The sequence below is a fragment of the Rhinoderma darwinii genome, chromosome 6, assembly GCF_050947455.1.
Source record: "Rhinoderma darwinii isolate aRhiDar2 chromosome 6, aRhiDar2.hap1, whole genome shotgun sequence".
Lineage (NCBI taxonomy): Eukaryota > Metazoa > Chordata > Amphibia > Anura > Rhinodermatidae > Rhinoderma > Rhinoderma darwinii.
The window spans coordinates 143,455,674-143,599,852 of NC_134692.1; the positions used below are offsets into that span (position 1 = coordinate 143,455,674).

The window sequence follows — 144,179 nt, forward strand, 5'->3', positions numbered from 1 at the left end:
GTGTATAATATAGACTGTTAGAATGGATGGTTTACGGTCCATATTCAAATCATCAGGATCACCCGATCCTATTCATGATTTGGTGAAGTGAATGGAAGTTAGGAATAAGAAAGGTATTGTATGTTGTATGTATTAGAAAACACGACCAGCCGACGCCCGGTAATGGCGTCCGTACCTCATGTTGAGTGTGTCCTCATTGTTGGTGGGAAACCACCCCCCCCCCCCTTCACAGCTGCGCACTGTGTTTCCAATGGGAGAGGCTGCCCCCCCCTGCCCCTGATGTGGCCACGCCCGGCCCAACCAAATCAGTATGAAATAATCACCTTGTTAATTTTGTTATTTGTAGTGTTTTTTCTATTTACAGAAGTTCCAGTCTAGTTCACTGATGAAACAACACGTCATCATAATATAGAGATGGTGGCCGACAAATTGTACGGTTAAAGATGTGTTTGATACGTAGATAATTCCTATACAATGGTGTGATGAATGATTGCAGATACGTATGTTGTTTTGCCGGCATTGAAAGTGTTAAGATTGTGAGAAGCTGTGAGAAGTTGCGAGAAGCTGTGTGACCCCCCTCCCTCTCCCCTGTAGTGTGCTGTGTTTGGGAGGAGGAGGGGGGGCTGACTGGGTGCAGTCTGCAGGGCTGATGAGACAAAGGGATTTCAATATGCACTGCTGATATATATATATATGTAATGTGTACAAACCGAAATAAATTTCTTCTCTTTTGCGCATGCGCTGTTGGTTATAAAAGTTACGATATTTATGTGTTCTGATGTGATCAGATTTCATGTGTTTTGATGTTAATTCAGATGTATTAAACTTTAGATACTGTGAGACACGGGGTTTTGAAAATGTATGTGCCCCCACCGTTATACTGTTTATTGGTTTGCAGTAATTAATGTTATCAGAGATAATATTTTCTGTTTTATTGAATAACTAACTACAATTGTTTTATTTTTGATTTCACACATGAGTTATGTCATTGTAAAGATCAAATGTATTTTCGTCAGGAAAAAGTCATTTTTTGTTTCAGGCTGTTGTACATTACAGAGGGTTAAATTAGTGTTATGTTGAGATGTCGTTTTGAACTCTGCTACATCACTCTCGCAGAGTCCACAAAGGGGGGAAGGGTGAAGGAACTGATCAGGTACAATTTTGGTTTGTTTTGAGTTAATTAATTTGGTTTCAGGAGATCTAAAAATGTGTAAGAGACCATCCCCCTCCAGCAAAGTTACACAGGAGGCAGAGGTGACGTCACTCACACGAGTCTTTATGGATTTAGATGTGGGAGAAGGCAAAACAAAAATTGTCTGGACATTGTTAATTTGATGTAAAGTTTTTAGGAATGTTTTCTTTTTATTTGGTTTTTTTTTATTAATCAAGTATTTGCAGAACCTGATAAAAGTGAGATTCTCAAGGTATTCTGGATTATCAGATGAGTGTGGAGAAGAGTATAACATTTGGTTTTATTTTAGAGAATGAAGACGCCACCCCTTTGAGATGTTCTATCTATATGTGACATGGGTTTTTAATGTAAATTTGTAATAAAGAGATATTTTATTATACAGTATGTACAAGCCGGGATACGAAGAACCAGGTAAATCATCCAGAAACCACTCTCACCTTCTTGTTCATCTCAAGGAGCGGAGCTGGAGGTGCTCGCTGAGGCTTGTAACCTGGCAGAAGGTAAGACGGCCGACATTTACACTGACTCTAGGTACGCTTTTGGCATCGCCCACAATTATGGGCCCATTGGTAGTAGGAACTTTATTGGATCATCGGGTAAGCCAATTGAGAGAGCGAGAGAAGACAGACCTGACAACAAGGATATGTGAAGCCAGGTGTCAGTAAATTGGCTTGTCCCTGGATACAATAATGCCACCACTAGGTTTGTAGCAGCCGGCGTGATGTGCGCACGGCATGACATAGGTAAAACAGCAAAGGTACCTGTGAAAAGTGCAGCCCGGCCAGATTAACAGTCCCAGCGACTGCAGAACATACAACTACCGGAGGTAGAAGTGTATGACAATGTGCTCGTGTGTGTAGACCTGTTCTCAGGGGGGCCTGAAGCATGGCCTGTATTTTCCCCACTACAGACGTGTGTAAGTGACAGGGGAACAATGGTATCCCAGGTATTGACCTGATGTTTGTACAATAAGATATCAGCAGTTCTCCAGATGTTATCCCAAAGTTAGTTTGTTTAATAATTGTATTTAAGAAGTGTTGTGGGAATATTAAATATTGAGGTTAAGTTTTATGTAAAGTTCTGGACCAGCCTTAGCATTGGACTATTAGAGTCATGCGTCAGATAAAAGGTACAGAAGTGGAATATTCCCATTAGAAAACATTTTTATTTGTTTATTTTTATTTTTGTTGTGAAAGGGAAATTTTAGAGCAGAGAATTCCGTGCAGTGTATATGTGTATGTATAGATATGTATATAAAGAAGAAGAATCAATTTGTAAGTTTTAGTTACTGACCAGTGTGAACGTTTGATGTAAAGATGCTATTTGTTAATGTTTTTCTTCAATTGAATTATCTGATTAAGATCAATTAATGTTTATGCAATGAAAAAGCTTGTTCTCCACAGGAAGTGTCCAACTGGGAGCGGAAGGCGGGAGAACCAGATTCTAACAAAATGTAGACCGGATTAATATATATATATATATATTACAACCAGCAGTGGTTTGTAGATTATATCAAGACAACCATCCTGTATCCAGAGGAGAATAGGGAAAGTTAGGACCACTCCGACACCTTGGAAGTCCAGGTACAAAGGGGGGTTACTCATCAGGAGTAGCTCGTCTCAAGCTGGTGAAGAAATCCAAAACCCCTACCCGCCTGGTTCGAGTGGTCAGTGGTAGGTTGCTAGGCAAGACTCAGGGATAGAGTAATAATATTTTTAGGGGGGACTGTCAGGGATCATTACTATGTATATTGTCTGAAAAATATTATCCTCACATATATGTATATACATTTCAGTTCTTTGTGTAATATACTGATATATATAACAAGTTCTTTGTTCATGTCGGACACACCTATGGAAGACACCGCCCCCTGGAATGCAAAGAGGAGTGTGCAGAAGAATGTATAGCAAAAGTTACAGCAGAAGAGCCAATGGAATTCAAGCAAGTCACACATCTATAGGGAGGGGCATGTGTCTTCTCTGTGTGTGTTTCTTTGTTCTGAATAAAAGTTCAGTCCCTCCTGGCTGACATTGAAGCTGTACCTCAGACATTTGTGTGGTGTACTTCTCTCCAGGCATGCCTTCAGCTTTCAATTTACAGAGGTGGTTATTCGGTGTGAAATGCGGACCTGACAATACTGCCCCCTATATACAAGAATATAACTACTATAATACTGCCCCATTATACAAGAATATAACTACTATAATACTGCTCCTATATACAAGAATATAACTACTATAATACTACTCCTATATACAAGAATATAACTAGTATAATACTGCTCCTATATACAAGAATATAACTACTATAATACTGCCCCTATATACAAGAATATAACTACTATAATACTGCTCCTATATACAAGAATATAAGTACTATAATACTGCTCCTATATACAGGAATATAACTACTATAATACTGCCCCCTATATACAAGAATATAACTACTATAATACTGCCCCCTATATACAAGAATATAACTACTATAATACTGCCCCCTATATACAAGAATATAACTACTATAATACTGCTCCTATATACAAGAATATAACTACTATAATACTACTCCTATATACAAGAATATAACTAGTATAATACTGATCCTATATACAAGAATATAACTACTATAATACTGCCCCCTATATACAAGAATATAACTACTATAATACTGCCCCTATATACAAGAATATAACTACTATAATACTGCTCCTATATACAAGAATATAAGTACTATAATACTGCTCCTATATACAGGAATATAACTACTATAATACTGCCCCCTATATACAAGAATATAACTACTATAATACTGCCCCCTATATACAAGAATATAACTACTATAATACTGCTCCTATATACAAGAATATAACTACTATAATACTGCCCCTATATACAAGAATATAACTACTATAATACTGCCCCCTATATACAAGAGTATAACTACTATAATACTGCCCCTATATACAAGAATATAACTACTATAATACTGCCCCTATATACAAGAATATAACTACTATAATACTGCCCCTATATACAAGAATATAACTACTATAATACTGCCCCTATATACAAGAATATAACTACTATAATACTGCCCCTATATACAAGAATATAACTACTATAATACTCCCCATATATACAAGAATATAACTACTATAATACTGCCCCTATGTATAAGAATATAACTACTATAATACTGCCCCCTATATACAAGAATATAACTACTATAATACTGCCCCCTATATACAAGAGTATAACTACTATAATACTGCCCCTATATACAAGAATATAACTACTATAATACTCCCCATATATACAAGAATATAACTACTATAATACTGCCCCTATATACAAGAATATAACTACTATAATACTGCCCCTATATACAATAATATAACTACTATAATACTGCCCCCTATATACAAGAATATAACTACTATAATACTGCCCCTATATACAAGAATATAAATACTATAATACTGCCCCCTATATACAAGAATATAACTACTATAATACTGCTCCTATATACAAGAATATAACTACTATAATACTGCCCCTATATACAAGAATATAACTACTATAATACTGCCCCCTATATACAAGAATATAACTACTATAATACTGCCCCTATATACAAGAATATAACTACTATAATACTCCCCATATATACAAGAATATAACTACTATAATACTGCCCCTATGTATAAGAATATAAGTACTATAATACTGCTCCTATATACAAGAATATAACTACTATAATACTGCCCCTATATACAAGAATATAACTACTATAATACTGCCTCTATATACAAGAATATAACTACTATAATACTGCTCCTATATACAAGAATATAACTACTATAATACTGCCCCTATGTATAAGAATATAAGTACTATAATACTGCTCCTATATACAAGACTATAACTACTATAATACTGCCCCTATATACAAGAATATAACTACTATAATACTGCCTCTATATACAAGAATATAACTACTATAATACTGCTCCTATATACAAGAATATAACTACTATAATACTGCCCCCTATATACAAGAATATAACTACTATAATACTGCCTCTATATACAAGAATATAACTACTATAATACTGTCCCTATATACAAGAATATAACTACTATAATACTGCCCCCTATATACAAGAATATAACTACTATAATACTGCCCCCTATATACAAGAATATAACTATTATAATACTGCTCCTATATACAAGAATATAACTACTATAATACTGCTCCTATATACAAGAATATAACTACTATAATACTGCCCCCTATATACAAGAATATAACTACTATAATACTGCCCCCTATATACAAGAATATAACTACTATAATACTGCTCCTATATACAAGAATATAAGTACATTACACTGCCCCCTATATACAAGACTATAACTACTATAATACTGCCCCTATATACAAGAATATAACTACTATAATACTGCCCCCTATATACAAGAATATAACTACTATAATACTGCCTCTATATACAAGAATATAACTACTATAATACTGCCCCCTATATACAAGAATATAACTACTATAATACTGCCTCTATATACAAGAATATAACTACTATAATACTGCCTCCTATATACAAGAATATAACTACTATAATACTGCCCCTATATACAAGAATATAACTAATATAATACTGCCCCCTATATACAAGAATATAACTACTATAATACTGCTCCTATATACAAGAATATAACTACTATAATACTGCTCCTATATACAAGAATATAACGACTATAATACTGCTCCTATATACAAGAATATAACGACTATAATACAGCTCCTATATACAAGAATATAACTACTATAATACTGCTCCTATATACAAGAATATAACTACTATAATACTGCCCCTATATACAAGAATATAACTATTATAATACTGCTCCTATATACAAGAATATAACTACTATAATACTGCTCCTATATACAAGAATATAACTACTATAATACTGCCCCCTATATACAAGAATATAACTACTATAATACTGCCTCTATATACAAGAATATAACTACTATAATACTGCCCCCTATATACAAGAATATAACTACTATAATACTGCCTCTATATACAAGAATATAACTACTATAATACTGCCCCTATATACAAGAATATAACTACTATAATACTGCCCCCTATATACAAGAATATAACTACTATAATACTGCCTCTATATACAAGAATATAACTACTATAATACTGCCCCTATATACAAGAATATAACTACTATAATACTGCTCCTATATACAAGAATATAACTACTATAATACTGCCCATATATACAAGAATATAACTACTATAATACTGCCCCTATATGCAAGAATATAACTACTATAATACTGCCCCCTATATACAAGAATATAACTACTATAATACTGCTCCCTATATACAAGACTATAACTACTATAATACTGCTCCTATATACAAGAATATAACTACTATAATACTGCCCCCTATATACAAGAATATAACTACTATAATACTGCCCCTATATACAAGAATATAACTATTATAATACTGCTCCTATATACAAGAATATAACTACTATAATACTGCTCCTATATACAAGAATATAACTACTATAATACTGCCCCTATATACAAGAATATAACTACTATAATACTGCTCCTATATACAAGAATATAACTACTATAATACTGCCCCTATATACAAGAATATAACTACTATAATACTGCTCCTATACACAAGAATATAACTACTATAATACTGCTTCTATATACAAGAATATAACTACTATAATACTGCCCCCTATATACAAGAATATAACTACTATAATACTGCCTCCTATATACAAGAATATAACTACTATAATACTGCTCACTATATACAAGAATATAACTACTATAATACTGCCCCCTACATACAAGAATATAACTACTATAATACTGCCCCTATATACAAGAATATAACTACTATAATACTGCCTCCTATATACAAGAATATAACTACTATAATACTGCCCCCTATATACAAGAATATAACTACTATAATACTACCCCTATATACAAGAATATAACTACTATAAGGCTGGGTTCACACGTGGCGGAATTTCACTTGAATTCCGCTGCGGACACTCCGCAGCGTTAATCCGCAGCGGAGCCGTTTCTGCATTGACTTCCACTTCTATTTAGAAGTGTTCGTTTAGACGATGCGTAAAATTCCGCTGCGGAGCATAGGCTGCGGAGCGGAATTTGGTGTCCGCAGCATGCTCTGTCTGTTGCGGAGCAGTGGCGGACTCATGGCGGAATTTCTCCATTGACTTCAATGGAGATTCTAATTTCCGCAATGAAGTCCGCAGCTGTCATGCACATGTTATGTGTGCTGCGGATGCGTCTTGCTTTTTTGACATGACATTTCTTCATTCTGGCTGGACCTATGTATTTCTAGGTCTACAGCCAGACTGAGGAAGTCAATGGGGCTCCCGTAATGACGGGAGCGTTGCTAGGAGACGTCTGTAAATAGTCACTGTCCAGGGTGCTGAAAGAGTTAAGCGATCGGCAGTAACTGTTTCTGCCCCCTGGACAGTGACTACCGATCACAATATATAGCAACCTGTAAAAAAATATAAGTTCATACTTACCGAGAACTCCCTGCTTCTGTCTCCAGTCCGGCCTCCCAGGATGACGTTTCAGTCTAAGTGACGGCTGCAGCCAATCACAGGCCAAGCACAGGCTGCAGCGGTCACATGGACTGGCGCGTCATCCAGGGAGGTAGGGCTGGATGCCGAAAGAGGGACGCGTCACCAAGACAACGGCCGGTAAGTATGAAATTCGTTTACTTTCACTAGGGAAAGTGCTGTCCCTTCTCTCTATCCTGCACTGATAGAGAGAAGGGAAGCACTTTTCCCGCAGTCCGCAGCAGCTAGTCCGCATCAATTTACTGCACATTTTGGGCAGATCCGCAGCCGTAATCCGCAACCCGGATTAGGTGCGGCATTGATGCGGACAGTTGCGGAGGAAATCCGCCACGTGTGGCCATGCCCTAATACTGCCCCTATATACAAGAATATAACTACTATAATACTGCTCCTATATACAAGAATATAACTACTATAATACTGCTCCTATATATAAGAATATAACTACTATAATACTGCCCCCTGAATACAATAATATAACTACTATAATACTGCCCCTATATACAAGAATATAACTACTATAATACTGCCCCCTATATACAAGAATATAACTACTATAATACTGCCCCCTATGTACAAGAATATAACTACTATAATACTGCCCCCTATATACAAGAATATAACTACTATAATACTGTCCCTATATACAAGAATATAACTACTATAATACTGCCCCTATATACAAGAATATAACTACTATAATACTGCCCCCTATATACAAGAATATAACTACTATAATACTGCCCCCTATATACAAGAATATAACTACTATAATACTGACCCCTATATACAAGAATATAACTACTATAATACTGCTCCTATATACAAGAATATAACTACTATAATACTGCCCATATATACAAGAATATAACTACTATAATACTGCCCCAATATACAAGAATATAACTACTATAATACTGCTCCCTATATACAAGAATATAACTACTATAATACTGCCCCCTATATACAAGAATATAACTACTATAATACTGCCACTATATACAAGAATATAACTACTATAATACTGTCCCCTATATACAAGAATATAACTACTATAATACTGCCCCTATATACAAGAATATAACTACTATAATACTGCTCCCTATATACAAGAATATAACTACTATAATACTGCTATATACAAGAATATAACTACTATAATACTGCTCCTATATACAAGAATATAACTACTATAATACTGCCCCTATATACAAGAATATAACTACTGTAATACTGCTCCTATATACAAGAATATAACTACTATAATACTGTCCGTATATACAAGAATATAACTACTATAATACTGCTCCTATATACAAGAATATAACTACTATAATACTGCCCCTATATACAAGAATATAACTACTATAATACTACCCCCTATATACAAGAATATAACTACTATAATACTGCTCCTATATACAAGAATATAACTACTATAATACTGCCCCCTATGTACAAGAATATAACTACTATAATACTGTCCCTATATACAAGAATATAACTACTAAAATACTGCCCCCTATATACAAGAATATAACTACTATAATACTGACCCCTATATGCAAGAATATAACTACTATAATACTGACCCCTATGTATAAGAATATAACTACTATAATACTGACCCCTATGTACAAGAATATAACTACTATAATACTGTCCCTATGTACAAGAATATAACTACTATAATACTGACCCCTATGTACAAGAATATAACTACTATAATACTGACCCCTATGTACAAGAATATAACTACTATAATACTGACCCCTATGTACAAGAATATAACTACTATAATATTGCCCCTATATACAAGAATATAACTACTATAATAATGCTCCTATATACAAGAATATAACTACTATAATACTGCCCCCTATGTACAAGAATATAACTACTATATTACTGCCCTCTATATACAAGAATATAACTACTATAGAACTGCCTCCTATATACAAGAATATAACTACTATAATACTGCCCCCTATGTACAAGAATATAACTACTATATTACTGCCCTCTATATACAAGAATATAACTACTATAATAATGCTCCTATATACAAGAATATAACTACTATAATACTGCCCCCTATGTACAAGAATATAACTACTATAATACTGTCCCTATGTACAAGAATATAACTACTATAATACTGCCCCCTATATACAAGAATATAACTACTATAATACTGTCCTCTATATACAAGAATATAACTACTATAATACTGCCCCTATATACAAGAATATAACTACTATAATACTGCTCCCTATATACAAGAATATAACTACTATAATACTGCTATATACAAGAATATAACTACTATAATACTGCCCCTATATACAAGAATATAACTACTATAATACTGCTCCCTATATACAAGAATATAACTACTATAATACTGCTCCCTATACACAAGAATATAACTACTATAATACTGACCCCTATATACAAGAATATAACTACTATAATACTGACCCCTATATACAATAATATAAATACTATAATACTGCCCCCTATGTACAAGAATATAACTACTATAATACTGTCCCTATATACAAGAATACAACTACTATAATACTGCCCCCTATATACAAGAATATAACTACTATAATACTGCCCCTATATACAAGAATATAACTCCTATAATACTGCCCCTATATACAACTCCTATAATACTGCCCCCTATATACAAAAATATAACTACTATAAATCTGCCCCCTATATATAAGAATATAACTACTATAATACTGCCCCTATATACAAGAATATAACTACTATAATACTGCCCCTATATACAAGAATATAACTACTATAATACTGCCCCTATATACAAGAATATAACTACTATAATACTGCCCCTATATACAAGAATATAACTACTATAATACTGCTCCTATATACAAGAATATAACTACTATAATACTGCCCCTATATACAAGAATATAACTACTATAATACTGCCCCTATATACAAGAATATAACTACTATAATACTGCCCCTATATACAAGAATATAACTACTATAATACTGCCCCTATATACAAGAATATAACTACTATAATACTGCCCCTATATACAAGAATATAACTACTATAATACTGCTCCTATATACAAGAATATAACTACTATAATACTGCCCCTATATACAAGAATATAACTACTATAATACTGCTCCTATATACAAGAATATAACTACTATAATACTGCCTCTATATACAAGAATATAACTACTATAATACTGCCCCTATATACAAGAATATAACTACTATAATACTGCTCCTATATACAAGAATATAATTACTATAATACTGCCCCTATATACAAGAATATAACTACTATAATACTGCCCCTATATACAAGAATATAACTACTATAATACTGCCCCTATATACAAGAATATAACTACTATAATACTGCCCCTATATACAAGAATATAACTACTATAATACTGCCCCTATATACAAGAATATAACTACTATAATACTGCCCCTATATACAAGAATATAACTACTATAATACTGCACCTATATACAAGAATATAACGGCTATAATACTGCCCCTATATACAAGAATATAACTACTATAATACTGCTCCCCTATATACAAGAATATAATTACTATAATACTGCCCCTATATACAAGAATATAACTACTATAACACTGCCCCCTATATATAAGAATATAACTACTATAATACTGCCCCTATATACTAGAATATAACTACTATAATACTGCTCCTATATACAAGAATATAAAACTACTATAATACTGCTCCTATATACAAGAATATAACTACTATAATACTGCCCCTATATACAAGAATATAACTACTATAATACTACCCCCTATATACAAGAATATAACTACTATAATACTGCCCCTATATACAAGAATATAACTACTATAATACTGCCCCCTATGTACAAGAATATAACTACTAAAATACTGCCCCCTATATACAAGAATATAACTACTATAATACTGACCCCTATATGCAAGAATATAACTACTATAATACTGACCCCTATGTACAAGAATATAACTACTATAATACTGACCCCTATGTACAAGAATATAACTACTATAATACTGTCCCTATGTACAAGAATATAACTACTATAATACTGACCCCTATGTACAAGAATATAACTACTATAATACTGACCCCTATGTACAAGAATATAACTACTATAATACTGCCCCTATATACAAGAATATAACTACTATATTACTGCCCTCTATATACAAGAATATAACTACTATAATAATGCTCCTATATACAAGAATATAACTACTATAATACTGCCCCCTATGTACAAGAATATAACTACTATAATACTGTCCCTATGTACAAGAATATAACTACTATAATACTGCCCCCTATATACAAGAATATAACTACTATAATACTGCTCCTATATACAAGAATATAACTACTATAATACTGCCCCTATATACAAGAATAGAACTACTATAATACTGCCCCCATATACAAGAATATAACTACTGTAATACTGCCCCCTATATACAAGAATATAACTACTATAATACTGCCCCCTATATACAAGAATATAACTACTATAATACTGCCCCCTATATACAAGAATATAACTACTATAATACTGCCCCTATATACAAGAGTATAACTACTATAATACTGCCCCTATATACAAGAATATAACTACTATAATACTGCTCCTATATACAAGAATATAACTACTATAATACTGCCCCCTATATACAAGAATATAACTACTATAATACTGCCCCTATATACAAGAATATAACTACTATAATACTGCCCCCTATGGGTAAAAATATGGAGCTGAACAAGGTGGAGAGTTTTTCCTCAGTGCTGTGTGTGGGGATTATGGCACAATCTACAGGGGGGGGCTGTATGTGTCACCCAGGGGAGGGAGGCATTATACTGTGTAGGGGCACTACAGGGGGCATAATACTGTGTACTTGAAGGGGTTATAATATATGAAATTATTAAATATTATTATACTATATGGGGCAGCTACGGGGGCATTATGCTGTGTATGGAGCAATATACTGCGTAGGGGGCACTATAAAGGGAATTATACTTGGGGGGGGATTATACTTTTTTATGGGGCATTTTTTTATGATGGGGTGGGGCGCCGAAAGAATTTCACACGGGGCGCCATCTATCCTACGGCCGGCCCTGACCACAGGTCTATTGCCCCATCTCCAGTTTAACCCTCTCCTGAACAATGAGCCTTCGTACTGGTAATGCAGATTGGCAGGGGCGGGCAGCACCCGTCCGCCCGTATCGATCCGCTGCTGCTGCTGATAATAATGACCTTTAAAATGGGAAGTGCTTGTCAAACAAGATTGTCTAATACTCCCTGTCCATCTCAGAAGTAATAAAATCAGGGCAGGGCAATAAGCAAATATTTACCCCCCATGTGAACGCAGTGCAGCAAAATCCAGTGTGCAACATTACCTCTAGACACCAGTATCTCGTACAGATTCTAAAGCTTTTACTCAAGTCACAGCCAAAGCTGCATTTAGAAATCTTCTGGTTTCCGGTTCCTAGAGAGCAATGCATTGTGGGAGCTTAGATGACAGTTACACAGTAGAAGCTAGGCCATGAGGTCACATGACTGACAGCAGGTGGAGCCAAACCACCGTTTAATTCCCAGGGCGGCCAGCAGAATTGTGAATGCAGCTCTGGAAACAGCTTGAATAGAAAACACTGTGTAATTCAAGATCTGTTATTTGTGCAGAGTTAATCTGTGATCCATTAGTGCTGTCTGAAGGGGCTTATTATAAATTCACATACACTCCAGGGTCCTTACTATAACCTGGGGGTAAAATTCTGTAGGCTTCAGAGCTGAAATCTGCTGCACTTTTTTGTCCAGATTTTTGATTTTTTTTAGCCCAAATTAGGTATAAAGCTCCACCCCATTTCTAGTCCCTAAATCTAATTAATGCCCCTGTTTATGCAAATCTACACAAGCTCCACCTCTTTGTGGTCCCATTTAATTATCTATTGGACATCCAGCCGCTGCAGTAACAAAAATTGCCCCAAAACACAACAGAAACTGATGAGTATTACTGATGTATAACATTTTATTATCAGCGCTTTATATCAGAAATTAAGTGATTACAATCATTATACGTAAAACTAAGTGCAATAAGAGCAATAATAATAATACTATTGTACAATCATCACATGACAGCCCCTGCCGGTTCAGTGTCTTATACAGCGATCTAGGAACTGACCCAGAATGCACTGCAACTAAAAGTATTGCATTATATGAGCTCAGCTAAGCTGTCAGGGGTGTGTCTGACAACAAGCATGCTGACTGTTTCCAATAACAACCAGCAGAATAGTCAATGCAGCTCTACTAGTAATGTAATACAAACACCAGGCCTATAGAGAACACAAAAAGTATAAAATATCCGCTGTGTAATTAGGTATAAGCCGCTACTTTATGTTATCAACCGCTAATAAAAACATGGCTGCCGATCAAAGAAAAAAACGGCATAAACATGCGAACGCCGCCCCCTACGTGTTCATCATCTCTTTTGATAAAGTCAGCGATAAAGTGACGTGAGACATTTATAGGTAAGAATATATTTAGGATGTTTTTTTCTTCTTTTTTTTTCGATTTTAGGTCTTATTCTAAAATTGTGCAAAATCTATTATTTTTTTTTCCTTTTTTTGCAAGAATTTGCTAAAGTGCTAATAATTGTACTTCCAATTTGACCTACGATGGACGGACAGATTGTTGTGGGAATCTTAATGAGAATTTCAGATTTAAACACCCAAAACGTGCCAATCAGACATGGTGGGGGGCCAACTGCAGAGACTTTCACTTGTCCTGTGGAGGAGGGGTCCCAGTCCATTCCCTTAGTAGTCGGACCCTCACCGATCAGACTGGCAGGTTTTCTAATTGGAAAACCCCATCAAACTAACAACAAACATTGGAATGATATACATGGTGCCAGGGAGCATCAAAGGCAAAATGACGCCCGTAGCTCTTTCCCGCGCCGGCCAATGATTGGTCCACCCACCACTGTTGACCCCAAAACCCTGTTTGGTGCCTTTTCTCTGCAGCCACATCAACTGAGGAGACGTCTTGTCAGGGAAGGAGCAAAGTCTCTGCAGTGGCAGAACAGTCAGGGCAAAACAGCGGGTACTACCGTCAAAAAAAGGGGGCCTGCCGCCTCTGTCCACCGCCAGTGCCCATAGCCGATTTGGAGAAAGGAACAGGTCCCATTATATTGCAGGGTCCATTCTCTTCTACAAAGTAACTTACACTGGGGCCCTTCTGACGCTGCCTAGTGCCTACCTACCCCTCCACAAAGCCCCTGTCAGGGTGCGTGTCCCCCCTGGCCTCACTCCTGCACCTTTCTTCTCTCTTAGCCCCCCCTCTACAGAGCTTTGCCACCTAGTTTCTCCTCCTTGACAGTGCCCCTGCCCACCTACTGTTTCCACCCTGCCCCTTCACAGAGCCACTGCCGGTTTGCGTCTTAACCCTTGTCTACCTCCCGACAGTTTCCATAGTCACCCCTGGTAATGGGGGAGGCCCGACGCTGTAACTGCACATGGCCCAGAATGTTTTGATGGCGGCCCTGATGACAGTATAGCTTAGGAGAGTCTTCCTTTTCAGCTTGTCAGGGAAGGAGCGGAGCCTCGGCAGGAACATGGCAGTATAGCGGAGGAGACGCCTTCTCAGCTTTTTAGGATTGTCAAATAAGAAATGACTATATATGGTCAGGTGTCAGAGGGGGGAGGAGTCCAGAGGCCGTCCCCCAACCAGCACAGATAAGCAGCAACACCAAGGGGGACACAGGGAAGAAAAAGATGATGGAAGGATTTCTGTGCAGAGAAACAGGTATTTTTCAGCAACAAGTTATAATACCAACGTTCTTATCTGCGCTTGTACTATTGTTTCATAGTCGGAGGGTCACCTTAAGATCTGTACAACAGTAGCCACATTGTGCCATCGTCTTCCTCCCTGCATGAAGTACATAAGGGGACCTAATCCAGGAGAGAGCTGATCATTCATGGAAACCAGTATCCCCTGTACCCCAATATACTGCACTGATCATCAAAGATCGGAACCAGACAGTAGGAGTGGGGGAGGGGAATGTAAAAATGGGATTTTGTAGTCTGTGTAGTCCGGGATCAACTAAATCCAAGGGGATGGAGGGGGGGGGGCAGAGGTTACATTAAAAAACTGCATGTCATTAGGGTCATTTTGTCTGTAGTTTGGGGAGGCCGTAAAAGTGCAAATATGTCCAAGGTTCAATTGGAAGTGATCAGAGAGGGAAGCTCAGACCATGTCGTCCTGTTGAGGGGCCCGGTAGAGGCTGCCAAGAGGAATCCCGGCCCCGCACATGCTCAGAAGACGGATGAAGCAGTTGTCTCTCGGATCGGTTTGGCCATCTGCCTCCTTCTCCTTTGTCGGAAACAACATATGGACTATGAGACAAAAAGAAAAGATCAGCGGCACCAACCACATCCCAACACAGGGGCTTATACTATAGGTAACATTAGCTAGTCTGTGGCTATATTTACACACCAGTCACACCCAAAGCAGTATCCAAAATTCTGCTGTTTTATTCAGTGCAGCTCTAATAGTAATCTAATACAAACACCAGGCCTATAGAGAATAAAGATAAAATATCCGCTGTGTAATTAGGTATAAGCCGCTACTTTATGTTATCAACCGCTGATAAAAACATGGCTGCCGATCAAAGAAAAAAACGGCATAACTAAACCTGCCGTCTACTAGTAAGGGTATGTTCACACGACCTATTTTCAGCCGTTTTAAAAAACGCCTAATAAAGAGACGCGCAGGTCACTTCTTGAGCCGTTTTTGGAGCCGTTTTTTCATGGACTCAATAGAAAAAAAGCTCCAAAAACGGCGCAAAAAGCGCTAGTGTGTTCGCTCTCGGTATCACGGTGCCTTCCTGGCTGGTTCAAAGTCCATACAGAACATGCTGTGCTGCAGTGCATTGTGGGAGTTGTGGTGTTTATACCAGGTACTGCACAGCAGTCTGGTTAGGCTCTGTTCACACAGCATGTATTCGATGCGTTTTTCGGCGCATTTTATGTGCCAAAAAAGGCGTCAAAGATGCTTGATTTAAGCTTCCCATCAACATGAATGGGAAAACACGCCGTTAGTGCACAGGATGCGTTTTTTTAGGCGCCCGCGTTTAAAAAAAACAAAACGCATCATGTAAGAAAAAAAGCGTTGGGTCAATCCAAAAACGCACCTAATTCCCATAGTCAATGGGAGTCCTAATTACGTGGCCAAAAAAATGCACCAAAAGCGCGCACAAAACGCGTCAAACGGCCGTAGTATAAAAAGCACTTTACAAAAACACTAGTGTTTTTGACACGTTTGCACAGCGGGTTTTTTTAGCGCCGTGTGAACAAAGCCTTATGTAGAAATGATAACAGCATGTCCCAGAATGCAGTGCATTATACTACGCTTTAAAAGGAGCACTCCAGGCAAAACTGATACACTGTCACGCCTACTGCAGGGGCGGAGCCTGACACAGGACTCTATTTGGTGTTCTTAGAATCCCGGGACAATGTATCAGTTTTGCTCGGAGTGTTCCTTTACGTGTCCTCCGAAGCTTATTATACTGAATATGGAAGCAGCGCACTCACCCACAGCTCTGACGCATTTTCCTGCGTATTGGATGGGCCACAAAGCGACGTAAATGATGCCGTCCATAACTGATCTGCTGCAAAACCAAGAACAATATGCTTGTAAGTCCCATTACAGCGCGACACCGACGTGCCAGGGTTGTTGTTAGAACAGGAAACTGATTGTGGTCATGGCCGTCCTCGCCCGAGTACAGCGGGAGGCTGTATGGTCCCTTATAAGTCGCCCTATAATTCTCCGAACCGGGGTACAACTTTCATCTGTCACAGGTCAATGAGGAAGCCCGAGCCTCAGATTTGCCCCACTTGTGACCCCTCTCGGCACTTCTGATTGCACCCCAAGAGGATCTTGTCGTGGGTAAAGATGCACCCACCATCATCTAATCATGAGGGCGTCGTATAGGTGACCCAACACTACGGGGTCTGTCACATAATCCAGTCACTGACCGACTAATAGGGTACCAGGGTATAGTGATGGCAATAGCATAGATCTGGAGATAGGTGATCATGAGGGAGGGAGCATGTTGTCTGAACTGGCTGATAACAGGGAGCAATAGACTGTATCCCCCTTTCATACAATCAGCCACTGCCTGCCCTGAAATGGCTGACAACAGGGGACAATAGATTGTATTCAACTGCACAGCAGATAGAGAGATGTTAGACTATGGGGTCAGAACGTTTTGTCGCTGATAAAGTTACTGGTGATCGCAGAGGTCGCTCAGATTTAGAGTATAAGCGGCACTTACCGTCCGGGGTCCTGCTGTAGTCACAGAGGAAGAAATTAAAGGTCCGGAGACGAGCGTCACAAAGATAGAGAAATAAAAAGAAAGGGAGAGAGAGAGGAAGTTTATATAGAGACGTCGTCACATTTAAAGGGCCACTGACAGACCATAAATCACACCCAGCAGGCTGCACCCACGTGTTTTACTACAAATGCAAAGTAAAACTCTCCGGACTAGAACCACCCAGTACTGCTGTGTATGGACCATAGAGAGCAACACCACCTCCTGCTACCAGGTTACAGCGTACTGTCACTTTAAATGAATTTATCATCACAAAAACACAGGAACCGAGAGAAATTCCCTCTTGGATTAAAAAGTCACATGAAAATAGGAGTCACTGAGATATCACTAACAAACGCCTTTCCTGTGCTCATAGGAGTGGTCACCCAGCTTTCCACAGAGCCTGAATGGATAAATCAATCTCCATCACTATGTAAACTTAATATCCAAGCTGCTCCCCCTCTTCTACTACATTGCCTGTGTCAGTCTTCACCGTAGTTTTGGCATTCTATTCATAAACCAGGATTAGAGGCCACCTGCATATATAGGATACAGAATTATCTAGAACTTTCCGTCAGTCTTCGGCACTAGGTAAATCGGATATTTGAGACACGTTCGGCTTCTCCGGTGGCCAGAAGACTCGCACGTTACTACAACAATGCAAGTTCTTGGAAAGCGTAACTTAAAGTACAAGCGAATATTGAAAAGTGCAAGAATGAAAAAACAATTGTGTGACTGCAGCAAATGATCAGCAGTGGTCACAGTGCACTCATCCAATACCTGAGAGGTGACAGCAAAGCAGCGAAATAAACACTCATCCAATACCTAAGAGGTGACAGCAAAACAGCGCAATGAACACTCATCCAATACCTGAGAGGTGACAGCAAAGCAGCGAAATGAACATTCATCCAATACCTGAGAGGTGACAGCAAAGCAGCACAATGAACACTCATCCAATACCTGAGAGGTGACAGCAAAACAGCGCAATGAACATTCATCCAATACCTGAGAGGTGACAGCAAAGCAGCGCAATGAACATTCATCCAATACCTGAGAGGTGACAGCAAAGCAGCACAATGAACACTCATCCAATACCTGAGAGGTGACAGCAAAACAGCGCAATGAACATTCATCCAATACCTGAGAGGTGACAGCAAAGCAGCGCAATGAACATTCATCCAATACCTGAGAGGTGACAGCAAAGCAGCGCAATGAACATTCATCCAATACCTGAGAGGTGACAGCAAAGCAGCACAATGAACACTCATCCAATACCTGAGAGGTGACAGCAAAGCAGCGCAATGGACATTCATCCAATACCTGAGAGGTGACAGCAAAGCAGCGCAATGGACATTCATCCAATACCTGAGAGGTGACAGCAAAGCAGCGCAATGAACATTCATCCAATACCTGAGAGGTGACAGCAAAGCAGCGCAATGAACACTCATCCAATACCTGAGAGGTGACAGCAAAGCAGCGCAATGAACAATCATCCAATACCTGAGAGGTGACAGCAAAGCAGCGCAATGAACATTCATCCAATACCTGAGAGGTGACAGCAAAGCAGCGCAATGAACACTCATCCAATACTTGAGAGGTGACAGCAAAGCAGCGCAATGAACAATCATCCAATACCTGAGAGGTGACAGCAAAACAGCGCAATGAACACTCATCCAATACCTGAGAGGTGACAGCAAAACAGCGCAATGAACACTCATCCAATACCTGAGAGGCGACAGAAAAAAAAGCGCAATAAACACTCATCCAATACCTGAGAGGCGACAGCAAAACAGCGCAATGAACACTCATCCAATACCTGAGAGGCGACAGCAAAACAGCGCAATGAACACTCATCCTATACCTGAGAGGTGACAGCAAAACAGCGCAATGAACACTCATCCTATACCTGAGAGGTGACCGTGGTCCAGTGCAGACTCACACCCCACAGGTCCTACTGTGCCTGCTCACCCAGCAGATTATCAGGCCGCAGGATAAGCCCCAGTAGGTATCGCTCCTCTCTGTGGCCACGCACTGTTACCTATTTCACTCTGTTCACTACACTTTAACACAAAAGTCAGCGCCCCCTCCCCCCAGCCCTGTAACATCCTCTGTGTATTTACCAATACCACGCTTCCCGTGTCACCGGCATATACTGCGCCACGTATTTATACAGCCATAAAAAACATTCCCAGAATGCTCAGCATAGAAAAGGTGACATTTGCAGGTGGTAACCCCTTAATGCTCACGACAGATGTAGCAGAGCTTAATTTGTACATTGTGATAGCTATGAGTACAGATAATGTAGTAGATATTACCTACAGTCCTATGTAACACCACAGATAACACAGTGATAACTCTCTGAGTACAGATAATGTAGTAGACGTTACCTGCAGTCCTATGTAACACCACAGATAACACAGTGATAACTCTCTGAGTACAGATAATGTAGTAGATGTCACCTGCAGTCCTATGTAACACCACAGATAACACAGTGATAACTCTCTGAGTACAGATAATGTAGTAGATGCTACCTGCAGTCCTATGTAACACCACAGATAACACAGTGATAACTCTCTGAGTACAGATAATGTAGTAGACGTTACCTGCAGTCCTATGTAACACCACAGATAACACAGTGATAACTCTCTGATTACAGATAATGTAGTAGATGTTACCTGCAGTCCTATGTAACACCACAGATAACACAGTGATAACTCTCTGAGTACAGATAATGTAGTAGATGTTACCTGCAGTCCTATGCAACACCACAGGTAACACAGTGATATCTCTCTGAGTACAGATAATGTAGTAGATGTTACCTGCAGTCCTATGTAACACCACAGATAACACAGTGATAACTCTCTGAGTACAGATAATGTATAGTAGATGTTACCTGTAGTCCTATGTAACACCACAGATAACACAGTGATAACTCTCTGAGTACAGATAATGTAGTGGATGTTACCTGCAGTCCTATGTAACACCACAGATAACACAGTGTTTGCTCTCTGAGTACTGATAATGTAGTAGATGTTACCTGCAGTCCTATGTAACACCACAGATAACACAGTGATAACTCTCTGATTACAGATAATGTAGTAGATGTTACCTGCAGTCCTATGTAACACCACAGATAACACACAGTAATAGCTCTTGGCACGGCTTTGCTGTGCTCGTGGAAACAAAAACACACATTTTGCCCGCAATATGTGAATCCAGTCTACAGCAATGCGTTTTCTTAAGCCAACACCAGAATTGGGTCCAGGAGAGCAGACCCATGAAGCCTGACTTTATATATTTCTTCTGTTTAGGTTCCGTTCCTGGTTTCGGCTTAAAAAAACCGCATGCCAAATCTACACTGTGGGAACCCGGCCTAAGGGTCTATTTACACGTTGCGGTTGAGTTGTTGTTAGAACCACGTGCATTTTTACCGCGGTTTGGTACGTTTTCTAAGTGGCTGTGTTGTTTTTTTTTATGCAGCTCTAACTGCACCTCTATGTGTGAACGGTCCCTTTGGATTTAGACCACCGGATACACTGGACATACGGTAGGTTATTTTGCTTTACTGCTACGTTTACTTACAGATGTGAGGTTCTTCGTGCACATTTTTCTCAAACTGGGTGAGCCCACCCGCCACGACAAGGCAACCTCAGTGGATCCCTAATCTAAAAAAAAAAAACAACGGTCTCCTGGGCTTAAGCCTAAGCATAAAGTCAGGGTAGGTAAGAACCGGCTCTAATTAAAAACACACTTGGGCAGAACGGGAGGAGCGCACGACCGAAATAGAGGCAGTCACCGCCCGCATATGTACGACACAAAAACACTAAAAAGATGCTGAGGAGCAAGTGCAGAAAAGTCACCAACGCTGCTGACTCCATAACTGCAGAGTACAGACCTCGTCACATCCGCACACTGTGCCCGGGAGCTTCATGGCATGGGGGGCCGAGCGGCTGCATGCTACATCACCAAGCATAACGCCAAGCGTCAGATGGAGGGGGGTAAAGCTGGCGCCACTGGACTCTGGAGCAGCGGTGAGTGTTCTGTGGCGTGACGCTTCTCTATCTGGCGTCTGATGGACGAGTCTGAGTTTGGTGAATGGCCGGAGAACGTTACCCGCCTGACTCATCCCGCAAAAAACAAGCCCTCACACGACTACGGAGAAATAAAAAGCGTGGTCATTAAGACCCAAAATCGCCTGCTCAGTAAAGGGTTAATACGTAGAATATATTCATTCCCGTCCGTACATTCCTGTATATCAGCGGTGTTTCCTGACTAACATTACTCCGGAGGCAAAGCACGGGAAGCGAAGCCAGAACCAGAGCAGCGGACCCCCCTCTAATAACTCAGAATTCCCTAATAGGTGATATGAAAGTTGGTATTCGAGTCAGAGCTGGTCTCCTACTCCAGTCACACCCAAAGCTGCATGCACAATTCTTCCTACTGTTATCCCAATAGCTCTCAAGCTGCAGGAACCCCCATGTCCGTGCTGCCCTGTGCAGTTTGGGTATTTGTAGAGTGCATTCTCTGCTGTATTGTGATGTGGGAGATGTAGAGGTTGTAGTAAGCGACGTGCAGCAGTCAGCAATGAATGCGGCTGATTGCAGTGCATTATGGGAGCTCAGATAAGTGGTGAGAGTTGTGTCTGTCGGCATAGTGCTGATGGAGTCGATTGCGCCTGCCAGCAAAACTGTGAAGGCAGCTTTGGATGTGACCAGAGTACATTAGAATCCATCTGGTCATCCTGATGAAGTTGCAACTGATTTTAAAAACGTATTGTGAAATGGATGATGTAACCGTCCTCTCCGCTCTTCAGCTGGTAGTGGAGGTTCCTGTGATGGGGGCTGGTAGTCGGGGCGCGGCGGATTCTTAGATATTAACTGCTGATCACGCGGCGTGTTAAACATTGAGCCGCACCGTGTGAGACGTAAAACATAATGTACCATGGAGGTCACCGGACTATCTATGTCACCCGTGTGTAGGGCTCTTAAAGAGGAAGGACAAGCCAAATCTAATGGTTGCACTTTGCATTATCCATCTGGAATCACATCACGTCTCTCCTCCAGTCACATCCAGAGCTGCATTCGAAATTCTAATGTTATCCTGAGGTTGCAGGGTCTGTATTTAGGGGGTCTGGTCTGAGGTCTGTATTTGTTTAGGTAGTCGGGTCTATTAGTTTTGACTTGTTCCTTTCTCGCAGCCCCTCATTATACGACTAACTGAAGCAGATCCCAAAAATCTCAGAACAGCTGGATCCTAGGAAAGCTGGGTGGATACCCCTATGGATCAATGGCGGACATTACTGGTTGTCCCTCAGCATCTGTTACCTGTATAGGACAGGGCGGCGCACAGGGATGTAACTCTATATAACTATGAGGGGTTATGTGCCATTCAGGGTCTGTGGAAAGCTGGGTGACATGCTCTATGGACGGCTGAGCAGACACTTGAAGATATTCGGTATCAGACGTTTCGGTGAATCCTGACAAGGATGATGACCACAAGGCCGGCCGCTCGTCCGCCACATCTGTAGATAACCTACATAGTCCAGGCCAGGTGAGAGGGACGAGGGATGAGGGACAAGGGACGGGGGGACGAGGGACTTTATCTAAATGGAAAAATAGGTTAATATTTAATTCTCTGGGAGTAAATCCAGACCCCAATCATCGGGGGCGCGAGGTCTTCTCCATCTGTACGAGCGCGGCCTCAAATTATAAACAGGAAACGATATTTATGTGATCGCAACGAACATCATCCGCCGCCAGACACACACGACGTGCGGCACCACTGAGGCCGGGGGCCCCTTGTACCTCACGCCTCAGTTCCAGATAATCACTGGAGGGTATTGGAGTCTTCCATCATTTCTGAGGTATTACAGAAAGGCGACAACTACTACTGGCCACCAAAACAAAGCCAATAGGGGTTGTCACCCAGCTTTCCCTAGCCCCTGAATGACTGATAAATCTTCATCATCTGCAGTTACATCTTCTTCCCGCTCTGCGGATCTGTCCGTGTTCTATTCAGGGATCAGGAGGCTCAGGATGAGCGGTTTGATGCGGGCACGCTGCAGCACATTCAGACCCGGCATGTTGGAGATCTTATCAGTGCGTTTGTTTATTTGCTATAATTACTCCCCAGACTGCGAGACTCCTAATCCAGACAGCGCCAAGTTTCCAGAACCGTGAGGATCATTTATCATTTCCGCATCTCTCCATTACACCGCACGCATTATTATATCTCTACATGTCTGTGGTCATGTGACACAATAAGGCTGGATTTAGGCCGGATTCACACGAACGTGATTTGCGTCCGTGCAGCCCGTGTGGTTTTCACGCGGCTCACGCAGACCAATACAAGTCTATGGGGCAGTGCAGACCGTCCGCTGCGTAAAACTCACGACATGTTCTATATTTCGGCGTTTTTCGCGCATCACGCACCCATTGAAGTCAATGGGTGCGTGAAAATCACGCGCACCACACGGAAGCACTTCCATGGGACGCGCGTGATTCGCACAACAGCAGTAAAAGAATGAATGTAAACAGAAAAGCACCACGTGCTACAAACATACAAACGGAGTGTCATCCCCTCGCTCATTCGCTTCTCTGCATGTACATTATGGTTCATCTGCACATCCACATAATGCTGCTCTACACAGTGTTCCTCCACAGCCTCTGGCCACAAGAGCTTACAATCATATCCACAGATACACTTATAATAGCTTCGTCACTGTACAGGGGCATAGAAAATAACTGCTGGACTCCAGGGACTGGACATTATCCACTAGATCACCAGGGACTGGACATTATCCACTAGATCACCAGGGACTGGACATTATCCACTAGATCGCCAGGGACTGGACATTATCCACTAGATCACCAGGGACTGGACATTATCCACTAGATCGCCAGGGACTGGACATTATCCACTAGATCGCCAGGGACTGGACATTATCCACTAGATCGCCAGGGACTGGACATTATCCACTAGATCACCAGGGACTGGACATTATCCATTAGATCACCAGGGACTGGACATTATCCATTAGATCACCAGGGACTGGACATTATCCACTAGATCGCCAGGGACTGGACATTATCCATTAGATCACCAGGGACTGGACATTATCCACTAGATCGCCAGGGACTGGACATTATCCACTAGATCGCCAGGGACTGGACATTATCCACTAGATCACCAGGGACTGGACATTATCCACTAGATCACCAGGGACTGGACATTATCCACTAGATCACCAGGGACTGGACATTATCCATTAGATCACCAGGGACTGGACATTATCCACTAGATCACCAGGGACTGGACATTATCCACTAGATCACCAGGGACTGGACATTATCCACCAGATCGCCAGGGACTGGACATTATCCACCAGATCGCCAGGGACTGGACATTATCCACCAGATCACCAGGGACTGGACATTATCCACTAGATCGCCAGGGACTGGACATTATCCACTAGATCGCCAGGGACTGGACATTATCCACCAGATCGCCAGGGACTGGACATTATCCACCAGATCGCCAGGGACTGGACATTATCCACCAGATCGCCAGGGACTGGACATTATCCACCAGATCGCCAGGGACTGGACATTATCCACCAGATCGCCAGGGACTGGACATTATCCACTAGATCGCCAGGGACTGGACATTATCCACTAGATCGCCAGGGACTGAACATTATCCACTAGATCGCCAGGGACTTGAGATTATCCACTAGATCGACAAAGACTGGAAAGTATCCACTAGATCGCCAGGAACTGGACATTATCCACTAGATCACCAGATCATCAAGACATTATACACTAGATCGACAAAGACTGGACATTATCCACTAGATCTCCATGGTCTGGACATTATCCACTAGATCGCCAGACACTGGACATTATCCAATAGATCGCCAGACACTGGACATTGTCCACTAGATCACCAGAGACTGGACATTGTCCACTAGATCGCCAGGGACTGGACATTATCCACTAGATCGCCAGGGACTGGACATTATCCACTAGATCGCCAGGGACTGGATATTATCCACTAGATCGCCAGGGACTGGACATTATCCACTAGATCACCAGGGACTGGACATTATCCACTAGATCGCCAGGGACTGGACATTATCCACTAGATCGCCAGGGACTGGAAATTATCCACTAGATCGCCAGGGACTGGACATTATCCACTAGATCGCCAGGGACTGGTCATTGTCTACTAGATCGCCAGGGACTGGTCATTGTCCACTAATCCTTATTCACTAGAGGCCATTTGGACACTGCATGATGATAACTTCAAGAGATGACCCTTTACCCAACCCCACTTTGTAAATTTAAATCTGTATCTCACTCCCCTGTAAGCTTCGCCGCAGACGCTGCTGAATAAGCCATATGCCAAACTGCAGGCCCAGAACTGACAGAGAGTAAAACACTATGGATCCGAAAGGGTTAACGGAGCCTCCTCTTCCGACCCAGCTGCTGGGGCTGACTCCATAATCTGATTATATGTGGGGATGTGAATATATTAAACACTGCAAGGCTGGGACTAACATAGATCATGTGTTTCAGGCCTCAACAGTTTAGTGTTTGACAGATACTCCTTATACATCTGTTCTGTATTCCTTCCTCCATAGAGGACAATGACGAGAATATCAGTGCCATCAAGGATACCAACAGAACCAGTCAGACCATTAGTGTAATGCACTGGACAAGTCTGAGCATCACATTCAAGGTCCAGTATCAGGTCATGCATTGTGCCTGGATAGTTGGATCCCGTCGTTATAATGCTCACAGCAGCACAGGGTATTTCAGGTGATGGGCATGTTGATCTGGTGGGATTTCCTAGGCAGTAGGGACAAAATTCCAGTGGTCGAATGACTATAACACAAAGGTCAGGGCTCTGCTGCCATGGAGGAGGAAGTCTATGACAAGCAGCTGGCTGAGCCCTCTGCCCTGCACCGTCGTCAGACAACCAATTATTCCAATACACACCCGCTCTTTTGCACTTTTTTTTTGTCCCCCTCAGGATAAGCCTATTAAAAACACAGCTCAGGCGTAAGTTACAAAAGCAGAGCAGTTTATTTATTCACAGTAATATTGGGAGGGTGCAGGACTTATAAATAACACCAGGGGGCGCCTATTCATAGCTACATCTAAACATTAGACATAGTGGCTTGTAAAACTCTGTAAAATATATGGCAATTTTAAGGTAAGAATCGGGGTGTGCTTGATTTTCACAGGCTGAACGAAGACTTCAATTGTCAACGCGACATCATCCGCACAAACTCTGCGAGAGGGAAAAATAAGGGAGGTGAATTAAGCCGGACAGGTGGGGTGGGAGATGAAGTTTGAGGAACCTTGGAAACCTCTTCCTACCTTCAAAATCCACTGTGCCGTCCCCATTCAAATCCGCTTCCCTGACTACATCAGAGATCTCACTATGGGTCAATTTCTCTCCCAGGAGCCTTTGCATGGCCTGCTGAAGTTCATCTAATGTGATCTCGCCATCGCCATTAGCATCAAACTGTGAATATATTACAAAGATATTAATGACCTGTTTTTGGCTGTACCAGTTTTTAATATATTTGGCCACTATGGCATCCCGGAGTCTGAGGCCTAGAGAGGCAAAACACCAGGCTTTTTCATTGCAGACAATATAGATAACACCAACAGGGGCTGTCACCCAGTTTCCATAGACTTCAGAATGGCAAGTCTGTCTAGATATGCAATGGTACATCCCCCACTGCAGTGTAAATTGCCATTCAGGAGTCTAGAAAAGTTTGGGAGCAGCCTCAGTGGCCGCCGTATTGGTGGCTTTATGGTTGGTCACCCAGAATTCCCAGAAACAGATTAATTGTTGCAATTAACATTCTGCAAACCTCTCACCTCTTTGAAGGCGTCTCTTAGTTCCTTCACTCCGATCATCCCGGCCGTCTCTTCCAGCAGCTTCGGAGTCATCAGGTCAACAAAGTCCTGAAAGTCGACGCGACCGCCAACTGGATAAATAAGGGTGAGAATGGGAGATGGAGCCCGCACTGTAATGGACGGGGGGCGGGAATGTAACATCTCGTGGTATTTCCTAATCAAATAATTGCAGGAAACCTCTAACCTGAGATGAGTATTAGACCCTTCTCTGTACATGGTAAAAGCTTTGTGCTCTGCGCAGTTCCTGTTACAGTAGAGTTTCTACATTGCAGCAACTTGTGGCTTTTTTTTCCATGACACACATTTTCCCAAGACTAGCAAATGTGTCAGGCTCCTCCCCCTTGTGTTATTGCCCATTATTTACAGAGGTATCAGGTGGACACAAAGTTGTGACAATCCGAGCCCAAGGTGGAGAAGCTTTATATAATGACACCTATACTCTCTTTCAAGGGGAACATTAGTTTAACATGTGATGGAGCTTCCCTTTAAATCGCAATGTTAATAATTCACCTTTTCCTTCTCTTCGCTCATGGCATCTAGGAGACGTCTCCTGTCTTTCCTGTCTTATTGCCCACTGGTTTTCTGCAATACTTACGGTTCATGTTGATTTGCTGGGACAGTTCTATAAGTTCCATCTCGGTGGGCATGTAGCCCATGATTCTCATCAGGTTACCCAGGTCCTTGCAGGTGATGAAGCCATCCTTATCCTTGTCAAACTCCACAAAGGCATCGCGTAATTCTACAAATAGTGGTGGTAAAATCAGGCCAGAGAATGAACTCCATCTCCACCGAAGTGAAGAGTGAAATCTATTCCAAGTATAATATCAGCTTCATTTATGAACGACCCCCTTAACTTTGACCCTTAACGACGTGTTCTCAACTTAAACAATATCCAGGGGACGTGTCATAAATGTCTGATAGATGAAGGTCCCAGCTCTGGAACCCGCACTTTTCTCCAGGACAGAAGTCACCCGTCCTCCTCTCCCACCTCTGGCTGCCGCCTCCTGGCAGGGAATGAATCGAGATATGGCCGCACATGTGCACGGCCCTCACCTCTAATTCCTATTGGCCGAGCACGGCTTGATCGACTGATTCTGTAACTCCCATAAGAATAAATTGAGAAAGCCATGCACATGCGCGGCCACCTCTCCATTCACTCCCTGCCTGGTTGGCAGCCGACTCACCAGGTTGGATTGGGGTCTGGCACCAGCATCAATCAGACGTGGCACATCCCGTGGATTTTCACACAGTGCAGCTTTCTGTAATGCCGTGAGATATTTGGTGCCGTATATCTGCAGCAGCGGGAGACCCTGAGAACTGGTTGGCGACTACAAGGTTATCCATCCATTAATTCCGGCAATATTTGACTCTTACCTTCAATTTCATCAGTTCCCAGCTCCCGGTACTATAGAAAAAAAAAGAGATTACAGTATAAGACTTGAGGGTGGGGGAGGGTTGCAGGAAAAACATCATGTTTTTTACTCCAAATCCTTTATCAATGGTTGTTACGCTATACATTATGGATGTTTACATCTGCCTTGCACTGATAAACCCGGGGGTGAGACAAATTACTGCAATGCTCAGTCTAGACAGCTGCAGATATAAATGGTATTAGGGTAAGTGCAGATGTGGAAGAAATGACACAGATTTGTGGTGCGGATTCGGTAGTTTACAGAACAATAGACGTAGATGCAGCTTTTAAAACCCCATCCACACGTTGCGGAAAAATTAGGTGCAGAAATAGAAGTATGCTGAGAAATAAAAGAATAACAAAATAATGAAAATAATAAAAATGAAAACAAAATAATAATGCAAATAAGGAAAGATAAAATGTGTGATAATAATTGGAATCTCATCATCATCATCATCATCATGCGGAGATCTACCCTCTAAAACATGTGCGGAACAATGTGTTGTTGCTTCTATTGCAATGCAGCCCAGAATGATGTATATATTTTGTAAATGCTACACAGACACAACGTCGCCCATGAGTCGCAGTAAAACCACAACATAAAGCGCTTGCGCCAGCACCGCCACGTTTTACTATGGGTCAAAAGAGTTCTAGTCGGACTATTTAAAATAGTCCCAAGGTCGATTGCGACGGTTCCATAGGTAAACATTGAAAGCGTGACGTAATCGCTCATTTACTGCATGCTGAAAATACAGCGACTGCTTAGCCGTGCTCTGCTTCTCTTTAGATAAAACGTTTCCTAATTTGAGGATATAATGGCACAATGCTGGTAATATTTTCTAAAGTAATTGCTTCATTTTTCTCCTCATTTAAAAAACCAGAGGGCGCATGCAATGGAGAACGAATGAGACGGTCATAGACCTACCAGGTAATGTGCATGCACTGCAGATGTAGCAGAGAGGTCAGTGTCATATCAGAGAATAAACCATGCAGATCAAATGAGCTAGATGACAAATTCAGCTCTGCTACATCTGTATCTACACAACACACAATAGATGCAGCTCATGTAGAATATGGGAAGTCTATATGGATGCCGGCCAACCGACTTGTGTGCTTACCCCTTGCTTTTCTGCAATGCCCTTACGTAGAAAGATACAGGCTGGACCAAGTCCCTGCATGCCAGAGCCAAGCGTTATAACGTTGTAGCGCTCTAATGCCAAATCTTGATCCGTTACTGCAAGTTTCCGTCGGAACCGCGACACCGCTCCCTGATAATCAAGAGAAATGATACATTATATCTGTGCCAGCAACCCTGTTAGTTATCTGTCTGTATACATATAATTCCTCTATCTATCTATCTATCTATCTATCTATCTATCTATCTATCTATCTATCTCATATCTGTCTGTCTGTCTATCCATCTATCTATCACTTTACACCTTCCCTTCGCCATTACATAGTTTTGGGCACGCACCTTTCTGTAGAAGGTGACACTTCTCCCCTATAAGGAGGAATCAAACCAGGCCAAAAGAAAAATCAGAAATGATAATATCTGATTCTCTAGGAACAAAGGACTAGGACCAGGTACAGAAGAAAAAGGATTCGGGATCAGAGACGAGGGAGGGTTACAACTTATTATATGAAGAGAAGGAAGTGAGACGTGACGGAGGAGGATGAGGACGGACTCCACTATTAAATGATGAACAGAAAAAGATGTTGCAATAAGGAGGCAGCTGAGACGAGGAGCTCGTAGAGGACGGACGCTGGAGATGGATTGTGCTGGTATCAGAGATGATCTGAGAGGGGATAATACAGATTATATCACATGTCTCCTCTCTGACTCCGCAGAACATCTGCTTTATTAATAGTCCCCCGACCCTCCCCCCCGACATCTGTTCCGTCAGCTCTGGATACAGGTTTCGCTGGGTACCCGGCGCTCATCCATCTCAGCAAGTGATTACCAAAACTCCACATGAATGTCTCCAAACATCACAGCAGAGGTCACATGCTGGTCCTGAGTCTCATCATTATTCAATCATTTATAGGAATTGTGTGTTCTTAAAGGGTAACTCCATCCAATATGCAGAATCCTGCTATTAGTTTGATGGCTTATCCTTGGTTCGCCAGTGCCACCATTGTACGATCAATCGATCAGACACGGACATATGAGAGGTGGTCACAGCCTCACTGGTAACAACACACAGTCCACAGCTTATAATAGAGCACCAGCATTATAAGAGGAGCGGCTGATATCAGTCACACATATGATGTAATGTCTCTGGAGGATATAATAGTGCTGGAGTGTTATAAGAGGAGCGGCTGATATCAGTCACATATGATGTAATGTCTCTGGAGGATATAATAGTACTGGAGTGATATAAGAGGAGCGGCTGATATCAGTCACACATATGATGTAATGTCTCTGGAGGATATAATAGTACTGGAGTGATATAAGAGGAGTAGCTGATATCAGTCACATATGATGTAATGTCTCTGGAGGATATAATAGTGCTGGAGTGATATAAGAGGAGCGGCTGATATCAGTCACATATGATGTAATGTCTCTGGAGGATATAATAGTACTGGAGTGATATAAGAGGAGCGGCTGATATCAGTCACATATGATGTAATGTCTCTGGAGGATATAATAGAGCACCAGCATTATAAGAGGAGCGGCTGATATCAGTCACACATATGATGTAATGTCTCTGGAGGATATAATAGTACTGGAGTGATATAATAGGAGCAGCTGATATCAGTCACATATGATGTAATGTCTCTGGAGGATATAATAGTGCTGGAGTGATATAAGAGGAGCGGCTGATATCAGTCACATATGATGTAATGTCTCTGGAGGATATAATAGTACTGGAGTGATATAAGAGGAGCGGCTGATATCAGTCACACATGATGTAATGTCTCTGGAGGATATAATAGTGCTGGAGTGATATAAGAGGAGCAGCTGATATCAGTCACATATGATGTAATGTCTCTGGAGGATATAATAGTACTGGAGTGATATAAGAGGAGCGGCTGATATCAGTCACACATGATGTAATGTCTCTGGAGGATATAATAGTACTGGAGTGATATAAGAGGAGCGGCTGATATCAGTCACATATGATGTAATGACTCTGGAGGATATAATAGTACTGGAGTGATATAAGAGGGGCGGCTGATATCAGTCACACATATGATGTAATGTCTCTGGAGGATATAATAGTACTGGAGTGATATAAGAGGAGCGGCTGATATCAGTCACATATGATGTAATGTCTCTGGAGGATATAATAGTGCTGGAGTGATATAAGAGGAGCGGCTGATATCAGTCACACATATGATGTAATGTCTCTGGAGGATATAATAGTGCTGGAGTGTTATAAGAGGAGCGGCTGATATCAGTCACACATATGATGTAATGTCTCTGGAGGATATAATAGTACTGGAGTGATATAAGAGGAGCGGCTGATATCAGTCACATATGATGTAATGTCTCTGGAGGATATAATAGTGCTGGAGTGTTATAAGAGGAGCGGCTGATATCAGTCACATATGATGTAATGTCTCTGGAGGATATAATAGTGCTGGAGTGTTATAAGAGGAGCGGCTGATATCAGTCACACATATGATGTAATGTCTCTGGAGGATATAATAGTGCTGGAGTGTTATAAGAGGAGCGGCTGATATCAGTCACACATATGATGTAATGTCTCTGGAGGATATAATAGTGCTGGAGTGATATAAGAGGAGCGGCTGATATCAGTCACACATATGATGTAATGTCTCTGGAGGATATAATAGTGCTGGAGTGTTATAAGAGGAGCGGCTGATATCAGTCACACATATGATGTAATGTCTCTGGAGGATATAATAGTACTGGAGTGATATAAGAGGAGCAGCTGATATCAGTCACACATATGATGTAATGTCTCTGGAGGATATAATAGTACTGGAGTGATATAAGAGGAGCGGCTGATATCAGTCACACATATGATGTAATGTCTCTGGAGGATATAATAGTACTGGAGTGTTATAAGAGGAGCGGCTGATATCAGTCACATATATGATGTAATGTCTCTGGAGGATATAATAGTACTGGAGTGATATAAGAGGAGCGGCTGATATCAGTCACATATGATGTAATGTCTCTGGAGGATATAATAGTGCTGGAGTGTTATAAGAGGAGCGGCTGATATCAGTCACACATATGATGTAATGTCTCTGGAGGATATAATAGTACTGGAGTGTTATAAGAGGAGCGGCTGATATCAGTCACACATATGATGTAATGTCTCTGGAGGATATAATAGTACTGGAGTGTTATAAGAGGAGCGGCTGATATCAGTCACATATATGATGTAATGTCTCTGGAGGATATAATAGTACTGGAGTGATATAAGAGGAGCGGCTGATATCAGTCACATATGATGTAATGTCTCTGGAGGATATAATAGTGCTGGAGTGTTATAAGAGGAGCGGCTGATATCAGTCACATATATGATGTAATGTCTCTGGAGGATATAATAGTACTGGAGTGTTATAAGAGGAGCGGCTGATATCAGTCACATATATGATGTAATGTCTCTGGAGGATATAATAGTACTGGAGTGATATAAGAGGAGCGGCTGATATCAGTCACATATGATGTAATGTCTCTGGAGGATATAATAGTACTGGAGTGATATAAGAGGAGCGGCTGATATCAGTCACATATGATGTAATGACTCTGGAGGATATAATAGTACTGGAGTGATATAAGAGGGGCGGCTGATATCAGTCACACATATGATGTAATGTCTCTGGAGGATATAATAGTACTGGAGTGATATAAGAGGAGCGGCTGATATCAGTCACATATATGATGTAATGTCTCTGGAGGATATAATAGTGCTGGAGTAGTATAAGAGGAGCGGCTGATATCAGTCACACATATGACGTAATGTCTCTGGAGGATATAATAGTACTGGAGTGATATAAGAGGAGCGGCTGATATCAGTCACACATATGATGTAATGTCTCTGGAGGATATAATAGTACTGGAGTGATATAAGAGGAGCGGCTGATATCAGTCACATATGATGTAATGTCTCTGGAGGATATAATAGTACTGGAGTGATATAAGAGGAGCGGCTGATATCAGTCACACATATGATGTAATGTCTCTGGAGGATATAATAGTGCTGGAGTGATATAAGAGGAGCGGCTGATATCAGTCACATATGATGTAATGTCTCTGGAGGATATAATAGTACTGGAGTGATATAAGAGGAGCGGCTGATATCAGTCACACATATGATGTAATGTCTCTGGAGGATATAATAGTACTGGAGTGATATAAGAGGAGCGGCTGATATCAGTCACACATATGATGTAATGTCTCTGGAGGATATAATAGTACTGGAGTGATATAAGAGGAGCGGCTGATATCAGTCACACATATGATGTAATGTCTCTGGAGGATATAATAGTACTGGAGTGATATAAGAGGAGCGGCTGATATCAGTCACATATGATGTAATGTCTCTGGAGGATATAATAGTGCTGGAGTGATATAAGAGGAGCGGCTGATATCAGTCACACATATGATGTAATGTCTCTGGAGGATATAATAGTGCTGGAGTAGTATAAGAGGAGAGGCTGATATCAGTCACACATATGATGTAATGTCTCTGGGGGATATAATAGTGCTGGAGTGTTATAAGAGGAGAGGCTGATATCAGTCACACATATGATGTAATGTCTCTGGAGGATATAATAGTGCTGGAGTGTTATAAGAGGAGCGGCTGATATCAGTCACATATGATGTAATGTCTCTGGAGGATATAATAGTACTGGAGTGATATAAGAGGAGTGGCTGATATCAGTCACATATGATGTAATGTCTCTGGAGGATATAATAGTACTGGAGTGATATAAGAGGAGCGTCTGATATCAGTCACATATGATGTAATGTCTCTGGAGGATATAATAGTACTGGAATGATATAAGAGGAGCAGCTGATATCAGTCACACATATGATGTAATGTCTCTGGAGGATATAATAGTACTGGAGTGATATAAGAGGAGCGGCTGATATCAGTCACATATGATGTAATGTCTCTGGAGGATATAATAGTGCTGGAGTGATATAAGAGGAGAGGCTGATATCAGTCACACATATGATGTAATGTCTCTGGAGGATATAATAGTACTGGAGTGATATAAGAGGAGAGGCTGATATCAGTCACATATGATGTAATGTCTCTGGGGGATATAATAGTACTGGAGTGTTATAAGAGGAGCGGCTGATATCAGTCACACATATGATGTAATGTCTCTGGAGGATATAATAGTACTGGAGTGATATAAGAGGAGCGGCTGATATCAGTCACACATATGATGTAATGTCTCTGGAGGATATAATAGTACTGGAGTGATATAAGAGGAGCGGCTGATATCAGTCACACATATGATGTAATGTCTCTGGAGGATATAATAGTACTGGAGTGATATAAGAGGAGAGGCTGATATCAGTCACATATGATGTAATGTCTCTGGAGGATATAATAGTGCTGGAGTGTTATAAGAGGAGCGGCTGATATCAGTCACATATGATGTAATGTCTCTGGAGGATATAATAGTACTGGAGTGATATAAGAGGAGCGGCTGATATCAGTCACACATATGATGTAATGTCTCTGGAGGATATAATAGTACTGGAGTGTTATAAGAGGAGCGGCTGATATCAGTCACATATGATGTAATGTCTCTGGAGGATATAATAGTGCTGGAGTGTTATAAGAGGAGCGGCTGATATCAGTCACATATGATGTAATGTCTCTGGAGGATATAATAGTGCTGGAGTGATATAAGAGGAGCGGCTGATATCAGTCACACGTATGATGTAATGTCTCTGGAGGATATAATAGTACTGGAGTAATATAAGAGGAGAGGCTGATATCAGTCACACATATGATGTAATGTCTCTGGAGGATATAATAGTACTGGAGTGATATAAGAGGAGCGGCTGATATCAGTCACATATGATGTAATGTCTCTGGAGGATATAATAGTGCTGGAGTGTTATAAGAGGAGCGGCTGATATCAGTCACACATATGATGTAATGTCTCTGGAGGATATAATAGTGCTGGAGTGTTATAAGAGGAGCGGCTGATATCAGTCACATATGATGTAATGTCTCTGGAGGATATAATAGTACTGGAGTGATATAAGAGGAGCGGCTGATATCAGTCACATATATGATGTAATGTCTCTGGAGGATATAATAGTACTGGAGTGATATAAGAGGAGCGGCTGATATCAGTCACACATATGATGTAATGTCTCTGGAGGATATAATAGTGCTGGAGTGATATAAGAGGAGCGGCTGATATCAGTCACATATGATGTAATGTCTCTGTAGGTTCTCAGCACTGGACATATGTGACATACAGTAGGGATAATGGGGGGGAGGGATCTGTACTATCGGTCACTCATCCTATTAAGGAATATTACAGTCATCCTCTCCCCAGCCTGAATTGGCTGACATCAATGAAAAATAGATTGTACGCACCTGTCCTACCGTCAGCCTCACCGCCTGAAATGACTGGTAACACGGAGCAAGTCGGTATTCACTGTCCTAGATATACTTTCCCTGTCTGAAATGGCTGATAACAGGGAGCAAAAGATTGCATTCACCTGGCTTCACCTCTCTCTAGCCTATAATATTTAATAACAAGGGACAATTATTGTATTTATCAGTCCTACCCCCTCCATTCTGGAATGGCTGATAACAGGAAAGAATAGACTGTACTTAACAGCACAGCAGGTGGAAGGCAGCGTTTGTGTCCCTTGAGTAGCCTGAAATAAAACAACTTGTCTACAAAGCCCAAAACCCAGGGAGGGTCAGGAGGGGGATCATTGAGGGAGGTCCGGCCGTTCCTTATAAGGACTATCTGCAGTGACCTTTTCCTTCTCAGCCCAAATATCAGCTCTGTTTATACGCGTCACTTTGTCTCATCCTTCCCAACCCCTATAATAAAATGTGCCAATGTCCTATAATGCATTGTTGTTACTTTGTGGAAACAATATTGCTGCACTTTTGTTCCAAAATTATGAAATTCTGGTTCTTCGGAGTGGAGGAGGGAAGATGAGGAGGAGACATGACGAGTTTGGGCAGCCTCATGTACAACATCTTATAAGAGGTGAAGGTCAATATCCAACACATGTGGACGCTCCTCGAGGGTATTTATGAGGGGAGGGGAGACTATAGATCAGATAAATCAGCCTGTATGATACTCACTTTTGGAATCCCCTCCATATGGATGCACTGCCCATGGTTTCCTATATGGTTGCCCATCCTGACACTGTCACTTGTCACTCCGTGGGCTGGTTGGCTTGCGGCATGGCGGTTTTGGAGACAACGACTCTACTAATGTGTCCTGCACAAGGCGTACCCTAAGTGTGTCTGTATAGCCTTGACTGGAGGGACGAGCTTCGTTGGGGGTGTGAGGATGCAGCTGGTGGGGGTCCGTGTGACTATGATAACACTTACCGTCAACAAGCGGGTGGGATTCATGCACGTGAAAGTGCCAGCAAGTTGGCAAAGCTAGAGGCGTGGGTATAGCGGCAGATGGGTGACCAAATCCTCACAGCCGACACTGTAACCATAAGACACATGAATGACAGATTAATATAATAACAACCAGACTTGATCACAGTGATTAACGTGTTTGGAGGGATCCTGGACTTGTAACCTTGCTCTAATTAATGTAGCACAAATCAGGCGGCCAAATCTCAGGATTAAAAGCCAGTCCGGTCTGACCGCAAAATGAATGGAGTCCCTCCCTGTCCTGGAATTATGAGCGAATGACCCGGTTTCTGCAGCTTTCATTGTCATAAATCCGGTATCTTCTGGGATTACCGTCTATTCAGTGCACCGGGACATGGACATCAGATTAGTAACCGGAACATCTTAGCCAGTTTGCAGCCCATGTTCACCTATAGAATTAACCTACATATACAGCCGGGTCACTGTGCACATAATGAAAAAGGTATCCCCAGGGGACCCCAAAGGTTCAAACAGATACTAAACCGATGCCGTCCGGGTATTGATTGTAAAAAGAGATAAAATAAGTCACAAATGCAGCAAACAACAGGGTAACAAGAAACCATCATAGACAGGGGTTTATTTAAAAAGAGAAAAAGAAAATAACTCTTCTGAAACAGGATAATGCTTAATGAGTTTAAATAGACTTTTTTTTAGACTTTTTTATTTAGAAAAATATGCAAATTTAATTTAATTAAAGAAAGGAGACCGATACTGTGTACATACATTACATTATCCAGAGTTACATCCTGTATTATACTCCAGAGCTGCACTCACTATTCTGCTGGTGGAGTCACTGTGTACATACATTACATTACTTATCCTGTACTGGTCCTGAGTTATATCCTGTATTATACTCCAGAGCTGCACTCACTATTCTGCTGGTGGAGTCACTGTGTACATACATTACATTACTTATCCTGCACTGATCCGGAGTTACATCCTGTATTATACTCCAGAGCTGCACTCACTATTCTGCTGGTGGAGTCACTGTGTACATATATTACATTACTTATCATGTACTGATCCTGAGTTATATCCTGTATTATACTCCAGAGCTGCACTCACTATTCTGCTGGTGGAGTCACTGTGTACATACATTACATTACTTATCCTGCACTGATCCGGAGTTACATCCTGTATTATACTCCAGAGCTGCACTCACTATTCTGCTGGTGGAGTCACTGTGTACATATATTACATTACTTATCCTGTACTGATCCTGAGTTACATCCTGTATTACACTCCAGAGCTGCACTCACTATTCTGCTGGTGGAGTCACTATGTACATACATTACATTACTTATCCTGTACTGATCCTGAGTTACATCCTGTATTATACTCCAGAGCTGCACTCACTATTCTGCTGGTGGAGTCACTGTGTACATATATTACATTACTTATCCTGTACTGATCCTGAGTTATATGCTGTATTATACTCCAGAGCTGCACTCACTATTCTGCTGGTGGAGTCACTGTGTACATACATTACATTACTTATCCTGTACTGATCCTGAGTTACATCCTGTATTATACTCCAGAGCTGCACTCACTATTCTGCTGGTGGAGTCACTGTGTACATATATTACATTACTTATCCTGTACTGATCCTGAGTTATATGCTGTATTATACTCCAGAGCTGCACTCACTGTTCTGCTGGTGGAGTCACTGTGTACATACATGACTTATCCTGTACTGATCCTGAGTTACATCCTGTATTATACTCCAGAGCTGCACTCACCATTCTGCTGCTGGAGTCACTGTGTACATACATTACATTACTTATCCTGTACTGATCCTGAGTTATATCCTGTATTATACTCCAGAGCTGCACTCACTATTCTGCTGGTGGAGTCACTGTGTACATACATTACTTATCCTGTACTGATCCGGAGTTATATCCTGTATTATACTCCAGAGCTGCACTCACTATTCTGCTGGTGGAGTCACTGTGTACATACATTACATTACTTATCCTGTACTGATCCTGAGTTATATCCTGTATTATACTCCAGAGCTGCACTCACTATTCTGCTGGTGGAGTCACTGTGTACATACATTACTTATCCTGTACTGTTCCGGAGTTATATCCTGTATTATACTCCAGAGCTGCACTCACTATTCTGCTGGTGGAGTCACTGTGTACATACATGACTTATCCTGTACTGATCCTGAGTTACATCCTGTATTATACTCCAGAGCTGCACTCACTATTCTGCTGGTGGAGTCACTGTGTACATACATTACATTACTTATCCTGTACTGATCCTGAGTTATATCCTGTATTATACTCCAGAGCTGGACTCACTATTCTGCTGGTGGAGTCACTGTGTACATACATTACATTACTTATCCTGTACTGATCCTGAGTTATATCCTGTGTTATACTCCAGAGCTGCACTCACTATTCTGCTGGTGGAGTCACTGTACATACATTACATTACTTATCCTGTACTGGTCCTGAGTTACATCCTGTATTATACTCCAGAGCTGCACTCACTATTCTGCTGGTGGAGTCACTGTGTACATACATTACATTACTTATCCTGTACTGATCCTGAGTTATATCCTGTATTATACTCCAGAGCTGCAGTCACTATTCTGCTGGTGGAGTCACTGTGTACATACATTACATTACTTATCGTGTACTGATCCTGAGTTACATCCTGTATTATACTCCAGAGCTGCACTCACTATTCTGCTGGTGGAGTCACTGTGTACATATATTACATTACTTATCCTGTACTGATCCTGAGTTATATCCTGTATTATACTCCAGAGCTGCACTCACTATTCTGCTGGTGGAGTCACTGTGTACATACATTACATTACTTATCGTGTACTGATCCTGAGTTACATCCTGTATTATACTCCAGAGCTGCACTCACTATACTGCTGGTGGAGTCACTGTGTACATACATTACTTATCCTGTACTGATCCTGAGTTACATCCTGTATTATACTCCAGAGCTGCACTCACTATTCTGCTAGTGGAGTCACTGTGTACATACATTACATTACTTATCCTGTACTGATCCTGAGTTACATCCTGTATTATACTCCAGAGCTGCACTCACTATTCTGCTGGTGGAGTCACTGTGTACATACATTACATTACTTATCCTGTACTGATCCTGAGTTACATCCTGTATTATACTCCAGAGCTGCACTCACTATTCTGCTGGTGGAGTCACTGTGTACATACATTACATTACTTATCCTGTACTGATCCTGAGTTACATCCTGTATTATACTCCAGAGCTGCACTCACTATTCTGCTGGTGGAGTCACTGTGTACATACATTACATTACTTATCCTGTACTGATCCTGAGTTACATCCTGTATTATACTCCAGAGCTGCACTCACTATTCTACTGGTGGAGTCACTGTGTACATACATTACATTACTTATCCTGTACTGATCCTGAGTTATATCCTGTATTATACTCCAGAGCTGTACTCACTATTCTGCTGGTGGAGTCACTGTGTACATACATTACTTATCCTGTACTGGTCCTGAGTTATATCCTGTATTATGCTCCAGAGCTGCACTCACTATTCTGCTGGTGGAGTCGCTGTGTACATACATTACATTACTTATCCTGTACTGATCCTGAGTTATATCCTGTATTATACTCCAGAGCTGCACTCACTATTCTGCTGGTGGAGTCACTGTGTACATACATTACATTACTTATCCTGTACTGATCCTGAGTTATATCCTGTATTATACTCCAGAGCTGCACTCACTATTCTGCTGGCTTCAGAGCTACAATCTCCCAGCATTCCCTGTTTGTTCAGGGTCTGCACACTTTACTCTGGTGATTTACATTCTGTGGTGTTATTTATGCCATAAAGTCTGAGAAGATGAAAATTCCACCTCTGGGACCCCCATTAATCTCGAGCACAGGGCTACGCTGGACCTGTCCCGCCCGGTGAGGGCGACGCCGGCCGCCGCCTTCAGTTACACAACTAATGAGGAGGTTCTGGGATTATGGGAATTGCAGGACAGTGAGCTCGGCTGCTTCCCTAATCCCGGCCACCTCTCCATTCATTATCTGCCTGCATGTAGCGGGATGGGGACCCCTTGAATGTGCTATAAATGACTCGGCTTGGAGTTCCCTTTTAAGGTGCCGTACAGACCTCTGATCTATCAGTAATTAACCCCCCACACACATTAGCGGAGCTCAGTAAAGGTTTTAGGTGGGGGTGTCTCCACAGACTTGCTGACTGTTTCCAATATAAACCAGCATTCTGTTTTTGCTTTGCAAAAAATACAGAACCTTCCTTCAAATTTCCTAAAAATGTAGGAGTCATTTCAATCTGACTTATATTTAGAGCTGAGAAAACCTTCACACAGGCAGGACCCGGGCGACAAATAAATAATCTCCGGACTCCATAACTCTGGGAATGATAATCATAACGTCGTCCGATCCTCTGAGGAGAAACATCCCGGCGACGAGACTGTTAGCGCTTCCCGCCTTTTCTGAGGCGCTGCTGTTCCCGCCCTCACATCATACGTCACTTCCGGACGGTTGCTAGGAGACGCGAGGACGCTGACGAGAGGAGAGACGCCGTGCGTTATTCGGTATATATCGCATCAATATGTCGTGTAATAACCTTATAATAGACGCTGCGCTGTGTGATCGGCCCTCCCCCTCACTACAGCCGGGACGTGATTTATACCCACACTTTGTCACTCAGTGTTCATGAGTATTCACTTAAAGGGACCCTCCACCATGTTGTATTCAGCTTCTTCTTTGCTCGGTTCTCTTGTGCAGACACAGACATATTATATTGCAGGATAACCTCGTAGTTTATATTTGGTCCTGTGGGCCGAATGTGGAGATCCCCTTTAAATTTAAAGGGGCGGTAAGAGAATAAAAAAACTTGGCTGTGAATATCATGCAACCCACTGTGTCAGTAATAATATCCTGATGAGATGATGTCACAGTGTCTATACACAGGCCCGGCCTGTCCTGACAGGAGAATTACCTGCATCAATATCATAGACCTATACTCAGACGTGTTTATTCCTGGATTTTGCAGAGTGCACACAGCATTGAGTTATGTCCGGGATGCTGGTGACCCCCAAACCCCGTGGGGTTCAAAGCCGTTCCTCCACCCAGCTACTAACTCCAGATGACATCATAGACCCCGAAGAATCCATCCCAGAACCGAGCACCGAGGGGGAACTCCACCTGGAGAGGGAGATGTGAGTGTTACCTGCCCGGAATAATGACACCTGCACCATACTAATACAGAGCAGAATAGTGAGTGCAGCTCTGGAGTATAATACAGGATGTAACTCAGGATCAGTACAAGATAAGTAATGTAATGTATGTACACAGTGACTCCACCAGCAGAATAGTGAGTGCAGCTCTGGAGTATAATACAGGATATAACTCAGGATCAGTACAGGATAAGTAATGTAATGTATGTACACAGTGACTCCACCAGCAGAATAGTGAGTGCAGCTCTGGAGTATAATACAGGATATAACTCAGGATCAGTACAGGATATGTAATGTATGTACACAGTGACTCCACCAGCAGAATAGTGAGTGCAGCTCTGGAGTATAATACAGGATATAACTCAGGATCAGTACAGGATATGTAATGTATGTATACAGTGACTCCACCTGCAGAATAGTGAGTGCAGCTCTGGAGTATAATACAGGATGTAACTCAGGATCAGTACAGGATAAGTAATGTAATGTATATACACAGTGACTCCACCAGCAGAATAGTGAGTGCAGCTCTGGAGTATAATACAGGATATAACTCAGGATCAGTACAGGATAAGTAATGTAATGTATGTACACAGTGACTCCACCAGCAGAATAGTGAGTGCAGCTCTGGAGTATAATACAGGATGTAACTCAGGATCAGTACAGGATAAGTAATGTAATGTATGTACACAGTGACTCCACCAGCAGAATAGTGACTGCAGCTCTGGAGTATAATACAGGATGTAACTCAGGATCAGTACAGGATAAGTAATGTAATGTATGTACACAGTGACTCCACCAGCAGAATAGTGAGTGCAGCTCTGGAGTATAATACAGGATGTAACTCAGGATCAGTACAGGATAAGTAATGTAATGTATGTACACAGTGACTCCACCAGCAGAATAGTGACTGCAGCTCTGGAGTATAATACAGGATGTAACTCAGGATCAGTACAAGATAAGTAATGTATGTACACAGTGACTCCACCAGCAGAATAGTGAGTGCAGCTCTGGAGTATAATACATATAACTCAGGATCAGTACAGGATAAGTAATGTAATGTATGTACACAGTGACTCCACCAGCAGAATAGTGAGTGCAGCTCTGGAGAATAATACAGGATGTAACTCAGGATCAGTACAGGATAAGTAATGTAATGTATGTACACAGTGACTCCACCAGCAGAATAGTGAGTGCAGCTCTGGAGTATAATACAGGATGTAACTCAGGATCAGTACAGGATAAGTAATGTAATGTATGTACACAGTGACTCCACCAGCAGAATAGTGAGTGCAGCTCTGGAGTATAATACAGGATGTAACTCAGGATCAGTACAAGATAAGTAATGTATGTACACAGTGACTCCACCAGCAGAATAGTGAGTGCAGCTCTGGAGTATAATACAGGATGTAACTCAGGATCAGTACAAGATAAGTAATGTATGTACACAGTGACTCCACCAGCAGAATAGTGAGTGCAGCTCTGGAGTATAATACAGGATGTAACTCAGGATCAGTACAGGATAAGTAATGTAATGTATGTACACAGTGACTCCACCAGCAGAATAGTGAGTGCAGCTCTGGAGTATAATACAGGATGTAACTCAGGATCAGTACAGGATAAGTAATGTATGTACACAGTGACTCCACCAGCAGAATAGTGAGTGCAGCTCTGGAGTATAATACAGGATGTAACTCAGGATCAGTACAGGATAAGTAATGTAATGTATGTACACAGTGACTCCACCAGCAGAATAGTGAGCACAGCTCTGGAGTATAATACAGGATGTAACTCAGGATCAGTACAGGATAAGTAATGTAATGTATGTACACAGTGACTCCACCAGCAGAATAGTGAGTGCAGCTCTGGAGTATAATACAGGATGTAACTCAGGATCAGTATAGGATAAGTAATGTAATGTATGTACACAGTGACTCCACCAGCAGAATAGTGAGTGCAGCTCTGGAGTATAATACAGGATGTAACTCAGGATCAGTACAAGATAAGTAATGTATGTACACAGTGACTCCACCAGCAGAATAGTGAGTGCAGCTCTGGAGTATAATACAGGATGTAACTCAGGATCAGTACAGGATAAGTAATGTAATGTATGTACACAGTGACTCCACCAGCAGAATAGTGAGTGCAGCTCTGGAGTATAATACAGGCTATAACTCAGGATCAGTACAGGATAAGTAATGTAATGTATGTACACAGTGACTCCACCAGCAGAATAGTGAGTGCAGCTCTGGGGTATAATACAGTATATAACTCAGGATCAGTACAGGATAAGTAATGTAATGTATGTACACAGTGACTCCACCAGCAGAATAGTGAGTGCAGCTCTGGAGTATAATACAGGATGTAACTCAGGATCAGTACAGGATAAGTAATGTATGTACACAGTGACTCCACCAGCAGAATAGTGAGTGCAGCTCTGGAGTATAATACAGGATGTAACTCAGGATCAGTACAGGATAAGTAATGTAATGTATGTATACAGTGACTCCACCAGCAGAATAGTGAGTGCAGCTCTGGAGTATAATACAGGATGTAACTCAGGAGCAGTACAGGATAAGTAATGTAATGTATGTACACAGTGACTCCACCAGCAGAATAGTGTGTGCAGCTCTGGAGTATAATACAGGATGTAACTCAGGATCAGTACAGGATAAGTAATGTAATGTATGTACACGGTGACCCCACCAGCAGAATAGTGAGTGCAGCTCTGGAGTATAATACTGGATGTAACTCAGGATCACTACAGGATAAGTAATGTAATGTATGTACACAGTGACTCCACCAGCAGAATTGTGAGTGCAGCTCTGGAGTATAATACAGGATGTAACTCAGGATCAGTACAGGATAAGTAATGTAATGTATGTACACAGTGACTCCACCAGCAGAATTGTGAGTGCAGCTCTGGAGTATAATACAGGATATAACTCAGGATCAGTACAGGATAAGTAATGTAATGTATGTACACAGTGACTCCACCAGCAGAATAGTGAGTGCAGCTCAGGAGTATAATACAGGATGTAACTCAGGATCAGTACAGGATAAGTAATGTATGTACACAGTGACTCCACCAGCAGAATAGTGAGTGCAGCTCTGGAGTATAATACAGGATGTAACTCAGGATCAGTACAGGATAAGTAATGTAATGTATGTACACAGTGACTCCACCAGCAGAATAGTGAGTGCAGCTCTGGAGTATAATACAGGATATAACTCAGGATCAGTGCAGGATAAGTAATGTAATGTATGTACACAGTGACTCCACCAGCAGAATAGTGAGTGCAGCTCTGGAGTATAATACAAGATGTAACTCAGGATCAGTACAGGATAAGTAATGTAATGTATGTACACAGTGACTCCACCAGCAGAATAGTGAGTGCAGCTCTGGAGTATAATACAAGATGTAACTCAGGATCAGTACAGGATAAGTAATGTATGTACACAGTGACTCCACCAGCAGAATAGTGAGTGCAGCTCTGGAGTATAATACAGGATATAACTCAGGATCAGTACAGGATAAGTAATGTAATGTATGTACACAGTGACACCACCAGCAGAATAGGGAGTGCAGCTCTGGAGTATAATACAGGATATAACTCAGGATAAGTAATGTAATGTATGTACACAGTGACTCCACCAGCAGAATAGTGAGTGCAGCTCTGGAGTATAATACAGGATGTAACTCAGGATCGGTACAGGATAAGTAATGTATGTACACAGTGACTCCACCAGCAGAATAGTGAGTGCAGCTCTGGAGTATAATACAGGATGTAACTCAGGATCAGTACAGGATAAGTAATGTAATGTATGGGCATAGTGACTCCACCAGCAGAATAGTGAGTGCAGCTCTGGAGTATAATACAGAATGTAACTCAGGATCGGTACAGGATAAGTAATGTATGTACACAGTGACTCCACCAGCAGAATAGTGAGTGCAGCTCTGGAGTATAATACAGGATGTAACTCAGGATCAGTACAGGATAAGTAATGTATGGGCACAGTGACTCCACCAGCAGAATAGTGAGTGCAGCTCTGGAGTATAATACAGGATGTAACTCAGGATCAGTACAGGATAAGTAATGTAATGTATGGGCATAGTGACTCCACCAGCAGAATAGTGAGTGCAGCTCTGGAGTATAATACAGGATGTAACTCAGGATCAGTACAGGATAAGTAATGTAATGTATGTACACAGTGACTCCACCAGCAGAATAGTGAGTGCAGCTCTGGAGTATAATACAGGATGTAACTCAGGATCAGTACAGGATAAGTAATGTAATGTATGTACACAGTGACTCCACCAGCAGAATAGTGAGTGCAGCTCTGGAGTATAATACAGGATATAACTCAGGATCAGTACAGGATAAGTAATGTAATGTATGTACACAGTGACTCCACCAGCAGAATAGTGAGTGCAGCTCTGGAGTATAATACAGGATGTAACTCAGGATCAGTACAGGATAAGTAATGTAATGCATGTACACAGTGACTCCACCAGCAGAATAGTGAGTGCAGCTCTGGAGTATAATACAGGATATAACTCAGGACCAGCACAGGATAAGTAATGTAATGTATGTACACAGTGACTCCACCAGCAGAATAGTGAGTGCAGCTCTGGAGTATAATATAGGATATAACTCAGGAGCAGTACAGGATAAGTAATGTATGTACACAGTGACTCCACCAGCAGAATAGTGAGTGCAGCTCTGGAGTATAATACAGGATATAACTCAGGACCAGCACAGGATAAGTAATGTAATGTATGTACACAGTGACTCCACCAGCAGAATAGTGAGTGCAGCTCTGGGGTATAATACAGGATGTAACTCAGGATCAGTACAGGATAAGTAATGTATGTACACAGTGACTCCACCGCAGAATAGTGAGTGCAGCTCTGGAGTATAATACAGGATGTAACTCAGGATCAGTACAGGATAAGTAATGTAATGTATGTACACAGTGACTCCACCAGCAGAATAGTGAGTGCAGCTCTGGAGTATAATACAGGATGTAACTCAGGATCAGTACAGGATAAGTAATGTATGTACACAGTGACTCCACCAGCAGAATAGTGAGTGCAGCTCTGGAGTATAATACAGGATATAACTCAGGATCAGTACAGGATAAGTAATGTCATGTGTGTACACAGTGACTCCACCAGCAGAATAGTGAGTGCAGCTCTGGAGTATAATACAGGATGTAACTCAGGATCAGTACAGGATAAGTAATGTATGTGCACAGTGACTCCACCAGCAGAATAGTGAGTGTAGCTCTGGAGTATAATACAGGATAAGTAATGTAATGTATGGGCCTCTCCCCCACTCTAAACTAAACAGCATTATTCCTGTGGTTCGTCTCGCCTTCTTCTCCCCCAGTGACTGTGGAGAGGAGGTGATGAGCTGCAGGTTTAACCCCTCAGGTTCCTTGCTGGCTGTCGGCCTTATCACCGGAACCATAAAGGTAATATAACACATGAAATGCTGTGGGGTAATGCTCTGCAGAAGTGCTATATGTCATGTACAGTGTGTGTGCAATGCTCTGTATCTCTGCACTTTTCCAGGTATACTCCCTGCCTGGCGGACTCTGGGTGCACACACTTAAGGACGAGCAGTCTATAGCACAACGTCTGCCGGTGACTGCGCTGAGATTTCACCCCACCAGACCTTCCTCCAAGGGGGACCTGCTCCTGGCCACATGTGAGATCCCGCGCTCCTCGCACTTCTGCCGTCTTTCCTATGTCTTAAAGGGATAGTGCGCTTTATACAGCTCCTTCTCTGTACCTGTCCCCTCAGACGCTGGCGGTCAGGTGAAGTTCTGGCATGTCTCCACCCAGAGCTGCGTCCGCTCCGCCAGAGAAGACAGACAGACCCTGACCGTCACCCTCAGCCCGTCCGGCGACCACTTCCTCACAGCAGGGTCCAGCGATGAAATCCTCGTATACGACACCGAAACCATGAAGCGTGTGAACGTCTGCCAGCCCAGGTCTGTACCACCGCCTGCCCGCCAGCCCTATAGTACCTGTCACTATCTGCCCCATCACCCAGTGCCAGTCAGGGGCCAGACTACTTAGATAAGACGCTGGAATGTAGGGGCCCATTTTGGAAATGGGGTCTTTTTGGACAACCCCTTGACGATGAGCTAATCCAAGGGGTCCATGTGCTGGGACCCCTATCAGCTGTTATCATTGGAGGAAGGGACGGCTGGGAAATCCAGGTAATAAATCACTGAGCCCCCCCAGTTTCTCATTACTGTGCCGAGTAGTGGGACGGTCCTTTATTACACCCATACCCCCGAAAATTGTAAGTGTCCAAATTGAATTGCATATGAGGGAACAGAAGTGACAAAGAGCCAGTTCATGGTCAGAGCAGCGGATGTCACCCTGCACCACTAGGGGGCGATCTGTATACATGACTCCTAGATATAGATCTCCCCCTAGTGGCAGCGACAAGTAGCAGAGATTTTTCCATGTATGTATGTCCGGAAATCGGAGCGGGATTTTCAGCCGTGTATAGTATTTTATATTATATCCATTATTATAATATCTTATATATATATATATATATATATATATATATATATATATACTGTGTCCTCTCATATTACATGTCTCTACATTCATCCTCGGCCCCTCCCCCAGCCCCTCTTTGTCTGTGATGGACGGACATCGTTCCCGGATCTTCGGACTGACCTTCCACCCTCTAAGCGAGGAGAACTTTATATCCGGAGGCTGGGACGACACTGTCCAGGTGAGAGAATCTATATACACGTAGATATATTTTATTATATTGTTATACCCCAGGATTGTAGACCCGTCCTGGGGGGTCGTGTTAGTAAATTTAGACTTGGATTATTAACCTTGTGGGAGGAAGGAAGCACATGCCACATGCCAAGCAGCGTATCCCTCCCCGATGATTGGATTAGAGAGATCACCTGACAGGCTAACAAAAGGGGGCGTGGAGTCAGGTGATCCTTCTTAGCCAATAACTAGAGAGGAGTGCGCTGCTTTGCAGACGGCTTCTTTTGGCCCCCTCCCCTCCCCCTTGACTTTGGAGGAGTTTGTTTGAACTTTTTCTCTTCTCTCGCAGTTCTGGGACATCAGACAGAAGCGTTCCTTCAGGTAACGGCGAGGAGATGACACGCGGTGAAGAGCGAGCGACGCTCTTGCCGTTATTTGATTAAACGTGGAACAAACGGTAAAATCCCTCATCTCCCCTCACCAGGAGGATCTCCGGGCCCCACGTGTGCGGCGACGCTCTAGACATCGATCCGGACACACAGCAGATCCTGATCGGCTCCTGGCGGAAGGAGGAGAATCTGCAGGTGAGGAGGCAGCCGGCGCATTCCTGAGGATTGAGGGAGGTGTAATGGCGGCCATATTGGTCGTTACCCAGATTACCTAGAATCAGATACAGCGAAGATACAAGTATGACTGAATAGACTGTCATGGGGGGCGGCTGCAGGACTGGGGCGACGTTCACACGCGTTTCATTCATTGTTTTAGCAACTCGCGTTTTTCGCTGTGACCTGCACTTCTTTTTCGCGGGTGTTTTTTTACTCGGCTGTTTTTCAAAACGTAGTTTCTCCCATTGAAATCAATGGGCGATATTTGGAGACGTTCTGCTGCCAATTACTCGGCCGTTTACGGCGGGAAAAACATCCGAAAATAGCCGGTGTGAACATACCCTTATATTTACTGGGGAGTTCCTGATTTTAGGAGTAAATCCCCCTCCTCCCCTTATTGCGTGAAGCCGTCGCGTCATGTCCGCCCGATGTCCTCTACTCACCCTGGTCTGTGTTTTTACCGTCCTTGTGCCCAGGTCTGGGATTCGCAAACCGGACAGAAAATACAGACTGTGCCCGATGACCACCGAGGACCATCCCAGGTGAGTGGGAACCCGCCCGTCAGCTGGGCCTAAAAATAATCCCATCAAATATTTATATCCCAGACAAGCAACCGGGTGCAGGAAACCTCACCAAGAGCAGCGGCGCCCGCTTCCCTGCCTGGCAGCCCCTGCATTAGGTTCGTGAAACCTCCTGCATGTGTGAACGAGCCCCTACAGGATGAATCTCCAGAGAACGTGGAATTATCCTGCAAATACTTTGTTTTTCCTTATCTACATACATGTCTTTTACTCCGGTCACATCCAGAGCTGCATTCACAATTCTGCTCACTCGTATTCTATGAGCTGACATACACACCATAGGGGCATGTTCACACAAAGGATTTTTACCGCTGACCCTTGTGTTTTCTGCCGTGGTTTTGCAGTAATTTGCGCAAATTAGACCCATTCAACGATCCGTGTGTGGCTTACCGAACGTTATTTTTGCATGGAATACGGCGCAGAAACCGCGTCAAGAAGTGAAGCTGAACATGCCGCCCGTGTGAACAATGGGGCGGTTTCCCATCGAAAACACTGGGAGGCATTTTACAAGGCGAATTCCCACGTGGAAAATGTCCTGGAATCTGCGTGAATTTTCCTCTGTGTGAACGAGGCCTAACATCAAAGCTTCACGCAGCGCTGCAGTGTATTCTGGGAAACCCTCCGACCCCGCAGCACAGCAGAGCACGCTTTCTACAGACCCTGAACCAGCAGCGGGATAGAAGTGTCAGATCATTGAGGCTGATTGCTAACTAATCCAGCAATATTGGGAATGCAGCTCTAGATGTGACTAGAGTATATGACAATGTAAGTCCTCCACATCTCACGTAGTAAATAACTGGGATGATTTTGCGCATGTGACTATTATAGACTCCCCCTCAGGTGTACGGCTGTCGCTGGTTGGGTGCAGGTCACATGATCGCAGCAGGAAGTAACATTAACATGTGCCGGATTATCGACCGGAATTCCTTGCTGGTAAGTAAGTCGGATTATTATAAGGGCAGATCGGCACAGTTCACACACCCGCGGCGATGAGGCGAGGACCTGGCGCTACGTGTGATCCTCTCCTTATACGCCGCTCTCTCTCCTTTCTCCAGACGCGGGGGAGCCTGGTTGACCTGCCCGCTGGAGTCTACAGTCTGGACATCTCGTCTTCCAGCCCGCCAGTCGCCCCTCTTATAGCCGTCACCTCCAGTCACAGCCTCTTCCTGCTGCGTCCTACAAGCGGCGCCTCTTCCTCCATTCCCCTATATAGAGACTTGTAGAAAGTCCGGACGCAGTCACCGGTCAACGCCACATTCTCATCTGCCACGAGGATTGTGCCACACGGATGCCCTCTAACCCATTATTGACCCATCAAAGGACACCGCTCATTTCTGTATCAGGTTATGTCCATGACACCTCGTAATAAATATTTCGTTTTCGGATTTCTTCACGTTGTAGTCTGTATTCTTCTATAGGAGCCATTATCTGTGCAGTTCTAGTCTTGGCCAGTAGGTGGTTATGAATATTTCCAGAATTACTACATTTATTAATTACATATTTTATTGAATTATTTCCTAATTAAGGAGTCACACAATGTCATTGGCCCTCCCACAGAGTCACACGATGTCATTGGCCCTCCCACAGAGTCACACGATGTCATTGACCCTCCCACAGAGTCACACGATGTCATTGGCCCTCCCACAGAGTCACACAATGTCATTGGCCCTCTCACAGGGTCACACGATGTCATTGGCCCTCTCACAGAGTCACATGATGTCATTGGCCCTCTCACAGGGTCACATGATGTCATTGGCCCTCTCACAGAGTCACATGATGTCATTGGCCCTCTCACAGGGTCACATGATGTCATTGGCCCTCTCACAGTCACATGATGTCATTAGTCCTCAGTCACACGATGTCATTAGTCCTCAGTCACACGATGTCATTGGTCCTCTCACAGAGTCACACGATGTCATTGGCCCTCCCACAGAGTCACACAATGTCATTGGCCCTCCCACAGAGTCACATGATGTCATCGGCCCTCTCACAGAGTCACACAATGTCATTGGCCCTCCCACAGAGTCACACGATGTCATTGGCCCTCCCACAGAGTCACATGATGTCATCGGCCCTCTCAAAGAGTCACATGATGTCATCGCCCCTCTCACAGAGTCACATGATGTCATCGGCCCTCTCACAGAGTCGGGAGAAATATAAAATCACAGAAATGATGTATTTGCCGTTTCCCAGATTTCCTCCTCTGACACTTGGTGACTGATATATAAGAAGCATTAATATTATTCTTTATTCTAGCGCGGTCACATTTTCTGGACAGGAAAGTACACGAGAGTGGATAATTTAACAGTACACGGATTACAGCTCCCATCATCCTCTCATGGTCTGCTATAGAGCAGAAGTTTTTGGGAGTGGGCGCAGAGCATTCTGTTTTTCCAGAGGGGAGGAGCATCGACAACTAGAGGTGTCAATTCTAAGGGCATTAGGCGATCAGCAGGATCAGACAAGCAGGCTGGAGTACAATGACCCGGCCTTAGCAGAGTTCTCCTTTAAGGGGGTTAGAACATGGGGTTCAGCTGCAGTCCCCGGGGTGGAGATGGCAGGAATCCCCCGGTGTCGTCAGTCTTCTCCCCAGGCCAGCTTGTGTAATGAGTGAGCCACGGCCTCCAGCCTCCCCCCGTACTCCAGGTTACTGTGGTTTCCTTTTGGGACCCCTGCTAGTCCATATCGGGCCCCCCAGCAGCAGCCGGCAATAACCCCGGTGGAGTCGCTATCACCTGGGGGGACAAACAAGGTAAGAAGGAGCCGGACTGCAAGATCTGACACAACACAGCGGGGGCCACAACTCACCTCCATGAAACATGGCCCTGCTGCACAGCTCCCCCCAGGAGCCCCCGGCCCCCAGCAGAGCGTCATAGGCGATCATAGGAGCGTCGTGCCCGCTCCTCCCCGGCCAGCCATCCAAACTCCACCGCCCGTACTCCACGTCCCTATCTGCAGCACCGTAAGGAGATGGGAAGACGGCCGGACCACCCCCCTGAAGAAGACCCCTGTCCGACAGGTATCTGAGGAGAAAGAGAATCGCACACTGATCATTAAAGCGGCTCCAAATCTTATCAATAAAGCTGCACAGTCATAAGCCACTTTATGATATTAGCCTGCAGTGTAAAGAATGGAGGTTTTCATGGCTGCGATCAGGGTCATCTGCAGATCGCTATTGTAAGTGTTTTTGTATTTATTGCATGCGTATTAAGCCCCCGCCATGTAATATAGCGCCCCCACTGCTCATCAAATTTCTTAACATTTCCCCTTTTCAAAAATCTTTTCTACTCCATCAGAATCCTGTGATTCAGCGTTCCCACGACGTCCCTCGGCCCGGGAGGCTCCACATCCAGACAGTGTTTAGCGCTGCACTTTCTAGTCTGAAATAAAATTTTTGCAATTGCCAAACATTCCAGCCGGTCGCCCCCCAATTCTCCCACAAACCCCAACAACCACACCTGCCGCCAATTCCACACCATGTACCTTTTATATCAATTCTAATATCTCCCCCCAGAGGGTCCGCAGAGCCCCACAGTCCAGAACATAAGATAGACGTCCGCCTTCTCCTCCGGACACGGAGCATCCGATCTGAGCCCCGTCTGTTTCAGCACCCAGGGGGTCCGGTAAACTCGGTGCATCAAGAAAAGTTGCGCCCTCGTCTGCGCCAATACTGAGAGAGACGGTAAGATGACGCAGAGATCTCCTCTCTTCTTTGGGCAAAGAGCCGAGATCCTGCGCCCGTCTCACCCTCACCGGCTCCACAGGATCTCCCAGGTGTTTGGATAACCAGCGCTTATAAGCCATCGAGATCAGCCCCGTAGATGTGTCCTCCGTAACCGCATATTCTAAGACCCCCAGCGCGTATGTAAGTATTCGCTTCCAGCCCCTCCAGCGGATTAATCCCCCCCCATATACGACAATAAGTGCGCACTGGACCCCAGTTCTTTGTCCTCCCAGCCTCTAAAATGTTGGCTCTGAGCCGCCAAGTAATATATCCAGGCTTCCGGTAAAGCCCCCCTCCCCCTCCCCCTCCATCTTTTGGCAATTGTAGTTTCTCCAATTTTATTCCCCGTGTGCGCTCCATTCACCCATATTCTACCCATAGGGGCCACGTACAGCAACTGAACCCACTTCACAAAATTAGGACCAAATCCCGTCTTACCCATAACCTTCCATAAATACCCCCATTCTACACAATCAAACGCTTTAGCGGCATCCAGCCTTAACACCGCTCCAAACCTCCATACTTTACACTGCAGGCTGCAACCAAAGAACTGGAGAATGGAGCTAAATATATATATAATGTTTCTCTTAGACACTACTAATCTTATGACTGAGCAGCTTTATTTAGAGCCCCCCCCCCCCCCCCAGTGCCAGTTGTCACCCTCCTCCTCTCACCTCTCCCAGGATTCTCTGAAATAACTCCACACGTCCACATGACGATACACATCTGGGTCTGTAGAACGCACATATTCCAGAGCCAGAGGGAGCGTCCGCAGCAGGAGGGAGCCCCATTGTTCTAGGGGGACCCGTCGTACAGACAGGGATGTGAAGAGAGCCGAGGCCAGAGATCCAAGATACCCTGAAAACAAGACGAGGAGATGAGGGAGGACGAGACGAGGAGACGGCGGGGGACGAGACGGGGAGACGGCGGGGGACGAGACGGGGAGACGGGGGGGGGGACGAGACGGGGAGACGGCGGGGGACGAGACGGGGAGACGGGGGGGGACGAGACGGGGAGACGGCGGGGGACGAGACGGGGGGGGGACGAGACGGGGACGAGACGGGGAGACGACGGAGGACGAGACGGGGAGACGGCGGGGGACGAGACGGGGAGACGGCGGAGGACGAGACGGGGAGACGGCGGGGGACGAGACGGGGAGACGGCGGGGGACGAGACGAGGAGAAGGCGGGGGACGAGACGGGGAGACGGCGGGGGACGAGACGGGGAGACGGCGGGGGACGAGACGGGGAGACGGCGGGGGACGAGACGGGGAGACGGCGGGGGACGAGACGAGAAGACGGCGGGGGACGAGACGGGGGGGACGAGACGGCGGGGGACGAGACGGGGAGACGGCGGGGGACGAGACGAGGAGAAGGCGGGGGACGAGACGGGGAGAAGGCGGGGGACGAGACGGGGAGACGGCGGGGGACGAGACGGGGGGGGACGAGACGGGGAGACGGCGGGGGACGAGACGGGGACAAGACGGGGAGACGGCGGGGGACGAGACGGGGAGACGGCGGGGGACGAGACGGGGACAAGACGGGGAGACGGCGGGGGACGAGACGGGGAGACGGCGGGGGACGAGACGGGGAGACGGCGGGGGACGAGACGGGGAGACGGCGGGGGACGAGACGGGGAGACGGCGGAGGAGACGGCGGAGGACGAGACGAGGAGACGAGGGCGGACGAGACGAGGAGACGGCGGGGGACGAGACGGGGAGACGGCGGAGGACGAGACGGGGAGACGGCGGGGGACGAGACGGGGAGACGGAGGAGGACGAGACGGGGAGACGGAGGAGGACGAGACGGGGAGACGGAGGAGGACGAGACGGGGACAAGACGGGCACGAGACGAGGAGACGGCGGGGGACGAGACGGGGAGACGGCGGGGGACGAGACGGGGAGACGGCGGGGGACGATATGGGGACGAGACGGGGAGACGGCGGGGGAAGACGAGACGGCGGGGGACGAGAGCCATAAATATCAGTCCTGGAGTTGTCCTCTCTTCTGCATCTGGGAAAGCTGGGTGACAACCACTAAGGCCGCCTCTACAGCTCACACAGGTCGTCACTCAGCTTTCCTGTGCACCTCAATGTCAAATCTTCCTAGTAACGCAGCGATATAGAAGTCAGGGCTGTATCATTGTGGAAACAGGTAGGATTGCCGTTCAGGGGCCCAGGAAAGCTGGGTGGGTAAAAGCATGAGCTGGAATCACTGACCTGTCGGATGGTTGTGCGTCATCTTCCCGCTCTCCACACTGACAGCGACCAGAAGAGACAGCTCCGACGGACGGGGGAACCTGCGGGGAGAGGCCGAGTCATCTACATATAAGAATAATTCATCCTCCCGTCTCACGGGGCGCAGTGGGGACCCCCCTCCATTACCTCCATGTGGCAGAATAGTTCAAACCCAAGAAGCCGGCGCCTCACCTCAGCCCGATACACATGGACCTCATCGCTGCCCCGCACCCAGTCGCTGAGGGGTTAAAGGGGATTTTATAGCCGCCAGGTTCCCCGGGACGCAGCTGGGAGGTTCCTAAAAAGAGAAATGTCACCCAATTGGTCAGTTGTGTCCCCATATAATGTACAGTAACTCCTTTGCTTTCTTTACCATTTCTTATACTCCAGTCACACCCAGAGCTGCACCCACAGATTTGCTGGGCCTCACATTTCTCTGCTCTGCTCCACTGTATTGCGTGAGATGTAGTGCTGGCACTTGCCACTCTACTGTAAAGCAGCTACATCTCCCAGAATGCAATGTAGCAGGGTATAAGAGCATGCTCAGCCAAGCCGGTGTAAACACAGCCACATCTCCCACAATGCACCACAGCAGAGCATGCGCTCTACAACCACTGAACCAGCAGGAAAATGTAAAGCCATTCAGCCTGCAAGCTAATAAAGTCAGCAGAATTATGAATGCAGCTCTGGATGTGACTGGAGTATAAGACTGAGAATAACACGGCTCTTACCCAGAATGCTCGTGGGTCCAGGTTTCCTTCCTTCCATGTCAGTCATGGCGGACACGTATCCTGCCGCGAGGTCCTGATACAGATCTTCCTCCAGCTTCCCTGCAGCCGACAAATGATCAAGATTCAGGAAATGATCAGACTGCCCCCCGGTGCGCCCCGACCCGTCACATTGCGGACCACCCACCGGTTGCCAGGCTCTCGCCCGTCGCCAGGTGGAGCACGGTGTCATCACTGACCGGCCAGTCCGGTAGAGACACCCGGAGGTCCTCCAGTCCTCCCAGCTCCTGCAGCTCCGCGTGAATCTGGGGCCCAGACTTACAGTATTCCCAAAGCTGGTTCCTGTAGCCCAGAGCATCGCCGGTGCCGCTCAACAACATGGCGGCTGCGTACAGATCACGGGACGGCGCCCTGAGACACAGAATCAATACTGAAGACACACAATATATATATATATATATATCCAAAAACCATGGTCAAGCTAAGCTCCGCCCTGTCTACACAAGCCACACCCCAAACTGGCCCGTACCCTGGTCAGCTTCGTTAGGACACCGCTACGATCATGGACTCCAGCTTAGCTGCGTTGTCTAATGGAGTCGGAGAAAGTCTGAACTCCACCAGGCTGATGCTCTCTCCGCCATACTTTACACTGCAGCTCTGCTTGTTGAGATTGGCTGCTGTGTATAAACACACGCTCAGCAGGAAGTCAGGACATGGAAAGCTGATTATAAACTACAAGTAACTGAACCCCCAGTGAAGAGAAAGGGATTTTAGCATGTGCAGTGTCGACATATGACCAGCAGGTGTCACTGTTCAAAGATTCTCTTATTTTTGCAAATCCTTAAAGGGGAAGTGCACAGTCATAGACACAAGTCTGAAGGGGATTCAGCAATCTAGTGACCCATTCAGCTCTGCTTAATCATCCGAATTTCTGCTACAGCGCACCTGATATTGTGGGACTGACCCCAATGGCAACAGAAGAGCCACATAACGGGTTAAATAAACAAACAAACACTAACCCTTATAATAGTGCTGGAGTGTTATAAGAGGAGCGGCTGATATCAGTAACATATATGATGTAATGTCTCTGGAGGATATAATAGTACTGGAGTGATATAAGAGGAGCGGCTGATATCAGTCACACATATGATGTAATGTCTCTGGAGGATATAATAGTACTGGAGTGATATAAGAGGAGCGGCTGATATCAGTCACACATATGATGTAATGTCTCTGTAGGATATAATAGTGCTGGAGTGATATAAGAGGAGCGGCTGATATCAGTCACATATGATGTAATGTCTCTGGAGGATATAATAGTACTGGAGTGATATAAGAGGAGCGGCTGATATCAGTCACACATGATGTAATGTCTCTGGGGGATATAATAGTGCTGGAGTGTTATAAGAGGAGCGGCTGATATCAGTCACACATATGATGTCATGTCTGGAGGATATAATAGTGCTGGAGTGATATAAGAGGAGCGGCTGATATCAGTCACACATATGATGTAATGTCTCTGGAGGATATAATAGTGCTGGAGTGTTATAAGAGGAGCGGCTGATATCAGTCACACATATGATGTAATGTCTCTGGAGGATATAATAGTACTGGAGTGTTATAAGAGGAGCGGCTGATATCAGTCACATATGATGTAATGTCTCTGGAGGATATAATAGTACTGGAGTGTTATAAGAGGAGCGGCTGATATCAGTCACACATATGATGTCATGTCTCTGGAGGATATAATAGTACTGGAGTGTTATAAGAGGAGCGGCTGATATCAGTCACACATATGATGTAATGTCTCTGGAGGATATAATAGTACTGGAGTGATATAAGAGGAGCGGCTGATATCAGTCACATATATGATGTCATGTCTCTGGAGGATATAATAGTACTGGAGTGTTATAAGAGGAGCGGCTGATATCAGTCACACATATGATGTAATGTCTCTGGAGGATATAATAGTACTGGAGTGTTATAAGAGGAGCGGCTGATATCAGTCACATATGATGTAATGTCTCTGGAGGATATAATAGTACTGGAGTGATATAAGAGGAGCGGCTGATATCAGTCACATATGATGTAATGTCTCTGGAGGATATAATAGTACTGGAGTGATATAAGAGGAGCGGCTGATATCAGTCACACATATGATGTAATGTCTCTGGAGGATATAATAGTACTGGAGTGTTATAAGAGGAGCGGCTGATATCAGTCACATATGATGTAATGTCTCTGGAGGATATAATAGTACTGGAGTGATATAAGAGGAGCGGCTGATATCAGTCACATATGATGTAATGTCTCTGGAGGATATAATAGTGCTGGAGTGATATAAGAGGAGCGGCTGATATCAGTCACACATATGATGTAATGTCTCTGGAGGATATAATAGTACTGGAGTGATATAAGAGGAGCGGCTGATATCAGTCACACATATGATGTAATGTCTCTGGAGGATATAATAGTACTGGAGTGATATAAGAGGAGCGGCTGATATCAGTCACATATATGATGTCATGTCTCTGGAGGATATAATAGTACTGGAGTGTTATAAGAGGAGCGGCTGATATCAGTCACACATATGATGTAATGTCTCTGGAGGATATAATAGTACTGGAGTGTTATAAGAGGAGCGGCTGATATCAGTCACATATGATGTAATGTCTCTGGAGGATATAATAGTACTGGAGTGATATAAGAGGAGCGGCTGATATCAGTCACATATGATGTAATGTCTCTGGAGGATATAATAGTACTGGAGTGATATAAGAGGAGCGGCTGATATCAGTCACACATATGATGTAATGTCTCTGGAGGATATAATAGTACTGGAGTGTTATAAGAGGAGCGGCTGATATCAGTCACATATGATGTAATGTCTCTGGAGGATATAATAGTACTGGAGTGATATAAGAGGAGCGGCTGATATCAGTCACATATGATGTAATGTCTCTGGAGGATATAATAGTGCTGGAGTGATATAAGAGGAGCGGCTGATATCAGTCACACATATGATGTAATGTCTCTGGAGGATATAATAGTACTGGAGTGATATAAGAGGAGCGGCTGATATCAGTCACACATATGATGTAATGTCTCTGGAGGATATAATAGTACTGGAGTGATATAAGAGGAGTGGCTGATATCAGTCACACATATGATGTAATGTCTCTGGAGGATATAATAGTGCTGGAGTGATATAAGAGGAGCGGCTGATATCAGTCACACATATGATGTAATGTCTCTGGAGGATATAATAGTACTGGAGTGTTATAATAGGAGCGGCTGATACCAGTCACACATATGATGTAATGTCTCTGGAGGATATAATAGTACTGGAGTGTTATAAGAGGAGCGGCTGATATCAGTCACACATATGATGTAATGTCTCTGGAGGATATAATAGTACTGGAGTGTTATAAGAGGAGCGGCTGATATCAGTCACACATATGATGTAATGTCTCTGGAGGATATAATAGTGCTGGAGTGTTATAAGAGGGGCGGCTGATATCAGTCACACATATGATGTAATGTCTCTGGAGGATATAATAGTACTGGAGTGATATAAGAGGAGCGGCTGATATCAGTCACATATGATGTAATGTCTCTGGAGGATATAATAGTGCTGGAGTGTTATAAGAGGAGCGGCTGATATCAGTCACACATATGATGTAATGTCTCTGGAGGATATAATAGTACTGGAGTGATATAAGAGGAGCGGCTGATATCAGTCACATATGATGTAATGTCTCTGGAGGATAATAATAGTGCTGGAGTGATATAAGAGGAGCGGCTGATATCAGTCACATATGATGTAATGTCTCTGGAGGATATAATAGTGCTGGAGTGTTATAAGAGGAGCGGCTGATATCAGTCACACATATGATGTAATGTCTCTGGAGGATATAATAGTACTGGAGTGTTATAAGAGGAGCGGCTGATATCAGTCACACATATGATGTAATATCTCTGGAGGATATAATAGTACTGGAGTGTTATAAGAGGAGCGGCTGATATCAGTCACACATATGATGTAATGTCTCTGGAGGATATAATAGTACTGGAGTGATATAAGAGGAGCAGCTGATATCAGTCACATATGATGTAATATCTCTGGAGGATATAATAGTACTGGAGTGATATAAGAGGAGCGGCTGATATCAGTCACACATATGATGTAATGTCTCTGGAGGATATAATAGTACTGGAGTGATATAAGAGGAGCGGCTGATATCAGTCACACATATGATGTAATGTCTCTGGAGGATATAATAGTACTGGAGTGATATAAGAGGAGCGGCTGATATCAGTCACATATGATGTAATGTCTCTGGAGGATATAATAGTACTGGAGTGATATAAGAGGAGCGGCTGATATCAGTCACATATGATGTAATGTCTCTGGAGGATATAATGGTACTGGAGCGTTATAAGAGGAGCGGCTGATATCAGTCACATATGATGTAATGTCTCTGGAGGATATAATAGTGCTGGAGTGTTATAAGAGGAGCGGCTGATATCAGTCACACATATGATGTAATGTCTCTGGAGGATATAATAGTACTGGAGTGTTATAAGAGGAGCGGCTGATATCAGTCACATATGATGTAATGTCTCTGGAGGATATAATAGTACTGGAGTGTTATAAGAGGAGCGGCTGATATCAGTCACATATGATGTAATGTCTCTGGAGGATATAATAGTGCTGGAGTGTTATAAGAGGAGCGGCTGATATCAGTCACATATATGATGTAATGTCTCTGGAGGATATAATAGTACTGGAGTGATATAAGGAGGAGCAGCTGATATCAGTCACATATGATGTAATGTCTCTGGAGGATATAATAGTGCTGGAGTGTTATAAGAGGAGCGGCTGATATCAGTCACATATGATGTAATGTCTGGAGGATATAATAGTGCTGGAGTTATATAAGAGGAGCGGCTGATATCAGTCACATATGATGTAATGTCTCTGGAGGATATAATAGTGCTGGAGTGTTATAAGAGAGCGGCTGCGATATCAGTCACATATGATGTAATGTCTCTGGAGGATATTATAGTACTGGAGTGATATAAGAGGAGCGGGCTGATATCAGTCACACATATGATGTAATGTCTCTGGAGGATATAATAGTGCTGGAGTGTTATAAGAGGAGCGGCTGATATCAGTCACACATATGATGTAATGTCTCTGGAGGATATAATAGTACTGGAGTGATATAAGAGGAGCGGCTGATATCAGTCAACATATGATGTAATGTCTCTGGAGGATATAATAGTGCTGGAGTGATCTAAGAGGAGCGGCTGATATCAGTCACATATGATGTAATGTCTCTGGAGGATATAATAGTGCTGGAGTGTTATAAGAGGAGGGCTGATATCAGTCACATATGATGTAATGTCTCTGGAGGATATAATAGTGCTGGAGTGTTATAAGAGGAGCGGCTGATATCAGTCACACATATGATGTAATATCTCTGGAGGATATAATAGTACTGGAGTGTTATAAGAGGAGCGGCTGATATCAGTCACACATATGATGTAATGTCTCTGGAGGATATAATAGTACTGGAGTGATATAAGAGGAGCAGCTGATATCAGTCACATATGATGTAATATCTCTGGAGGATATAATAGTACTGGAGTGATATAAGAGGAGCGGCTGATATCAGTCACACATATGATGTAATGTCTCTGGAGGATATAATAGTACTGGAGTGTTATAAGAGGAGCGGCTGATATCAGTCACACATATGATGTAATGTCTCTGGAGGATATAATGGTACTGGAGCGTTATAAGAGGAGCGGCTGATATCAGTCACATATGATGTAATGTCTCTGGAGGATATAATAGTGCTGGAGTGTTATAAGAGGAGCGGCTGATATCAGTCACACATATGATGTAATGTCTCTGGAGGATATAATAGTACTGGAGTGTTATAAGAGGAGCGGCTGATATCAGTCACATATGATGTAATGTCTCTGGAGGATATAATAGTGCTGGAGTGATATAAGAGGAGCGGCTGATATCAGTCACACATATGATGTAATGTCTCTGGAGGATATAATAGTACTGGAGTGTTATAAGAGGAGCGGCTGATATCAGTCACACATATGATGTAATGTCTCTGGAGGATATAATAGTACTGGAGTGATATAAGAGGAGCGGCTGATATCAGTCACACATATGATGTAATGTCTCTGGAGGATATAATAGTGCTGGAGTGTTATAAGAGGAGCGGCTGATATCAGTCACACATGATGTAATGTCTCTGGAGGATATAATAGTACTGGAGTGTTATAAGAGGGGCGGCTGATATCAGTCACATATGATGTAATGTCTCTGGAGGATATAATAGTACTGGAGTGATATAAGAGGAGCGGCTGATATCAGTCACATATGATGTAATGTCTCTGGAGGATATAATAGTACTGGAGTGATATAAGAGGAGCGGCTGATATCAGTCACATATGATGTAATGTCTCTGGAGGATATAATAGTACTGGAGTGATATAAGAGGAGCGGCTGATATCAGTCACATATGATGTAATGTCTCTGGAGGATATAATAGTACTGGAGTGATATAAGAGGATCTGCTGATATCAGTCACATATGATGTAATGTCTCTGGAGGATATAATAGTACTGGAGTGATATAAGAGGAGCGGCTGATATCAGTCACATATATGATGTAATGTCTCTGGAGGATATAATAGTACTGGAGTGATATAAGAGGAGCAGCTGATATCAGTCACATATGATGTAATGTCTCTGGAGGATATAATAGTGCTGGAGTGTTATAAGAGGAGCGGCTGATATCAGTCACATATGATGTAATGTCTGGAGGATATAATAGTGCTGGAGTTATATAAGAGGAGCGGCTGATATCAGTCACATATGATGTAATGTCTCTGGAGGATATAATAGTGCTGGAGTGTTATAAGAGGAGCGGCTGATATCAGTCACATATGATGTAATGTCTCTGGAGGATATAATAGTACTGGAGTGATATAAGAGGAGCGGGCTGATATCAGTCACACATATGATGTAATGTCTCTGGAGGATATAATAGTACTGGAGTGTTATAAGAGGAGCGGCTGATATCAGTCACACATATGATGTAATATCTCTGGAGGATATAATAGTACTGGAGTGTTATAAGAGGAGCGGCTGATATCAGTCACACATATGATGTAATGTCTCTGGAGGATATAATAGTACTGGAGTGATATAAGAGGAGCAGCTGATATCAGTCACATATGATGTAATATCTCTGGAGGATATAATAGTACTGGAGTGATATAAGAGGAGCGGCTGATATCAGTCACACATATGATGTAATGTCTCTGGAGGATATAATAGTACTGGAGTGATATAAGAGGAGCGGCTGATATCAGTCACACATATGATGTAATGTCTCTGGAGGATATAATAGTACTGGAGTGATATAAGAGGAGCGGCTGATATCAGTCACATATGATGTAATGTCTCTGGAGGATATAATAGTACTGGAGTGATATAAGAGGAGCGGCTGATATCAGTCACATATGATGTAATGTCTCTGGAGGATATAATGGTACTGGAGCGTTATAAGAGGAGCGGCTGATATCAGTCACATATGATGTAATGTCTCTGGAGGATATAATAGTACTGGAGTGTTATAAGAGGAGCGGCTGATATCAGTCACATATGATGTAATGTCTCTGGAGGATATAATAGTGCTGGAGTGTTATAAGAGGAGCGGCTGATATCAGTCACATATATGGTGTAATGTCTCTGGAGGATATAATAGTGCTGGAGTGATATAAGAGGAGCGGCTGATATCAGTCACACATATGATGTAATGTCTCTGGAGGATATAATAGTGCTGGAGTGTTATAAGAGGAGCGGCTGATATCAGTCACACATATGATGTAATGTCTCTGGAGGATATAATAGTACTGGAGTGTTATAAGAGGAGCGGCTGATATCAGTCACACATATGATGTAATGTCTCTGGAGGATATAATAGTACTGGAGTGATATAAGAGGAGCGGCTGATATCAGTCACACATATGATGTAATGTCTCTGGAGGATATAATAGTGCTGGAGTGTTATAAGAGGAGCGGCTGATATCAGTCACACATGATGTAATGTCTCTGGAGGATATAATAGTACTGGAGTGTTATAAGAGGGGCGGCTGATATTAGTCACATATGATGTAATGTCTCTGGAGGATATAATAGTACTGGAGTGATATAAGAGGAGCGGCTGATATCAGTCACATATGATGTAATGTCTCTGGAGGATATAATAGTACTGGAGTGATATAAGAGGAGCGGCTGATATCAGTCACATATGATGTAATGTCTCTGGAGGATATAATAGTACTGGAGTGATATAAGAGGAGCGGCTGATATCAGTCACATATGATGTAATGTCTCTGGAGGATATAATAGTACTGGAGTGATATAAGAGGAGCGGCTGATATCAGTCACATATGATGTAATGTCTCTGGAGGATATAATAGTACTGGAGTGATATAAGAGGAGCGGCTGATATCAGTCACATATATGATGTAATGTCTCTGGAGGATATAATAGTACTGGAGTGATATAAGAGGAGCAGCTGATATCAGTCACATATGATGTAATGTCTCTGGAGGATATAATAGTGCTGGAGTGTTATAAGAGGAGCGGCTGATATCAGTCACATATGATGTAATGTCTGGAGGATATAATAGTGCTGGAGTTATATAAGAGGAGCGGCTGATATCAGTCACATATATGATGTAATGTCTCTGGAGGATATAATAGTACTGGAGTGATATAAGAGGAGCGGCTGATATCAGTCACACATATGATGTAATGTCTGGATGATATAATAGTACTGGAGTGATATAAGAGGAGCGGCTGATATCAGTCACATATGATGTAATGTCTCTGGAGGATATAATAGTGCTGGAGTGATATAAGAGGAGCGGCTGATATCAGTCACATATGATGTAATGTCTCTGGAGGATATAATAGTACTGGAGTGATATAAGAGGAGCGGCTGATATCAGTCACATATGATGTAATGTCTCTGGAGGATATAATAGTACTGGAGTGTTATAAGAGGAGCGGCTGATATCAGTCACACATATGATGTAATGTCTCTGGAGGATATAATAGTACTGGAGTGATATAAGAGGAGCTGCTGATATCAGTCACATATGATGTAATGTCTCTGGAGGATATAATAGTGTAGGAGTGTTATAAGAGGAGCGGCTGATATCAGTCACATATATGATGTAATGTCTGGAGGATATAATAGTACTGGAGTGTTATAAGAGGAGCGCCTGATATCAGTCACACATATGATGTAATGTCTCTGGAGGATATAATAGTGCTGGAGTGTTATAAGAGGAGCGGCTGATATCACTCACACATATGATGTAATGTCTCTGGAGGATATAATAGTGCTGGAGTGATATAAGAGGAGCGGCTGATATCAGTCACATATGATGTAATGTCTCTGGAGGATATAATAGTGCTGGAGTGTTATAAGAGGAGCGGCTGATATCAGTCACATATGATGTAATGTCTCTGGAGGATATAATAGTACTGGAGTGTTATAAGAGGAGCGGCTGATATCAGTCACATATGATGTAATGTCTCTGGAGGATATAATAGTACTGGAGTGATATAAGAGGAGCGGCTGATATCAGTCACATATGATGTAATGTCTCTGGAGGATATAATAGTGCTGGAGTGATATAAGAGGAGCGGCTGATATCAGTCACACATATGATGTAATGTCTCTGGAGGATATAATAGTGCTGGAGTGTTATAAGAGGAGAGGCTGATATCAGTCACATATGATGTAATGTCTCTGGAGGATATAATAGTACTGGAGTGATATAAGAGGAGCGGCTGATATCAGTCACACATATGATGTAATGTCTCTGGAGGATATAATAGTGCTGGAGTGATATAAGAGGAGCGGCTGATATCAGTCACACATATGATGTAATGTCTCTGGTGGATATAATAGTGCTGGAGTGTTATAAGAGGAGCGGCTGATATCAGTCACACATGATGTAATGTCTCTGGAGGATATAATAGTACTGGAGTGATATAAGAGGAGCGGCTGATATCAGTCACATATATGATGTAATGTCTCTGGAGGATATAATAGTGCTGGAGTGATATAAGAGGAGCGGCTGATATCAGTCACACATATGATGTAATGTCTCTGGAGGATATAATAGTGCTGGAGTGTTATAAGAGGAGCGGCTGATATCAGTCACATATGATGTAATGTCTCTGGAGGATATAATAGTGCTGGAGTGATATAAGAGGAGCGGCTGATATCAGTCACACATATGATGTAATGTCTCTGGAGGATATAATAGTGCTGGAGTGTTATAAGAGGAGCGGCTGATATCAGTCACATATGATGTAATGTCTCTGGAGGATATAATAGTACTGGAGTGATATAAGAGGAGCGGCTGATATCAGTCACACATATGATGTAATGTCTCTGGAGGATATAATAGTGCTGGAGTGATATAAGAGGAGCGGCTGATATCAGTCACACATATGATGTAATGTCTCTGGTGGATATAATAGTGCTGGAGTGTTATAAGAGGAGCGGCTGATATCAGTCACACATGATGTAATGTCTCTGGAGGATATAATAGTACTGGAGTGATATAAGAGGAGCGGCTGATATCAGTCACATATATGATGTAATGTCTCTGGAGGATATAATAGTGCTGGAGTGTTATAAGAGGAGCGGCTGATATCAGTCACATATGATGTCATGTCTCTGGAGGATATAATAGTACTGGAGTGATATAAGAGGAGCGGCTGATATCAGTCACATATGATGTAATGTCTCTGGAGGATATAATAGTACTAGAGTGATATAAGAGGAGCGGCTGATATCAGTCACACATATGATGTAATGTCTCTGGAGGATATAATAGTGCTGGAGTGTTATAAGAGGAGCGGCTGATATCAGTCACATATGATGTAATGTCTCTGGAGGATATAATAGTGCTGGAGTGATATAAGAGGAGCGGCTGATATCAGTCACATATGATGTAATGTCTCTGGAGGATATAATAGTACTGGAGTGATATAAGAGGAGCGGCTGATATCAGTCACACATATGATGTAATGTCTCTGGAGGATATAATAGTGCTGGAGTGTTATAAGAGGAGCGGCTGATATCAGTCACATATATGATGTAATGTCTCTGGAGGATATAATAGTACTGGAGTGATATAAGAGGAGCAGCTGATATCAGTCACATATGATGTAATGTCTCTGGAGGATATAATAGTGCTGGAGTGTTATAAGAGGAGCGGCTGATATCAGTCACATATGATGTAATGTCTGGAGGATATAATAGTGCTGGAGTTATATAAGAGGAGCGGCTGATATCAGTCACATATGATGTAATGTCTCTGGAGGATATAATAGTGCTGGAGTGTTATAAGAGGAGCGGCTGATATCAGTCACATATGATGTAATGTCTCTGGAGGATATAATAGTACTGGAGTGATATAAGAGGAGCGGGCTGATATCAGTCACACATATGATGTAATGTCTCTGGAGGATATAATAGTACTGGAGTGTTATAAGAGGAGCGGCTGATATCAGTCACACATATGATGTAATATCTCTGGAGGATATAATAGTACTGGAGTGTTATAAGAGGAGCGGCTGATATCAGTCACACATATGATGTAATGTCTCTGGAGGATATAATAGTACTGGAGTGATATAAGAGGAGCAGCTGATATCAGTCACATATGATGTAATATCTCTGGAGGATATAATAGTACTGGAGTGATATAAGAGGAGCGGCTGATATCAGTCACACATATGATGTAATGTCTCTGGAGGATATAATAGTACTGGAGTGATATAAGAGGAGCGGCTGATATCAGTCACACATATGATGTAATGTCTCTGGAGGATATAATAGTACTGGAGTGATATAAGAGGAGCGGCTGATATCAGTCACATATGATGTAATGTCTCTGGAGGATATAATAGTACTGGAGTGATATAAGAGGAGCGGCTGATATCAGTCACATATGATGTAATGTCTCTGGAGGATATAATGGTACTGGAGCGTTATAAGAGGAGCGGCTGATATCAGTCACATATGATGTAATGTCTCTGGAGGATATAATAGTACTGGAGTGTTATAAGAGGAGCGGCTGATATCAGTCACATATGATGTAATGTCTCTGGAGGATATAATAGTGCTGGAGTGTTATAAGAGGAGCGGCTGATATCAGTCACATATATGGTGTAATGTCTCTGGAGGATATAATAGTGCTGGAGTGATATAAGAGGAGCGGCTGATATCAGTCACACATATGATGTAATGTCTCTGGAGGATATAATAGTGCTGGAGTGTTATAAGAGGAGCGGCTGATATCAGTCACACATATGATGTAATGTCTCTGGAGGATATAATAGTACTGGAGTGTTATAAGAGGAGCGGCTGATATCAGTCACACATATGATGTAATGTCTCTGGAGGATATAATAGTACTGGAGTGATATAAGAGGAGCGGCTGATATCAGTCACACATATGATGTAATGTCTCTGGAGGATATAATAGTGCTGGAGTGTTATAAGAGGAGCGGCTGATATCAGTCACACATGATGTAATGTCTCTGGAGGATATAATAGTACTGGAGTGTTATAAGAGGGGCGGCTGATATTAGTCACATATGATGTAATGTCTCTGGAGGATATAATAGTACTGGAGTGATATAAGAGGAGCGGCTGATATCAGTCACATATGATGTAATGTCTCTGGAGGATATAATAGTACTGGAGTGATATAAGAGGAGCGGCTGATATCAGTCACATATGATGTAATGTCTCTGGAGGATATAATAGTACTGGAGTGATATAAGAGGAGCGGCTGATATCAGTCACATATGATGTAATGTCTCTGGAGGATATAATAGTACTGGAGTGATATAAGAGGAGCGGCTGATATCAGTCACATATGATGTAATGTCTCTGGAGGATATAATAGTACTGGAGTGATATAAGAGGAGCGGCTGATATCAGTCACATATATGATGTAATGTCTCTGGAGGATATAATAGTACTGGAGTGATATAAGAGGAGCAGCTGATATCAGTCACATATGATGTAATGTCTCTGGAGGATATAATAGTGCTGGAGTGTTATAAGAGGAGCGGCTGATATCAGTCACATATGATGTAATGTCTGGAGGATATAATAGTGCTGGAGTTATATAAGAGGAGCGGCTGATATCAGTCACATATATGATGTAATGTCTCTGGAGGATATAATAGTACTGGAGTGATATAAGAGGAGCGGCTGATATCAGTCACACATATGATGTAATGTCTGGATGATATAATAGTACTGGAGTGATATAAGAGGAGCGGCTGATATCAGTCACATATGATGTAATGTCTCTGGAGGATATAATAGTGCTGGAGTGATATAAGAGGAGCGGCTGATATCAGTCACATATGATGTAATGTCTCTGGAGGATATAATAGTACTGGAGTGATATAAGAGGAGCGGCTGATATCAGTCACATATGATGTAATGTCTCTGGAGGATATAATAGTACTGGAGTGTTATAAGAGGAGCGGCTGATATCAGTCACACATATGATGTAATGTCTCTGGAGGATATAATAGTACTGGAGTGATATAAGAGGAGCTGCTGATATCAGTCACATATGATGTAATGTCTCTGGAGGATATAATAGTGTAGGAGTGTTATAAGAGGAGCGGCTGATATCAGTCACATATATGATGTAATGTCTGGAGGATATAATAGTACTGGAGTGTTATAAGAGGAGCGCCTGATATCAGTCACACATATGATGTAATGTCTCTGGAGGATATAATAGTACTGGAGTGTTATAAGAGGAGTGGCTGATATCAGTCACACATATGATGTAATGTCTCTGGAGGATATAATAGTACTGGAGTGTTATAAGAGGAGCGGCTGATATCAGTCACATATATGATGTAATGTCTCTGGAGGATATAATAGTGCTGGAGTGATATAAGAGGAGCGGCTGATATCAGTCACATATGATGTAATGTCTCTGGAGGATATAATAGTGCTGGAGTGATATAAGAGGAGCGGCTGATATCAGTCACATATGATGTAATGTCTCTGGAGGATATAATAGTGCTGGAGTGATATAAGAGGAGCGGCTGATATCAGTCACACATATGATGTAATGTCTCTGGAGGATATAATAGTGCTGGAGTGTTATAAGAGGAGCGGCTGATATCACTCACACATATGATGTAATGTCTCTGGAGGATATAATAGTGCTGGAGTGATATAAGAGGAGCGGCTGATATCAGTCACATATGATGTAATGTCTCTGGAGGATATAATAGTGCTGGAGTGTTATAAGAGGAGCGGCTGATATCAGTCACATATGATGTAATGTCTCTGGAGGATATAATAGTACTGGAGTGTTATAAGAGGAGCGGCTGATATCAGTCACATATGATGTAATGTCTCTGGAGGATATAATAGTACTGGAGTGATATAAGAGGAGCGGCTGATATCAGTCACATATGATGTAATGTCTCTGGAGGATATAATAGTGCTGGAGTGATATAAGAGGAGCGGCTGATATCAGTCACACATATGATGTAATGTCTCTGGAGGATATAATAGTGCTGGAGTGTTATAAGAGGAGCGGCTGATATCAGTCACATATGATGTAATGTCTCTGGAGGATATAATAGTACTGGAGTGATATAAGAGGAGCGGCTGATATCAGTCACACATATGATGTAATGTCTCTGGAGGATATAATAGTGCTGGAGTGATATAAGAGGAGCGGCTGATATCAGTCACACATATGATGTAATGTCTCTGGTGGATATAATAGTGCTGGAGTGTTATAAGAGGAGCGGCTGATATCAGTCACACATGATGTAATGTCTCTGGAGGATATAATAGTACTGGAGTGATATAAGAGGAGCGGCTGATATCAGTCACATATATGATGTAATGTCTCTGGAGGATATAATAGTGCTGGAGTGATATAAGAGGAGCGGCTGATATCAGTCACACATATGATGTAATGTCTCTGGAGGATATAATAGTGCTGGAGTGTTATAAGAGGAGCGGCTGATATCAGTCACATATGATGTAATGTCTCTGGAGGATATAATAGTGCTGGAGTGATATAAGAGGAGCGGCTGATATCAGTCACACATATGATGTAATGTCTCTGGAGGATATAATAGTGCTGGAGTGTTATAAGAGGAGCGGCTGATATCAGTCACATATGATGTAATGTCTCTGGAGGATATAATAGTACTGGAGTGATATAAGAGGAGCGGCTGATATCAGTCACACATATGATGTAATGTCTCTGGAGGATATAATAGTGCTGGAGTGATATAAGAGGAGCGGCTGATATCAGTCACACATATGATGTAATGTCTCTGGTGGATATAATAGTGCTGGAGTGTTATAAGAGGAGCGGCTGATATCAGTCACACATGATGTAATGTCTCTGGAGGATATAATAGTACTGGAGTGATATAAGAGGAGCGGCTGATATCAGTCACATATATGATGTAATGTCTCTGGAGGATATAATAGTGCTGGAGTGTTATAAGAGGAGCGGCTGATATCAGTCACATATGATGTCATGTCTCTGGAGGATATAATAGTACTGGAGTGATATAAGAGGAGCGGCTGATATCAGTCACATATGATGTAATGTCTCTGGAGGATATAATAGTACTAGAGTGATATAAGAGGAGCGGCTGATATCAGTCACACATATGATGTAATGTCTCTGGAGGATATAATAGTGCTGGAGTGTTATAAGAGGAGCGGCTGATATCAGTCACATATGATGTAATGTCTCTGGAGGATATAATAGTGCTGGAGTGATATAAGAGGAGCGGCTGATATCAGTCACATATGATGTAATGTCTCTGGAGGATATAATAGTACTGGAGTGATATAAGAGGAGCGGCTGATATCAGTCACACATATGATGTAATGTCTCTGGAGGATATAATAGTGCTGGAGTGTTATAAGAGGAGCGGCTGATATCAGTCACATATATGATGTAATGTCTCTGGAGGATATAATAGTACTGGAGTGATATAAGAGGAGCAGCTGATATCAGTCACATATGATGTAATGTCTCTGGAGGATATAATAGTGCTGGAGTGTTATAAGAGGAGCGGCTGATATCAGTCACATATGATGTAATGTCTGGAGGATATAATAGTGCTGGAGTTATATAAGAGGAGCGGCTGATATCAGTCACATATATGATGTAATGTCTCTGGAGGATATAATAGTACTGGAGTGATATAAGAGGAGCGGCTGATATCAGTCACACATATGATGTAATGTCTGGATGATATAATAGTACTGGAGTGATATAAGAGGAGCGGCTGATATCAGTCACATATGATGTAATGTCTCTGGAGGATATAATAGTGCTGGAGTGATATAAGAGGAGCGGCTGATATCAGTCACATATGATGTAATGTCTCTGGAGGATATAATAGTACTGGAGTGATATAAGAGGAGCGGCTGATATCAGTCACATATGATGTAATGTCTCTGGAGGATATAATAGTACTGGAGTGTTATAAGAGGAGCGGCTGATATCAGTCACACATATGATGTAATGTCTCTGGAGGATATAATAGTACTGGAGTGATATAAGAGGAGCTGCTGATATCAGTCACATATGATGTAATGTCTCTGGAGGATATAATAGTGTAGGAGTGTTATAAGAGGAGCGGCTGATATCAGTCACATATATGATGTAATGTCTGGGGGATATAATAGTACTGGAGTGTTATAAGAGGAGCGGCTGATATCAGTCACACATATGATGTAATGTCTCTGGAGGATATAAGAGTACTGGAGTGATATAAGAGGAGCGGCTGATATCAGTCACACATATGATGTAATGTCTCTGGAGGATATAATAGTACTGGAGTGTTATAAGAGGAGTGGCTGATATCAGTCACACATATGATGTAATGTCTCTGGAGGATATAATAGTGCTGGAGTGATATAAGAGGAGTGGCTGATATCAGTCACACATATGATGTAATGTCTCTGGAGGATATAATAGTACTGGAGTGTTATAAGAGGAGCGGCTGATATCAGTCACATATATGATGTAATGTCTCTGGAGGATATAATAGTGCTGGAGTGATATAAGAGGAGCGGCTGATATCAGTCACATATGATGTAATGTCTCTGGAGGATATAATAGTGCTGGAGTGATATAAGAGGAGCGGCTGATATCAGTCACATATGATGTAATGTCTCTGGAGGATATAATAGTGCTGGAGTGATATAAGAGGAGCGGCTGATATCAGTCACACATATGATGTAATGTCTCTGGAGGATATAATAGTGCTGGAGTGTTATAAGAGGAGCGGCTGATATCACTCACACATATGATGTAATGTCTCTGGAGGATATAATAGTGCTGGAGTGATATAAGAGGAGCGGCTGATATCAGTCACATATGATGTAATGTCTCTGGAGGATATAATAGTGCTGGAGTGTTATAAGAGGAGCGGCTGATATCAGTCACATATGATGTAATGTCTCTGGAGGATATAATAGTACTTGAGTGTTATAAGAGGAGCGGCTGATATCAGTCACATATGATGTAATGTCTCTGGAGGATATAATAGTACTGGAGTGATATAAGAGGAGCGGCTGATATCAGTCACATATGATGTAATGTCTCTGGAGGATATAATAGTGCTGGAGTGATATAAGAGGAGCGGCTGATATCAGTCACACATATGATGTAATGTCTCTGGAGGATATAATAGTGCTGGAGTGTTATAAGAGGAGCGGCTGATATCAGTCACATATGATGTAATGTCTCTGGAGGATATAATAGTACTGGAGTGATATAAGAGGAGCGGCTGATATCAGTCACACATATGATGTAATGTCTCTGGAGGATATAATAGTGCTGGAGTGTTATAAGAGGAGCGGCTGATATCAGTCACACATGATGTAATGTCTCTGGAGGATATAATAGTACTGGAGTGATATAAGAGGAGCGGCTGATATCAGTCACATATATGATGTAATGTCTCTGGAGGATATAATAGTGCTGGAGTGATATAAGAGGAGCGGCTGATATCAGTCACACATATGATGTAATGTCTCTGGAGGATATAATAGTGCTGGAGTGTTATAAGAGGAGCGGCTGATATCAGTCACATATGATGTAATGTCTCTGGAGGATATAATAGTGCTGGAGTGATATAAGAGGAGCGGCTGATATCAGTCACACATGATGTAATGTCTCTGGAGGATATAATAGTACTGGAGTGATATAAGAGGAGCGGCTGATATCAGTCACATATATGATGTAATGTCTCTGGAGGATATAATAGTGCTGGAGTGTTATAAGAGGAGCGGCTGATATCAGTCACATATGATGTCATGTCTCTGGAGGATATAATAGTACTGGAGTGATATAAGAGGAGCGGCTGATATCAGTCACATATGATGTAATGTCTCTGGAGGATATAATAGTACTAGAGTGATATAAGAGGAGCGGCTGATATCAGTCACACATATGATGTAATGTCTCTGGAGGATATAATAGTGCTGGAGAGATATAAGAGGAGCGGCTGATATCAGTCACATATATGATGTAATGTCTCTGGAGGATATAATAGTGCTGGAGTGTTATAAGAGGAGCGGCTGATATCAGTCACATATGATGTAATGTCTCTGGAGGATATAATAGTGCTGGAGTGATATAAGAGGAGCGGCTGATATCAGTCACATATGATGTAATGTCTCTGGAGGATATAATAGTACTGGAGTGATATAAGAGGAGCGGCTGATATCAGTCACACATATGATGTAATGTCTCTGGAGGATATAATAGTGCTGGAGTGTTATAAGAGGAGCGGCTGATATCAGTCACATATGATGTAATGTCTCTGGAGGATATAATAGTACTGGAGTGATATAAGAGGAGCGGCTGATATCAGTCACATATGATGTAATGTCTCTGGAGGATATAATAGTACTGGAGTGATATAAGAGGAGCGGCTGATATCAGTCACATATGATGTAATGTCTCTGGAGGATATAATAGTACTGGAGTGATATAAGAGGGTCTGGCAGGATTGAGTCTCTTACTTGCCCTCCATGGGGGTCTCCTCTGGTTTGGTGGGTAGTTTGGCCTCTTGATGTGCGGAGCAGGAGCCTTGTACTCCCAGAATCCCGTATGTTCTTCCAGTCTTCACCCCAGTCCCCTCCTCCAGTCTGGGTGTCCTCTGTGTAACCCCTTCAGTGCTGGGACTTTGTATCCCTCTCTATAAGCTCAGCACATTCCGGGACTATATCAGGACACCGCGCGCTGCAGAGGTCAATGTTCGCGTGGCCGCTTATTAACTATATGTTTATTAAAATCCGCATACGGGACTGTGGGCCGGGGTCACACGGGGCGTTCTCTACCGTCATCCGGTTACCACTCTATTCAGCTGTTTCTTAGTTCTATCTGTTTCTAGGAAAGCTGAGTGATCTAATATAGCCGCCATAACCGCTCCCACAGGGGGGGGTCACCCAGCTTTCCAAGTGAGTCTGCCTGTTATACAAGGATATGCCAAAGGCGACTGGGCAGATTTGCCTTTCAGGACCCTAGGAAAGCTGGATGACAAACTCTGTGTGAGGTTATAGGCCACATCTAAAAATATCAGAAAAATCGCTTCACATAATCTACACGGCAATAGAATATTATTTTGTGATTGTTTCATACGATGTGCACAAATGTTGTTTGTTTCCTGCTGGTTCAGTGTCTGTACAGGGCATGCTCTGCTGTGCTGCATTTTTGGAGATGTGGTGTTTACATGGGACCTTATTGTGACTCTGCTGCTCCCCCTGCTGGTTCAGTGTCTGTACTGGGCATGCTCTGCTGTGCTGCATTGTGGGAGATGTGGTGTTTACATGGGACCTTATTGTGACTCTGCTGCTCCCCCTGCTGGCTCAGTGTCTGTACTGGGCATGCTCTGCTGTGCTGCATTGTGGGAGATGTGGTGTTCACATGGGACCTTATTGTGACTCTGCTGCTCCCCCTGCTGGCTCAGTGTCTGTACTGGGCATGCTTTGCTGTGCTGCATTGTGGGAGATGTGGTGTTCACATGGGACCTTATTGTGACTCTGCTGCTCCCCCTGCTGGTTCAGAGTCTGTACAGGGCATGCTCTGCAGTGCTGCATTTTTGAAGATGTGGTGTTTACATTGGACCTTATTGTGACTCTGCTGTACCCCCTGCTGGTTCAGTGTCTGTACAGGGCATGCTTTGCTGTGCTGCATTGTGGGAGATGTGGTATTTACATGGGGCCTTATTGTGACTCTGCTGCTCCCCCTGCTGGGTCAGTGTCTGTACGGGGCATGCTGTGCTGCATTGTGGGAGATGTGGTGTTTACATGGGGCCTTATTGTGACTTTACTGCTCCCCCTGCTGGTTCAGTGTCTGTACAGGGCATGCCCTGCTGTGCTGCATTGTGGGAGATGTGGTGTTTACATGGGACCTTATTGTGACTGCTGCTCCCCCTGCTGGTTCAGTGTCTGTACTGGGCATGCCCTGCTGTGCTGCATTGTGGGAGATGTGGTGTTTACATGGAACTTTATTGTGACTCTGCTGCACCCCCTGCTGGTTCAGTGTCTGTACTGGGCATGCCCTGCTGTGCTGCGTTGTGGGAGATGTGGTGTTTACATGGAACTTTATAATGAACTCTGCTGCACCCCCTGCTGGTTCAGTGTCTGTACTGGGCATGCCCTGCTGTGCTGGATTGTGGGAGATGTGGTGTTTACATGGGACCTTATTGTGACTCTGCTGTCCCCCTGCTGGTTCAGAGTCTGTACTGGGCATGTCCTGCTGTGCTGCATTGTGGGAGATGTGGTATTTACATGGGGCCTTATTGTGACTCTGCTGCTCCTCCTGCTGGGTCAGTGTCTGTACGGGGCATGCTGTGCTGGATTGTGGGAGATGTGGTGTTTACATGGGGCCTTATTGTGACTTTACTGCTACCCCTGCTGGTTCAGTGTCTGTACTGGGCATGCCCTGCTGTGCTGCATTGTGGGAGATGTGGTGTTTACATGGAACTTTATTGTGACTCTGCTGCAGCACCTGCTGATTCAGTGTCTGTACTGGGCATGCCCTGCTGTGCTGCATTGTGGGAGATGTGGTGTTTACATGGAACTTTATTGTGACTCTGCTGTACTCCCTGCTGGTTCAGTGTCTATACTGGGCATGCTCTGCTGTGCTGCATTGTGGGAGATGTGGTGTTTACATGGGACCTTATTGTGACTCTGCTGTCCCCCTGCTGGTTCAGAGTCTGTACTGGGCATGTCCTGCTGTGCTGCATTGTGGGAGATGTGGTGTTTACATGGGACCTTATTGTGACTCTGCTGTACTCCCTTCTTGTTCAGTGTCTGTACTGGGCATGCTCTGCTGTGCTGCATTGTGGGAGATGTGGTGTTCACATGGGACCTTATTGTGACTCTGCTGCTACCCCTGCTGGTTCAGAGTCTGTACTGGGCATGTCCTGCTGTGCTGCATTGTGGGAGATGTGGTGTTCACATGGGACCTTATTGTGACTCTGCTGCACCCCCTGTTGGTTCAGTGTCTGTACTGGGCATGCCCTGCTGTGCTGCAATGTGGGAGATGTGGTGTTTACATGGAACTTTATTGTGACTCTGCTGCACTCCCTGCTGGTTCAGTGTCTATACTGGGCATGCTCTGCTGTGCTGCATTGTGGGAGATGTGGTGTTTACATGGGACCTTATTGTGACTCTGCTGTCCCCCTGCTGGTTCAGTGTCTGTACAGGGCATGCTCTGCTGTGCTGCATTGTGGGAGATGTGGTGTTTACATGGGACCTTATGGTGACTCTGCTGTACCCCCCTGCTGGTTCAGTGTCTGTACTGGGCATGCTCTGCTGTGCTGCATTGTGGGAGATATGGGATTTACATGGGACCTTATGGTGACTGCTGCAACCCCTGCTGGTTCAGTGTCTGTACTGGGCATGCTCTGCTGTGCTGCATTGTGGGAGATGTGGGGTTTACATGGGACCTTATGGTGACTCTGCTGCAACCCCTGCTGGTTCAGTGTCTGTACTGGGCATGCTCTGCTGTGCTGCATTGTGGGAGATGTGTTTACATGGGACATTATTGTGACTCTGCTGCTCCCCCTGCTGGTTCAGAGTCTGTACTGGGCATGTCCTGCTGTGCTGCATTGTGGGAGATTTGGTGTTCACATGGGACCTTATTGTGACTCTGCTGCTCCCCCTGCTGGTTTGGTGTCTATACTGGGCATGCCCTGCTGTGCTGCATTGTGGTGTTTACATGGGGCACTGTACAAAAAATAACTATGGAGAAGGGTGGAGAGGTGGCAGTCGCACTTAGGCCTTGGTGTTGGGGGACCCAAAGGCCACATAAGAATACTCAGTATTATGATTTTAGGTCGTGGGCCCCTATTACAGATTTTGCATTGGGGGCCCAGAATCCTCTGCAATCGCTATTATTTCCCCTCCCCCTCCGGCCGCACTGATATGACCATGAGCGCTCCGCCGCATGTTATGTCTGTGGTCGGCTGCAGTGATTGGTTCTCGGTCTGTGATGTCATAATCCAATACAGGGTACGCAGATAAATAATTCCCCCTCTCATTTTATTGTGACATTTTGGGCAGCGTCTGATCCGGTTTATCGCTCTCTGAAGTCGCCACCGGTCATATTGTCGCCACAGTCCGGGTAACGCGGTCGGATGTCTCCTCGGTGCGGCCGTTTTCAGCTGCGGCCCCGCAGGCGTCGTGTCAGCTCTCGTCGCAGGAGGTCTCTCTCCTTCCGGATTCCTTGAAGGACGCTCTGGTTCTCCTGCGCCCGTCTCACCAGATACGGAAGGACGGAGTCCACCGAGCCGTACGGAATAGATTTATAGACCAAATACCCGGCCTGACCTGAGGGAAGACGAAATCACAAACACGATCTGTTCATCTGTTCATTCCAATATTCCCGCCTGGGATCATCCCCCGGCTTTCCTGAAATCCTGAGTGGTAAATGTGTGTGTTGATCTGTATTAGGACCTGTGGTCACATGCTGTGAGGTTTGCAGGTTCTCAAGAAAAAGCTCACTGCTGCCGTTCAGGTAACGGTGACTGACCCTGTGTATTGCATCGCGGACGCCATCTTTCAGTGGATTTCCCTGCTCCATAACAGCGGTGAGGACACGTACAGCGCAGTGACGATGTGTACCTCGTGCTGGGGGCGGCGATAAATTCATAAATGCAGCTGATCCCGCCAAGCAGGGAGGGGGAAAGAGAGGACCAACCAGGAGCGAGGTTCTGTGCGAGGGTAAGATGGCGCCGGGACCGCCGCAGTGTACCGGAAGAGGTGGCGGGGGGGACGTTGTCTGGAGTCTCCCAGAGAAAGAAAATGGAGGTAAGAGCTGCGCCCAAGAAAGCCACGTGACGTTGAAGAGCCGCCATTGCCTGATCGAGCGCCATTTTGCTGTGTAGCGTTGTGAAGGACACGGCGTCTCTCCGCTGAGAAGTGTCTACGCCCCGTGTGACTATTTGTATGAATCACCGGTCAGCGAAGACTTTCACTTCCAGCACCGGCGTCTACGTTTCATGATGGTGACGGTCGCGGTACACATGGCGGAATTGTTCATTTTCCGTCCGGTTTCGCGGGCTGTTGCGGCAGGTGAATGGGTCTGAGAAAATCTCCGCCTGGAAATCGGGGCTCGTTCTGTTCTGGATGGTCGCCCTATTCACTGTAGGACTATGTTCACACCGGGCGGATACGCTGTGCACCGCAGGGAATTCCGGCCGAAAAAACGCACCAAATTGTAGTGCAGTTTTCCATCCGGAACGTCCGCTACAAAAACTGCAGAGGAGGAAAAAAACAAAGGATACTTACCCAGGCAACGCGTTCCTCCGACAACGTTTTATTCCGTGTGACCGCTCCAGCCCGCGATTATCTGCCGCGGTCACGCAGGATGAAGCGTTATCCCAGGAGGCCGCGCTGGAGGGAGGAGCACAGACTTCTGGGTAAGTAGAAGATATTTTTTTCCTGAGTTGCATTTTTTGCAGCGGAATCGCAACTTCTGTTTGTTGCGGGTTTTACCTCCACATTGAATTCAACGGGGAAAACCTGCAACAAAAAGCAGCGATTCCGCAAACACAAGGGACGCGCCGCACCGCGTGACGAGCTTGGAGCGGTTTTTCCAGCATTTCGCAGCGCGTGGGTGGGATTCGTTCTCTCTCGTCCATTCTACCGCTACTGGATTTGCTGCGGATTTTCCACAACGAAAAATGGGCAGTATTCATGCTACGTGTGAACTGACCCCAGAAGGGGTGGAATCTGCAACGTGTGCCAGGGCCGTATATGGGAGGAGGAGACATCACTGAATAACTCGGCAGATGCTGCTCAGGAGCACAGGAAAGCTGGGTGACTGTCCCATGTTTGTTTTTAACAGGAGACGAAGATCCGTCCAGAAAGAGGAAAGTCAAAACATCCCGAGTGACGGCGAAACCTACCGAGTGTGAGGGAGACGTGATCACACATCCCGAGGAGCTGCCCGAAACACACCGCGCCGCCACTCCGAGCAATGCCCAGCTCTGCCATCCTGCAAAGACATGAAAATGTCCACTGAGCCGTGTATCTAATCCTATCATGTGTGATACTGTCTGCTGAGCCGTGTATCTAATCCTATCATGTGTGATACTGTCTACTGAGCTGTGTATCTAATCCTATCCTGTGTGATACGGTCTGCTGACCTGTGTATCTAATCCTATCATGTGTGATACGGTCTGCTGAACTGTGTATCTAATCCTATCATGTGTGATACTGTCTGCTGAGCTGTGTATCTAATCCTATCATGTGTGATACTGTCTGCTGAGCTGTGTATCTAATCCTATCATGTGTGATACTGTCTGCTGAGCTGTGTATCTCATCCTATCATGTGTGATACTGTCTGCTGAGCTGTGTATCTAAGCCTATCATGTGTGATACTGCCTGCTGAGCCATGTATCTAATCCTACCATGTGTGATACTGTCTGCTGGGCTGTTTATCTAATCCTATCATGTGTGATACTGTCTGCTGAGCTGTATCTAATCCTATCATGTGTGATACTGTCTGCCGAGCTGTGTATCTAATCCTATCATGTGTGATACTGTCTGCTGAGCCTCTGTATCTAATCCTATCATGTGTGATACTGCCTGCTCAGCTGTGTATCTAATCCTATCATGTGTGATACTGTCTGCTGAGCTGTGTATCTAATCCTATCCTGTGTGATACTGTCTGCTGAGCCGTGTATCTAATCCTATCATGTGTGATACTGTCTGCTGAGCCGTGTATCTAATCCTATCATGTGTAATACTGTCTGCTGAGCTGTGTATCTAATCCTATCATGTGTGATACTGTCTGCTGAGCTGTGTATCTAATCCTATCATGTGTGATACTGTCTGCTGAGCCGTGTATCTAATCCTATCATGTGTGATACTGTCTGCTGAGCTGTGTATCTAATCCTATCATGTGTGATACTGTCTGCTGAGCTGTGTATCTAATCCTATCATGTGTGATACTGTCTGCTGAGCCGTGTATCTAATCCTATCATGTGTAATACTGTCTGCTGAGCTGTGTATCTAATCCTATCATGTGTGATACTGTCTGCTGAGCTGTGTATCTAATCCTATCATGTGTGATACTGTCTGCTGAGCCGTGTATCTAATCCTATCATGTGTGATACTGTCTGCTGAGCTGTGTATCTAATCCTATCATGTGTGATACTGTCTGCTGAGCTGTGTATCTAATCCTATCATGTGTGATACTGTCTGCTGTGCGTGTATCTAATCCTACCATGTGTGATACGGTCTTCTAAGTCTGTGTATCTAATCCTATCGTGTGTGATACTGTCTTCTAAGCCTGTGTATCTAAGCCGGGTACTCACCTCTGGACAGCATGGAGCACGGACTCCTCGTTGTGACTCGCTATGATCAGGTTATATCGCTGACCTCCTTGTCCAATCAGATCGAGCAGATTGTCCAGGGAACGCTGGTAACTGAGGGGGGTCAGAGGTCATGAATGTTTGTATCGTAGTGTCAGACTTTTGGGGTCTTTTGTGCCCCCTGTAACATGAAGACTAAAGCTGCCCATAGACCATATTTTGCCCAATATATAACGTTACAATGTATCAGCGCAGACAGTCCTGAACACAGCAGCAGCACAAGTGTCACCTGTGCTGGACTCCAGGCTGATAGCTCTAACCTACACTGATGCACTGTAACAAACCCTCAGCAGTGTGAGCAGGACTAGGTCAGGTGGTTATTAACAAAAATGTTCTAATTTACTTACAGCAAGCAGAGATCTGGAAAATTCTGAGGAATTGAAACACAAATTGAGCCTCATTCATCCAAACTGTCCTTGTTGCCCACAGCAACCAATCACAGCTCAGCTTTTATTTTTCCAGAGCAGGTTAAGAAATGAAAGCCGAGCTCCGATTGGTTGCTATTGGCAACAAGGCCAGTGTTGATGAATGAGGCCGTTATCTATTGGAGAGTTTTCTGTATACAATGATAAATCTTTAACTACATCAGGCTGGACGGCCCCTCGCCGACCTCCCCCGGCGCCTCCCCGGGACCCTCGCCGACCTCCCCGGGACCCTCGCCGACCTCCCCGGGACCCTCGCCGACCTCCCCGGGACCCTCGCCGACCTCCCCGGGCCCCTCGCCGACCTCCCCCGGCCCCTCGCCGACCTCCCCCGGCCCCTCGCCGACCTCCCCCGGCCCCTCGCCGACCTCCCCCGGCCCCTCACCTTCTGTTGGTGGCTGTCCAATCAGGCTGGATGGGGTCACTATAACCCTTCACTTTGGCCAGTTTCCGCTCCTTGTCCATGTACGCCCCACGGACCAACTTCACCCCAAAACAAAGTCCCAGACTCTCCGCCGTGTCCAGGTCCTGGGTCAGGTCCTTGTAGGAATCCTCCACGAGAAAAGAAAACAACATGGTGGCCACTTCCTGGTGTTGGGTAAACGATCCCTCCTAGTCCTGCTATAATCTCTGTTGTGGCGGTCCAAGATGGTGGAGGCCACATGAAGACGTTGAGGCCTTCAGCTAGACAACTGCGTTCCCTCGGACGCCCCATGGCTCAGAGTTGGCGGCCATCTTACCTTCAAATAGCACTGGTAGGTGTTCCAGATCCAGGGCTGGTCTTTGTTGCACTGGGCCATCATTGCCATGGTAACCAGGCTGAGCGCGGGGTTCATGTACGTGTACTCGGCGTCCACCAGGACACGTACGCCTTTAGCTTTAGCGTGCTGGGGAGAGAGAAGAGGATAGCACAGAACTTACAATCCCTCCTGCCGGGTACGTAGATCACCGGTGGTCACCGGGACAGGACACGGTGGTTGCTAGGCAACACTGCTACTTCTAGAAAAGCCCCAACTATACCAGGGCGCGTCACACATTCACCGTCCTCACCTTTGCGACGCGGCTGAGTCTGCGCACGGAGGTCTGGAGATGCCGGTTCTGCTGATCTGACAGGAATGGAAGCTTTGAACCCTGTAACAATGGAAAGACGGTGAGTGTTAGCTCCTGGGCCCAGGACACAGGGGTCGGTCACCCGGTCACCAATGTTATATTGGACATGTAGAGTATTTATGGTTAGAACCAAAGGTCGGGTCCACACCCCACGTACCTGCCCTTCCATGATGGAGACGATCCTCTGAGGACTGAGCTCCACCTGGTGGGACGAGTCCGACAGACACAGGGACAGAATCTTCTGATGACATCAACGGAAAAAAGGAAACGGTATAAAAGGGATTATCCAATGTGAAGCCATCTGATGAGGGGTCCACGTAAGGACCCCCTTATCATTACTCCACCCCATCCCTGCAGTGTCTCGCCATCTCTTAAAGGACAACTCTACTTGATATTGAAAATGTGGCAACAGGCAAAATGTGCGAGCGTGGCTTTTCTGCGTCTGAATGTGACCAGAGCAGTTGTCACCTCCCCTCCCCCACACCTCCTATGGCGCACTATATACGTCCATGTTTCCGATGTCGCACTTACGCACAGATCAGCACTCATCAGAGCCGTGATTTTCAGCTGCATCATGGGACGGTCGCCTCCATTGGAGGAGAGATCCACACATTTTATCATGATTTCTTCATTCTGTTCGTACCAGCGCTCCCTGCAAAAAAAACGTGGAGCTTATAGATATTAGGCACAGTACGACCAGGCGGCTCTGACTTTTATAGTTTTTCTATGATTGGGTGCAGTACCACTTATAGACTGCAGGTGGCACGGTTGCTATTGTTAACAGCTTCTAAATCAATAAGAATTACAGCAGTGACATCTGTTGGCAGCAGAGGGTAATGCATCTTAAAATAGTTAATTATTCAAAATATTTTTTTCTTTTATCTTCACGGGCCGGGCACACGAGGCAAGAATATCAATTATATAACCACCTCCTCTGGCGGGTTAGTCACATGTGAATTACCAATCCGCTTCCGTCGTGATATTATTGCTTATATAACACGGAACAGTTCCCCCTAGTGGTCAAGTTATAATTTAAAAAAAAAAAAAATACAAAACTGTTGCATTATGGGACGCATCTTACCCGCTTTTGCTTTCACCCAAGTCCTCCTCAATGGGCACAGCTAGCATGGGTCGAATGCCCAGCCTCGCCAACCGGTCCATACAAGCCTGAATCTCATGTAGACTCTCCCCAGCTACAAACTGCCCGTAAACCGAACCTCTCATGCCCCATTCAAAGAGTCTGCGGCCCAGGAGCCCGCGAGAGACGGACAGCAGCTGCGGGGAGAGAGAAGCGTCTGTGATCCTATCCTATCAATCTTAGGCCTAGAAACAATTATTTTCTGATACATTGTAACATGTTCCAGCAGTGCGGGCAGGACTAGGTCATTGTATCCAGTCTAGACAATTCTGTGAGCTAAACAGTGTGGACTGATGCATTGTAACAAACCCTCAGCAGTGGGAAGTAAGAAGTCAGGATAGATTCTCAGCCCCTGGACGTAGATAAGAATATCTCTCCGTCTGTCCTCCGTGTTACAAATATTGACGCTTCCATTAGCTGCACAGCGACTCCTAGGACGTTGGCGTTTTCCTCACTCACCTTTTCGGAATGCCTCACCAGACCGGGCACCGAGCACAGCCGGAATATCAGGAGACCCCGCGCCACCTCCCATCGACTCTTCAACCTGAAAACTCCTCCATCAGAAAAATCCAGCGCTGGTTCGGACCCATGAGCTGACACTCTCTGTGAAGATCCCGCCCTACAGGACAGGGACCAAGTCCAGACTCCGGGCGAGAGCGAAGACCCAGAACGAAGGAAACGGGTGAAGCGCCACATGTTCAGCGCAGGCTCTCCGATACCCGACGGACAACAGTGAGAAAGTACAAGGGAGGGGGGGGGGGGGTCAGCGACCAATGACAGGAGACGTCAGCCCGGGACAGGTGGGAGCTGTGTACACAGGCGGCTGACCTCTCCAGACATCCACCAAAATCAATATACAGCACAGGGCCAAGGAAGGGGTTAATATACAGCCTGTCTGCAGGACTAAAAGTGCAATGCTCTGCAGGGAAGAGCCGCCCTCAGCCACTTTCCAAAACTTATTAACTCATTGCTGTGTGTCGTGGTTTAACATTTCACCAGCCGCTGATTATTCATTAAAGAAGGTCCGACCCGCTCTGCGAAAAAAACGGTCTCAAAATGTTCAGAGGGGGCAGACGGTCACTAACGTCCTGGGATGACAGTCCAAAAACTCCACTGTAATGTCCATCAGCTACCATTGGGGGGCAGCAAAGGGGGAAAATACGCTATAGACCAATCAGAATTCATTTAACATCCTCTATTGGCACTGGTTGCCCGACTCTTGCATGAATTTAAATAAAATGATATTGTCAGCTAAAGGTGCAAATGCTCAGCAGTGCTGATCACAGGGCCTGAGGGGGCGGAGCATGACAAGGATTCAAAAACCCCAGAAAATCTCATGCTCCGCCTCCTAAAGCCCCGCTCCAGGTAGAAGTGTTCCTTTAAAAGTGTTAATGAATATTCAGCGGCGCAGTTACTCAGTTTCACCACTAGAGGGAATTACTTTATTCTAACCACCCTTCACTTTAAAGGGCCAAGCTCCAAAAATGAAAATTTGTGTTCAAATTTTTAACCCCCATCATACACACTGACAAGGTAATCAGGAATATTGAGCCGGTCCTCCAGATGAGCCGCTATGATACCTGGGAATCTGCGCATCTGGACGGGATCTCACCCCAAGGACATATCAGAGCGGCAGCTGAAAAACTTCTCACAAGATAAAAAGCCGCTGACGCCCAACGGGTCATACACATTATAGGTCTGAATGACCGGGAGGGGCAAATACTTTTTACTAGATGCTTAACCTGACGGTATGATCTCCCATTATCTGCATCCGATGTAATAGAAGAGGGACCACCCCAGCGATCAGGGGGTCTGCTGCATAAACAGGGGTTTTCCTAAGTGAACTGTCCCTTTAAGAGCAGGTTTCAGACTCACGTTACCGGTGTAGAAAGGAGAACGAGAGACGATGCCGACTTCACTACAATCTTTATTATTAAGTAAAAGACGATGGCGGGAAAAAAATAAAAATAAAATAAGTGACTGCCGAGCGCAGGATCCGGAGCCGGAATGACGCGGAGATCAGTAGTTGCTCTGATTCTGATTGTCGCGCCGGTATCCGCGCCGCATGTAGCCGCCCTCCCTCTTCTGGTAAGAATCTTTTTGGTCTGGAAAATTAGAAAAATACAAACAGTTAACATGTAGAGGCAATAACTCAATCTAACCACTCATCCCTCAGAGAGTTCCTGCAGGCAGTGCCAAGAAGATGTGTAGGAGGAGCATCGTGCCCCATAGATCTATACATTATAGATATTCATATATAAAAGCCGGTCATACACATGACGTTCCCCACAGATATCTCCTCCATAAACAGTCAGGCATGCCGCTAGAATAGGGAGATGGAGATAAGCGTCACTATAACGTGACACCGCTTATCCCAAAAAGGAAGAGAGTATGTGTCTATATACAAAACAAGACGTTTGATGTGCACCACATAAATTCTTCCCCCACATCAGCGGAGAACTGCACTCAGCAGGACGAGGAAACAAGACGTCTGTAGAAATGTTACACTGAGAAACCCTAAACCAGTCCCCTTCATCCTGCGACTCTCCAACTGCTGCAATACTACAACTCTCAGCGTGCTCAGACATGCCGGTAGTTGGGGTGTCTGCAGAAGCCACCGGTATAACGAGGGTTAACGACAAATACTTCATGTAAATGATGGTAAAAGAGGATGGAACCTACATCTCTCCTCACCGCGGTTGAAGTATCCGCCATAACTGCCCTGCTTGTGGTCAAATATCCGCTCGTTGTTCTCCACCAGGTTACCCAACTTCTCCGCCAGCTGCAGAGCCGTGTTCTGGAGGGAACTGGGCTCCGTCCCGTGCATCTCCACCGTCTGTGTCGGCTGATCTAAGGAAGCCTGCGGGGAAAGAGACAGAAGGGATCGCCACGAGGTCAAGGATGAAGGTCAAAGCGTCAGCGCAAATGTTCTATAAGTCAATCACTGTACAAGAGGGGGCGACCAACGTCCTGAGAGGCTGCCAACAATCTTATATATCCAGAGCTGCACTCACTATTCTGCTGGTGGAGTCACTGTGTACATACATTACATTACTTATCCTGTACTGATCCTGAGTTATATCCTGTATTATACTCCAGAGCTGCACTCACTATTCTGCTGGTGGAGTCACTGTGTACATACATTACATTACTTATCCTGTACTGATCCTGAGTTATATCCTGTATTATACTCCAGAGCTGCACTCACTATTCTGCTGGTGGAGTCACTGTGTACATACATTACATTACTTATCCTGTACTGATCCTGAGTTATATCCTGTATTATACTCCAGAGCTGCACTCACTATTCTGCTGGTGGAGTCACTGTGTACATACATTACATTACTTATCCTGTACTGATCCTGAGTTATATCCTGTATTATACTCCAGAGCTGCACTCACTATTCTGCTGGTGGAGTCACTGTGTACACACATTACATTACTTACAGTGTACTAATTCTGAGTTATATCCTGTATTATACTCCAGAGCTGCACTCACTATTCTGCTGGTGGAGTCACTGTGTACATACATTACATTACTTATCCTGTACTGATCCTGAGTTATATCCTGTATTATACTCCAGAGCTGCACTCACTATTCTGCTGGTGGAGTCACTGTGTACATACATTACATTACTTATCCTGTACTGATCCTGAGTTATATCCTGTATTATACTCCAGAGCTGCACTCACTATTCTGCTGGTGGAGTCACTGTGTACATACATTACATTACTTATGCTGTACTGATCCGGAGTTATATCCTGTATTATACTCCAGAGCTGCACTCACTATTCTGCTGGTGGAGTCACTGTGTACATACATTACATTACTTATCCTGTACTGATCCTGAGTTATATCCTGTATTATACTCCAGAGCTGCACTCACTATTCTGCTGGTGGAGTCACTGTGTACATACATTACATTACTTATCCTGTACTGATCCGGAGTTATATCCTGTATTATACTCCAGAGCTGCACTCACTATTCTGCTGGTGGAGTCACTGTGTACATACATTACATTACTTATCCTGTACTGATCCTGAGTTACATCCTGTATTATACTCCAGAGCTGCACTCACTATTCTACTGGTGGAGTCACTGTGTACATACATTACATTACTTATCCTGTACTGATCCTGAGTTATATCCTGTATTATACTCCAGAGCTGCACTCACTATTCTGCTGGTGGAGTCACTGTGTACACACATTACATTACTTACAGTGTACTAATTCTGAGTTATATCCTGTATTATACTCCAGAGCTGCACTCACTATTCTGCTGGTGGAGTCACTGTGTACATACATTACATATCCTGTACTGATCCTGAGTTATATCCTGTATTATACTCCAGAGCTGCACTCACTATTCTGCTGGTGGAGTCACTGTGTACATACATTACTTATCCTGTACTGATCCTGAGTTATATCCTGTATTATACTCCAGAGCTGCACTCACTATTCTGCTGGTGGAGTCACTGTGTACATACATTACTTATCCTGTACTGATCCGGAGTTACATCCTGTATTATACTCCAGAGCTGCACTCACTATTCTGCTGGTGGAGTCACTGTGTACATATATTACATTACTTATCCTGTACTGATCCTGAGTTATATCCTGTATTATACTCCAGAGCTGTACTCACTATTCTGCTGGTGGAGTCACTGTGTACATACATTACTTATCCTGTACTGATCCGGAGTTACATCCTGTATTATACTCCAGAGCTGCACTCACTATTCTGCTGGTGGAGTCACTGTGTACATACATTACATTACTTATCCTATACTTATCCTGAGTTATATCCGGTATTATACTCCAGAGCTGCACTCACTATTCTGCTGGTGGAGTCACTGTGTACATACATTACATTACTTATCCTGTACTTATCCTGAGTTATATCCGGTATTATACTCCAGAGCTGCACTCACTACTCTGCTGGTGGAGTCACTGTGTACATACATTACTTATCCTGTATTGATCCTGAGTTATATCCTGCATTATACTCCAGAGCTGCACTCACTATTCTGCTGGAGGAGTCACTGTGTACATACATTACATTACTTATCCTGTACTGATCCTGAATTATATCCTGTATTATACTCCAGAGCTGTACTCACTATTCTGCTGGTGGAGTCACTGTTTACATAGATGACATTACTTATCCTGTACTGATCCTGAGTTACATCCTGTATTATACTCCAGAGCTGTACTCACTATTCTGCTGGTGGAGTCACTGTGTACATACATTACTTATCCTGTACTGATCCTGAGTTACATCCTGTATTATACTCCAGAGCTGCACTCACTATTCTGCTGGTGGAGTCACTGTGTACATACATTACTTATCCTGGACTGATCCTGAGTTACATCCTGTATTATACTCCAGAGCTGCACTCACTATTCTGCTGGTGGAGTCACTGAGTACATACATTACATTACTTATCCTGTAGTGATCCTGAGTTACATCCTGTATTATACTCCAGAGCTGCACTCACTATTCTGCTTGTGGAGTCACTGTGTACATACATTACATTACTTATCCTGTACTGATCCTGAGTTACATCCTGTATTATACTCCAGAGCTGCACTCACTATTCTGCTGGTGGAGTCACTGTGTACATACATTACATTACGTATCCTGTACTGATCCTGAGTTATATCCTGTATTATACTCCAGAGCTGCACTCACTATTCTGCTGGGGGGGTCACTGTGTACATACATTACATTACGTATCCTGTACTGATCCTGAGTTACATCCTGTATTATACTCCAGAGCTGCACTCACTATTCTGCTGGTGGAGTCCCTGTGTACATACATTACATTACTTATCCTGTACTGATCCTGAGTTACATCCTGTATTATACTCCAGAGCTGCACTCACTATTCTGCTGGTGGAGTCACTGTGTACATACATTACATTACTTATCCTGTACTGATCCTGAGTTACATCCTGTATTATACTCCAGAGCTGCACTGACTATTCTGCTGGTGGAGTCACTGTGTACATACATTACATTACTTATCCTGTACTGATCCAGAGTTATATCCTGTATTATACTCCAGAGCTGCACTCACTATTCTGCTGGTGGAGTCACTGTGTACATACATTACATTACTTATCCTGTACTGATCCGGAGTTACATCCTGTATTATACTCCAGAGCTGCACTCACTATTCTGCTGGGGGAGTCACTGTGTACATACATTACATTACTTATCCTGTACTGATCCTGAGTTACATCCTGTATTATACTCCAGAGCTGCACTGACTATTCTGCTGGTGGAGTCACTGTGTACATACATTACATTACTTATCCTGTACTGATCCTGAGTTATATCCTGTATTATACTCCAGAGCTGCACTCACTATTCTGCTGGTGGAGTCACTGTGTACATACATTACATTACTTATCCTGTACTGATCCTGAGTTACATCCTGTATTATACTCCAGAGCTGCACTCACTATTCTGCTGGTGGAGTCACTGTGTACATACATTACATTACTTATCCTGTACTGATCCTGAGTTATATCCTGTATTATACTCCAGAGCTGCACTCACTATTCTGCTGGTGGAGTCACTGTGTACATACATTACTTATCCTGTACTGATCCTGAGTTATATCCTGTATTATACTCCAGAGCTGCACTCACTATTCTGCTGGTGGAGTCACTGTGTACATACATTACATTACTTATCCTGTACTGATCCTGAGTTATATCCTGTATTATACTCCAGAGCTGCACTGACTATTCTGCTGGTGGAGTCACTGTGTACATACATTACATTACTTATCCTGTACTGATCCGGAGTTACATCCTGTATTATACTCCAGAGCTGCACTCACTATTCTGCTGGTGGAGTCACTGTGTACATACATTACATTACTTATCCTGTACTGATCCTGAGTTACATCCTGTATTATACTCCAGAGCTGCACTCACTATTCTGCTGGTGGAGTCACTGTGTACATACATTACATCACTTATCCTGTACTGATCCTGAGTTATATCCTGTATTATACTCCAGAGCTGCACTCACTATTCTGCTGGTGGAGTCACTGTGTACATACATTACATTACTTATCCTGTACTGATCCTGAGTTATATCCTGTATTATACTCCAGAGCTGCACTCACTATTCTGCTGGTGGAGTCACTGTGTACATACATTACATTACTTATCCTGTACTGATCCTGAGTTACATCCTGTATTATACCCCAGAGCTGCACTCACTATTCTGCTGGTGGAGTCACTGTGTACATACATTACTTATCCTGTACTGATCCTGAGTTACATCCTGTATTATACTCCAGAGCTGCACTCACTATTCTGCTGGTGGAGTCACTGTGTACATACATACATTACTTATCCTGTACTGATCCTGAGTTATATCCTGTATTATACTCCAGAGCTGCACTCACTATTCTGCTGGTGGAGTCCCTGACTGGAGCGGACAGTATGGGGCCACTCACCATGAGCTCCTCGTTGATGATCATCTTGCTGATGATGCTGTGTACGGTGGGGATCTCAAGCTGGAACATGTCGCCCAATATGCCCATCCTGAGGGAAGATACAGGGTTGATGACTGAGTAATGTAGCAGTGAACTCGAAACAAAAACACATTTGGACAGGGATTGTGCCAGTCTACAGATATCATCTCCCAACCTGGCGAGGGTGAAGGGAACGGACCACCTTGCAGGCCAGTGCCGGGGGAGGGGAGCCAGCGCTGCAGTTATACAAACAATGTAATCTTAGTATGATGAGAATTTCTAGTGTAATTTGCTTTTCAACTCCATACCGTCCTGCTATTCAAAAGCTTTGCTTGCTGTAAGTGAATGGAAACATTCATATTTATATCCAGAGGCTGAAAACCTGTACCGACCAATTGTATCCAGTGTAGATCATGCTGCAGACTGATACATTGTAACAAACCTTCAGGACAGGATAGATAATTGTGAGAAGTTTTAGGTCAGGCTAGGTGTACAGTCTGGATGTAAACAAAAAAAAACCATTCACTGACAGCAAGCATATATTGAAAATGGTGAGGAAATGAAAGTTTCAGGGTGCAGATGATATATAAAATAGGAAAATCCCTTTAAGTGAGACACCGCGCAGATGCTACGATGTGAATCACTGGTCAGCAGGGTTGGGGTCTCACCTGATCGAGTCGTACACACTGCTGTATGTGAACAGGTACGTCCTGAGAGATTCCTCCTGAATCTTACTGCAGAGAAAAGGAGAAATTGTGATGACGGAGGAATCGTCGTGTACAAGTAGATCAGGGTCGGCAAGTTACGGCAGCCCCTTTCGAATGCCACAATCCCGAGGGTGCACTTAGTGCCTGGACCCCCCCCCCCCCCCTCCGGAGCAGTTCATGAGAAGCAGTTAAAGAACACCATTCTTTTTGCTGCCACTAGGTGGAGCTCATTGCATATGGATCAGTTATTGTAGTCTATGGGAGCTGCATATAGCTGTATGTAGTGAGCTCCCCCTAGTGGTGACTGCAGGCAGCAGCATGTTATCATGTAACACTATGGGAGCTGAATATATCTGTATGTAGTGAGCTCCCCCTAGTGGTGGCTGCAGGCGGCAGAATATTGCAATGTACCTCTATAGCTGTGTGAAGGGAAACTGGATTTGCAGCTCTGACCAATATAAAGAAACCCCCTCCAAACTACTCCCATACATATCTGGAAAGTACATATAATGGGGGGGGGGGGGGGGGAGGGGTGGGGTGTTGCAGTCTCCACCGTGGGCAACAACAGACTTGGAAACCCCCCTATAAAGATCCTGCGTTTGCCCCCGAGTCCCCGGTGATAGCGGAGGCCGCCCTCACCTGACCAGCATGCTGCGCACACGATCCGCCCCCGAGTCCCTGGTAATAGAGAAGGCCGCCCTCACCTGACCAGCATGCTGCGCACACGATCCGCCCCCGAGTCCCTGGTAATAGAGAAGGCCGCCCTCACCTGACCAGCATGCTGCGCACACGATCCGCCCCCGAGTCCCTGGTAATAGAGAAGGCCGCCCTCATCTGACCAGCATGCTGCGCACACGATCCGCCCCCGAGTCCCTGGTAATAGAGAAGGCCGCCCTCATCTGACCAGCATGCTGCGCACACGATCCGCCCCCGAGTCCCCGGTGATAGAGGCCGCCCTCACCTGACCAGGATGCTGCGCACACGATCCGCCCCCGAGTCCCCGGTAATAGTTGAGGCCGCCCTCACCTGACCAGCATGCTGCGCACACGATCCGCCACCGAGTCCCCGGTGATAGAGGCCGCCCTCACCTGACCAGCATGCTGCGCACACGATCCGCCCCCCGAGTCCCCGGTGATCGTTGAGGCCGCCCGCACCTGACCAGCATGCTGCGCACACGATCCGCCCCCGAGTCCCCGGTGATAGAGGCGGCCCTCACCTGACCAGCATGCTGCGCACACGATCCGCCCCCGAGTCCCCGGTGATAGAGGCCGCCCTCACCTGACCAGCATGCTGCGCACACGATCCGCCCCCGAGTCCCAGGTGATAGAGGCGGCCGCCCTCACCTGACCAGCATACTACGCACACGATCCGCCCCCGAGTCCCCGGTGATAGAGGAGGCCGCCCTCACCTGACCAGCATGCTGCGCACACGATCCGCCCCCGAGTCCCCGGTGATAGAGGAGGCCGCCCTCACCTGACCAGCATGCTGCGCACACAATCCGCCTCCGGGAACAGGTCCCACACCTTCCCGTTCATCTTCTCGTTGAGGATGAAGTTGCGGCAGGTTTTCCAGTCTCCCATCTTCATGGCCTTGGAAGCGGCGACCACGTGTTCTCTCATACTTTCCGGGGGTCCTGAGGGGCAGAGAACAGAACTGTAAGACCCAAACACCCGCGTCATCTAGAAGCCGCCAGCTGTCAGCCGCCAGTCTCACCCAGCAGGGGCTGCCGCTCGCCCACACGCAGCTGGTGGTGGAACTGCTTGCTGATCATCCTCCTGCGGGCATCAAACTCGTGCGCTGCCATGTAGGGGATCTCCAGCAGCATGGCGGACACCAGGTAGACGCACTCCAGCAGCTCCAGGTTGATGTGCATGTGGAAGGGGATCTGCCGTCTCTTCTCGATCTTCTCCTGCTCCTGGTTCCGCTCCTGCATCGTCCTCATCAGCAGCCCCTGGCCCAGCAGCTCTTTGGCTCTTCCGCTGGATTGGATGTCGAGAAGAGCGTTGTGCGCGTCCCGGATCATTCCCTGGCGGAAGGCGCAGATGCCCAGCTGGACCATAGTGCGGTTATACAGGATCTAGGGGCAACAACAGGGTTATAGGAGTTTCATCCTGTACAGTCAATCTGATAATCTGGCAAGGGACAAAAAAGTCAGAGGTAGCAGGAAGTTCTGCACCAAGTGCCTGGCAGCGGTCTATGGGGCACCCCTGGGGGCAGGGTTCATGACATCAGCACTTTGGAGCTCTCCAGACCTCTTGGATCTACTGTGGAGGGTGGTCAGTATCCGCCCCTTGGCCCATCCCCAGGATGGTCACCCCCATGTTCTGTATGCTGTATTTGCTGTTCGGCAGTGCCGCCCTCTCACCTGCACCGGGGGGTCGGCGTGCTGGATGTTGTCTTGCAGGTGAGACATTAGCATGAGATCTCGAGCCTGGAACCAGCGGTTGTGCAGCGCGTGGTGATAGATGTGGCACAGGATGGCGCAGGTGCGGATACGGTCCGTCCGGTCCTTGGCGTAGATGTACTTGCAGAGTCTGTCCATGAGGACGGCGCTGTCCTCCGCCTCGTTCTCCGCCTGGTCCTGTTCTGACTGCAGAGAAGAATAAGTTAAGGCGACACGAGGACAAAAAGGGACGGAGCAGATGTAAAAACATGACAACCCCCATCATCCGGGAGGAGGAGTCAGGGAAGCGTCACCTTAGACTCCTGGCCGGTGCTGAGCTGCCTCTGATGGGCTTTGTAGTCAAACTTGTAGTAAGTGTGCATGATCCTGCGGAGATAAACCCGGCAGATCTCGTCCGTGCTGCCCTTCTCCTGCAGGTACTTCTGGACCCGCTCGATCACCGCACACACAAGAGCCTCGTCCTTCAGATTGTCCACGTATTCTGCAAAGAGGGGACAACTTAACCAGAGTGATCACCGACCTGACCGCTGCCCCATCCCCCGACACCCCGCAGAGCTATCACCGACCTGACCGCTGCCCCATCCCCCGACACCCCGCTGAGCGATCACCAACCTGACCGCCGCCTCATCCCCCGACACCCCGCTGAGCGATCACCAACCTGACCGCCGCCTCATCCCCCGACACCCCGCAGAGCGATCACCATCCTGACCGCCGCCTCATCCCCCGACACCCCCCAGAGCGATCACCATCCTGACCGCCACCTCATCCCCCGACACCCCGCAGAGCAATCACCGACCTGACCGCCACCTCATCCCCCGACACCCCGCAGAGCGATCACTGACCTGACCGCCACCTCATCCCCCGACACCCCGCAGAGCGATCACTGACCTGACCGCCACCTCACCCCTCGACACCCCGCAGAGCGATCACCATCCTGACCGCCGCCTCATCGTCCGACACCCCGCAGAGCGATCGCTGACCTGACCGCCACCTCATCCCCCGACACCCCGCAGAGCGATCACCGACCTGACCGCCACCTCATCCCCCGACACCCCGCAGAGCGATCACCGACCTGACCGCTGCCTCATCCCCCAACACCCTGCAGTGATCACCACCCTAACCGCCTGATCCCGACACCCCGCAGAGCGATCACTATCCTGACCGCTGCCTCATCCCCCCAACACCCTAGACTAGTGAGCCCCCTCCCCGGATCAGCAGGCACAGCTCATGGCCGCGCTCCTCGTACCTTGTGAATGAGGGTCTGTGTTCTGCATGATTTTGGTGAATTCTTCATCCATCCTCTCGATCAGGGTGAGGATGCAGCCGCGTACACGGAGAGGCTGGAGGGGACAGAGAAGACAGTGAAGTTAACAAGTGCGCCCCCTTCATGGCCGTGGACTAGTTCCAGAAATTCAGCCCCATATGTAAGACCCTCCTGGGCGGGCTGGTACTTGTGGATGCGACGCTCCCGGCAGCTGTGATTGCTGGTCCTGTAGTATCTCTATAGAGCGGTGGTCGGCAATCTGCAGCTCTCTAGCCGTTGTGGGACTACAACTCTCAGCAAGTCCTGACAGCCTGAAGCTCTCCAGCTAAGGAAAACCTACAGGTCAGAGGCCGAGAGCATGCTGGGAGTTCTAGCCCCACAAAACTAGACCATCTGGCACAGGAGATGAGAGCAGCACTGTAGGATGTTGAGAGTTGTAGTAAGCAGGGGGGGGGGGCTCACCTGGTCCGAGACCACGAGATTTTCAGAGTCTTCGGCGATGTTCTCCCCAATGAACATGTTGGGATTGGAGAAGAGGATATCCATCAGATCGTTGATGCACTCCAGGCATTTCTTCCACATGTCGGCCTGCGGAGAGAAGCACGGGATTAACGGCGGCGCGTCACGGCATCGGCACGTCACATGACAGGTACGGGGAACACTACCTTCATGTATGCAGCCAGATTGGGGTTGTAGTCGTACAGAGAAGCCACGATGTTGAACTTGATCTTGACAGCGATTCCTTGTCCCAAATTGTGTTCCTCAGAGATTCCAACAAGCAAATGAAGGAGCTCAATCTGCGCCGCCCTGCGAGAAGGCGAACACCGCGGGTAAGAGGGAGACGCCGGGTAAGAGGGAGACGCCGGGTAAGAGGGAGACGCCGGGCAACCACCACCCCCCTCCCCCGCCTCCCGCTTACCTGTCTGTGCCCTTCTTCCCTCTGGCCTGAAGGATCTCATGTAACTTCTTGACCACGATGGGTGGAGTGATCTCCGTTCCTTTAGCGAACATCTTGGGCTTTTCCTGCAGGGGGTGAACACCGGTGTGAAGAGAGACGCACAAAACTCCAACACCCCCCCCCAAAACTGCTCCAGATCTCACCTTAACCATCGGAGCGCCGCCTTTCACCTTCTCCCACTCCCCTCCGGCTTCGTTCTCGTCGATTTCACCCTCAAATTCCTCCTCGACTTTACTCTTGTCTATGCGATGCTGCTTCTTTTTGGCCTTCACCTCCTTCTTCTTGTCCTCGGTGGCCTGAAGTTCTACTTGGGCTCCAGCTCTGCAAAATGTCAGGTCATCAACAGGTTAAGAAAAAAACAAAGACAGACCCCCCCCACCCAAGACCCCCAATAACCCAAGACCCCCAATAACCCAAGACCCCCCCGATAACCCAAGACTAGTGGGTACAACTGCTGGAGGTTGTAGTAGGACCGCGCACATCAGCCCAACCCCCATCTGGACAAGCTTGGAGAAATTAAAGGGGGATGGGAGACATAATGGGGTGCGGGTCCCCGTTTCTCCTGATCGTCCACACACCGATCCCCCTGTACTCACTTTTTAAGGAATCTGGCCGCCAGTGTCGTGTATTTGCCTTCGTCGCCCTCAGATTCGGAGTCGGAGTCCTCGGCGTCGGACTCCCAGATCTCATCGTCGGAGGAGTCGTCATCATCCACGGCGTCCTGACGCAGAGGGCAGATTACGGATCAGACGCGGCGTCTCTTACCTCCTTAAAAAGTCTTAAATCCGGCACCAATAGGAACCGATGCTGCGCGGAAAGGTCTCCCTCGGGTCGCGGTCCTGCCACGGTTTTACCGCGACTCGCAGGTGACCCAGCGTCGCCACGAATCCGCCTCTTCTCATTGGTTCTTTCCGCTTTGTACAGGATGCCGGATAATAACAATCAATGTGACAACACCGGCCACAATTACCCAGAATCCCCCTCACCTCGGCTTTCTTCTGGAACTTGCGGGTGTCCGGGGGCGCGGCTTCCACCTTCTTCAGGAACTTGCTGGCGCTGATCCCTTCACCTTTTTCGTCATCGCTGGACGACGAGCCTGAAGAGGAGGAAACGCGTCACGGCTTTAAAGGTCAACGCGAATCGCGACAGAAACAAAATGGCCGCCGCCGCCCTCTACATCACGTAAGAGCGACTGTTGCTGTGCACTCACCGTCTGAGTCGTCTTCATCTTCATCATCGTCCTTTTCTTGGTCTTCGTCGGCCGACTCCTCGGGATTCTAAGACAAGGAATAAATGGCGGATGAAGAATCGGGTTCACGCGTCCGCAGCGGCGCCCCCTATCCCCAGTAAACTATTGCACGGACGCCATTTTGCAGACCGCGGTTCCCCGGCTCTGTCAGATCCGTGATCTCACCTGCTTATAGGCGGTGATGGGTGCCTCAAAATCCCGGTTGTATTTGCGCAGCTTCTGGCGCAGCGTGCTCAGGGCTTTGGCGTTGTTCTTGTTCATCTTCTTCTTTCCTTCTTTATCTTCCCAAAGCTGCAGAATAAGACGGGGGAGGGGCGTTAAAGTCACAGCAACATTTACACCTTCCGGACAGTGGACTAAAGACTCAAAGGCAAAACCGGGACAGGACGCTTCAAATTGGGGGGTTCCCTTTAAAAAAAAAACCTTTTCCGTGATTATTCGCACGTAGTATTTCAGTGACCGGATGTGTCGCCTTAGGTAAAATCCGGATCACACAAAGGGTTAAAAACCCTGCGCAGTTTTCAGAGCTACCATTGAACTCAATAATGAATCCATATGTGGTGAGCGCCCTCTAGTGGTGGCTGCAGGAAGGATTCCATTATTTAACTCAGGACTATAAATACATTCGGGTGGAGGGTCCCTATGACCCCATGGAGACACGTGACGTGACTGTACGTCATGACTGAAGGGAGGCACGAGGTGCGAGCTCAGGGGCCGCGCGCGCACAATACTCAGCGGGAAGTTACAGCCGACGCTTCAATGGCCACAGCAGAAGGAATGCCGATCCCGGACGTTTAACCACTTAGACGCTGACAATCGCTGTTTTTTTGGTCGCCTCCCAAATAACATATGATCATAAAGTCGCGTGCGCCCCAAAATGGTACCAATAAAAACGACAGCGCTACAGCTCGCACGCCGTCACACCGCTCAATCTACGGGGAAAAGTTCTGGCCCTCAGAAGGCGGCGACAAAACGCACATTTTTTTTCAAAAAAATATATAAATGTCTGTGGCACCAAGGGGTTAACGACCATTGGCTGTAAGACTGTCGTCCACAAACAGCGCCACACTGGTCCACGGGTTGTGTCTGGTATTGCAGCGCGGCTCAGTGGTAAGGTAACAGAGCTGAGCTGCAGTACCAGGCACAGCCTGCGGACGGGGTGGCGCTGTTTCTCCCGGTCTCACCTCGTTCAGGTAATCCTCCAGGTCGGACAGCAGGCGGATGTAGAATCGGGGGACTCCTTCCTTGTCCACGATGTTCTTGGCCTTGATGAACGCCTTCCCCAGCTGCTCGAACTCCTCCAGGCACTTGGTCATGTCGCGGATCTTCATGGCGTTCCGGATCGTCTTGATAAAGTTCGTCAGCTCCTCGAACCTGCACGGGGGAGGGGGAGAAGTCGTTACCGATGCCGCTCATTACCGGATCATCCCGACAACACCATAAAATTCCCGTAGTCCGGCATCAATGGGACCCGACGGCTGCCGGATTATTGGATTTTCCAGATTATCGGACGGTCGTATTTGCCTGCGCGGTGAGAACTGGCGGCGTTATTACCTCTTGTCTTTGGCGCTGCGCACCACGCGCTTCGTGTCTTCTTCGTCATCACTGAGGAGCATCGGTCTAAACGTTCACAGAGAGAAGAACAGAACATTAGATTCCTACGAACGCCCCGAAATCCCCCGTAGCACCCCAGGAGGGGGAGACACTCACTGCTTCCCGTAGGTGCCCCCCACTGGTTTGGGGAGGATCTCATCTCCGGACAGCGATGACTCCGACTCACTGTCTGAGGCGGTGGCGAAAAAACGAGACATGGCGGCGGCGGGACGGGTCACTCAACACTGCGGAGAGAAGAGCAGCGGTCACGTCACAATGTGCAGATCAATTCTTCAACATTAACAACATCTCTGCTGGCAGTCAGTGAATGGCAACATTCTTATTAACATCAAGCTCCAGATACTCGTCACAGCTGAGGGTTTGTTACATTGTATCCAGACTACACAATCCGGAGCTGAACAGAGAGGCAGAAATCTCCAGGTTATCTACACTGATACATTGTAACAAACACATCAGCTGTGTGAGCAATAAGATTTAGCAGAATAGAAAAGAGAGGGGGTAATAATTTAAGGGGGTGTCCACGCTAGGATCCCGCTCTCAGTCTGGTTTTGGGGGGAGGGGAAGAACAGGGGTCTCCCTACAGTAAACCAGAGCATAACTGGGGTAAACATTGTAAGAAGTGAAGTCCAGCTCAGGGAGGTGGATCATCGTGTATGGGAGGTAGAACGTCAGCTCTTGGGGTCACTGTTATATCTGATCTCTGGTGTCTGTAGATTGTCAGCTCTTGGGGTCACTGTTATATGTGATCTCCGGTGTCTGTAGATTGTCAGCTCTTGGGGTCACTGTTATATCTGATCTCTGGTGTCTGTAGATTGTCAGCTCTTGGGGTCACTGTTATAACTGATCTCTGGTGTCTGTAGATTGTCAGCTCTTGGGGTCACTGTTATATCTGATCTCCGGTGAATGTAGATTGTCAGCTCTTGGGGTCACTGTTATATCTGGTGTCTGTAGATTGTCAGCTCTTGGGGTCACTGTTATATCTGATCTCTGGGGTCTGTAGATTGTCAGCTCTTGGGGTCACTGTTATATGTGATCTCTGGTGTCTGTAGATTGTCAGCTCTTGGGGTCACTGTTATATGTGATCTCTGGTGTCTGTAGATTGTCAGCTCTTGGGGTCACTGTTATATGTGATCTCCGGTGTCTGTAGATTGTCAGCTCTTGGGGTCACTGTTATATGTGATCTCTGGTGTCTGTAGATTGTCAGCTCTTGGGGTCACTGTTATATGTGATCTCTGGTGTCTGTAGATTGTCAGCTCTTGGGGTCACTGTTATATGTGATCTCTGGTGTCTGTAGATTGTCAGCTCTTGGGGTCACTGTTATATGTGATCTCCGGTGTCTGTAGATTGTCAGCTCTTGGGGTCACTGTTATATCTGATCTCTGGTGTCTGTAGATTGTCAGCTCTTGGGGTCACTGTTATAACTGATCTCTGGTGTCTGTAGATTGTCAGCTCTTGGGGTCACTGTTATAACTGATCTCCGGTGTCTGTAGATTGTCAGCTCTTGGGGTCACTGTTATATCTGATCTCCGGTGAATGTAGATTGTCAGCTCTTGGGGTCACTGTTATATCTGGTGTCTGTAGATTGTCAGCTCTTGGGGTCACTGTTATATCTGATCTCTGGGGTCTGTAGATTGTCAGCTCTTGGGGTCACTGTTATATGTGATCTCTGGTGTCTGTAGATTGTCAGCTCTTGGGGTCACTGTTATATGTGATCTCTGGTGTCTGTAGATTGTCAGCTCTTGGGGTCACTGTTATATGTGATCTCCGGTGTCTGTAGATTGTCAGCTCTTGGGGTCACTGTTATATGTGATCTCTGGTGTCTGTAGATTGTCAGCTCTTGGGGTCACTGTTATATGTGATCTCTGGTGTCTGTAGATTGTCAGCTCTTGGGGTCACTGTTATATGTGATCTCCGGTGTCTGTAGATTGTCAGCTCTTGGGGTCACTGTTATATCTGATCTCTGGTGTCTGTAGATTGTCAGCTCTTGGGGTCACTGTTATAACTGATCTCTGGTGTCTGTAGATTGTCAGCTCTTGGGGTCACTGTTATATCTGATCTCCGGTGTCTGTAGATTGTCAGCTCTTGGGGTCACTGTTATATCTGGTGTCTGTAGATTGTCAGCTCTTGGGGTCACTGTTATATCTGATCTCTGGGGTCTGTAGATTGTCAGCTCTTGGGGTCACTGTTATATCTGATCTCCGGTGTCTGTAGATTGTCAGCTCTTGGGGTCACTGTTATATGTGATCTCTGGGGTCTGTAGATTGTCAGCTCTTGGGGTCACTGTTATATCTGATCTCTGGTGTCTGTAGATTGTCAGCTCTTGGGGTCACTGTTATATCTGATCTCCGGTGTCTGTAGATTGTCAGCTCTTGGGGTCACTGTTATATGTGATCTCTGGTGTCTGTAGATTGTCAGCTCTTGGGGTCACTGTTATAACTGATCTCTGGTGTCTGTAGATTGTCAGCTCTTGGGGTCACTGTTATATGTGATCTCTGGTGTCTGTAGATTGTCAGCTCTTGGGGTCACTGTTATATCTGATCTCTGGTGTCTGTAGATTGTCAGCTCTTGGGGTCACTGTTATATCTGATCTCTGGTGTCTGTAGATTGTCAGCTCTTGGGGTCACTGTTATATCTGATCTCTGGTGTCTGTAGATTGTCAGCTCTTGGGGTCACTGTTATATCTGATCTCCGGTGTCTGTAGATTGTCAGCTCTTGGGGTCACTGTTATATGTGATCTCTGGTGTCTGTAGATTGTCAGCTCTTGGGGTCACTGTTATAACTGATCTCTGGTGTCTGTAGATTGTCAGCTCTTGGGGTCACTGTTATATGTGATCTCTGGTGTCTGTAGATTGTCAGCTCTTGGGGTCACTGTTATATCTGATCTCTGGTGTCTGTAGATTGTCAGCTCTTGGGGTCACTGTTATATCTGATCTCCGGTGTCTGTAGATTGTCAGCTCTTGGGGTCACTGTTATATGTGATCTCTGGTGTCTGTAGATTGTCAGCTCTTGGGGTCACTGTTATAACTGATCTCTGGTGTCTGTAGATTGTCAGCTCTTGGGGTCACTGTTATATGCGATCTCTGGTGTCTGTAGATTGTCAGCTCTTGGGGTCACTGTTATATATGATCTCTGGTGTCTGTAGATTGTCAGCTCTTGGGGTCACTGTTATATACGATCTCTGGTGTCTGTAGATTGTCAGCTCTTGGGGTCAGTGTTATATGTGATCTCTGGTGTCTGTAGATTGTCAGCTCTTGGGGTCACTGTTATATATGATCTCTGGTGTCTGTAGATTGTCAGCTCTTGGGGTCACTGTTATATGTGATCTCCGTTGTCTGTAGATTGTCAGCTCTTGGGGTCACTGTTATATATGATCTCCGGTGTCTGTAGATTGTCAGCTCTTGGGGTCACTGTTATATATGATCTCTGGTGTCTGTAGATTGTCAGCTCTTGGGGTCACTGTTATATGTGATCTCCGGTGTCTGTAGATTGTCAGCTCTTGGGGTCACTGTTATATATGATCTCCGGTGTCTGTAGATTGTCAGCTGTTGGGGTCACAGATAAATATTACAAGGTGATTAGATTGCTAGCTCTCGGGAGCAGTCAGTCCAGTGTACACAGCCCCCTCCCCAGCTGTTTTGCTCCCGCCTCCATCTTGCCCGCTACCCCTGTTACACATAGGAGCCTCCATGCGGCTGTTTCAGGCCCGGACGCCAATAAACCCCTCCGCTCGGCTCACCAGACCAGGCATCACGGCGGGCAGATCAGCGGTCGCGGGTTCTGCCGCCGCCTGGAGCCTCCGCCCCGCACTTACCTCTGGAAGCCGCACACACGCGGCAGGCCCGGCTCGGAAAGGCGCAGAAAGACTACGTGGAGATGAGTGCGCATGCGCCAACCCGGCAAGACGTACACAGGAAGTGACTCGCACTTCCTGTCCATCTGTGGACTACATTTCCCGGCGTGCCCTACAGCCCCTAAATTCTGCTAGACCCGGTCATAATGGGATTCGTACATGCAATAATTGAATTAGTATCCAACGTGTGTATTGTATGGAGTATCCTGATAACGTATCTAATAAATGCAACCACATTATAACTGCGGGGCCGCGGTAACTGCCATTTTGCTGAAGACCGATAGGATCTATTGTCTGGCCACGAGAAAATGGCGGAGGTGAAACTGTAAACACTAGAGACTTGTGAACGACAAGCTGATTGTTCTGCAACTGATTGTTTCTATGGCAACGTAGCTTTATCAGCAAGTTATCAGCAGAACACAGAGACAGGCGACTCCACCACGTGACAAACAAGGACAGAGTAAAATAATAGAATTGTGATCAGCCAGTCAGATAAACCGGATAAGAGACGTTGTACTACGCGCGATTTATATAAACTATACCGCCCAACTTTCAAGTATCACAAAGAGGGACAACCGATGCGGCTTGGCAAATGTTTTTCCTTTTAAGCCACGCCTCCAACCCCGCCCACACAGTATAATACTCCCATAGGGGTTATCCGGGGACCCCCATATATGGACAGTGACGTCGGCAGCAGTACAGGAGTCCCCAGGCAGAGCGCTAGCTGATGTTCTGTTTGGGAACTCCAGCAATAGGCAATGTGACAGCCCCTTGCGGTCATGCCATTGATGACACGCCGACACGTACAGCACATGAAGCACGCCCACAGTCACGTGGGGCCGTGTTGGCGCATCATCAATATTAGAAAGCTCCAGGACTTCCAGGAACAATTCACCGGGTTTGAACGGCGACTTTTTAGTACCGAATTTTTCATTAAAGTACATTAATAAGCGACTTCTTTTAACATAAAAGTATGAACGAAAAGCAATTTCTGAAATTTTCAGTCCCCCGAATAACTCCTTTAACTGCCCCGAGTGCCAGGGCCCATATAGATAGTACCACAACCCCCTTGAATATACCACCTGCCTAATATTGTGTATTCGATCTCGTGCCGCCCGTACAGCTCTGACCCGTCGAGGCCCGGACTCCACAAGACGTCTAAGGTTCCTGTGGTATCTGGCACAAGACGTATAAGTTGTGAGGTGCGGCCTCCATGGATCGGATTGAGATCTGGAGAATTGGGAGACAGACGACACCTTGAAGTCTTTGTCACGTTCCTCCGGGAGTTATCCTGCTGACAGGGGGCACTGCCATTAGGGAATACGCTGCCACGTCGGGGGGTCTGCAGCAATGTTTAGGTCGGGGGTGCGTGTCACATCCACATCAATGTCAGGACACAAGATTTCCCAGCAGAGCATCACGCTGCCCCCGCTGGCTACACTTCTTCCCATAATGCATCCTGGTGCCATCCTAATGTAAAGGGACGCGCACGCGCACACACACGTCCAGAGGTAAGGGCCTGTTCACATCACCGTTCTCTTTACGTTCCAGTGTTCCGTCAGAGGTTTCCGTCGGGTGAACGCCGCAACAGAAAGTCAAACTGAAACCACAGCTTCCGTTTCAGTGACCATTGATATCAATGGTGACGGAAACATCACTAATGGTTTCCATTCATCACCATTCTTGTAGGTTTCCGTTTTAACGACGGAATCAATGGCGGAGTCGACTGCGCTAATGGTGGCGGAAAATCGGAAATCTGCCAAATGGTGACGAACGTAAACCTCAGACGGAACCGCGGAACGGAAAACGAACGCTGATGTGAACAGGCCCTAACACGTGATTCATCCATTGCTTCAGTTCTGAGGATCATTGTAGGGGCTTTCGGTGGTGGACAGGGGTCAACATGGGGGCTCTGACCAGTCTGCAGCCCCATATACAGCGAGCTGCGATGATCTGCGTGTTCTCACACCTTTCTATCAACACCAGCAGTAACCTCATCAGTAATTTGTGGTACAGTAGATCTTCTGTGGGATCGGACCGAACAAGCTACCCTTCCCTCCCACACAGATCAATGATCCCTGGGCGCCCATGACCGTCTCCGGTTGTCCTTCCTTGGTCCACTTTTGTTAGGTACTAACCACTGCATACTGGGAGCACAAGACCAGGAGAACGCCCCACAGGACCGGGAGAACGCCCCACAGGACCGGGAGAACGCCCCACAGGACCGGCCGTTCTGGAGAAGCTCTGACCCAGTCCTCTACACATCACAATTTGGCGCTTGTCACAGTCCCTCAGATCTTTTCACTTCTCTATTTTTCCTGCTTCCAACATCAAGAACTGACTGATCGCTTGCTGCAGAACGTACACCCCCAATATATCCCCCCCCCCCATGTCAGGCGCCAACATAACGAGGCTTAACTGTTATGGCTGAATGCGGGAGAAGTTGTGCCGCGCCGTCTTGTATTCCGATTCTTCTTTCTCATTTTCTCAGGACTCATTTAATAAGAATAAAACTTTTCCAGAGACCAGAAGTCGCCGCCGTCACTTTCTTTTAATGTTTAAAACAGCGCGGTCACATGTTCACCCCAACAATGTAAATCCCCCCCCCCGCCCCCATATATAAATTATAATCCAACGCAGCTAAAATCTCATCGATAAAATCATCGGAATATTTACAATTATTACATCATTTGGATCCTTACAATTCTCTAAACACGGAAATTCAACAAAACGTAACGAAAAAAACATTCAACGCGGCAGTAACGGAAATTTAACGACATATGAGAACATCGCTCGTTACGTGAGAGTACCCGCGGTCATTCACCAAGAACCAGACATCACTGAGGTATGAGACCCGCTGTGCCTCACGCCTCAATTATCACATGTTGCCGGAGAATGGAAATGGCATTGGTTGCGTTGCCAAAACATATATTATTTGCAGACTCCCGCTCCGGCAATGCCGTATCTGAACCGTCGCTCTTTACAGTATAGCCCTGATAGAGGGCAGTTACATTTTATATGCTGCAATACTGAGTGTGACCTGCAGGGGGTAATCTCAGCTATTATTTATAAACAGGTTTAGTATCCCACTTCGTTAGAACCCCCCCAAAAATAAGGCTGGAGAGTCAGCATTTGACTATACTTAAAGGGGCTGTCCAGGATTAGGAAAAACAGCTGCAGCACCACATTTCTACACAGGTTGTGTGTGGTATTGCAGCTCAGACCCATTCTCTTTAATGAAGCTAAGCTGCAATACCAGAAACAACCTGTAGACGGGTATGGCGCTGTTTTTAGAAGAAAGCCGCCATGTTTATCTTATTCTGGACTAACCCCTTTAAGTCATGTGACTGATAAACAGGATCTGAGAAGTTGTACCGTGTCCACGCCACGTTATTGATTGTCACATAGTTGTCACATTGTTGCTGCACCGGCATGTGAGACCTTAGTGGTAGTGTATGGCGATATAAAGGATCCGCCATATAGGAATATCCTACAGACGTCTCCTATTGGTCCCGACCTCCGGGCAGCGAAGATGGACGACATCATTTAAGGCCACAGAAGTAATTGTGGACGGGTATGGCAATGGCTCCGGACAGCGATATACCCAGGGTGTCCGACACGCAGGCAACGGACATGGCGAATTCCTGGTCTTCAGGTTTACTCTGTGGGTGACGGGAAAAGGTTATCGAACAACACCACGAATAAAACATCGTACTGCCCGCAGCGGCCGCTGTCAACGCAAGCGGACTCACCTCGACCGCAATGTTGTTGAAAGTGTTGACGTACGCTGCGCCTCCGAGCAGACCCTCGAATAGGATAATCAAGAAGATCCCAGCCAGCGTCAGACTCGGGAGGAATAAATATGCCACGCCAACGAGAAGAAAGATGGCGATTCCAGACTAAGGGTGCAAATCAGCAATGTTATTATAGACACAAAGAGACGTCTCGCCCGGACTAAGCGAAGGCAAATTACCTGAATACAAGCGAGGATCCAGATGCGTCTGATCTTAAAGCATCGGACTGAGGATCGAGATAGAAACACACCAGACTGGTACAGCATCTGGTACCTGAGGGAGATATCATGGCGGATGTCATAGGGGCAGGACATGTCATTGGCAGGTAGATCGTGGAAGGTGGGCCAAGCACAGAGTCTCCCTCCTCACTCCACTTTGACTCACAATTTCAGATTGCACCTGCCGCTTTAGATCCAGAAGCCTTGCCTAACTAGAAATTTCTTCCGCAGGAATGAATGATGAATGACTAACTGAATAATACATGGTCAACTTCAGTCTGTGTCTCTCTATGCTCGCTCATAGAGGGGGGTCCGGAGCGGGCCACACCCCTCTATGACATCCATATACCCTAATAGGATATACAGACAGATGTTGTCGCATAAAGACTATTCGACGGAGGAACCGTGATGGGGTATCACTTAACCCCTGCCCTGATCCTACATGTATAGAGTCATCATCAGGGTTTTGGGAGCTGATATCATTACTCTTTAGAGCTGCTGATCTTGGGGAAGGGGACAATCCATCGCAAATAAGGTGCCACACTCTCCTCACAGACAGAATCGGATCAGGCCTTAGATTTCACCCCATTACGGTTCCACCGTTTAGTATTGTAAATCAAAGCTTAGGTGAAGGGAGGTAAAGCGTTTGATTATAGGGAAGACATCATGCTGCAGATTAAGCCCTCATATAATGTAGCAAAATAAAAATTATTATTTAACCCTTTCTCACCAAGTTATTGAATGGCCAAATCCAAGACCTACTATACCTCCTGATGGAGATCACTTTGCTGTGCCTACTTACCATCGATATTGCTCAGAGTGGCTCATCTTGATGTTCGGAAAATAAATCAACTCATACTGGAAGGAACGGAAAGGAAGAAAGTTATACAAGTGCACCCGCACCAACCTGCTCATAATATCCGGCACACTCTGAATTCTCCACTTACCAGGCCCTGGTTTATGAAGTATTCAGCAAAGTAGACGAGGGACAGGGGGAACATGTACTTCAGGAGAGACTATGAAATAAGGCAAGTATGGAGGACACATGAGCAGAGTATATAGGAGTGTACACAGTATATATACAGAATATTGTATGTATGAGGGTCTGTGCTACTCTGGGTCATACCAGCATAACCCTGTACATATCTCCTATATACACAACAGATATAATCAACTGGCCAAGCGAATCACCCCAAAGCCACAGTCCCCCAAGTTCTGCCTTCAGAATAAATCTACAAGTACATCCACATCTCTTCCCTGACCTTAACGATCTTCCACTTGTCAGCCATTGTCGGATGAGGGCTTCTCTCTGCAAGAAATGGAGAAAAACAGCAAAACGAGAGTGAGCATAGTCCGTTCTAGCACCGCACCTGTCCCAGGAGGTGCCCGGCCCCATTACCTGTCTTTCGAGGTGAGGGTTCATCTAATAGGGGACGTTGGTCAGACATGTCCGCTGAACTATAACCTGCGGGAAACTTCCATCGTGGGAGAGATGACGGGGGGAGCAGGAGGACAAAATAACTGTCAGAAAGAAGAGAAAGCAAACAAGAGACATAAAGTGGTGAGTGCGGATTACCGATGTACAGACCGACTGAGGACGATGTGGAGACAGAAAGTGAATTATAATACTGCAAACCCACCTACATAATAATACCCATCAGTATCATCATCTCTCCCTCCAACTCACCTTATCAAAAGCAGAGCCGGGATAATAAGCATCACCAATAGGGAGTCCCGGGGAGAAAGACCGGCCTCTGTAAGACCCAGGTAAGAAAGGGCACCCAGGATCCCAGCACCACCAGTACCAGAAGACCAGTATGAGACCACATCACTGCAGAACACAAGTCAAAGGGAGAAAGGACAGGAAATACAATATACTGCCCCCTATATACAAGAATAAAACTACAATATACTGCCCCCTATATACAAGAATATAACTACTATAATACTGCCTCCTATATACAAGAATATAACTACTATAATACTGCTCCTATATACAAGAATATAACTACTATAATACTGCCTCCTATATACAAGAATATAACTACTATAATACTGCCCCTATATACAAGAATATAACTACTATAATACTGACCCATATACAAGAATATAACTACTATAATACTGCCCCTTATATACAAGAATATAACTACTATAATACTGGTCCTATATACAAGAATATAACTACTATAATACTGCCCCCTATATACAAGAATATAACTACTATAATACTGCCCCCTATATACAAGAATATAACTACTATAATACTGCCTCCTATATACAAGAATATAACTACTATAATACTGCCCCCTATATACAAGAATATAACTACTATAATACTGCTCCCTATATACAAGACTATAACTACTATAATACTGCCCCTATATACAGGAATATACCTACTATAATACTGCTCCTATATACATGAATATAACTACTATAATACTGCCCCCTATATACAAGAATATAACTACTATAATACTGCCCCTATATACAAGAATATAACTACTATAATACTGCCTCCTATATACAAGAATATAACTACTATAATACTACCCCCTATATACAAGAATGTAACTACTATAATACTGCCCCCTATATACAAGAATATAACTACTATAATACTGCTCCTATATACAAGAATATAACTACTATAATACTGCCCTCTATATACAAGAATATAACTACTATAATACTGCTCCTATATACAAGAATATAACTACTATAATACTGCCCCCTATATACAAGAATATAACTACTATAATACTGCCCCCTATATACAAGAATATAACTACTATAATACTGCTCCTATATACAAGAATATAACTACTATAATACTGCCCCCTATATACAAGAATATAACTACTATAATACTGCCTCCTATATACAAGAATATAACTACTATAATACTGCCTCCTATATACAAGAATATAACTACTATAATACTGCTCCTATATACAAGAATATAACTACTATAATACTGCCCTCTATATACAAGAATATAACTACTATAATACTGCCCCCTATATACAAGAATATAACTACTATAATACTGCCCCTATATACAAGAATATAACTACTATAATACTGCTCCTATATACAAGAATATAACTACCATAATACTGCCTCCTATATACAAGAATATAACTACTATAATACTGCCTCCTATATACAAGAATATAACTACTATAATACTGCTCCTATATACAAGAATATAACTACTATAATACTGCCCTCTATATACAAGAATATAACTACTATAATACTGCCCCCTATATACAAGAATATAACTACTATAATACTGCCCCTATATACAAGAATATAACTACTATAATACTGCTCCTATATACAAGAATATAACTACCATAATACTGCCTCCTATATACAAGAATATAACTACTATAATACTGCTCCTATATACAAGAATATAACTACTATAATACTGTCCCTATATACAAGAATATAACTACTATAATACTGCCCCTATATACAAGAATATAACTACTATAATACTGCCCCTATATACAAGAATATAACTACTATAATACTGCCCCTATATACAAGAATATAACTACTATAATACTGCTCCCTATATACAAGAATATAACTACTATAATATTGCCCCTATATACAAGAATATAACTACTATAATACTGCCCCATATATAAAAGAATATAACTACTATAATACTGCCCCATATATACAAGAATATAACTACTATAATACTGCCCCATATATACAGGAATATAACTACTATAATACTGCTCCCTATATACAAGAATATAACTACTATAATACTGCCTCCTATATAGAAGAATATAACTACTATAATACTGCTCCTATATACAAGAATATAACTACTATAATACTGCTCCTATATACAAGAATATAACTACTATAATACTGCTCCTATATACAAGAATATAACTACTATAATACTGCCCCTATATACAAGAATATAACTACTATAATACTGCCCCCTATATACAAGAATATAACTACTATAATACTGCCTCCCATATAAAAGAATATAACTACTATAATACTTCCCTCTATATACAAGAATATAACTACTATAATACTGCCCTATATACAAGAATATAACTACTATAATACTGCTCCTATATACAAGAATATAACTACTATAATACTGCCCCTATATACAAGAATATAACTACTATAATACTGCTCCTATATACAAGAATATAACTACTATAATACTGCTCCTATATACAAGAATATAACTACTATAATACTGCCCCATATATACAAGAATATAACTACTATAATACTGCTCCCTATATACAAGAATATAACTACTATAATACTGCCTCCTATATAGAAGAATATAACTACTATAATACTGCTCCTATATACAAGAATATAACTACTACAATACTGCTCTTATATACAAGAATATAACTACTATAATACTGCTCCTATATACAAGAATATAACTACTATAATACTGCCTCCCATATACAAGAATATAACTACTATAATACTGCCCCCTATATACAAGAATATAACTACTATAATACTGCCCTATATACAAGAATATATCTACTATAATACTGCTCCTATATACAAGAATATAACTACTATAATACTGCTCCTATATACAAGAATATAACTACTATAATACTGCCCCTATATACAAGAATATAACTACTATAATACTGCCCCTATATACAAGAATATAACTACTATAATACTGCCCCTATATACAAGAATATAACTACTATAATACTGCCCCTATATACAAGAATATAACTACTATAATACTGCTCCTATATACAAGAATATAACTACTATAATACTGCTCCTATATACAAGAATATAACTACTATAATACTGCCCCTATATACAAGAATATAACTACTATAATACTGCCCCCTATATACAAGAATATAACTACTATAATACTGCCCCTATATACAAGAATATAACTACTATAATACTGCCCCCTATATACAAGAATATAACTACTATAATACTGCCCCTATATACAAGAATATAACTACTATAATACTGCCCCCTATATACAAGAATATAACTACTATAATACTGCCCCCATATACAAGAATATAACTACTATAATACTGCTCCCTTTATACAAGAATATAATTACTATAATACTGCTCCTATATACAAGAATATAACTACTATAATACTGCTCCTATATACAAGAATATAACTACTATAATACTGCCCCCTATATACAAGAATATAACTACTATAATACTGCCCCTATATACAAGAATATAACTACTATAATACTGCCCCTATATACAAGAATATAACTCGTATAATACTGCTCCTATATACAATAATATAACTACTATAATACTGCCCCCTATATACAAGAATATAACTACTGTAATACTGCCCCTATATACAAGAATATAACTACTATAATACTGCTCCTATATACAAGAATATAACTACTATAATACTGCCCCCTATATACAAGAATATAACTACTATAATACTGCCCCTATATACAAGAATATAACTACTATAATACTGCCCCTATATACAAGAATATAACTCGTATAATACTGCTCCTATATACAATAATATAACTACTATAATACTGCCCCCTATATACAAGAATATAACTACTGTAATACTGCCCCTATATACAAGAATATAACTACTATAATACTGCCTCCTATATACAAGAATATAACTACTATAATACTGCCCCTATATACAAGAATATAACTACTATAATACTGCCCCCATATACAAGAACATAACTACTATAATACTTCTCCTATATACAAGAATATAACTACTATAATACTGCTCCCTTTATACAAGAATATAACTACTATAATACTGCCCCCTATATACAAGAATATAACTACTATAATACTGCTCCCTTTATACAAGAATATAACTACTATAATACTGCTCCTATATACAAGAATATAACTACTATAATACTGCCCCTATATACAAGAATATAACAACTATAATACTGCCCCTATATACAAGAATATAACTACTATAATACTGCTCCTATATACAAGAATATAACTACTATAATACTGCTCCTATATACAAGAATATAACTACTATAATACTGCCCCCTATATACAATAATATAACTACTATAATACTGCCCCCTATATACAAGAATATAACTACTATAATACTGCCCCCTATATACAAGAATATAACTACTATAATACTGCTCCTATATACAAGAATATAACTACTATAATACTGCTCCTATATACAAGAATATAACTACTATAATACTGCTCCTATATACAAGAATATAACTACTATAATACTGCCCCCTATATACAAGAATATAACTACTATAATACTGCTCCTATATACAAGAATATAACGGCTATAATACTGCCCCTATATACAAGAATATAACTACTATAATACTGCCCCTATATACAAGAATATAACTACTATAATACTGCCCCCTATATACAAGAATATAACTACTATAATACTGCTCCCTATATACAAGAATATAACTACTATAATACTGCCCCCTATATACAAGAATAGAACTACTATAATACTGCTCCTATATACAAGAATAGAACTACTATAATACTGCCCCTATATACAAGAATATAACTACTATAATACTGCTCCTATATACAAGAATATAACTACTATAATACTGCCCCTATATACAAGAATATAACTACTATAATACTGCCCCCTATATACAAGAATAGAACTACTATAATACTGCTCCTATATACAAGAATATAACTACTATAATACTGCCTCCTATATACAAGAATATAACTACTATAATACTGCCCCCTATATACAAGAATATAAATACTATAATACTGCCCCCTATATACAAGAATATAACTACTATAATACTGCCCCCTATATACAAGAATATAACTACTATAATACTGCTCCTATATACAAGAATATAACGGCTATAATACTGCCCCTATATACAAGAATATAAGTACATTACACTGCCCCCTTATGGAGGAGTATATATCTGCTATGTACGGTTGGGTTACCTGTAGAAGAAAGCGGTGAGGCTGAGGAAGGTGATTTCTCCTAGACCAGACGAGATACTGGCGAATATCACACCTGAGGGATCGGGTGATGAATATATTTCTTATTCCGTCCACAGTTTATAGATTATTATATGATTATATTTTACAGCCGTCAGTTATAATCTCACCCAGCAGACTGACTGCGACGTGTGCGGAGAAGGACACTATTAAGAAGCTGGCGGCGGCCGTGAGGATACAGAGAGACACCCTGTAACTGAGAAGAGACGGCAGGTGAGCGGGGGAACACCGGAGAGACAGTCACAGCTGTGCAGATATATGGAGGGACGGCGATGATGGTCGGATTAACCCTTACTTGTACGGGATCTGGTGGATGTAGAACGGAGCTGTAAACTTTATTATCAGTGTGGGCAGTATATCCGCCAGGAGGACCGCCTGCAGCACAGAGAGAGTAAAGGATCAGGAATGATGCAGTCCTGTATTACACACACAACACATTTACATGAACTGTGCAATACTTCATTTCCCCTGTGGTGGCGCTGCAGAGAAACTGAACACTTACTGCTCGGCTTCCTCCCAGATCACAGCTGATCGCTGGGGGTCCCAGCAGTTGGACACTTTGTGATCAGCTGATTGTCAAGGGACCCTTCTAATTAGTAGAGATTGTCCAAATCGGAGACCCCCTTTAAGGTTACAGTGTCTGTGTACTTACCGCAGTGGAGATCTCGTTGCAGTCGTATCTGCTGGAGTTTGTCACATTCAGCTAGAAAGGAAAAGAGACGCGGTCAACGAAAGGAAATGGGGGCAGCAGCTCGGCCCTTACACCCCCGTGGCTTTTACTGTTGCGCACTTGATAACTTCTAATTTTGCTCTCTGTGTCCTTGTTGTCAGTGAATGGAAACATTCTTGTTTACACTTCGAGGCTGAAATCTTGCCGTGAGCTCTACCTGCTCACACAGCTGATAGGCTCGTTACAATGTATCAGTGCAGGCAAGAGAGGTCACCCTGGAGTGCAGCACAGGATAGAGATTTGCGCTGCTGCGTTTACCTGACTTGTCTAGACTGGATACATTGTAACAAACCTTCAGCTGTGAGAAGTGTACGGTCAGGATGGGCTTTCAACCTCTTGATGTAAATAAGAATGTTTCCATTCACTGACAGCAAAGAGAGATCATGGAAACGGAGAGGCTGACATTGTCATACACAGCAGTAAATTCTCAGTGACCCCTCTCCCATCAGACGTCTCTTAAAGGAACACTCACAGTTGCGGTCTGATTGGTCTCCGTCCGTAGGATGTCGTGTGCAGCGCTCAGCATCACCACGTAGGCAAAGTTGTTGCACAAACCGAGTAACCTAAGAGAAGGAATATCACAGGATCAACCGCGCTTCATCATGTCAGACTCCACTCACATCCAGAGCTGCATTCAAAGTCCTGATCTTGTCTGGTTCGTTTACAGGTTGCGTCCCCTGCTGGTTCAGCTTCTGTCATGAGGATCCTCTGCAGCAATGCATTGTGGGAGATGTCGTTTTTACACCAGTGTACTACATCTCCCAGAATGCCGTGCATCATCTTCAGGACCACAATGCTTTGCAGGCGTCATCTTCCCTCCCTCGCCATGTAATAGAGGGGACGCGACTGCTCCGACACCTGAACGTTTACATACAAATCAAAATGGCTGCAATGTGTCGGTGACAGGCGCCACTAAACGGACGCCTGTACTGCGTTATTATTCACTGACAGCAAGCAAAGATCTTGAACATGGTGAAGAATTAAAAAACAAAGTTGCAGAACGTTATACAACAACAAAGCTTTATTTACGTAAGACTGGACGACAGATAAGTATGTGACCCCCAGATACGCACCAGAAGGCGGACAGGTTCCTCCAGTGGGAGTGGCTCTCCCTTTGGGGTTCGGGGGGCGCTCCGACATCATCCGCCTCCTCTGTAATACAAGACACGGGTAACATAATAACACCTGCTGCTGCAGAACCTCTTCACCCATGACAGGACGAGCAGGAGCTACAGGAGCCTGGTCTCTAGGAAACATGCTGGGAGTTGTAGTTCCACAACAGGACTTGCTGATTATGACGTTAGCAGGGAATGCTGAGAGTTGTAGTCATATAACAGTCTACGTCTGGCTGGGAGTTGTAGTCCCCCCCCCCCATCTCTCACCTTCGGAGTCGGTGCTGCCCCCGGTGTTAATTCTTCGCTCCATATTTGATCCCACCGCTTCCTGCAGCCACAGCGCTTCCTGCTTCTCTGGCCACACCCCCCTCCCTAGTTACTGTTACCAAGGACTGGAAGCCTTAAAGGGACCATTACCAGAAAAAAAAAGTACTGGGAGAAAACAGTTACCCAAAGCGACCAATCAGATCACTGCTTTCTTCTCCCACCTTCTCTAAGCCACTGCGACAACACCGCAGCTGTACAGATCCCTTAGGGGATGTCACTCTGCTTTCCCAGGCTCCTGAGCAGTAAATCTGTCTAGATCAGTATTGACATCCCCTCACTCCGCCGTTCAGGAGTCCAGGAAGGTTGGGTGAGATCTGGGGCCATATTGCTTGCTTGTCACCGAGTTTCTGTTCACGCCTGTGTTGGCGGCTCGTTAGGAGCTGCTCCATTTTGTCCAGAAAAACAACGGGCACCGTGACGGAAACCTGACGGAACCCATTAAAGTCAATAGACTCCGTCGGGCGCTGTTGGTGTCCGTCATGCGACGGCTTCGGAGCTTCCGGTATCTTCTTTGTTCTGCTCCTATGACAGAACAGAGCAGCGGAAAGACTGACGCAGGTGTGAACAAAGCCTAACATATTATATATCACCTCCTGTGCAGATATCAGCCGTGTCCAACCTGCGGCTCTCCGGCGGTGTGAAACTACTACCCCCAGCTGTCAGGGCATGTTGGGAGTTGTCGTTTTAACGCCGCCGTAAAGATGGAGACCCCTGATTTCTTTATCTACCTGTCTGTACATATACCCCCCCCCCCTGGCTGCCTCTGACCCCCCCCCCCCTCTTTATACGGTTGTTCTTGCTCGGCTGCAGTGCATTCTGGGACACGTCCTCGGCTCTGCTGTGCGGTCAGTCTATATAAAGCCGCATCCTGTTAACCACATCCGGAGACGCGGGTGAAAACATTGAGTCATCTGGGCAATAGCTGACATACGAGTCCAGGGTCTTGTATGAACATTTCCCCGTAAAGCCGAAAAATCCCCCAAAATAAAAACCTTGGACCCTCGGAAAGCTGGGTGACAACCGCTAAGGGCGTATATTGAGTCATATCGTCACCCAGCTTTCCAAGAGACAGAGGCCAGTCACAGTTATTGCCTCTGGATCGGGGGCCGGCGCTGCCACTTATTATTGTCCCCTCATAGGATAATATAGGAAACGAGCCATGACTCCGCCCACTGGTGCGATTTAAAGGAATAGTTCTCTTTCGCAAAGACTCAGACACCAGGGGGAAGCGCTGTCATTTAAAGGAGAAGTACAATAAAATGAGTCATGTAACACATATGTCTCCACGGCGATACATGTGAACGTTTTCAGACCTGGGTATGTGTAGAATTGCGCACACAATGATTTCCACGTCTTGAGGGGGAGGGGGAGGGGATACGTCCCATGATGAGTCTTATACCCCGGCCACGGCCTATCGGTGCCTCCGGCAGTGAAGGGGTTAGAGTGAGTGAAGAGGAAGTATATATATTACAAGAAGAGATGCTCCACGTATTTACACATTGCTGCGGTTTTACGGCCACTTCCCGCGGTGGAGTCACGACAAACAGAAGCAGTCGAGCAAAGAGACGGTCACGAGACCCCCCCAGAGTCAGAGGACCATGGAGTTCCTGCAGAGACATCTCCCCCGCGTGTACCAGGCCGTACAGAATGCGTTGGTGAGGCTGATAAGGGGGGGGGGGTGTCAGGGCGCAATAATGTAACGCACCTACGTCCATCAAATCTATAGTGATGATCCAGTCATAGAGGATCGGGGGTGTAACAGTGACATTCAGGAGCCTGGGAAAGCTGGGTGACAACCCCTCACCGGTTGTCACCCAGCTTTCCGGGGATCGGATACAACTAACATGCTTTGTATTGCACTTGCAGGATTTTTTAACCAATGTGACGGCACAGGTTTTTGGAGCGCCGCCCGACGCGCCTCAGCCTCGAAATGCCCGGGCCAAGACCCCTCTTAGGTCCGAGGAATCGGCAGCCCGAGCCAAACAAGAAGAGACCCGCGAGTCACAGGTAAGGGCCACTGATCACGGCCATTTTACCAAAGCCCCTCACGATTTTTTGTGTATCGCAGGGGTCTGCGGCTTTGTGGGGGTTGTGAAACTACAACTACCAGCTTGCATGAGAGTTGAGTGTTATAGATCTGTGAAGCCCCAGCCTTATCCGGAATAGACTCCCCCCTATAGTCCCCAAATGATCCAAACTTTTTCTTAAAGGAATTCTCCATATTAGTGTGCAAATTTGCTGTAGTTTAGACTTTGTCCACTAGGGGGCAGCATCTTCTGTGTATGGATCACACTGGGCAGGATTTGTATATAACATAGGGGTTGTACTTCTTCTCCGTGCACCGTATATATTGAACTTGAAGGACATCAGCATGAAACTCGTACAGGGTGGGTACAATTACACGCACTAATCAGCCCCCCAAAGTGCCAACCGAGGGGGGCTGAACAGAAAGCACTTCCTGGTTCTATGGGGGTCACATGATCACTGGAGCCAATCAGCAGCTCTGAAAAAAATCATAAGTGGAGCATGTTTACAATAGGTCAGACCAGAACTGATCCCAGAGAGAGCGCGGTTTCCCTTTAAATAAAGCTCCACCCACAATGATCACTGACTCTACAGTCAAACATCTTGCTGTTATCTAAATGTCACAGTTCTGCATGAAAACAGTCAGCAAGCTTCTGTTGATGGATCTGTTATTCTTGTTATGTGTTTCTAGTCAGTACTTTAAGTGTATAATATTCTGTGCGTCTGATTGGCTCATTGACCCCTTAATACCTCCTGTACTCGTCATATTAGCAAATGAAGGTCCATTGCCGGTGTTAGATATTCTTAATCAGACTTCTGGATGCTCTTGTGTTAATAAGACAAGCTGTCCTGGGTATCTACACAAAATAATTGTGGACTAAAATAATTTAGGATCCATAAGTAGCAGACAGCCTGCTTGTTGTTGGTTTCCATGTAGCCACTGATAGTTTTCAACACTTCACAGACTGAAAACCACCTGAAAAAAAAAAAAAGGGGCAATAAAGGGACATTGAAAGTCGCTGGATTTATCATTTATAAGCTACAAAGCCAATGATAATCAAGGGTGGCATGTCACTTTAAGAGCAGCATTTGCTGGTTTCAGTGTGATCCCGGATGGTCTGTTTATTGGAGATTCCGACACCAGATGCAAATACAGAACATGGACTTCCTGCTTACAAAACCTGAGAGTATCCGTTATATTTATCTGAGGAGGCAACAAACCCAACACCTCATATATCAGACCAAAATATACAACACCAATGTACAACAGAGTCACTGTGCTGCACTCCAGAGCTGCACTCACTATTCTGCTGGTGGAGTCACTGTGTACATACATTACTTATCCTGTACTGATCCTGAGTTATATCCTGTGTTATACTCCAGAGCTGCACTCACTATTCTGCTGGTGGAGTCACTGTGTACATACATTACATTACTTATCCTGTACTAATCCTGAGTTATATCCTGTATTACACTCCAGAGCTGCACTCACTATTCTGCTGGTGAAGTCACTGTGTACATACATTACATTACTTATCCTGTACTGATCCTGAGTTACATCCTGTATTATACTCCAGAGCTGCACTCACTATTCTGCTGGTGGAGTCACTGTGCACATACATTACATTACTTATCCTGTACTGATCCTGAGTTATATCCTGTGTTATACTCCAGAGCTGCACTCACTATTCTGCTGGTGAAGTCACTGTGTACATACATTACATTACTTATCCTGTACTGATCCTGAGATACATCCTGTATTACACTCCGGAGCTGCACTCACTATTCTGCTTGTGGAGTCACTGTGTACATACATTACATTACTTATCCTGTACTGATCCTGAGTTACATCCTGTATTACACTCCAGAGCTGCACTCACTATTCTGCTGGTGGAGTCACTGTGTACATACATTACATTACTTATCCTGTACTGATCCTGAGTTACATCCTGTATTATACTCCAGAGCTGCACTCACTATTCTGCTGGTGGAGTCACTGTGTACATACATTACTTATCCTGTACTGATCCTGAGTTATATCCTGTATTATACTCCAGAGCTGCGCTCACTATTCTGCTGGAGGAGTCACTGTGTACATACATTACCTATCCTGTACTGATCCTGAGTTACATCCTGTATTATACTCCAGAGCTGCACTCACTATTCTGCTGGTGGAGTCACTGTGTACACACATTACTTATCCTGTATTATTTTCACATGGCTGATACTGTAATCTGCTGCATTTCCATCGGGTTCGGACCCGGCTTTATTTCATAGCTGTAGTTGTTCATTTTTACCGTTAGGCTGAGTTCACACAGGGCAGATATGCTGCGTAAGAACACGCAGCATATCCGCCATGTGTGCCGCAGGGAGTTCCAGGCGAAATACCGCACCAAACTGTGGTGTCGTTTTTCGCCCGGAATGTCCGCTGTGGAAAACTGCAGCATTAACAGGCCTGCTAGCATGACGTTTCATCCCATGTGACCGCTGCTACAGCATGTGATTGGCTGCAGAGGTCACATGGGATGAAACGTCACCCCAAGAGGCCGGAACATAGACTTCTGGGTACGTTTTTTTTTTTTTACCTCCCCGTTTTTTTCCGCTCAGTATTTCCGCAGCGTGCGGGTGGGATTTGTTTTATCTCATCCACTTTTCTGCTGCTTTATGATGCTGTGGATTTTCCGCAACGAATTTAGTTGCGGAAAATCCGCAGTATTTTCGCAACGTGTGAACTGACCCTTACGGAGAGCGTTCCCGCAGCATCCCCGGTCACGTGACCAGCTGACACAGAGTCGGACATGATCAGCGGTGGAGAAGAGGAAGCGTCTTTATTACATATAGAGAACATTGCGGCGGCGCATATGACAAACAATTTATAATCGGTCCACGGGGAAATGACATCAGTGGCGGCGGCAGCGTTGGCGGCGGCGCTCAGGAATCTCGCTGTTACTGCATCTGGGGAGACAGGAGCGTTTTATAATGATGGAAACATAAATGACACGACGGCGAGCGGATCATGTGAGCAGCGGCAGCAGAGTTCTCCTTCTGGGGGCCTTCCTCTTTTTTATGCAGCAACATAATAAAAACACCAACATGTCACCGCAGAACATCGCTCCTCCACCTCCTGACAGATACATAGTGATATATCCTGCAGATTATTACACCACTGACCTCTCTACAGATCTGCAGAACATTGCTCCTCTACCTCCTGACAGACACATAGTGATATATCCTGCAGATTATTACACCACTGACCTCCCTACAGATCTGCAGAACATTGCTCCTCTACCTCCTGACAGATACATAGTGATATATCCTGCAGATTATTACACCACTGTCCTCTCTACAGATCTGCAGAACATTGCTCCTCCACCTCCTGACAGATACATAGTGATATATCCTGCAGATTATTACACCACTGACCTCTCTACAGATCTGCAGAACATTGCTCCTCTACCTCCTGACAGACACATAGTGATATATCCTGCAGATTATTACACCACTGACCTCCCTACAGATCTGCAGAACATTGCTCCTCTACCTCCTGACAGATACATAGTGATATATCCTGCAGATTATTACACCATTGTCCTCTCTACAGATCTGCAGAACATTGCTCCTCTACCTCCTGACAGATACATAGTGATACATCCTGCAGATTATTATACCACTGACCTCTCTACAGATCTGCAGAACATCGCTCCTCTACCTCCTGACAGATACATAGTGATATATCCTGCAGATTATTACACCACTGACCCCTCTACAGATCTGCAGAACATTGCTCCTCTACCTCCTGACAGATACATAGTGATATATCCTGCAGATTATTACACCACTGACCTCTCTACAGATCTGCAGAACATTGCTCCTCTACCTCCTGACAGATACATAGTGATATATCCTGCAGATTATTACACCACTGACGTCTCTACAGATCTGCAGAACATTGCTCCTCCACCTCCTGACAGATACATAGTGATATATCCTGCAGATTATTACACCACTGACCTCTCTACAGATCTGCAGAACATTGCTCCTCTACCTCCTGACAGATACATAGTGATATATCCTGCAGATTATTACACCACTGACCTCTACAGATCTGCAGAACATCGCTCCTCTACCTCCTGACAGATACATAGTGATATATCCTGCAGATTATTACACCACTGACCTCTCTACAGATCTGCAGATCATTGCTCCTCTACCTCCTGACAGACATAGTGATATATCCTGCAGATTATTACACCACTGACCTCTCTACAGATCTGCAGAACATCGCTCCTCTACCTCCTGACAGATACATAGTGATATATCCTGCAGATTATTACACCACTGACCTCTCTACAGATCTGCAGATCATTGCTCCTCTACCTCCTGACAGGTACATAGTGATATATCCTGCAGATTATTACACCACTGACCTCTCTACAGATCTGCAGAACATTGCTCCTCTACCTCCTGACAGATACATAGTGATATATCCTGCAGATTATTACACCACTGACCTCTCTACAGATCTGCAGAACATTGCTCCTCTACCTCCTGACAGATACATAGTGATATATCCTGCAGATTATTACACCACTGACCTCTCTACAGATCTGCAGAACATTGCTCCTCTACCTCCTGACAGATACATAGTGATATATCCTGCAGAGTATTACATCACTGACCTCTCTAGAGATCTGCAGAACATTGCTCCTCTACCGCCTGACAGATACATAGTGATATATCCTGCAGAGTATTACGTCACTGACCTCTCTAGAGATTTGCAGAACATTGCTCCTCTACCTCCTGACAGATACATAGTGATATATCCTGCAGATTATTACACCACTGACCTCTCTACAGATCTGCAGAACATTGCTCCTCTACCTCCTGACAGATACATAGTGATATATCCTGCAGATTATTACACCACTGACCTCTCTACAGATCTGCAGATCATTGCTCCTCTACCTCCTGACAGATACATAGTGATATATTCTGCAGATCATTCCTCTGATGTATATTACATGTTTCTCCTCACATCAGTCATTCTTGTACCTCATTGATTTTTGACCGGTTTCTTCTTCGGACAGGGTGCGGATCACATGACCTTAGCGCCAGATGCGTCATCAGAGGACACTGCTCTGGAAGCCACAGAGGAGAGTATGAAAATATATGGGATCCAGCAAGGTAAACCCTGGCAATCAAAACGAAAGATAGAAACTTATTTCAAGGGGCCATCAGAAAATCAGGGGATTGTAAAATTCTCACCGGTTTACAAAATAAATCTCTTAGTTATATCTGTCTGTGGAAAAGCTGGGTAATAACCAATATGGCAGCAATTACAGCACCCAGAGGGTTGCCACCCAGCTTTTCCCAAATCATGTAAACATCCTTAAATGTGTTGCCCTCATATGTTCTCATTTCCAACCTCAGATGTAGAGAACCAAGCCCAGAAGACAAAGGTCAGACATCGGAAGGAGAACGTAGATCGAGAACTTGACCTTCTCCATGCAATCGGCGATGGCAAAGATAGTCCGAGGGACCCTCATGTAACAATGGAGAAGCACAAACATCAAAGACACAGCAAAGTCACCATAGAGGATCATAAACCAACAAAACCACAAGACATAGATGTTGTTTCTTCTATCATTGTGAGGAAGGTCCTTCAGGTTGAAGTCCACAATGTCATCAATGAAGAGGTCAATCAAGAAACATCAGTGTATGAAGAACATACAATGATCAAGACCAAAGAGCAATCCTCCACCTTGAAGCTTACAATGCTGAAGGAGGAGTTGTTGAGGGACCTAGAACCAAAGAGATATCTAGAAGAAGAACACCACGAGGTGCCACCTACTAGCAATCAAGTTCTAAAGAGCGACCTGGATCTAGAAAATGGAGAAAATTCCTGCAGTCCAAGTAACATGAACAATTCTCCAAGCCTAGATGAGGCCATCGTCGTACATCAAGAAAGCTTAGAAGAAGCTGCGATCTATCAGGTGACATCACAAGACCAAGAATTACCATTACCAGGAGATCACTTGGATGTACCGGATATCAAAAGACCAAATAAAAAGTTGGTTACACCGGTCAGTGAAGCAGACAGGTCTCCTTGCGATCAGGGAGAAGAAGCGAGAAAGACATGGGAACATCTACAGGAGACAGCTGTTCGTCTAGCACGGCACTGCGATTTACTTCAAGATGATGACCAAGAGTTTGAGACATTAGGATCTGGAGATCGCTCAAAAACCACCCATGTAAATAAAATGCATTCAAGTAGACCCAAAGTGGAAGGAGATCGTGGAAGACATCAAGAAAAGACATCACATGAACCAGAGAAGGTCAAAGAACTTCGCTCCGAGGAGAAGGAACAAGCAGAAGTAGATAAGGAACGTGATGAACAAGATCAGAAAGTCGAGAAGATGAGGCGAAGAGTACATTTCTCCCCTAGTACGGAGGAACGGGACCAAATGTTAGACCTTACAACAGAAGATACAGTGTGTATCAAGTTTGATCTTCTTCAGGGGGGGGCACTGGAAACAACGGATGAATACACTGGTCACCCACCAAATTCGTATTCGATAGCAGAATCGGGACAATCACCAAACCGTAGAGAAGAAAACTATCTTGGTTTCATAATAACCAATCAAGATACTGAGCCATCAATGACAAATCCAACCTCTGAGGAGGACCAGGTGCATCAGCAGCACATGGGACTCACCGTATGGTACCATGAGCTCGAAAAAACAACCGATGCAGATAAAGAGACATGTGAATCCACATTGTCTGACCAGAGCGAGACTATAGGTTTTCAAATTTTGGCAAGCCCTGATAAGAAGTCACTGAAGGAACTTTCCACCGACGTTCCTTCTGTCGAGGAGATGCATGACAATGAAGAGGAACCAACCAAGAACTCAATGTCTACCCTAGGTGATATCATAACCCATCCAGGAGTGGACTCTGAGGTGGAATACCATCATGGAGGTACTTGTAGTTTTGATAAGGTTGACGGCTCTCTACAGAAAGAGAAAAGATTTGGGGTTGTATCCGATCGTTCGAAACACGAAGGATCAAATTTTGCAGAGCATGAGGGAACATCATTTACAGAAGCTCTGGAAGTTGTTAGTCAGTCAAACCAAGAAATCAAGGTGGATCTCCTGCTAAATGAGTCATGGAAACAACAGGTCCAAATAGAGGATTACAGTGAAGATGATGATGATAATAAGGGGGAACTGCTCGGAATATGGCATCACGCATCCATGGAGGAAACCAAAGATACTGGAGTAACTAAAAATGAAGGTGGATTAATGTCAAGGACTGAAGAATTGAATATTCATGGAGTTTCTACACCAGATGAAGGATATGACCAAACACCTGTCCAGGAGCTTGTCAAATCCAAAAATGAGGAATTACAAGGTGACATTCTTGATCCATCTACTCAAATCATTAATATTGAATCAGTGAGAAACCTCTCAACAGACTCATCAGGTTCTGACAACACCCAAACCGCAGAAGACAATGAAAGATTTACGGAAAAAAACCTTACCCTGTTGACGGAGACTCAAAAAGTATCTTACACCCAAGAAGAAGACGACACAGAAGGGAAGGAATATGAAGACGTAGAAGATATAAGAGAAGTGAAGCATGTAAGGGGGCAAATAGAAGAACATGGGATTGGAGAGGAGGAATACCGGATGCAAGAAATGGAGGACTATACATGGTATAGACAAGATAGTTATCAGACTGATGGCCACGTTACCTACACTGATAGCAATGAGGAGCCTGGATCTCAAAAAGATCAATATTCTACAGTGAGGATTGAGGGATCATTTGAGAAGTTACCTGACAAGGACTCTGAACGTGGAATCGTGTCTAATGGAGAAAAGGCACAATTTCAGGTGAACTTACTGCAAGTCAGTGGCACAGACCAAGACCCAACCAAAGTCAATGATAATGATATTGGATCTGAGGCTGAAGCCACAAACACAAGTGTCTCTGCATATCCAGGACATGGCTCGGGACCAGGTGATGAGTTTGAAGGTATCGGCAGACATCCAGAGATAGGATTTGACCTCTTATCAGAAATTCAGCCAGTGATCAATACAAGTCAGTCAGAGCAGGACATCTCTGAAATGATGGGGAGATCAGATGTCACTCATGGTGCAGTCTCAAGTGGGAACGTGGAAATGGAAGCTACAGAAGGTGATTTTCCGGTAGAGTCACACTCCCAGACTGATAATGTTATGAAAGATTTAGATCTCTTGTCAGAAATTCAGTGTTTGCTCATGTCCGGTCACCTGGAAGGCAAGTTCTCGAAAGATCTAGCTAGTGAAGCCCAAACTTCTGTTACTCCAGATGAAGCATCAGGTGGTCAATCTCTAGATCCATTCAATATGGAATCTCTTGCTGAAGACCACATTGAAGTAATCTTGAGATCCATTTCAGACCCAAATACTTGGATGGACAACATCTCTGAACCACAGGACGGAGGTGATTTCTTATTTGAACCTTTCGTGATGTCAATGGATCATCCGGCGGAAGACTTGGGGATTATATCTTATATAAAGGTTGATCACTCAGATGAAGGTTATTCTAATGAAGAAACCCCTGTAGGAATCTTATCAGAGACAATTACTGTAGAAGAACCTGAAAATCTTGGAGAAAGTAGTCCTGGTTTCCATCTTTCAGAAGAACTTGAATCCCTAATAGAACTAAAGCAGACATTTGAGGAAGAGCGTTATTCTTCTATTGGAATTGCTGTCACTGAGACTGAAGTTTCTGACATTGATCCCTCAGTGGAGATCTCCGAAAATAAGGAAGACGAAGAAGGCCAAGCAGGAGAAGATCAATCTCCTGTTACTTTAGATGAGCCATCAAATGAACTTTTGGGAGATCAACATCTAGATATTGTCAAGGCACAGGAGATTTCATTCAGTACTGGATCTCCTTCTGAAGACCACAGTGAAGTAATCGTGGGATCTATCTCAGACCATTATAAAGTGGAAACCATTTCTGAAACACTGGATGGAGGGGATCTCTTATTCAATGTTCTTTCTGAAATACCAATGGATCTCTCAGCAGAAGTGTGTGCTAAAGAGGAGTCCGATAAAGGGGTGGAAGCTGTGCGCCATTCTAATGAAGAACCCCCTGTAGGAATCTTATCAGAGACAATTACTGTAGAAGAACATGAAAACCTTGAAGAAAGTAGTCCTGGTTTCCATCATTCAGAAGAACTTGAATCCCTAAAAGAACCTAAGCAGACATTTGAGGAAGAGCGTTATTCTTACTTTGGAATTGCTGTCACTGAGACTGAAGTGGCGGACGTTGAAGATGTGGGTCGTTCCGATGATGAAGCCGTTGTAGATCTCTTGTCAGAGACAATCACTGTAGAAGAGCAAGAAGATCCTCAAGAGGATAGCCCTAAAGAACTTGGATCCATTATAAAGTTCAAGGAGAAATTTGAAGAACAATGTTATTCCTCCATTGTTGTCATCGAGACTCAGGTAGAAGCTGCTGACATCAATAATGCCTCTGAAATGAAGTCCTCACTAGAACTTGAGCCTTCACCAGAACTTCACGGTGTCCTAATCCAAGATCACACAGCAGAGAAGATCTCAGAAATTAAAGAAGAAGAAGGCCTACCGGGAGAAGATCAATCTTCCGATACCCAAGATGATGCATATAGGGAACAAATTGGAGATCTTAAACCTGAGATTCCCTTGGAAATTAGATCTCTTGTGGAGGACATTAAAGTGATTTTGGGATCCACTTCAGAACTATCTGAGCCACAGGGTGAGGGTGATCTCTTATCAGAAACTTTGTTTGCCGAGAAGACAGATGACCCAAAAAAAGACATTAGCTTTGCCTCTACTACTGAACTAACGGAGTCAGGTAAAGAAGACATATTGGATGCAAGTATAACATATGATATACTGGAAGATTCAGCTGTTCAAGCAGATTTCCTTGCAGATATTGTTATTCCAGATGAACGGGAGAACATCCAGAATAACGTCTCAGCTTTTTCTCATTCAGAAGAACTTGGATCCAGTCTTGAGCCCAGTCAAGAACTTGAGGAAAATCAATACAATTCTTCATCTCTAGTTTCCATTGAAGATCCCAGCATTGGTTTGGACATTGTGAATTTTCTAATAGAAGACCCTTTTAATTCTAAAAACAAGCAAGAGCCCCAAAAAATGGAAATGTTATCAGAAGTCCAGTCTGTGATTACTACAGATCACTCAGTGGAAGTCACGACCGTTATATCTACAGTCAAACTAGTTGAATCAGATGAAGACATCTTTCCAAAATTTATCACAACAGATGAAAAGGAAGGTACTGTAAAGCCCACCCCAGAAATGTGTCCTTCAGAACCTAGTGAGGAACCAAAGAAGAGCCTTCATGAACAAGAGCCTTCCTTTTTATCTTCGACCACTGACACCCATGTCACAGAGCACATCACTGGTTTTGACATCAAAGAATCCTCAAAAGAGATTAAAATTATTGGAACAACAGAATTTTTGGAATCCGAAAGAAAAGAACAGTCACAGATCAAGGAACTGCTGAGTATGGATCATACCAAACAAGGAGGAATGGAAAGGGGAGTTGAGGAACAGTTTTCTAATGAAGAAGCCTTATCCTCCGGTCAAAACAAGTACGTCATCACTATTCACACTGAAGAACAGCCAACCTTGATAGAGCCACCAACTCATAAGAAAATGAGCAAAGATCAAGAGGGACCTCTAGTGGATCACAAAGGAACATTGATGGAACCGAGTGTGGAAGAAGACGATGACATGGACAACAGCATGGTAAGTTTCTGGACCATTCATCTGCTTTGTCTATATAGTGTTTACAGCATGCCGTAAAGTGAGGATGACTTTGTATAGACAGATTTACAAACTGGAGTGCCTTATATAATGCAGTTGCCATATATTTTGCCTTCAGCTCCCCCATAATACATTGGACGTAAGCGCCCAGAAGAGCCGCGTGCAGTTACGTAGAAAAACTTCCATTCGCCGTAAGCAGGGGCAGCGCCCAGTTACGGAAATTGAACCTGCTGAACTACCACCACCAGTCAGGCCTCGGCCGATGGGAGTACCAGTATTTCCAGGAAATATGCCAATATTTCCAATGGCTCCCGCCATGTCACCTCCCATGGCGCATCCTACAGAAGAACATAGGGAAGAGAAGCCCGCTGAGGAGGAGCTCGTGAAGCCCAAGAAGGGGATACCAAGGCATGCTGGGTAAGGATTACGAGCCAATCGATAGACTTTATAAATCCTTGGATAGATCTAAACCGGGGGATCTTATAGATTTCAGCCATCTTTTGCTCCCACAATACCATGATGCGGTCTCCCTTATATCCGAGGGATCTAAAGTTCTGTTCATCCTGAGCTTCCTGGTTCATAGATATAATGCCAGTATTAAAGATCTCAAGAACTTGCGTGACAGGCAGAACAGCAGGAGGGAAACGGGAACGGGTCCAGTAAAACACATGGTCACATTCGAGGACCAGTCTTGTGGAGGGGGGAACTAGGAAGGTGACTCCATCCAATATTAGTGCACACCCCAATATTTACATCCTAATGGGGGGACATTCCCCTTTGTAATTAATGCGAAGGAAATAAAACCGGAGGCAATAACGTCTGTGGTCTACATTATTATTCAGATATTTAAGTACACCCCCCCATTACTTGTCGGGGGAGGTTCTCCAGACCGATTCCTCAGCCGAAATTTGACCAAAATCTAATTTCACTTTTTCACTGGATGGTGACAGACAATGAAAATCGTAACTTCTGTAATAACATTTGTGTCTGTAAAATTCCCTGCGCGACTTCCAGCAATCATCACTATCGGGGAAATCCTAATGCGATCTGACTGTGACATAAACTCCACCATCCCCCATCCAGCCAGGAGACCCCCCTAATGTATTGATTACGACCTGACATTTCCTCCACAAAAAAAATGATGGGAGTTATTGATAATAACACTGGGGACCTCGGGACGAATGTCATCCTATTATTTCTAACTAAATCTCTGCCCCCCTCTGTATGGACAGATTCGGGATCCCCCATCCCCAGATGATGCAGGAGTTACAGGCGCGTCTGAAGAAGAAGAAACCAAATGAGTGACCAGAGGGGAGAACGGATCCGTGTGAACACACTTAATGTATTGTAAATAGAAGCCAATAATAAAGATTGTCTATGAAATGTACTAGAAGACCAGACTACGTCCATCATATGGCTATAAAGTGACCTGCACTGGTCTATCACACCAGAAACTCAAACCCCATTGGGCTCACTAACTTATTTTTAATAGAGTGGGGTACATGTAGAACTTTGTTGAGACGGGTTCATGGACCTACACTAATTTATATGTGCACTTAACACGTTCAGTGACCCCATAACATTGCCGGCCATGGCCAGTCGCAGATCCCCATAACATTAGACAGCCACAGTGCACCCAAAACAGTCAACTGCAGTGCGCCATAACAGGGCCAACCGCTGAGCCCCTATGTAGTGCAAGCCATACTGTTCATATAGTACAAGCGACAGAGTCACCCCCATAGAATATCAACCACAGAGCCCCCATACATTGCCAACCACAGAACCCTCATACAATACCAACCACAGAGCCCTCATACAATACCAACTACAGATCCCCATAGTGCCAACTACAGAGCCCCCATGCAGTGCTAACCAAAGAGTCCCCATACAGTGCCAACCACAATGCCCCCATACAGTGCCAACCACAATTCCCCCATACAGTGCCAACCACAATGCCCCCATACAGTGCCAACCACAGAGCCCCCATACAGTGCCAACCACAGAGCCCCCATACAGTGCCAACCACAGAGCCCCCATACAGTGCCAACCACAGAGCCCCCATACAGTGCCAACCACAGAGCCCCCATACAGTGCCAACCACAGAGCCCCCATACAATACTAACCACAGAGCCCCCAAACAGTACAAACCACAGAGCCCTATACAGTGCCAACCACAGAGCCACCATACAATACAATGCTAACCACATAGCCCCCATACAATACTAACCACATAGCCCCCATACATTACCAACCAGAGCCTCCATACAATACTATCCACAGAGCCCCCATACAGTGCTAACCACAGAGCTCCCATACAGTGCCAACTACAATGCCCCATACAGTGCCAACCACATAGCCCGCATACAGTATCAACCACAGAACCCCATACAATACTAACCACAGAGCCCTATACAGTGCCAACCACAGAGCCCCCATACAATAAAATGCTAACTACATAGCCCCATACAATACTAACCACATAGCCCCCATACAGTACCAACCAGAGCCCCCATACAATACTATACACAGAGCCCCCATACAATACTATACACAGAGCCCCCATACAGTGCTAACCACAGAGCCCCCATACAATACTATACACAGAGCCCCCATACAGTGCTAACCACAGAGCCCCCATACAATACTAACCAGAGAGCCCCCATACAATACTAACCACAGAGCCCCCATGCAGTGCTAACCACAGATCCCCCATGCAATACTAACCACAGAGCCCCCATACAGAGCCCTATACCACAGTGCCAACCACAGAGCCATCATACAGTACTAACCACAGAGCCCCCATAAAATACTAAGCACAGAGCCCCCATACATTACTAACCACATAGCCCCCATACATTACTAACCACATAGCCCCTATACCGTACTATCCACATAGCTCCCATACAGTACCAACCACAGACCCCCCCCCCATACAATACTAACCACAGAGCCCCCATACAGTACTAACCACGGAGCCCCCATACAATACTCAAGTGCTAACCACTCACTATATGTTGTATATGTGACATTATATACTGGTGTGTTATATTAGAATATCTATTCACATATGGGGGATGGGCAGTTGCTTGCAGATTATTTTGTTTAGTATTTATATATAATCCTTGGGGGAGGGGGTGAGTTGTGTTTCTGGTAAGACACTGGATTTCCCTCTATCATTCAGTGACTCAAAAGCAAATGTTCTTCTGAGCACCGCTAGTAGGGATCTTCCAAGTTCTCGTTGAATCCTTCCTTTTAAGGAAAAGGAATAAGGACCAGATTTTAGGCAATGAGTAAGATAATAATGAAGGCATAAGGGTTAAATGTCGCATTGACATTGCGACTTTCACAACTATCCACGAAACTGTGTCTTTCACCCATCAAAAAGTGGTAAAAATTTCAAAATGTGGAGTTTTTTTAATTTCAAATGAGAAGAAAAAAACAATAAGAAAATGTAAATGTATAAAATAGTAACAAAGTTCACAAAATGTAACAAAAACATAGTTTACTATAAATTTACTTCACACATTTCCGAATAGAAATACAAAGTCATTTCGTACCACATGACGGGATGAAGCTCTGTTTTTGGAAAAAGCCCTCGAAGGGCAGAAGGGGTTAACTCCGCTGTGTTGTCACTGGCTTTCCTAACAACAAAACACTTCCACAAAATCAGACTGTGACAAAACTGCATTGTGTAATGACTGTCGTGTGATTAATTACTTTAAAGCTGGACCAGTCTACAAGAAAAATTGGCCACCCACATCGGACATTCGGGAAAAGCGGAAAATTTAGTGGACCAGACGTGAGAAGAAGACAACTCTAAATCTTAAGGTCATCTTAAGGACGTTGTTGGGGTAGAGTCGTCTACATAACGGGGAAAGACTGTGAAAGCTTGGGGGCAGGTTGACAAAGCACTGGCCAACTAGGACATGTAGATGAAGAGTGTTGTAGACTACGAAATCATGGAGAAGAGTCTCTCAGTCTGGGAAACACTGCTAATGGGAGTAAGGATCCAAAACTAGGACACATTGGTGAAAAAGTGTCTACAAAATTTGTTAAATTTGACATATCGATGAAGAGTTGGCTAACCAGGACAGGTTAAGGAAGGATGTTGTAATCCAGGAGATGGGGCAAAGGGCTGAAGAGTCTCGAGTCAGGGAGGGTTAACTGTCTAGAACATGTTGAGGAGTAGCGGTGGGGAGTGCAGTTGTCTACAACATTGAAGTATCTGATTAAGACGTGAGGATGAAGAGTTGATCATGGTGGTGGAGAACGTTGTAGTCAAGAAGAGTGTAACAGTCTGATACAGGAACTTTGAGTCCACGAGATGTTAGTGAAGAGTGTATTCCCCAAAATGGTTGAGGGATGTGACATTTTAGGTCTTGTTGATGGCCGTCTAGAGTGTTGTAGACTTGGAAATGGTGGAGTAGAGTGTAACAGTCTAGTGTATATTGGTAAAGGGTTCATCTCCATAAAAGACTCTGGTAGGAGATGTCTGCAAGAACGGGGAATGGTGGGACAATGTCAGTGAAGAGTTGGCCAGAAATATTGTGGTTTGCTATGAAATGGTGGAGAAGAGTGTGATGGTCGGAGAAGCACTGGTAAGGGATGTAACAGTCTAGGATATGTCAAGTGTAATAGTCCGAAACACCATGAATCATTATAGAAATGAGGTTACTGGTCAGGGCCATGTTGATAGAACGTGTTATGGTTAGGTGGACCAGCCTGGTAGACCTTGGAATAGGAGCACACAATGATACAATACAATGATAAAACAAGGAGCTTCTCCATACAATCATATCAGACTTAAAATATTATTTTCTATAAGATCTGACAAATAACATCATAAATATTACAAAAACATATAAAAAATAACACAAAATTCACACTAGATTCAGGTCTTCACAGTTCTGTCCAGGATTTCCTGTGACATCAGCAGAGCAGCGACACCATATGATGGAACCTTCGCCACGTGCCACGTACAATGACAAGTAATACAGCTCTGAAAATGATGCCACTGCCCTAGACCCATCATAGAACGATCCGGGAGACCCCCAGTTACTGTTCTAATGTCAGTGCAATGTCCAGAATGCAATAAATAATAATAAATAGTCACATATAATAAAACCATAAATATTGTCAGAGCGGATAACGGAGGTGGTTGTAGTACAAGTGGGAAGTTCATCAGCTGGGAAATGGGAAAATTACATTCATGACACTAGAAAATGACCCATGGCTTCCAAAAATGACCCCTAGATATTTGGGTTACATGACAAGGACACACCGGCAATTGGGGTAACAGGACAATGACACACTGACAATTGGGGTACAGAGTTTTTCACACTTTTTCCCAGCCGAGTTTAACCTCTTACCTTCAGCCTTTGCAGCTTATAGTATGAGGGTGTAATAGTGTATTAGAAAGCAGTATTATTCATAGAATGGCAGCAGAAAGGATGAACCCACATAATATGAGTGACACCCCCCCACACCTATACACTTTCAACCATAGAAACGTTGCAAAATGGTGTACTCCCTCACCGCCCGGAGCAGGGCTTTTTCCATGGAACGAAGAACTTGGTACATCTGTAGACGGGTGCACCAGTCACTGGCACCACACCATAGGTGCTCCTGGGGCGAGGCTTTCGTGTGATTGAGTCCAAGTGATGACATCTGTAAAAGAAAAGCAGAGATTGTACACGTGAATACATGAGTCTACTAAGCAGCGGAAAACTCTTTCACTTGGCCATATGCCCATCATGGTGCACCTCTTGGGCGCCAACATTATTTTTTTTTTAATTATGTCTCCAAAGGTCATGATTCGGAGAATGGTTCTTACTCCATGACCTTGTACTTAGGGTGAAGGGTCAAGGATATTAGTCCTAAGACAGAAAATATGATAGGCCTGTGTCTTGGCTCCCCCCCATGATGCCCCCTTAGACTCTTCCCAAAGAAATTGCATCTTGTCTTCTTCCAAGCACCTGAATGGAGGTCAAACTCAATACCACCAATGATGATGACTTGGGCCCCTTTTGATTTTACTTGACCCTGGATAGTCATTATTATGGTTGTGGTTGGTCACTGACCTGTCTATGGATGTGATGTAGTAGATCTCGGAGGTCAAGACGTACATCAGTGACGATTCTTTTGAGAGGTGATGGTAAACCTTTCTGGGTCTCTTCCTTCTCCCACTTCTCTAGCTTTTCCAAATATACAGGGTAAACCTGAAGAGCATCACTGAGAAACCTGAGCCGGTCACTTGGCTGAAAAAAGTAGAAGATGTTAGAGGAGTTAGGGGTCAAGAAAAGGAAAGAAAGGTTGGAGAACAGTCCCGGCTCACCTGTAGCTTCAGCCAAGTACTAATGTTGATAGCAACGGAGGTACGGTTTAGGAATGTTCCTGTGAAATCCAGACGTGACCCATGCAATTTCCACATATGCTAAAGACAAAAAGAGTATTGTTATTAGGAAAATTACCTGATGATGCTAAATAATAATAAATCTTGTGTGGTGGCGTTGAAGCAATAAACATAGAACAGGCAAAAACATTGAGAAGAATATCAACTGTCAAGCTCGGAGGAGATGATTTTTGGACAAATTAAAAGGTCTTACTTATTCCCAATTAGAAGATAAAACTAAAATTTTGGAAAAGATTGTAGACTTGGGAGACGACTCTGAGTCTCTAGGTTAGTAAACTAAGATTTGGGACAAGAAGACCAGGTTTGTTCAATTTTTTGAAGAAAAACCGTGATGCTAGGTCGCCAAGTAAGTAAAATAAGAAATCTTTAATAATAGGTCTTCGCAAACTTCTTATAAAATGTCTCGTTGATGTTATAGAGTGAGGTCTATAGTTAGGTCTCTCTCCATTAGCTTAATCATGGCTCTCTGCTCGGGATTACCCCAGTATACATTGAAATCTACCAATGTCCGTGGCTGCCATGTGACATTTCAGCAGGACGGATGGCATGAACTAAACTCCGGGAGGCAAGCAATAAAAAACGGGGCTAACCAATCCAGACAATCCCTTAAATGAAGGCAAGAGAAACAATTGCAGAATATGGGGAAGTAGAAACAAGCCACATAATACAACAAATGATAGAAGAACTTCTTTTTATGAAGTTCCCAACGACAAAAATTCTTCTGTTGCCACCAGAGACTCACTGCATTTCCATCATGACTTGTGAAACTCTAAACTTGACTGAGCAGAAACTGATCAAATGCTATAGCGGAGGGGGGGGGGTCACTTACATAATCATGAGTCAACAGTCTGCTCTCTCGTAACAGCTTCCTGGACAATTTTAACGTCTTGGCGAAATCAGAAGCAAGGTTGACGCTCTTCGGTGTTGTGCTTACAGGAACCCCTTCCACAGCCCACTTTAAGATTATGCCAGAGAATATTATGGGCAACCAAAGTCCACCTGTATAGATAGAACAATGTATCAGTGATACGACACGATAATAAACAAGACAATCTTTTTGGATATAGAAGAAACCTTCCAGTTCTCTTCTTGATATTCCTCCTTGATTTACATTATAACTAGTTCATTTCCAGGTTGCTCATCTTCAAAAGAACATTGGCCTTCCCATCTCTCTCCACCTCATGTCTATGACTTCTCCTAGCCTTTAGCTATCTCTAACTGATCGACAGTCATCGCCCTTCCTTTCTTGGTTGGCATCTTTTTTGTTACTTTTTCCACTCCCTTCCCTTTCTATAAATTGTTTTCGTGATACTGCCGTCTTTGGGCAGTTTTTAGAAGTTGACAATTTCCTTCCTTTTGAACAAGAGATTGTTAGGTCGAAGCCACAGAGAGAAGTTGTCCGGTCTATGAGGGAACAATAGACTCTAAATCGCTCTTGTATTAATTCTACATTCATGAGTGTTGAAATAAAAAGACTTCATGAACAATGTTTAACTCAATGATTCTTGTCTTTCAAGAATTGAATTTGCAAAAGCCCCCCTTGTCTATTCCCATGCAAGTCAGTTGTTCCAACCAGAGAAGAAGAAAGCCTCACACTGAGCCACCACGTATCACAATCTACCACTGTCGAGAAATAGGTAGGAAATTATCTCTACGTATAGACATCCTTGGTTGGATGTTGCCTATTCTTCTACAAAGATATAAGAGTAGATAGTGCTTTGTAGGTCCCCTGGGATCGGTAGTTGTATTGCTATGTTCTTCAAAAGGGTCTTATGCTCTGAAGGTGCAAGCCGCCTACCTGCAATCATTGTCCTCATCTTGACTGTAGACTAGGTCCCAGGATCTAATCTTTTTGCGTCTGTGTTCTGAAATCTCCATCTCTGGGATTTTATACCCTGTAAACTTTCATTTTCCAAACCATAAAGAGATACTACAATCCGTCTCTGGTCATTATACAAAGGAACGTGGGTGGGGATTCCCTCCTTCATTTCCCACACTTGGGGTTTCCTAAACTAACTATTAGGTCACATCGTAATAAGACTATACAAGATTAGGGAACTTTGAATAAATATGGAACTTGACTGTAGGATTATTATTCTTCAGTTACTATTATTTGTCCATGGATTTTCTTAAAGATGCATCACACTGTGGTCTCCCTACACAATTAAGTTAGTAACCTTAGCACCATAGGATGGGGGTCCTGTGGAAATGGGTTGATCACATAATATAGGCAGATAGCATTAGACTTACCATCATAAAAGGAGATTTCATATGCTTAAAATGTTATCGGCAGGCGATGCTGATCCAGGGGACAGGTGGAGGGCTCTCTGATGTTCAGCAAAGAAGGGAACTTTCCAATGTGACAATGCCAAATAAGAACAGTACTTTGGTGTGTTAACGAGATGACTGTTGGATAAGCGGTGTCTCATTTCCCACTGTATGGGATGCTGAAAAGGTTGACACTGTCACTGTGCTTCACTATGAACACAAATATTTTCTAGAATTGTGTTATCTGTAATCTTGTAGAAAATTACGTCATCGATATACCCATCCCAGCCACATGCATTAATTACGGTTTCTAACTCTAGGAATAAAACTGGATTTCTTTAAGGAAAACTTTAGTGGAAAAATCTTCCATGACATTACGTTTTTATGTGTTTTCCAATTGTGTACTGTTACAGTATGGTTTCTACATTGTAGAAACTCATGTATGTTATCTCTATGACATGTATTTTCCACACCTGGAGATGTGTTGACACTTGTTAAATAACTTTCCCTACACAGCTGTCCATTGGCAGCTGCACATGGTCATGTGATGTCTAAGCTCCACCCAGGTAAGGAAAGATTTAAAGGAACACTACAGGCAAAACTGACACACTTTATTATGCCTATTAAGTGTATAAGGGGGTGATGTAGAACATAAAGAACATCAAATAGGGAATCCCTGTGTCATGCTCTGCCCCTTAACACTAGACATAAGGTAGTGCATCAGTTTTGCCCAGAGTGTTGATTTAAAACATTGCATCTAGTATACGCAGAAATCATCAGGGCTCCATAGCAAAACTCAGAATGGGCCCCGCTCCCAACCAAGACCTCCGCCTACTTTGCCTTTATTAAAGTAAATGTTCATCATAGTAAGACCTGCTGAATGGTACTAATGCCAGGAGTGAAGTAAGATTTTACTAGTAACACTTCGTGATTTTTTAGACTTTTTATAACTCCTGGCAATCACACTCTGGCAAATTGTGGGATTTAGAAAGAGGAACCCTAAATCAGTAGCTGGAATAACGAGAAAGTTAAAAACAGCAAAACATCAAACTGAAAGTGAGAGCAAAATAATCGGCAAAAATAAAATCAGCGCTCAGGGTGACAGAGGGAGCAAAAGTTTCAGTAGATTTTACTCACGTGCGGATGATGCAGAATGATGATTTTTACTGGGTACAAAACACTTACACTGCTGAGTAATGTGTGATATTTAGTAGTTATTACCCTCCCCACACTCTCCCTACAAGATGCTGCATCAGGAATCTCAGGGGAGGAGGCACTCTCTGTATGACTGGGACTGTAGGGAAGAGCTGTAGGGCAGCATTAGAGTCGTTATATTCTTGTATATAGGGGGCAGTATTATAGTAGTTATATTCTTGTATATAGGGAGCAGTATTATACTAGTTATATTCTTGTATATAGGGAGCAGTATTATAGTAGTTATATTCTTGTATATAGGGGGCAGTATTATAGTAGTTATATTCTTGTATATAGCAGTATTATAGTAGTTATATTCTTGTATATAGGGGCAGTATTATAGTAGTTATATTCTTGTATATAGCAGTATTATAGTAGTTATATTCTTGTATATAGGGGGCAGTATTATAGTAGTTATATTCTTGTATATAGGGGCAGTATTATAGTAGTTATATTCCTGTATATAGGGGGCAGTATTATAGTAGTTATATTCTTGTATATAGGGGGCAGTATTATAGTAGTTGTATATAGGGGCAGTATTATAGTAGTTATATTCTTGTATATAGGGGGCAGTATTATAGTAGTTGTATATAGGGGCAGTATTATAGTAGTTATATTCTTGTATATAGGAGCAGTATTATAGTAGTTATATTCTTGTATATAGGGAGCAGTATTATAGTAGTTATATTCTTGTATATAGGGGCAATATTATAGTAGTTATATTCTTGTATATAGGGGTAGTATTATAGTAGTTATATTCTTGTATATAGGAGCAGTATTATAGTAGTTATATTCTTGTATATAGGACGCAGTATTATAGTAGTTATATTCTTGTATATAGGGGACAGTATTATAGTAGTTATATTCTTGTATATAGGGGGCAGTATTATAGTAGTTATATTCTTGTATATAGGGGGCAGTATTATAGTAGTTATATTCTTGTATATAGGGGCAGTATTATAGTAGTTATATTCTTGTATATAGGGGCAGTATTATAGTAGTTATATTCTTGTATATAGGGAGCAGTATTATAGTAGTTATATTCTTGTATATAGGGGCAGTATTATAGTAGTTATATTCTTGTATATAGGGGTAGTATTATAGTAGTTATATTCTTGTATATAGGAGCAGTATTATAGTAGTTATATTCTTGTATATAGGAGCAGTATTATAGTAGTTATATTCTTATATATAGGAGCAGTATTATAGTAGTTATATTCTTGTATAGAGGAGCAGTATTATAGTAGTTATATTCTTGTATATAGGGGACAGTATTATAGTAGTTATATTCTTTTATATAGGGGACAGTATTATAGTAGTTATATTCTTGTATATAGGGGGCAGTATTATAGTAGTTATATTCTTGTATATAGGGGGCAGTATTATAGTAGTTATATTCCTGTATATAGGGGACAGTATTATAGTAGTTATATTCTTGTATATAAGGGGCAGTATTATAGTAGTTATATTCTTGTATATAGGAGCAGTATTATAGTAGTTATATTCTTGTATATAGGAGCAGTATTATAGTAGTTATATTCTTGTATATAGGAGCAGTATTATAGTAGTTATATTCTTGTATAGAGGAGCAGTATTATAGGAGTTATATTCGTGTATATAGGGATAGTATTATAGTAGTTATATTCTTGTATATAGAGGCAGTATTATAGTAGTTATATTCTTGTATATAGAGGCAGTATTATAGTAGTTATATTCTTGTATATAGGGGCAGTATTATAGTAGTTATATTCTTGTATATAGGGGCAGTATTATAGTAGTTATATTCTTGTATATAGGGG

At 44.0% G+C, this 144,179-nt stretch overlaps 7 protein-coding genes across 13 annotated transcripts; 2 read left to right on the plus strand and 5 right to left on the minus strand.

Annotated features, from left to right (window-relative positions):
- Positions 1-13,976: 13,976 nt before the first annotated feature.
- CABP5 (calcium binding protein 5) lies at positions 13,977-42,787 on the minus strand. Of its 6 annotated transcripts, XM_075830831.1 has the most exons (11): positions 42,616-42,787; positions 38,210-38,315; positions 37,229-37,374; positions 30,794-30,943; positions 29,639-29,669; positions 28,860-29,003; positions 28,226-28,335; positions 27,716-27,863; positions 18,297-18,310; positions 17,554-17,630; positions 13,977-16,356 (listed from the first exon to the last, which is right to left on the minus strand). In XM_075830831.1, the coding sequence occupies exons 4-11, from the start codon at positions 30,851-30,853 to the stop codon at positions 16,194-16,196; spliced, it is 747 nt and encodes a 248-aa protein (XP_075686946.1). In that variant the 5' UTR covers positions 30,854-30,943; positions 37,229-37,374; positions 38,210-38,315; positions 42,616-42,787; the 3' UTR covers positions 13,977-16,193. The 6 variants fall into 6 exon arrangements, with proteins under 6 accessions (XP_075686946.1, XP_075686945.1, XP_075686942.1 ...); XM_075830830.1 differs by lacking the exon at positions 37,229-37,374 and having other exon boundaries at positions 42,624-42,787; XM_075830827.1 differs by lacking the exon at positions 37,229-37,374.
- LOC142656016 (uncharacterized) lies at positions 42,700-52,828 on the plus strand. Its single transcript, XM_075830826.1, has 11 exons — positions 42,700-42,853; positions 43,315-43,480; positions 48,889-48,973; positions 49,074-49,209; positions 49,306-49,495; positions 50,151-50,259; positions 50,599-50,630; positions 50,734-50,833; positions 51,331-51,396; positions 52,276-52,368; positions 52,491-52,828. Exons 2-11 carry the CDS (start codon positions 43,335-43,337, stop codon positions 52,656-52,658), a joined length of 1,125 nt encoding a protein of 374 aa, XP_075686941.1. The 5' UTR covers positions 42,700-42,853; positions 43,315-43,334; the 3' UTR covers positions 52,659-52,828.
- An 830-nt stretch (positions 52,829-53,658) lies between these two features.
- Positions 53,659-77,463, minus strand: LOC142656546 (ADP-ribosylhydrolase ARH1-like). The gene is made up of 8 exons (XM_075831475.1): positions 77,315-77,463; positions 58,310-58,533; positions 58,126-58,224; positions 57,587-57,692; positions 57,377-57,456; positions 55,834-56,017; positions 54,244-54,458; positions 53,659-54,170 (listed from the first exon to the last, which is right to left on the minus strand). Exons 1-8 carry the CDS (start codon positions 77,323-77,325, stop codon positions 54,013-54,015), a joined length of 1,077 nt encoding a protein of 358 aa, XP_075687590.1. The 5' UTR covers positions 77,326-77,463; the 3' UTR covers positions 53,659-54,012.
- A 3,360-nt stretch (positions 77,464-80,823) lies between these two features.
- PRODH2 (proline dehydrogenase 2) lies at positions 80,824-87,599 on the minus strand. The gene is made up of 10 exons (XM_075831476.1): positions 87,310-87,599; positions 86,794-86,987; positions 86,244-86,364; positions 85,870-85,953; positions 85,653-85,733; positions 85,343-85,489; positions 84,988-85,154; positions 84,124-84,234; positions 82,711-82,799; positions 80,824-81,130 (listed from the first exon to the last, which is right to left on the minus strand). Exons 1-10 carry the CDS (start codon positions 87,544-87,546, stop codon positions 80,961-80,963), a joined length of 1,401 nt encoding a protein of 466 aa, XP_075687591.1. The 5' UTR covers positions 87,547-87,599; the 3' UTR covers positions 80,824-80,960.
- Positions 87,600-88,759: 1,160 nt separating this feature from the next.
- On the minus strand, positions 88,760-106,463 carry LOC142656018 (eukaryotic translation initiation factor 3 subunit C). Of its 2 annotated transcripts, none has more exons than XM_075830835.1 (21): positions 106,357-106,463; positions 102,642-102,769; positions 102,486-102,551; positions 102,116-102,305; positions 101,097-101,222; positions 100,893-100,959; positions 100,669-100,778; positions 100,279-100,403; positions 99,826-100,003; positions 99,644-99,747; positions 99,390-99,531; positions 99,187-99,312; positions 98,707-98,800; positions 97,754-97,941; positions 97,422-97,646; positions 96,770-97,133; positions 96,530-96,689; positions 95,018-95,083; positions 94,332-94,419; positions 89,545-89,710; positions 88,760-88,955 (listed from the first exon to the last, which is right to left on the minus strand). In XM_075830835.1, exons 2-21 carry the CDS (start codon positions 102,740-102,742, stop codon positions 88,870-88,872), a joined length of 2,772 nt encoding a protein of 923 aa, XP_075686950.1. In that variant the 5' UTR covers positions 102,743-102,769; positions 106,357-106,463; the 3' UTR covers positions 88,760-88,869. The 2 variants fall into 2 exon arrangements, with proteins under 2 accessions (XP_075686950.1, XP_075686949.1); XM_075830834.1 differs by having other exon boundaries at positions 89,533-89,710.
- Positions 106,464-109,007: 2,544 nt separating this feature from the next.
- On the minus strand, positions 109,008-119,719 carry CLN3 (CLN3 lysosomal/endosomal transmembrane protein, battenin). The gene is made up of 15 exons (XM_075830836.1): positions 119,602-119,719; positions 119,293-119,371; positions 118,692-118,782; positions 118,142-118,192; positions 117,785-117,864; positions 117,600-117,685; positions 117,433-117,505; positions 112,095-112,238; positions 111,807-111,928; positions 111,670-111,716; positions 111,355-111,423; positions 111,210-111,265; positions 110,369-110,462; positions 110,148-110,294; positions 109,008-110,057 (listed from the first exon to the last, which is right to left on the minus strand). Exons 1-15 carry the CDS (start codon positions 119,642-119,644, stop codon positions 109,938-109,940), a joined length of 1,302 nt encoding a protein of 433 aa, XP_075686951.1. The 5' UTR covers positions 119,645-119,719; the 3' UTR covers positions 109,008-109,937.
- Positions 119,720-121,139: 1,420 nt separating this feature from the next.
- On the plus strand, positions 121,140-133,893 carry LOC142656020 (uncharacterized). Its single transcript, XM_075830837.1, has 6 exons — positions 121,140-121,316; positions 121,528-121,668; positions 126,774-126,870; positions 127,117-132,488; positions 132,625-132,923; positions 133,739-133,893. Exons 1-6 carry the CDS (start codon positions 121,260-121,262, stop codon positions 133,809-133,811), a joined length of 6,039 nt encoding a protein of 2,012 aa, XP_075686952.1. The 5' UTR covers positions 121,140-121,259; the 3' UTR covers positions 133,812-133,893.
- Positions 133,894-144,179: the final 10,286 nt, after the last annotated feature.

Coding starts and splice junctions, on each gene's coding strand:
- CABP5 (XM_075830830.1), bottom strand. CDS start 38,233: ATGAATCCCACCCGCTTGTTGACG. Junction 30,944..38,209: donor ATCCCACCCGCTTGTTGACG/GTAAGTGTTATC, acceptor CTTGATTATCAG/GGAGCGGTGTCGCGGTTCCG. Junction 28,336..28,859: donor CCAGCAAATCAACATGAACC/GTAAGTATTGCA, acceptor TTATTTATCCAG/TTGGCGGTCGCGTCGACTTT.
- LOC142656016 (XM_075830826.1), top strand. CDS start 43,335: ATGTCCGGGATGCTGGTGACCCCCAAACCCCGTGGGGTTCAAAGCCGT. Junction 43,481..48,888: donor CTCCACCTGGAGAGGGAGAT/GTGAGTGTTACC, acceptor CTTCTCCCCCAG/TGACTGTGGAGAGGAGGTGA. Junction 50,834..51,330: donor GGAAGGAGGAGAATCTGCAG/GTGAGGAGGCAG, acceptor CCTTGTGCCCAG/GTCTGGGATTCGCAAACCGG.
- LOC142656546 (XM_075831475.1), bottom strand. Junction 57,693..58,125: donor TGGACCCACGAGCATTCTGG/GTAAGAGCCGTG, acceptor TTCTCTTTTTAG/GAACCTCCCAGCTGCGTCCC. Junction 54,459..55,833: donor TTCAGAGAATCCTGGGAGAG/GTGAGAGGAGGA, acceptor CTTTCTCCTCAG/ATACCTGTCGGACAGGGGTC.
- PRODH2 (XM_075831476.1), bottom strand. CDS start 87,546: ATGTGGCGCTTCACCCGTTTCCTTCGTTCTGGGTCTTCGCTCTCGCCC. Junction 85,954..86,243: donor TGATGAGTGCTGATCTGTGC/GTAAGTGCGACA, acceptor TGATGTCATCAG/AAGATTCTGTCCCTGTGTCT. Junction 85,155..85,342: donor CCTACCAGTGCTATTTGAAG/GTAAGATGGCCG, acceptor TTTCTCGTGGAG/GATTCCTACAAGGACCTGAC.
- LOC142656018 (XM_075830834.1), bottom strand. CDS start 102,742: ATGTCTCGTTTTTTCGCCACCGCCTCAGACAGTGAGTCGGAGTCATCG. Junction 97,134..97,421: donor ACGCCGACCCCCCGGTGCAG/GTGAGAGGGCGG, acceptor TGTTGCCCCTAG/ATCCTGTATAACCGCACTAT. Junction 96,690..96,769: donor CGAGCGGCAGCCCCTGCTGG/GTGAGACTGGCG, acceptor TCTGCCCCTCAG/GACCCCCGGAAAGTATGAGA.
- CLN3 (XM_075830836.1), bottom strand. CDS start 119,644: ATGGAGCGAAGAATTAACACCGGGGGCAGCACCGACTCCGAAG. Junction 119,372..119,601: donor GGGCAGCACCGACTCCGAAG/GTGAGAGATGGG, acceptor CTTGTATTACAG/AGGAGGCGGATGATGTCGGA. Junction 111,266..111,354: donor ACTTCATAAACCAGGGCCTG/GTAAGTGGAGAA, acceptor CGTTCCTTCCAG/TATGAGTTGATTTATTTTCC.
- LOC142656020 (XM_075830837.1), top strand. CDS start 121,260: ATGGAGTTCCTGCAGAGACATCTCCCCCGCGTGTACCAGGCCGTACAG. Junction 126,871..127,116: donor AATATATGGGATCCAGCAAG/GTAAACCCTGGC, acceptor TTCCAACCTCAG/ATGTAGAGAACCAAGCCCAG. Junction 132,924..133,738: donor GGGATACCAAGGCATGCTGG/GTAAGGATTACG, acceptor CTGTATGGACAG/ATTCGGGATCCCCCATCCCC.